At 39.4% G+C, this 101,423-nt stretch overlaps 12 protein-coding genes across 19 annotated transcripts; 8 read left to right on the top strand and 4 right to left on the bottom strand.

Annotated features, from left to right (window-relative positions):
• The first annotated feature begins 15,422 nt into the window (after positions 1-15,422).
• Positions 15,423-27,700, top strand: LOC137937250 (AUGMIN subunit 5-like). 2 transcript variants are annotated; one of them, XM_068782333.1, is made up of 10 exons: positions 15,423-16,273; positions 17,704-18,237; positions 18,469-18,610; positions 23,168-23,341; positions 23,958-24,167; positions 24,800-24,985; positions 25,431-25,590; positions 26,026-26,221; positions 26,752-26,884; positions 27,242-27,700. In XM_068782333.1, exons 1-10 carry the CDS (start codon positions 15,753-15,755, stop codon positions 27,371-27,373), a joined length of 2,388 nt encoding a protein of 795 aa, XP_068638434.1. In that variant the 5' UTR covers positions 15,423-15,752; the 3' UTR covers positions 27,374-27,700. The 2 variants fall into 2 exon arrangements, with proteins under 2 accessions (XP_068638434.1, XP_068638435.1); XM_068782334.1 differs by having other exon boundaries at positions 18,475-18,610.
• Positions 27,701-27,767: 67 nt separating this feature from the next.
• LOC137937253 (thylakoid lumenal 19 kDa protein, chloroplastic) lies at positions 27,768-28,776 on the bottom strand. The gene has a single exon (XM_068782340.1). The coding sequence runs from the start codon at positions 28,705-28,707 to the stop codon at positions 27,982-27,984; it is 726 nt and encodes a 241-aa protein (XP_068638441.1). The 5' UTR covers positions 28,708-28,776; the 3' UTR covers positions 27,768-27,981.
• A 92-nt stretch (positions 28,777-28,868) lies between these two features.
• Positions 28,869-39,500, top strand: LOC137937251 (carboxyl-terminal-processing peptidase 3, chloroplastic). Its single transcript, XM_068782336.1, has 12 exons — positions 28,869-29,627; positions 30,065-30,146; positions 30,243-30,373; positions 33,978-34,064; positions 35,243-35,321; positions 35,931-36,022; positions 36,289-36,324; positions 36,471-36,590; positions 37,742-37,828; positions 37,961-38,110; positions 38,803-38,910; positions 39,072-39,500. The coding sequence occupies exons 1-12, from the start codon at positions 29,241-29,243 to the stop codon at positions 39,318-39,320; spliced, it is 1,608 nt and encodes a 535-aa protein (XP_068638437.1). The 5' UTR covers positions 28,869-29,240; the 3' UTR covers positions 39,321-39,500.
• Positions 39,501-39,835: 335 nt separating this feature from the next.
• Positions 39,836-45,275, top strand: LOC137937252 (E3 ubiquitin-protein ligase makorin-like). Of its 3 annotated transcripts, none has more exons than XM_068782339.1 (8): positions 39,836-39,997; positions 40,105-40,188; positions 41,124-41,211; positions 41,306-42,063; positions 43,306-43,375; positions 44,268-44,356; positions 44,601-44,662; positions 44,959-45,275. In XM_068782339.1, exons 2-7 carry the CDS (start codon positions 40,178-40,180, stop codon positions 44,632-44,634), a joined length of 1,050 nt encoding a protein of 349 aa, XP_068638440.1. In that variant the 5' UTR covers positions 39,836-39,997; positions 40,105-40,177; the 3' UTR covers positions 44,635-44,662; positions 44,959-45,275. The 3 variants fall into 3 exon arrangements, with proteins under 3 accessions (XP_068638440.1, XP_068638438.1, XP_068638439.1); XM_068782337.1 differs by having other exon boundaries at positions 39,837-39,997; positions 44,751-45,275; XM_068782338.1 differs by lacking the exon at positions 39,836-39,997 and having other exon boundaries at positions 40,097-40,188; positions 44,751-45,275.
• Positions 45,276-50,142: 4,867 nt separating this feature from the next.
• Positions 50,143-53,102, bottom strand: LOC137937635 (probable LRR receptor-like serine/threonine-protein kinase At1g74360). The gene is made up of 2 exons (XM_068782741.1): positions 52,838-53,102; positions 50,143-52,517 (listed from the first exon to the last, which is right to left on the bottom strand). The coding sequence occupies exons 1-2, from the start codon at positions 53,094-53,096 to the stop codon at positions 50,329-50,331; spliced, it is 2,448 nt and encodes an 815-aa protein (XP_068638842.1). The 5' UTR covers positions 53,097-53,102; the 3' UTR covers positions 50,143-50,328.
• Positions 53,103-53,758: 656 nt separating this feature from the next.
• Positions 53,759-58,611, bottom strand: LOC137937114 (protein SICKLE). Of its 3 annotated transcripts, none has more exons than XM_068782177.1 (3): positions 58,488-58,611; positions 55,442-55,741; positions 53,759-54,732 (listed from the first exon to the last, which is right to left on the bottom strand). In XM_068782177.1, the coding sequence occupies exons 2-3, from the start codon at positions 55,728-55,730 to the stop codon at positions 54,026-54,028; spliced, it is 996 nt and encodes a 331-aa protein (XP_068638278.1). In that variant the 5' UTR covers positions 55,731-55,741; positions 58,488-58,611; the 3' UTR covers positions 53,759-54,025. The 3 variants fall into 3 exon arrangements, with proteins under 3 accessions (XP_068638278.1, XP_068638277.1, XP_068638279.1); XM_068782176.1 differs by having other exon boundaries at positions 55,442-55,768; XM_068782178.1 differs by lacking the exon at positions 58,488-58,611 and adding an exon at positions 57,463-57,487 and having other exon boundaries at positions 55,442-55,768.
• Positions 58,612-60,007: 1,396 nt separating this feature from the next.
• On the bottom strand, positions 60,008-61,953 carry LOC137937087 (zinc finger A20 and AN1 domain-containing stress-associated protein 8-like). The gene is made up of 3 exons (XM_068782139.1): positions 61,853-61,953; positions 61,668-61,744; positions 60,008-60,910 (listed from the first exon to the last, which is right to left on the bottom strand). Exon 3 carries the CDS (start codon positions 60,901-60,903, stop codon positions 60,385-60,387), a length of 519 nt encoding a protein of 172 aa, XP_068638240.1. The 5' UTR covers positions 60,904-60,910; positions 61,668-61,744; positions 61,853-61,953; the 3' UTR covers positions 60,008-60,384.
• Positions 61,954-62,662: 709 nt separating this feature from the next.
• Positions 62,663-71,754, top strand: LOC137937620 (protein gar2-like). Of its 3 annotated transcripts, XM_068782723.1 has the most exons (10): positions 62,663-63,096; positions 65,248-65,348; positions 65,638-66,016; positions 67,616-67,730; positions 67,917-68,455; positions 68,620-68,677; positions 69,098-69,159; positions 69,250-69,356; positions 69,517-69,604; positions 71,240-71,754. In XM_068782723.1, exons 1-10 carry the CDS (start codon positions 62,962-62,964, stop codon positions 71,519-71,521), a joined length of 1,866 nt encoding a protein of 621 aa, XP_068638824.1. In that variant the 5' UTR covers positions 62,663-62,961; the 3' UTR covers positions 71,522-71,754. The 3 variants fall into 3 exon arrangements, with proteins under 3 accessions (XP_068638824.1, XP_068638822.1, XP_068638823.1); XM_068782721.1 differs by having other exon boundaries at positions 67,616-68,455; XM_068782722.1 differs by having other exon boundaries at positions 67,619-68,455.
• A 2,213-nt stretch (positions 71,755-73,967) lies between these two features.
• Positions 73,968-77,158, top strand: LOC137937659 (probably inactive leucine-rich repeat receptor-like protein kinase At5g06940). The gene is made up of 2 exons (XM_068782772.1): positions 73,968-76,503; positions 76,635-77,158. The coding sequence occupies exons 1-2, from the start codon at positions 74,217-74,219 to the stop codon at positions 76,994-76,996; spliced, it is 2,649 nt and encodes an 882-aa protein (XP_068638873.1). The 5' UTR covers positions 73,968-74,216; the 3' UTR covers positions 76,997-77,158.
• A 5,171-nt stretch (positions 77,159-82,329) lies between these two features.
• On the top strand, positions 82,330-85,175 carry LOC137937442 (AP2-like ethylene-responsive transcription factor PLT2). Its single transcript, XM_068782503.1, has 9 exons — positions 82,330-82,468; positions 82,558-82,918; positions 83,139-83,221; positions 83,383-83,391; positions 83,479-83,567; positions 83,755-83,828; positions 84,098-84,148; positions 84,246-84,322; positions 84,421-85,175. Exons 1-9 carry the CDS (start codon positions 82,330-82,332, stop codon positions 85,173-85,175), a joined length of 1,638 nt encoding a protein of 545 aa, XP_068638604.1.
• A 1,101-nt stretch (positions 85,176-86,276) lies between these two features.
• On the top strand, positions 86,277-87,334 carry LOC137936687 (zinc finger A20 and AN1 domain-containing stress-associated protein 11-like). Its single transcript, XM_068781514.1, has one exon. The coding sequence runs from the start codon at positions 86,405-86,407 to the stop codon at positions 86,870-86,872; it is 468 nt and encodes a 155-aa protein (XP_068637615.1). The 5' UTR covers positions 86,277-86,404; the 3' UTR covers positions 86,873-87,334.
• A 10,023-nt stretch (positions 87,335-97,357) lies between these two features.
• On the top strand, positions 97,358-100,258 carry LOC137936094 (calreticulin-like). Its single transcript, XM_068780639.1, has 13 exons — positions 97,358-97,465; positions 97,618-97,725; positions 97,811-98,003; positions 98,135-98,393; positions 98,473-98,529; positions 98,632-98,679; positions 98,824-98,910; positions 98,993-99,050; positions 99,164-99,327; positions 99,422-99,469; positions 99,551-99,586; positions 99,674-99,844; positions 100,006-100,258. Exons 1-13 carry the CDS (start codon positions 97,366-97,368, stop codon positions 100,015-100,017), a joined length of 1,341 nt encoding a protein of 446 aa, XP_068636740.1. The 5' UTR covers positions 97,358-97,365; the 3' UTR covers positions 100,018-100,258.
• The last annotated feature ends 1,165 nt before the right edge of the window (positions 100,259-101,423 follow it).

The following is a 101,423-nucleotide window of genomic DNA, read 5'->3' on the forward strand; positions in this document are numbered from 1 at the left end:
GATGGTATTCATCTGCCCATCCATGGCCGAACACCAACTGATATAATCCCAGCTTTTATCATGCCAATGACTCCATGGAGGCTTACTTGGTCGAACATCAACAATCACCAACATAGCTGCAGGGCCTTTTTAACCTAAGAATTCCATCAGCGACAAGACTTTGAAGAATTAGCTTTCTTTTAATGGAAGGAATTGACATGGAGATTTCTACACAGTACGATCAAAGAAGAGACGGTTTTCATTTTTTTGAACGTTACACGGTCATTTTCTTGGAAGTAGTTACAGTAATGCACAGAAGTTGTCGCTTTTCTTCTGGACTTTGAGAGGCTATGGAATGCATTACAGAATTTCCAAAGCTACAAGCTCATCTCCAAAAAGTAAAGACTGCAAAATGAGCCAAATGAAAGAAAACTGTATCAGTGGTAAAGAAAAGACAGCTAAAAAACCCATAAACCATGGTTTGTTTTGGCATCTGTATTGGAGTGATTCAGTTATGCTTTCATAGCTATCCACAGACGAAGGATATGATAACAAATATTATAGATCGACTGATATGGATGTCATATTAGATATAATCTTGCAACAACAGCCAACAAGAAGTCAACACAGAAAATGCAGTCTTTTTTTTTATAATTTTTTCAATATAACAAGTGAAGACCATCTATATCACAGTACATGCTCAATAATCCTGAAGTCTAGCAAAACTCACCTGGCAGACATGAAACCCAACCATCTGTTTCTGCTCTGCATAATCAAATGCTAGAGGTAGCATCTCATGCAAAGTGAGAAAAGCCATCACTCTGCCAACTGCACAAATATGACAAGGGCGCAAGCGACAAAATTAAGAGATTTGATCTGGGCTTGTGTCAGTGGGATAAAAATATGAGTACATATAATAAAGATCAAACCTGATCCAAGTAAACCCTCGAGTATATGAGGGCTTAGACTGCTCAGAAACATGTAAGCTGCTTGTACACAGAATACCTTCTTTTAGTAAATGAAGCAATCATGTTTTGCCACCATGAGAACTTAGTAGATGATGATGATGATAAGAAGTAAAAAAACAATTAAATAGTAATAGTAACAACCTTTTTATGATTTTATCTAACCTCAATCACTCTCCTCCCTGCACACACAACTTTTTTATGATTTTATTTGTCAATTTCTTATTCTATCTTCAACTTAGCCAAATCACCACATTGGTTCTCTTTCATAATTCTCGACTGCTAGAGAAAAAGCATATCTAACCTCAATCATCTAAGTTGAATTATGTATCTAGGGCCATTATACTATTTATATGTTACCCCTCATATTTTCGATGTCTTTATATGTTTATTAGATTCAGTTTGGTACTCTTTTTACTTAAATCAGATAATGATTTAGTTATGACTTATGAGGTGTGTAGAAGTGAGGGGTATTTTGACTATTCATGTAATGTTTTTAGTGAATTAATGAAAGAGAGTTAGGGAGTTGAGTTCTTCCCCTAACAACTGCCGCTCTTTCTGCCAGATCTTTCTCAACTTCTTCTCTCCTCTCTTTCTTTCCTATTTTCCTTTTTATTTTTTCTTAATTATTAGATTCTACAAGGTATCAAAGCATGAGATTCAACTACAGGAGAGTCAAGCCCTCTGTTTCTCTCTTGAGTCTGCGATTTCAACAAGGAATTTTTCAAGTTCTCTACTGTTTGCAAATAAAGGTTAACTCTTTTTCTCCTTCTTGTGTCATAACCTTATAGTTGATGCTTGGTACTGCCAATTGAGCAGTTTCACATGTTTTGGTGCCCCTAGAGGGTTCTCTTCCTGACTCTGTGCCTATGCAGACTACCAAGATTTGTGTCAATGCCTGTGACAGCCTCCTATCGGCTAAGATTGCCTTCCTGATTGCTGTTAGGGTTGTTTCTTAGTCACCTTAGGGGTGCTTCTTCCTCGTCTGTGATATTTGTTGCTGCTTGTGCACTCCTTGTTTCTTAGTCACCTTATAGTTGTTTTTGGTTACTAGTTTGGGTGTGTGCTCCACTTTTATTGGTCAGTGCTGAAGTTTGTGTGGCCTTATGGCTGATTCCAGAGAAGTTGCAACTCCCTCAAGGGTTTCTGAGAGTTCTAGCTCTTAGGACTATACCCAAATTACCTCGATCAAATTCAATGGGCAGAATTACCTGAATTGGTCCAGTCAGTTTGGATGTTCCTTGAAAGCCAAGAGGATAATTCTTCCAAGCAATCGCCTCAACACGTTGGAGGACTAATCAAGTTACTTCCTTGTCCATTGACAATGAAATCACCTCGGATAGAACCTCCATTACTAACACTTTAATTAGCTTCTTCACAGATCTCTATTGCAAAGAATACCGTGCTAGACCGAGGCTCTCTAATCTCCACTTCTCCTCGATCTCTCCTTCCTTGGCCACGTTTATGGAACTTCCATTTTCTGATCAAGAGATTGAAGACGTTGTTTTGGGCCTCCCTAGTGATCGTGCCCCTGGTCCTGATGGGTATATGTCGAATTTTACAAGCGTTGCTTGCCTACTCTGAAGGAGGACATCTTCTTCATGGTTCACAACTTCTTTGATCGTGGCATCACCTTCAAAAGCATTGGCGCATCTCTCATTGGCCGAATACCAAAGAAAGCTAATGTGGAGCATCCGAGGAACTTCAAGCAGATCAACCTCATCTCAAGTTTATTGTCTGTCTTCTCGCCCAAAGGCTCAAGGTGATCCTCCATGTCGCCACTCATTGGGGGCAAAGTGCTTTTGTTCGAGGAAGGGATATTCTAGACTTTGCAATGGCAACTCACAATGTGATAGATCATTTCACAAAATCTAGTCTTCCCCGATTTGTTCTCAAGGTCGACCTTGAGAAGGCCTTTGATCGGGTCAATTAGGCTCTCCTTGAAGATATCATGATGTGTATGGCTTTTGGGGATTGATGAAGATTTTGGATCAGTAGTTGCATTTCCTTAGCTTCGTACTCTCTCCTTCTCAAAGACATTGCATGTAGATTCTTCAAGGGCTTCAGAGGCATTAGGCAGGGTGACCCCCTCTCCCCGCTCCTCTTCAACCTTGTTGTTGAATACTTGTCCTCCATGATTTATTCAGCTAGAAGATTGGGATGGCTTAGTGCGGTGGCCGACCAGCAAAGTTTGATATTCCCTTGCTGCAGTTTGTTGACGACACTATTTATTTTGGGGTCGACACATGGACCAGGTCCACAGGCTCAAAGCTCTCCCCGGTCTCTTCAAGCTCATGGGTCAAAAGATCAACTCGAGAAAAACCGCAATTTTGGGGCTACAAATGAACCTGGATCAACTTGAGAGCATGGCCGACTGTTAGGAATTAAATGCCCTAATTCCAAACTAACAAGAGCAATAATAATAATTGCAGAGGAAGAAAAAAGCAAACACGAAAATACAACAAGATTTATACAGATTCGTCTCAAGGTGAGACTACGTCCTGTCTTCCGCCGCTGCAGTAATCCACTATGAAGATGAAATAGTTTACAAAGAGAAATCACACACTTCTAGGTGTTTTTTTTCTAACCTCTCTCGGGCTGCAACTCAAGGTCCTTCTCCGTGATGATGATCAAACCCTAATAGTGGCGCCCCCAAATATAAAGGAAAAATTAGGGCAACTACAATACAAGAGTGAAATCCCCAAACTACCCTTAATGAAACAACAATTAATATATCGATTCGCGTACCGAGTTAGTGTAAGGTGTTGATTACACCTCACAACTTAACACCGACACCCTTGGTTGCACTGTCATGACCCTCCCTTCTACTTATCTCGGCCTTCCTCTCATGGATTGCAAGACAGATGGGTCTTTGGTCCCCTGTTGCACGCCTCTACCTAGAAGGGTAGACTTCTTTCTAAAGCGGGAAGACTTACACTACTTAATTTTTACATTGTTGGGATCCCAAATTACTTCCTCTCCTTTTTGCCACACCTTGCTTCCATCGGCTACCGAATTGACTCGATCCAACAACGCTTTTTATGGAGAGGTATCAGATGTGACTTCAAATATCACATGGTTAATTGGGATGATGTTTGTATGCCCAAATTTTTGGGTGGTCTCAGAATCAACACACAAAGGAAATGGGGAAGGCTTTCTTGCTTAAGTGGTTTTGAAAACTCAACTTCACCTCTAAGGCATTTTGGAAGCCTATGGTGATTGGGAATTCTGGGGCAAGTTGGATTACCGAGAGCAGTCATCACAACCTCACTTCTATTTGGAGGTCCATATTCCACCCTTTCTCGGTATTCCGCTTTGCTATTAGGTTCTTTGCAGGGGACAACTCTAGCCTGAACTTTTGGACGGATTGGTGGAGCGGGGATGGCCCCCTCATAAACTCCTTCCAACCCCTCCTACAGCTCATGACTGACTGAAACTTATCTGTGGCTTATGCTTGGAAGAATGGCTCCTAGAATCTCCATTTGAGGCGCGGGCTCATGGACGTAGAAGCTCTCACTGTTTGCAATTTGGTCGATGGCCTAAGCTCTATTAAGATACAGGGTCATATGAAAGATAAGATGATTTGGCTCCCCAATGATAGTGGTTGTTTTTTTGACTCCTCGGCATATAAACATCTCATGGGTTGGGCTTAGACCTCTAACACCCACATGGCCGCCACCACTTGGAGTCTCATGGCTCCCCACAAAATGAAAATTTTCCTCTAGAGCGCTTACCTGAACAAGATTCTTATTGCAGATAACCTCCAATGGTGTGGCAACTCATTCCCTAACCCGCTCTACCCCTTTTGTAACTCAGAGGAGGAAACTGTAAGTCATCTACTCCTTCACTGCTCGTTCACTTGGCGGGTTTGGACTTCCTATTTTTAGTAGATTGGGTATCAAATTTCGCCTTCCCCATGACCTTGGTGAGATGAGTGGTTTCCCCTTTCGAGCCCGCCTCCCCAAACTGGTTAAGTTTCTCCTCTCTGCCTGCATTGCCCATATTCCGTGGTGCCTTTGGAATGAAATAAATTCTCGAAGATTCAACGATAAATTCAGCATAGTTGATGAAGTCATTTGTTATGCCACTAGTCTCATTTTTATATGGCTCCACACTAGGAAAGAATTTGAGTGCTTGAAGAATGCCCCCCTCCGCACCAACTGGCGTGAGTTTGCCCAAATGTTCACTCTCGCCTTGCACCCACTTGTTGCATGCTAGAAGCCTCCTCTACATGGATATCTCAAACTCAATTTTGATGGAAACGCCATTGGCAACCTTGGAGCCATGGGGTTCAGTGGTGTGTTTAGTGACTCGAAGCCCCCCTTACCCTTCCCCCCCCCCCCCCCCCCCTCTTATATCCTATTTTGGACCTTTGGGTGTTGCTGACTCCACTACTACCGAGCTCTCTACCCTTTTTCATGGCCTTCGCATTTACCGTGACCATTTCAATGCCCCCCTCAACGTGGAAGGTGACTCCAAGGTGGTGATTTACCCGTGCTCTTCATCTTCATACCCCCCTTGGCATCACTGGAATATTTTCCTGGACATTTTGGATCTTGTATCTTCTATTTCTTGTATATGATCTCATGTACAATTTGTTGTTGTAAGGGGAGGTCTCCTTTGATGTAATTTTTGTTCCTGTTTGTTTGTAATAAAATATCACCTTCTCAAAAACAATTTGCATATATTGGTCTCACACACTAGAAGTGCAAATAGTTTGGCCAAGTCTCTAGGGAAGGAGTCACCAGGCAACATTGTGTAGTTAGTGTCTCTTTGCCTCTTTGACTTTAATTTACTTTCTCACTCATTGTATTTTTTTTCTTATAATATCCATGTCTCCTTAGAGAGCTTCTCTTGACAGAATTTTTTCTTATTGTCATAAATATTTTTTTAAAAAATTATTCAATATGAGCTCGCATAAGTGCAGTAGAAATCATCTAATCACCATTTAGGTGTCTATTCTTTTTTGGATGCTGAGTCCCACATCACCTTTTGACTACAAGCTAGATGGCTACTAGTTACATGCACAAATCAACATTGAATAATTTGTAAGCATACATGGTAAAAAGAGTCATAATATTATTATTAAGGGAATCTTGTGTCTTTTCATATGTCAAAGCTAAAGTTAATTGACATTGTCAAAGCTAAAGGTTATTGCAGACAGTAATTTGGAACTGAGGTGTACATAGGTATTTTTTCCACATTAGAGGCATGCAGGTAAAAAATATTTTTAATGCATATTTACATACTAAATTCATTTGCATTTCAAATAACCATATTGCTTTTTTTCTAGTTTTTGCAGATCGTTTATTAGTGACATTAATTACAGATTTACACAATTAGACCAAAATTGAACGAATGGGGACCATGATTAAAGAACTGATCAATTCCACCCAAGATCAATTATTTCACTACCATTCTCTTTTTAAAGATAAACTGTATGAACAGCTCATAAAGCAAATTAGAGAGAGAGAAAGAGAGAGAGAGAGAAATAATCCGGCAGGACTTAAATGTACACAATGGCAACAACTACACGTAGTTTTTAAATGCAAAGTGACTGTACTCAAGATAGTATTATATGACTAACCAAGAAGAGTAATCTACTGCACATGAACATGCAGAAGAAACACATTAACCTTAAGCATGCTATATGTGCCTGTGAGACTTACAGAAGTTTTTCCAGGGAAATGTTCCCTAGTACATGTAAACTTAGTAGGCATTAGTTAGTAAAAGTCCCACAAGATGTGTGTTTAGAAAATCTTGAACTTAAGTTGGAAGATGCTTCAACATTAGTTTGTCATTCCTTTCAAAACAGCCCATTTATCACAGTACTAAAGTAGCACCAAATTTCTGTTTCAGTGCTATAAAACCCAGAACGGACCGACCAGTTGAACCAGATTCAAGCAGACCCAGGCCCCTGTTCAGGCCAACAGTAGTAGAAAACCGGGATTGAGTTAAAATGTGTCCAACCCAGCTGAATCAGCCAGTTCAACCAGTAAATTGGCTGACCAGGCCGGTCAACTAGGCCACACTATGTGCGGGGAAACCCACCCGCGCGACGGAAAATAGGGAGGGGGCTCATCCCCCTTCCCATTTGGAATCGGCAGGGGGAGGATCATCAGCCCACCTTATCGTCAACCACACCAGCAAGAAAGTTGGGGAGGAGAGGAGCAGCAGCTCCCCCTCCACACACGTTAAAGGACAACTGCCTTCTCTGCGGCCACCTGCATGTAGAATGGGGGAAAGAAATCTCCCTCAATTTTTTTAATTATCATTTGTATATTTTAAAATATGACATCAGGTGATGTCATCACCATGTCAACAGGCAGTGTCACCCAGTGAACCCGAGTTGAACCAGACCAGACCAGCTCACATCACAGGGTTGGTGTTTGGGTCAAGTTTTATAACCTGGTTCTATGCCTGTCCATCTATTTGTCTCAAGCATGTCTATCATTCTATAGTATTGGGCAAATCGATATTAGCATGAGGTCTAGTCATAGAAGTTCAAATAGATACATGTCTGAAGCTTCTGTTCTGCATACCCTCATGCTTTGAAGACTTTGGACTAATAAGTTGAAAAGGGAAGAGTCTCGGGTTAGTACTGATCAATAAGTTGGAAAAACATTGTAACATTGTCTATCTTTGATATAGAAATCGAAAGGGTTAAATTGAACGAGGTTCAAATGAAAAAGTCAAATAATTCAAATTGGTTAAAATATTTTATTCAAATTGTGTCGTAGGGAATCAATCATTCATATGATTCTTTCAATAGAAAGAAACAAAAGGTTTTTTTCTGCATTTTGAAAAGAGTAAGGATCGTCGAAGTAATGTCTAAATCCAATGAGTCAAAGTAAGGATAACGGATACAAAAGTTAGTTCATTTAGAGTAGACCCCACCCAATATAGCAGTAAGCATAATAGATACATGTCTGAAACTTCTGAACTGAAATAACTTTGTAGCTCAAAATACAAATACACTCCTTTTCCGTGTCTAATCAGACCAAGACAGAACAAAAGAATCAAGAGAGCAGAGAATCACAGCATTCATCCAATGTTAATTTTTTTCTTGAAAAAGATGTTTATTTTCATAGCCGGGTTGTTGATAAACTGCCAAAACTTATTTTCAACTACAACACTGCACTAGACCTGGTGGCTGGAAGATCAACTCTCCTGATCAGCCAGAAATTCAAAAATGAAAAAAACACAGAGAGGCAGCAAAATGGTCGTGACATCTTAGACCAACTCTTGAACAACAATAATGTAATCAACTTGAGTCAAGATGTATGCTTGAAAAGCTTTAGAGAAGATTGAGCGTCTATAACGGTTATAGCTGGGAGCATACCTCAGGAATGTTACGTAGAGCAATAGCAAAGGCCAGGTTAAGACCAACCCTTAGCCCCTGCAAGAAACTAAATATTAGATAAACGGTAAATAAGCAGCATAAATTTACATATACAAAATCAGTTAAAGCCAGAAAACATATATCATCTGACAAGTTGACAAACTTTGGAATTTGTAGTAACAATTTCAAATGTTGCTAAAAATAATGATTTATGAAGTTCTTTTTTCTGGAAATTGCATTATAAACTATAAAACCTATCCAAATACAATAAAACTTTATAGGCCCCAAAATCTGCCTTAAAGAGCTTAAAGTTGCATGGAAGTAAGAGCATCATTCTACACACATGTAAGGCTAAGTGAGCTACAGAGTATTAAGCATGCAAGAAACTCAATTAGTTGAGTTAAAACTTTTTAAACAAGGTGTGTCATTCAAAGGTGTATCCCTTTTAGTTAATAGTCAACAGTATGTGTAATGAGAAAAATAAATTAGTATCACCCAGTGAAGCAATGGTCAGCCTATTCTCTCCATATCCTTACAGTAACATAAGCCACCCGAGGAGAAAACATATGTCAAAGACGTTAGGAAAGTGTAGCTAACTAGAAAGTGAAGCAATGGTCAGCCTATTCTCTCCATATCCTTACAGTAACATAAGCCACCCGAGGAGAAAACATATGTCAAAGACGTTAGGAAAGTGGAGTAGCTAACTAGAAAGTGAAGCAATGGTCAGCCTATTCTCTCCTTATCCTTACAGTAACATAAGCCACCCGAGGAGAAAACATATGTCAAAAACGTTAGGAAAGTGAAGTAGCTAACTAGAACTGAACACCCATTAAATGATGGAATATATTTTTTCACTGAAGCACAATTTTATATTATCTAGCAAACAACAGAAGAAAAGCACCTTGATGGAACAAAGGAACACTACCATCCCCTCAGGAAAATTGTGCCAACTTGTACCTGCATTTAGGAAAGGAAAACACAATCATTAATCATAAGAGTGGGGCAGTAATGCAAGGAAGAAAGCAGGATCTTCAAATGTGAGAACTTGTTGATCTGATTACCTAGAGATAAACAGAGCGCCCATGAACTGGGAATGAAGCACTAATTCTACTAAGAAATGCATACCAATTGCTGTGATAATTCCACTGAATAAAACTTGGCGATGGTGCTTTTCATCAGGTCCTTTCCAGCTCCATCATCATCTTTCTACAGTTTAGCACATGGAAAAAAATGTAAAAAGGCACAACAGTTTACCAGAGAAAGGGTATCCAAATATACAGTGTTATGCATTGTTAAGATAAAAAGAAGAATCAACTGACCTGCTTCTTTTTTACAGATGTACTGGTAGGGGTAAGTGTTGGTTCTGGTATGAAATGCGCAATAAGAGCAAAAACAATAACACCAGCAAAGAACTGCATAAATGAAATTACCAATTACATAACTATATCACACGTTTAAAATAAGTAGAGAAATGTCAGATGAAAACAATTGGTAACATAAACTAGAGAGAGAGAAAGAGAATTAAAATTAGCCACACAGGAAGCCTACCCAAAGGTTGCCCTACAAGAGGCCAATAAAATTCAAGGGATAGCGTGCCAAATCTAAGAAAGAAATGCTGAGCATAACCCCAGTAGAAAACCCCTATAGAAAAGAAAGAAGTTTTAGAAATTTAAACACATGCCTAAGTCACAATATTGACCAAGTAAATTGCAAAGGAAACAAATTGCAGCATCTGTAAAAGTCCCAACGAACTTTAGATTGTGAGCAGGATATATGATCACAAAGAATGCACCTATTCCAACAAAAGAATAAAGAGTGTAAAGACAACCACTTGAGTCCGTGAGAGAATCTCAATGTCATGAACTATTTAAAAGTTCATTGGATACAGGACATATAACCAATTGACTCATTCTATATAAAATGTTGCTCATTATGATGCAAGATTTTATAGAGTTCAAAATACACATCAGACACTGAATATACTCACCCATAAACACAGCCAAATTCCTAACCATTTTGAGTTGGCCAGTTTTGTGCAGATTATACAGAAGCAAAATATGCAAATTAGTTGTTTCTAGGAGAATTGGAGCAACAATTGAAAGAAGGTTAAACATAATATCATTAGTAAATTGCCTGGACATCCAATTCTATTATTATTATTTATTCTTCTCATGCAACCTGCTGTATAAACTGACACCGAATCCCATGTAGTCAAGAAAAGAGAGAGCTAAAAAATTTCAATCCTAATGCCACTGAACACAGACACCAGGGATCTAATCTGAGAAAATCTGACATTTAATAGCGCTACCACCACTTGTATACTGCAGATCATGGAACACTGGATATCCAGAAAATGGAGGATTTAACCTCATCCATTCACAGTAAAGGAAATGGTAGTCAATGACATTAAATATACAATTCCCAGCGTGACTTCTTAACGAGACAGTTAAGTTCATCCATCATCTTGAAGCGTACAGCGAATGTGGCGGCGCCAACGGAACGCATCCTAACAACAATGAATAAAAAGAAAAAAAATAAGATAATGACAGATAGACGTACCACTTCCGAGTGCCAATCCAAACTAATGATCCAGACAACTTGAAGCTAATTTGCTCGGCTTCCAAAAACGATCAATGCCGCAAATTTGAAATAGAGAACAAAACAGAAAGAACAACACAAAACCGGTTGTCAAGAGAACAGAAGACCTCACCATACCTATGGACGTGCTCAACCCGCTGACGAGCGAGAGGACGAGAGCAACCATGCCCTGAGAATCCCATGACAGTTCCCGACCGAGCAGCCGGCGGGAGGGGGGGATGTATGCGAGCCTTCGTTTGTTATTCTATTTGGATGGAAAGACCGAATGAACAGCGAACCGAGCGCAGGTAGTAAGCGGGCGAGACGTCAGAAAAACTATATCATATTAAATAGACGTTCCTGCTTTTTTGAGTGTAGCGGGCAATAGCATGCCACTAGTATGGCTCTCAATTTTCTCTTGCTTCTCACCCTAATCATCTCTCAGCAGTACATAGCCTCAGTTTTTATCCAGCAGGCTTCAGGAGTACCCAAACCGGCACAGAGACATGTTCCTTCTTCCCACTCATCGACAGCATCTGACAGGCAAAGAGACTCCTCAAGCACATGGCTGTGGTCTGCAGTCTTCGCTGTTACATCATGGTTGCGAAGCCTTCGACTATCAGAATCAAAGCTTCACAAACAAACACCAACGCCACACAAAATTCTGCAATGAAAAGATGTCTGCGATGCAATACTCTTTACCAAGTCAAGGATAATTCCCCTGCGGCTTGCTCCTTCCACGGCCATACTACAGGTAATCCAATTGTTCATGTTTCGTATATTAGATTACGCTGGTCGGCACGGAAAGCATCTCTCGAGTTTTTCAGATATCTGTGGGCAATACCCACTTGGAATAACTTCGCAAGAAAGCAGAAATGCTTTTCCATGCCACTAGTCTCCTTCTCTCCTCCGCCATTTCAAACTGATCCATACTGTCGAGAACGCGTTTTCTTCTTCCCTTCTGTAATAAACAGTACTCGAGATTGACAGGCTATGTTCAATAAACTTGCAGGAGAGAAGGGGTTGTTCGCTTTGGCGCCACCGCACCAAGGTGTCGATGGTGAGTGGAGTGACACGAGTGGAGTAATTGTCTACAAATGGAACGAAAAAGGGAATAGACCAAACACTGGGAGGGCCAACTGGAAGAAAAGATGGAGCTGCTGTCAAGAGTATGACGAGAATGCACCGCCTTGTCAACAAGGATGGCATGTCTCTTATGATGATGGTTTCACACTTTTTTAGTTCTTTTCGTCTCTTTACCAGTCCACATTCTCTCCCATTTCTTCTCCTGCTCTTAGCCATCTCCAGTGCACTGAAAAAGTTCGAAATTTTGCTGGCAATGAATGAGCGCTTGTCATATGTGGCTTTCTATCTATATGAAATTCAGAAATTGGTATCTAGACTTGAGATTTCAATAAGAAACTGTCATTAGATAACTTGAAGAAATTACTTCCTAATGCACCCAGAGCTAAGGGAGCTTCTGATCAGAATTGTGAATACAATTTTAGCTGCTTATTGATGGAGTCCAACGTGTTATGCATCTCAGTCCAACATGTATTTGACTTATCCCCAGCAAAGAACAGATGAACCTCCCCATCCACCTCAATCCAACTGTAGCCAGGTCCTTTTCTAATACCTTTGTCTTCCATTAATCTTCTAACATTTTCAGAGTCCTCCCATCTATCTGCTTCTTCATATTTCTTTGATAATGATACCAAACCATCAGCTGTAATTGGCATTGAATCTATAAATACCTCTGCTTCTTTGAAAAGCCCTGCCCAACCCAATAGATCAACCATACATGCAAAGTGCTCTAGACCTGGTTCAACACCATAAACTCTACTCATTGACTCGAAGTAGCGGTGACCTAAATCAACAAATCCTCCATGGCAACATGCAGATAAGACACAAACGAAAGTAATTGTGTTGGGTCTGATTCCCTCCTTTATCATTAGCTCAAAATGACTAAGAGCTTCCATGGTTGCCCCGTGCCTTGCTAGACTACTTATTATAGTGTTCCAAGAAGATGTATCTTTTTTAGGCATTTCTTGAAAGGTTTGAAGAGCATTTTGCATACAAGTCAACCAAGGCATTATAGACTACCAAATTTGATTCCTTCAAGTGTTCCTTGATGTAATTATGGACCAGAGTCCCTAGAGCCTAACTCTCTAACTGGGTGCATGCAAAGATGATGCTAGTTAAAGTTACTTTCATTGGGCTTGATATTTGCCTCTATCATCTGATGGAACATACTTAATGCTTCTTCAGGAAAACCATGTTAAGTATATCCAGATATCATTGATGTCCATACAACTATATCTTTGTGCGCCATCCCTTCAAACAAAGTTTTTGCCATGTCAAACTCTCCAAACTTCATATACATATCTATGATTGAAGAAGTCAGACTTGCAGACATTTTATATCACACCTTTTCATTAAGGCATAAACTTCCTTGGCTTTCTCAAGATCACCCAATATAAAAGAAGGCACCTCAAGATGCAAACCCGTTTTCACCATTTCACCAAAGAACCTCAGCCCTGCCCCAATCAAACCATAGGATACCAAACCTGAGATTAGAGCATTGCAAGCAATGGTGTCCACTTCAGGCATCCTACTAAAGATTTTTATAGTAGCACCCAGATCGCCACATTTTCAATAGGAGTAAATCAAGCTGGTGCTTAGAGCAACAGTGCTTCCAATCCCTAGTTTCCTTATTAAACAGTGAACCCATCTCACTGTCAGCAGATCTCCTAGATGGCTGGAAGCAGATAAGACTGGCATTATCGTAGCTTCATTGGGTCTAAAATCTTCATCAAGCATTTGAACAAACATTCCCAGAGCCTCCCGAGATTGCCCATTCAGAGCATATCCATTGATCAGAGCTCCAAATAACCACATTTGTCTCAGGCATTTTTTCAAACAATCTTCGTGCTTCATCGACAAACCCACAAACCAAGTAGCAATGCGTCAGACAATTCTGTGTCACAAGATTTAGTTCAAGACCTGACTTTAACAGACGACCGTGAATCTCTTTCCCTTCCTTGATACCCAGAAGAGACGCACATGCCTTGAGTAGAAAAGGATACGTGTAATGGTTCGGCGCTGAAGCATCTCTAATCATGCGTTCATAAAGAAGCAGACAGGTCTCAGGCGTAGTCAGACCTCTAATGACTAGATTGATGTTAAAAACACTGGGGGCTTTGGAAGATGAGACTAAGTGGTATGAGTAATCTGTGTCACCGGCAGGGGAAAGACTGCAGAATCTTGCGCAAGTCCAGTGGTGATGATCTGAGCATGAATTTGACGAAGATCTTGCATGTTGGAGCAGGTTTTAAGAGAGCTGAGACGGAAAGATCTGTTTTCCTGGAACCATTGTTGCCTAGAAGACGGAAAACAAGAGTTTAATGTAGTAGATGTAGTAGTCATGGTTTACGGGGCCGTAGTAGAAGAAACACTCCCAGTTGAATTTCTCAACACAGCTACTAGCGAACCAAGTCGATTTCTGGTTATTAGTAAGACGAGACTGATTGAAGCAGTTACCCATGCACCAGTGATTACTTAGAAGTTAGAACCTTGTTTGCCTGCTTCAGCAAGAATAAACCTCTTTTAGAGACAGCATGGTCAGGTATAAAGGTAAGGATAACTTTGGCATCCAATTTTTCAAAAGGAGACATCGCACTTCTGCTTCTCTTTTTAATTTTGATGAAGGAGAAAACATGTACGATTGTAAAGAAAACAAAAACGCAGAATTTACTTATTTGAATGGAAGCATCCTTCTCGAGCAAACTGGTGGAAGAGAATCACTGAAACAAAACTTCGTGGGTGCATGCCTCGCCAAACTCGATGGCGATTGGTAGTCTGTAGCAATAGAGAGTTCAAACGGTATCTTTAAATCGCGAGCTTCACCAAAAGGACTCTCATTCGAGCAGATTTGGTGCTCCAAACAGAGATTGCTTGCTCTTAAGTCATGGCGTAGTCGTAGAAAGGTTGGACTTCAACTTTCTTCAGTTCTTGCCATCAATGGGAAAAGACGGCGTAATCCGTTTGACTGAAAAAATGGTTGTTGTGGTGGACGATATCATGATGATAATTATAATTCAAACAAAAACAAAATATTTCATGAAGTTCTTTTATTTTATTCTTTCATAATTTACTACTGATTTAATAAATTATCTTAAAATAATTAATATTGGAGAAAAACACTAAAACACGAATTTTGCCTCGAGAAATAGTAGAGAAATTAATGATTTGACCATAAAAAAACACTGTTTTTACTGAAAATCACTTATTAAGCTGGAAAAATCAGTAATTTTCTTTCCATTTATGAAAAAAAGGACTCAGTGGATGATTTATCTTCGAAAAACAACATCAGACATACCAGAGAAATCAGTGGAAAAATCACTTTTGTAATCACAGATTTAGAAATACGAAATATCATTTTGGTTTCTTTTTTGTTAAAAATGATATACAAAAATAGTTCTTTGACGTGCATCTCCTTGTCGTTTCATCCCAACAACGTTGTTGTTCAGATGTCATCCGGATCCATCTTTGCTCAGTGGGTCATGTCGGCGCAATTTCATTTCGTTACTTGCATTTTCCGCTGGCTCGAGCTGAACGATGCCGCAGTTATGCGAAGGATTATGGCCAATCAACAGATTCAACACTACACTGCTGTCGTTTCCCGCTCATCTGCTTCGAAGGCGATGATCACGTTCCCCACAGTAAAACTCGTCATTTGTATTAAGCCCTAAGCTCTGATGTTTGGAGCGGCTAAATAATCTGGTATAGTCCTCAGAATCCGGGTTCGGCCGAGGATAGATCGTTTTGCTGGATTCCTGCAGTGAGTTTCTCCGATTTCTCCTTCCTTTTGGGTAGTCGAATTGTTGACAATGCAGTCTTCCGCAAGCTCCGTCCCGCAGCCTGAGGCTATACTGGAATGGTTACAGAAAGAAATGGGGTACCGGCCGCAAGGTCAATATATTAACAATGCAGTGCCTTCGGCTGAATCGCTCCGTCGGATGTGCCGGGGTAACATGGTTCCCTTGTTCAATTTTCTGTTGAAGCGGGTCAAATCGGAGAAGACGGTGGAGAAGATCCGACAGAATATTCTTGTCCACGGAAGCAGTGGAAATGTTTCAGGGGAGGCAGATGCGGGAAGGGCTGGCAAAGGGAAAAGGAAAGACAAGGAAAAATCGAAGTTAGTCTTGGAGAAAGGGTCGGCGGGACCCGAGGGTTCTGCGGAAAGTATTAAAGAGGTTGCCTTTCGAGAGAGGGATTTGACAGAGAAAGAAGTGCAGAGATTGAGAGCTGCTGTTCAGAGGCAGAGGAAGGAGCTGAGGGCGAAGATGATCGAGGCCTCGAGGGAAGAAGCTGAGCGGAAAAGAATGCTCGATGAAAGAGCTAATTACAGGTGAGTTATACGAGAAATCAAAATAACTGCGTAGTTTTTCCTTTCAACTCTCTCTTATGTGGTTGTGTTTACAAAAACTGCAATTCAGTTAGATAGTTAGCATCTACTTACTCTCATAACCACAACTAATGCTGTTGGAAATAGCCTAAGATGGCAACAAGATTATCGTCGTGGTTTCAGCCATGTGGATTGTTAAATATGACACCTGAACAGTAACTCACCGCTAACTGAAAAAGTGAAACGATGGATGCAATCACCATGAAAAAAGGACCATCTTCTGCATGAGTTAAAAGCTGTGACATCCATCCGTCAGTGTAGCTATTATCATTGGCATTACTAGTAAGGATGTTGTAGATCTATACAATCCTAGCTTGAGTGTCCTGGAAAATTGCCTTGGTACTGACCAATTTACCTTGTAACCTTGCATCTTTCTGGATATCTCTTGGCCTCTTGTTTATCAGTAAATTTTTGCAATGCGTACTGAAAAATAGTGAAGCCATATCATATAAAGAGGAAAAAGGTATATATTTATGATCAAACACTTCTATACCATTTAGATGCAATCAACCTATTGGTGTCATAGGCTGATCTCTGCAAGTACTTGGATAGGTTATGGAAATAGAAAAAGATATTCGTCTATTTAAGTTGATCTCTGTTGGTATAGCCTTCAAATATCTTTGTCACATATTTGAGTTATTTTTTTACATGGTAATTTGGGTCACAGTAAAGCACACTCCTATCTGTAGACAGTGACAGTTGACTGATATGCCTGTCCACCCTTCTCTAATTTTTTAGATGTATTATGTGCTTGACATGTGTAATTGTTGCCTGTCATTAGCTATAACTAAATCAGAAGCATTTGGTGGATTCCCTTTCTTTTTTGTTGCTATACCCATGGTTCTATCTCAAGGTTTTAAAATGAAACTATAGATGCTATCGTGTGGATTCTCATGGCTCATAGCTTCTAAGTGGAGCTTAGTTGAGGAGTTAAACAACAGTATTTCTCTGTCCACCTTTTGATATCCAAATAAATGTTAAAAAAGGAAAAAAAAACAATGATGGAGCTTGCAAATAAGTGTAATTAGTATTTTTTGTTGTTAAAACTAGGATTATCAAATCCTCTGCAACTTTTGTCTCGTTTATCCAAAATATGGCCTTCAAAATTGTTGGAGCTGATCAATTGTGGAGTCTATAACATTTTTTTGATAAAGATGTATTATATTAACAAGAGAAAAAAATTACAAAAGAAGAGGGAGCAGATCCTTAACAACAAAAAATTAAAGAGATGCTTAGAAGTAGCATTATCTGCTTTAATTCTTTTGCCTTGGCGTTTCCAACATGAAGCACTTGTATCCCTGTTTTAAAACTTGAAACATGAAAATATCTGTATCCAACACTGACATCTAGCATTTTTTGGTTTTAATGCCTAGGCACAAGCAGGTAATGCTGGAGGCTTATTCTCAACAATGCACTGAAGCAGCAAAAATATTTGCAGAGTATCAGAAGCGTCTCCATAACTTTGTCAATCAGGCAAGGGAAGCTAAAAATTCTGGCACTATTGACAGGGACAGTGATTTCAGTGGGAGCACCGAAAAAGAAGCTGTTTACTCTACCGTTAAAGGCAACAAATTATCTGATGATGTAATTGTCATAGAAACCACTTGTGAAAGAAATATCCGTAAGGCTTGTGAAACACTCGCAGAACAGATGATCGAACGGATGTGCTGTACGTTCCCAGCCCTTGCAGGAACTGGCATTCACCAGGATGCACAGTTAGAGGCCGCGAAATTAGGTATCGATTTTGATGGGGATATACCCGAAGATGTTAAGTCTGTGATTATGAATTCCCTATGCAATCCTCCTCAACTGTTACATGCTATGACTGCGTATACTTCAAGGATGAAGACAATAATTCATAAAGAAACAGAGAAAATTGACATTAGAGTTGATGCAGAACGTTTAAGGTATTTTTCATTTTTCATTTTTTTTTTTGTTGGGGAGGGGGGGTGTGGGGGTGGGGGGGGACTCTGTCTTGTGTGTTTATACTAAAACACACCATTGTTTTTGTTTTTTTTCATTTGTAACAGGTCATACAAGTCCAACTTTCTCTGTCTCTGTCTCTCTCTAGTTTGCTTCTGCAGTGGCTTTATTCATTCTGTATGGATGGATTCTCATTGTTCTGTGGTAATTTGTAGATACAGATACGAGAATAACAGGGTAACTGATGTTGCTTCTCCTGATGTGAGCTCAAGTTTACAATATTTGATATATGGCGGTGGGAAGATAGGGGCTGATGTTCCCACTAAAGGAACTTATAACCAACTTCTTGAAAGACAGGTAAGTTTGGAATGATAGTTTTAGATACATTCAGCCATATTTGTCAAGTCTTGCACAGGTTTTCTCTTCTTCCACGTGATGTCTGGCTTTTGAGTTCACATGGTTTAGAGATGTTCCTTTTATTATTTTTTAAATATGTTGATTAAGATGATGATATATGGCTGCGATTTTGATGTGTTTAAATTTTTTTTTTAATGTTGATTATTCAGCACTATACAGACAAACGGTTGATAATTTCAACACTATACAGACAAACAGGATAAGATTGTCTTGATGTTTTTACTATTCTAATGCACAAATTCCATTTTGGAGAACCAGTTTAAATGATGACTAATATGTCTCTATTGGGTTTTTTCAAACAGCTCTATTTATGAAGTAATTTTCAGTTATTGAGTTTTGGTTATAACCTTTCCTCTAGGATATCACATGCATCTAATGGTGATTAGCTTCTATTCATTAAACTGAGAATATACTAGGCTAAAAAAGTAAGGTATGACATATAATAAAATTTGCTCATTATCAGCTAAGTAGGTAGAGAGAGCCTGAAGGGAAGACTCTCCCTAGAAACTCTATTTGAGATAGAGTTGCAGATTCAGTGTACTGTTTCCACACTATCTGCCATGATGTACTCTTCCGGTCACTAAGAAATGCTGAGTCACCCTCTACTATTAACGGACCAGTGTATCACATGCATCTTGACTCTGCTGACATGTTGCTCTTTGGAATACAACATTGGTTCCTTTCCCATGCCTTATCTTAGTGCCCTTTCCATAGTTATGCTTTGAGGGGCATTTCCTCTTGGAAAGGCAAACTTCTTAATTTTGTCGCTAGAGCCACCTTAGTCAAGTCTACTCTTGCTAGGCAGTTTAACTAGTACCTTTTTTTTTATTTGCTGCCCTATCTTCATTGACTTAAATGTTGTATCCTTATAGTTTATTTTCCTTGAGAGAGGGGCTAGTGATTGTTTAATGCCATTTTGTTAACTGGAATCAAGTTTACCTTTTTTAAGCAGTATCGTGGGCTTGGTATCATGTGATTTCAATAATTGAACCAAATCCGCCTTGCCAAAGCCCTTTGATGTCTATTTGAAAAAAAATGAAAAAGGCCTTGATATTTAAAAACTGTAAAAGATTCATTGTAGAGATACATTATGACGTAGGTTCATTACTCGAGAGATGATGCGTATACCTTGTATGTGCGGCTTCAGATTGCAAATTGCTTTCTGAGGACGAGAGGCATGGGTGGCAATGAGTTCCAAGTTTTAAACCGTTCTTTTGCTTCTGATATTGGGGGAATCCTCTGTAATTTTGGTCTGACTTGATAAGTCCTTGTTCTTTTTGCTTTTCCTCCTCTTTTTCCTCATTGAGTTTCCCCATGAGAGGCATCCTCAATAATTTTCCTTTTATAATATCTCTTTCCTCAATGGATTAAAAAAAAATATTTCTGCAAATGATTGGACACTGCTTTTGTAGAAATGATAGGTCATCAAAAAATAATTTGTCAAACTTAATAGGCCTTTTCTTACCTAGTAACAATATTGTTAAAATATCACCTCAGGGGTATTTTGGTCATTTCATATATTATATTTTCATCTTATATGATGTCTATTAGGTAGGCAATGTCTTCATATGCCTATGGTTTAATTTTCATTCATTTTAGAGGTGTATTTTTAGGAGATATATAAGTTTATGTTTTGAGGGATATTTTTGTTTTTTTATGTAAAAATCACTTAACCCTGGTTAAAAGAAAAGGGGGCATCCTTTTTGAGGCACACACTCCAAGGCAACAACCGCAGCTCCTCTCCAAGCTCTTCTTCCCTTATTTCTCTTCTTTTTCACCCAAATATCAGATTTTTCATGGTATCAGGGCAAGGTTAAGCGCTTTTTGGGCAGATTTCTCTCATTTTTGTGGTTCTTTTCTCAATCTTCAACAACCCTTTTGGAGGACCTTCCCAGATTTCTGTACTGGTAGGGTAAATACTTCAATTTTTTCCTTTTTCTGCCTGCCATAGGTTCTTTGCTTATGGCTACTACTCCTAGTTGAAAGATTATTAGGGTTTTGAGTCATTTAATGATCCCAATTTGAGAAATTTCTTCAATACTGCCTGCGTCTCCCTCTACCTTGCTTGCATTATCATCAATTTTGCATGTGTCACCCAAATTTCATGCAATTGAGTTGTTTATTCTTCAATTCCTGGTCTTGATTGCTGAGATTGATTGTTATTCATTGGAAATTGATTGGGATTACTGTTGGATTGCCCTAATTGGTTCAATTGTGGGGCCCACTTGACTGCGAAAGCATAAATTTTGGGGAAAAGGTTCCCATTGATTGCTTGATGCATTGTTGCACTGAATTATGGTAGTTTGTGGTGTTTAATGGCTGAATCCAACATACAACTTGTTGTCCAAACGATCAATGAGGGCTCTGATGTGAAATTCTCTCAACTTATTCATATACTACTATCAGATTGAATGGATCAAATTATGTCAACTGATCATGGTCAGTTTTGATGTATTTGAGGGCCAGAAGGATGGCCAAATACATAACAAAGGATTGGGCGGCTGAAGACAATTTAGTGATGACCTTGTTGGTCAATAGTATAGAGTAACGATTAGTGACCAGATTTTGAGTTGTAGTAGTGTTGAGGCAATATGGACTACCTTAGCATCTATTTTGTATCAAGAAAGTACTTGAGGGGGACCAGATCTTTCGTCTGAAAATATATGGCCAAGTACTGTTTAACTTCAGTAATGCCTTCAAGATCATCACAGGACAGTATAATATCATCTACATGGACCACCAAAACAACTATACCCGTCTTCCTCTTTAAGTATGAACATAAAGTGGTCACAATGATTCCAGTGGAACCCAAACTGCATTACTATAGTACTAATTTACTCAAACCACGCCCTGGGACACTGTTTAAGTCCATAAATGGTCTTTTTTAGTAGCTCGTATACCTTTCCTATCTCCCCTTGAGCAACATAGCCAAGAGGTTGCTCCATATAAACTTCTCCATGTAAATCTCAATACAAGAAGGCATTTTTCACATCAAGCTGAAAAATAGGCCAACCTTTATTAACTGCTATAGAGATTAAGATATGTACCAAAGTAAGTCGGGCTACAAGAGAGAATGTCTCAAACACATCAACACCGAAGGTCTGTGTGTATCCCTTTACTACCAGTCGGGCCTATAGACATGAAGAGGTGGAGAGGAACCTGATGGAGCTGGGAGATCTAGAATAGCAACTAGAACTGGACTATTTAAAGAAGACTTAGAAGAAACAGAATCTCGCTAGAGGACTCAAAATATGGGATATGCTCAAAGAAGGTCACATCAACTGACACGTGTCTTTCAGTGAACAAGGTCATAACATTTATATCATTTTTGTCGACAAGAGTACCTTAGAAAGACACATTTGACTAACTGAGGTGACAACTTATCAACTGAAGCTCCAAACATGTGGACAAAAAAAAAGTACAAAAACACGAGGTACCACATCAAATAGTTTACAATGTGGTTTTAAAATTTGGACAGGATCCTAACCATTAAAAACAAAGGTGGGAATGCAATTAATTAAGAAACAAGAAGTTAAAACAACATCCCCCAAAACGACTTAGGAACGTTCATGTGTAGTAATAGTGTTCATGTAATCTCAAGAAGATGTTTGTTTTTATGTTCAAATATGATCTTCCCTCATCAATGTAGAACTGTTCTCCCACAATAAATTTTCTCACTTAGAGACAACTAGTATGAGATGTGGAATGCATGTATAATCATAGAAGATGAGATTTTTTACCCATTAAGAACCTCATGTCAAGGCCTAAATAGACAATTTGGTCCAGGATGTAGAAGGAATACAAACATGGACAACTATAAACACATACACTCTCCACATAGAATGCACATGACCTGATAAATTAAAACACTTGGATTTACTTTCATACCATGTAGAAGTTTGTTTGATCCAAACTAAAATGGCTAGCAAACATTAGGATAGTTTTTCCCAACTAATACGAAGGACCTTTTCAATGTTTGACTGTTCTTCCACAGAAACTTCCGTCAGTCTCAGACAACTAGCTTGAGGTTTGGAGCATATTTACAACTACAAAATGATGAGACTATTTTATCTACAAACAGTTTTGGATTGAATAGTTCCAAAACACTCGACCTGTTTGTAATTTCTTACTCATTGCAGTAAATATTAACGTGATGCTGCCAACTTTACTTTTTTATTTCCATCTTTTCCACCTTTAATGGTTTAACCATGGTAAGGACTTGGGTTGATCAGCACACCATTTTTTTAAACCATTGAACACCTATAATTTCCACATCTATCATGAAAAAAATTTCTGTACAGCCCTAGAATGATTGAATATTTTATGAATTGACAGTTTATAATTGAATAGTTCCAAAAACTTGCGCTTAAGTTAATTGGTGTGCCTTTTTATTTTAAACCGCAAAATATCATTGATTGCCATATCAACCTTGAAAAAGTTTTTCTTTGTTTTTTCATTTCTCTCTCTAAAAGAATCTTATCATTGATTTTGTTATAGAAAACACATGTTCAACAATTTGTAGCCACTGAAGATGCACTCAACAAGGCTGCAGAAGCAAGGGAATTAAGTCAAGTGCTCATAAAGCGTCTGCATAAAAGGAGTGAAGTTTCATCTAATTCATTTGTTACTGGAGGCGCCTCACATAAAATGGGCAGTCTCAAACATTTTGAGGTATGTTATCATAACTACATGGCGGAGTAATATCTTTTCTTGCATTTGGCATAAATAATTCTGAAGCTGAAACTTTCTCTTCTTCTGTTGTTACTATGTTTTGTTTGCTTGACATTTAAGCTGTACATTGATGAATTAAAAAATTTGAATTGGAGAGCCTATGGGCGGATGACACATTTGTTTTACCTTTAAGCTTTGCAGGTAAAACTGCATAGTACTTGGTAATTGTTTAGAGAACATGTTCCAGTTAGTCTATTTTGTACCTTTTATCTTCCATACCAGTTTTTTATGGTTGAGATTTCTGAAGCACAACACCCCCTGAATAGCCCATGCAAGGCATGAACTTGTCTTGTTGGAATTGATCGAGGTTTGTGGTGTGGGAAATTTAAGATATTTACTTTGAGAAGTTTTAGAAATTAAATTAAATACACAAAAGCAATTTGATGGGAAGTTCTTGTATAGCTTATTGGGTTAGTGGCAAATTATGCCTGAAAATGTGGAAGCTCCGATGTTCACATAAGCTTTTGCTCCCTTTGATGTCAAGTTGGCTACTTAAGAAAAGAAAATCAATCTTGATACATTATGATGTTGTTTTTCCTGTTTCTTGCTTGTGCAGTTGGATGTGTGGGCTAAGGAAAGAGAAGCAGCTGGCTTGAGGGCAAGTGTGAATACATTAATGTCTGAAGTGCAACGATTAAAGAAATTGTGTGCAGAGTGGAAAGAAGCTGAAGAATCTCTAAGAAATAAGTGGAAAAAAATTGAAGAATTTGATGCTCGTCGTACAGAATTAGAATCCATCTACACAGCCTTGCTTCGATCTAATGCAGTAAGATTGCTTGCTTGCATGTTGGCATTTTGCTGCATGAATGAGTACACAAAAATTATTAACTGGTTTTGTTTCTTTAATAAGATAAAGTAAGTGTTTGAACTTATCTGCTTATATCTTATATTCAACTTTCTTGGGAATTTGTTGCCAAATTCCCAAGATTGTATGTAGTTAGCATTTTTGAAGCCTGGATTAAGTCTGTTTATTAGATGTAGAGGTTTTCATACAATGATTACTGTTTTCCATTGCCTGTGAGATAGACTGAGATAGTGAGGCTAGATGTAGTAATTTTCTCTATGTTTCCTCATCCATCACTTGCTTGTATTTATTCATTCTTTTAATTAATATTCCAGGAGGTTTAACCTACATGTAGTAATTACTCTAGATTTCCTCACCCATCATTTGTTTGTATTTATTCATTCTCTAATGAATATTCCAAGAGGTTTAAGTTTGACTGTTTGACTATTACCACTTGGTACCGTGATTATATAATTTGGCTTTAATGGATCTTTTTCTATAGAGAAGAAGCTTAGAGGGGGGGGGGGGGGGGGGGGGGGGGGTGGGGGGTTATTCTACTCTCTTGTTTCATTTTGCTTGTGCATCAAAAGTAATTTATTTCACTTTCCCTGTAGGATGCTGCTGCTTTCTGGAATCAACAGCCATTAGCTGCACGAGAATATGCATCTGCCACTATTATTCCAGCATGTGCGGTTGTTGTAGAGATAGCAACAAGTGCAAAGGATTTGTTAGATAAAGAAATCTCTGCTTTTTCTCAAAGTCCAGATAATAGCCTCTATACGTTGCCATCAACTCCACAGGTTTTGAGTTTACTATAAGTGTTGTGGGGAAACTTAAGACTTATTTGGTCATCACAAGCCTGCCGTCTGAAATGGGAATAGTTGAATCCAAAGTTTACTTTGCATTGTATGGCAAAGATTTGGTGTATATTTAGTAATAAATTACTTGTGCAAATAAGTAGCAATTGTGCGTGCAGTTTTATATGACACATTCAGTATATCGTGAGACACTCTCACCATGTAGAATTACATTTTAGTTGCATGCATTATGTTATCATTCAAAAAAGAGAAAGATGCATTATGTTTAATTGAACAAGGACTTAATGGTGGCCCTACCATTTCTTTCATCTCTTTTCTCTGTTCAGAAATGAGATTGAAAGTGTTCTTTGGAAAAAAAGAAGAAGAAAGATATAAATTGCTTTTGAATTTCACAGTATGTTGTACTAATTAGTTCTTTCCTGACCAGGGTCTTGTGGAGTCTATGGGTGTCAGTGGGTCTACAGGTCCAGAAGCTGTTGTTGCTGCAGAAAAGAATGCTGCTATCTTGACAGCTAGAGCTGGTGCAAGGGATCCCTCTGCAATTCCATCTATATGTCGAATTTCTGCTGCTCTACAGTATCATGCTGGTGAGTGAAGTCAAATTGACCTGGCATATTTAATTTAAAAGAAGTAATTACTCGCATTAGTATATATCTGGTTTGCCTAACTGATCCAGTATCATGCTGGTGAGTGGAGTCAAAATTGGCTGGGCAGATTTATAATAATTTTTTTCCATTTAAAGAATATTTGATGTAATAAAAAATACTCTCGTGTGTTATGCATATGTTTTACTAAATAGATGTCTTCCTTCCTTAAATAGCATTTCTGATGTAAGTGATCACGGACATGTGTCACTTTGCCATCATTCAAATGCAAAAACAAAAAAAGTCATCTTAGGAGTATTAGGCCTTTCTGATTTGGTAGAGGAGCTCATAAGGCTGTAACAAAGTTGTTTTGCATTATCTTTTACTTTACCCCTTTATGCAGTTATGCTTGTGTCAGTAACAGTTTCATGTATTCAGGTCTGGAGGGTTCAGATGCTGCTTTAGCATCAGTGTTAGGGTCTCTTGACTTTTGTTTCAAGCTTCGTGGTTCTGAGGCTAGTGTACTGGAGGATTTGTGGAAGGCAATTAATCTGGTTCATATTCGGCGGGATCTGGTTGAAAGTGATCATGGGTTATTGAATCATGCACATCGTGTACAACAAGACTATGAGAGGTAAAACCCTTAAGCATTCTCATTCATTTACATACCAATGGAACTTATGATCTTTGGGTGGGGATATCTCAATGCTGTCATTCAAGAAAAAATTTGTGATGAATGATGACTAGTAGAAGACATCCAAAAAAAGAAAAAAAAAAAACCTGTAACAAAAACTAAATATTTTATGCAAAAACAAGCTGTACATATTTGATAATCTGTTCCAGAACACATTGTATCTGCACATTTGTGTACAGATAAACTTGAAAATCCCTCTTAAATATGAATTTTTCAATATAATAACCAAAAAGGGACCTAACCTTGGTAATGCATTCATGGAACTGTTTTGTAACAGTTAATAAAGACACGTTTAGAGACATTGAAACTATATAGTGACCCATCTGCACTTAAGCATTCTTGTGGGTAATTTGGGTCCGTGTAAGATGGAGAATTGCCTCTCCCCACCCATCTCTCTTTCTGTCTCCCCTTTCTGATTTCTTGATTTATATAGTACCAACTGAAATATCTTCATATAAAACTGTGATCAGGACTACTAGTTACTGTTTGTCGTTGGCTGCTGAACAAGAAAGGATTGTTATGGAGGGATGGGTTCCTGATCTAAGGACTGCATTTGTGGATGCTCAGAGATGCCTGGAAGATTGCAAACGTGTCAGGGGCTTGGTAAGTAGACTTAGACATCTACAGCCGTTCTTAATATTTCAGGACTACCATAAAGTCTCTAGCATTTAAAAGGTCCCATCTTTGCTTAGCAAGACCACACCTGCCACATTTCTGACGGCACCACCAGCAATTGTACTGGCTTCTGTGCAGTTGTCTTTATCAAAGCGTGTCCTCACAAGAATCTCATCAGATTTTCTTTTGGCAATGAAACATGCCGTGGTCTCACTAGAATCTTATTATAATTTTTTTACAGTGAAGATAATTCAATAGTTACTTGTTAAATGTCAGGCCTTTTTAGAACAAAGGTTACATTTATAACTACATAAGACCAATCATTTCCATTTTGAGTGTTAACAGGTTGATGAGTGGTGGGAGCAACCAGCAGCAACCATTGTCGATTGGGTAACCGTGGATGGGAAAAATGTAGCTGCATGGCTAAATCACATGAAGCAACTTCAGATGGCATTTTATGACAAGGAGCTTCTGTGAAGAGGATGGTTGCAAGGCCTTTGTGCACGAATGTCATCTTCACCACTTGTTTATGTCTTTAGTTGAAGTGATAATTTTCCTGGTACAGATCCTTTATACCTTATTTTTTCGCCATTTCTTGTATAGGGTCCGTGGTTGATGAAGCATCTGTAATATATGTGCCTTCCGCCATTTCTTGTAAACCGCATATTTTTTGAAAGACAACAAGGTATAATTCCTTTCCTTGTCAATTTACCCGTCTAAGGGAGTAAACAGTTGTAAACAGGTTTGAGAATTGAGAAGAGTGGAGCTCCTAAGATATCATCAACTTCGACCAAGAATATTAGCAATTCGAACAAAACTCTCGTCTATTATCGGCCTTTGAGGTCTCAAGCGAACACAAACTAGACCGCAGTTGATCCAAGTGATTTCAATTCACCCAGCAGGAAACAAATGTAGCCACGGAGCGACAGCAGGATCGGGTGCAACGATCTCGTACAGACGAATTTAGCTGCTCTGAGATGCTGAGTACTGTATTCTATCAGAAATTCTAGTAGTAAAAAAAAAAATTCATTTCGTACAGATCGGTATACCAAAAATCATGAACGCGATTGCCCCTTCTAAGCTTTTCAGCCGACTGTTTTGAAGGACTCGTGGATATGCTTTAGCGTTTCCTGATCTTTGTTCCACTCCGGCGTGGGTGCGTTGACAAAGTGAGCGTAAAGCTTGTTCTTCGCACAAGTGACGGATATCAGACTATGAGCGCCGGTACCGTCAATCTCGTACACGTAGTACAGTTGTCCCTTCTCGTCTGTCCGCTCTTCGGAACGTACGCTATCGGCGGTAGAGATGAGATCTTGAAGGCCGACATCGGACAGGGCGAGGTTATTCAGCACAACGTCGCGCGGTGCCAGCTTGGGGAAGCCGGCGAGGAAAGTAAGGTACTCCCGCTCGCTTCTCTTCTTGGGGTTGTAAAACTCGCTGTCGGTGCCATTGGTGCCCTTCTCCACCTTAGAGACCAGGCGCTCTTTCCAACCCTCCGGCACCGCGTAGATGTACTCGGCGGAGTCTTTTTTGCTGGAGTTGCCGCCGTATCCGCCGTAGTTTGCGGCGCTTGCGGCTGTCCCATAGTAGACGCTGAAGGGTTCCGCAAGTGAAGGGAGAGGCGTGGCGGTCAGGACTAACGCCGCAGCAGCAGCTGCGGCTGCGAGGGTACCGACGGCAGAGAGGGGTTTGGTGGTCGGGGCTGGAACCTGTGTGTTTTTAGGGTAGAGATGGGTTCTGGAAGGGGGATTTGGAGCGGCGGAGTAGGTGGAGGAGGAGACGACGGCGGAGGGAGAGAAAATGGTCGCCATGTGTTTGATCGAATGTTCGGGCAAAACAACCGGAGTGTCATGGTTGTAATCTCAAGCACCCTATCCATTCAAGTGAGAATCTGGGACCACATCAGAAACGAGTGGCACTCATTGATGAGCGCTTGAAGGCTCGAAGCCCGTGGCGCTTCATTTTTCGTCCAGCGGGTCCGGTTTTGATCACTGGATATTTATCATGTGGACGGCTTAGATGATCTGTTGTTTCACGGACGTCCGGAGTTCCGTACAGAGGCAACAGTTTCATTTCGTGTAGTGAAGCACAGACAGGCGAATGCTTCGTCCACGTATCTTTTCCCCCGGACAACTGACTGGCGAGGAAAAGAGCACGAGATAGTTTTCCCTCGTTCGCTCTTTCTACTCAGATACTCTTACACGCCAGATACTGGAACCACAAAGCAAATTCATTCGGGACCCACCGGAATCTTTATTTCTCTCCGCCTGTCGTCCATGACCACCTGCTTCAACCTCTCTACCTACGTCGGACCTCTAGAGGGGCAGAAAGTTCCTGCCTCAAAATGTCTACTGTTAGATCGAGCTTCAAGTACAATCTCGCGGTCTTTTCCTCTTCTTCTCCATCTATTTCATCTAGACTTCTTCATGGTGCTCAGGTTCGGTATAAATTTCACAATCTTCTATTCAGCGAGAAGAGGGGAACACTGACTGGTTTTACTTCTGTTCGGCTACCGAACCTTAGAATTCGTTCGGAGAGGAGAGTCGCTTGTCAATGTTCTACGGGTGTCGGATGTAATAATGATGGTTCTGGTGACAGTTTCATTAGATTTACTGGGAGAAACGTTTTGGGTTTTCTTGCCGCGGCTGCTGCATTGATCTCACTAAGTTGCGATGCGCCTGCTCATGCAGAGGCGATCACTGTTGCTTTTCCTGCTTCCCGAGCTCGTGAGGTAAAAGAAATTTTCAAATATTTACCCATTTTAAATGGGCGATATTCGTTCTTTTGTACAGTTGGTATCAATTATGTAGCTAGAACCATTTTGTTTTATTCCGTGATGTTTTTCTCTGTTTTCCTCGTTTGTTACCAATCCATGTCATATGCTCAGTATTATTAGTTAGCATTTCTATGAGCTTGTGAATTTTGTTTTCTGCTTTATTTTTTGTGAGAGGCTACTTCCCAGAGTGAGAGCATTAAAGGTAAATACCAGGACTCTATTTTGGCCTTTAATGTGGTCGTTGGCCGTGGACTTACTGCATATGAAATAGTAAAACAATTCATCTTTTGTATTTTGACAAATTTTCTGAACTGAGTACCTTTAATTTTCCTATCTTTGTCTATTAAAGGTTGCTTTATGTTTGACTTGATTTTCTTGTGCTTCTCCTTCAGGTAAACACTGTTCAGAGGACACTTGTCGAAGCTTGGGGTTTAATCCGTGAAACCTTTTTTGATCCTACATTTAATCACCAGGGTATGATTGGCTTGCTATGACTGAAATTTTATATATCCTCAGACGTGTGTGTTTAGCCTGACTGACCTTGGTTTGGTGCGTATTATTTCTTGGCAGATTGGGACATGAAGCTGCAACAGACAATGGTGGAAATGTTTCCTCTGAGATCTGCGGATGCAGCATATAACAAGATCAGTGGAATGCTTTCTACTCTTGGAGATCCATTTACACGGATTGTTAGCCCAAAGGTTCAATTTCTTCTTAATTTTTCAATTTTTAAGAAACTCGTAAGAATTTTAGATTTGATTATCCAATGAATATAACAAAATCTTGAGTTATGGCATTTATCTCTGTAACCTTTATACATAGATCTTTCCCTTCTAAAGTCAAAGCTCCTTATTGCCTATTTTGAGCTGCTAATTTTAGTGATATTCTGGACATCTTTAAGTCCATCTCCTAACATATTTGCATTTATGACTGTTAAATTTCTGGAGGAGAAAATAATTCCTTGATTGTTCTAAATTAACTACATTGGGTCTCTATTTATAATAGAAAAAATACATAGAATCATAATAAAATTAAACTACCTAAGTCCCAGTTATACTAATTGTAAAATTCCTAATCATGTTCAAAGTAAACAACTGCTTAAAGAAACATAGTAAAACTAAAAGATCTTTGAACTTGAATTGTTCTGTGAGATTTCTTCCAATGAAACTTGTGTTAGACTCCGCTGTGTTAATTGTTCATTTGTAATACTTTTTCTTTGAGTGCCATGTAAGACTCTTCCATATTTTCTCCCAACACTCTCTCTTAAACTAGAGTTATTGACTTCAGCCTGCAAAGAAAAAGATTCATCATGTTTGGTTGAAAAAAAAAATCTTCATATTGTACTCCCCTTCTCTTAGATATTCTGGTCATATAATTTGATTACAACAATACGTGAAAGTTTTCATTGTAGATTTCCTCTTTTTTGTACTTCTTTTTTTCAGTAGTAGTACTGATACTTCAAATCTGAAGAAGGTGCACAATGAAACACTCAATTTCCAAATAAGAAGAAGGCGTTTGGTAGAGCAATAGATGAACCGAAGAAGTACACACACAATGCAATATTCTACTCCCAAATTGAATTTTTACACGTAAAGAAAATATGTTGGCATACATCAAATTAATAGAGTAATGAAATTGACCAGGCTTGATTCAACATGTAGAATCCTTTATGGTAGGTTTTTTCACCTACCTCACCCTTCATACTTCTCCTCCTAGTCTCCCCCTCAAGTTGGGAGATAACGGCAGCTGGCTTGAAACTTAAAAAAAGACATCTCCTCCATCAAGTGTCTCAAGGATAAGTACTAAAGTGTACATTGACTCTAAAAATAAATAAATATGGGTGATAAAATGAAAGGAGTCAAAACCAACACAAGATTTCAAACACAAAATAGTGATAATAATCACTAAACAAGGTAATGACTTTCACTCAAAGGATGGCGGTAAAAAACCCACTTAAGTGCAGTGGTAAAAAAGTCACAATAACTAAAAATATCCATATGTAGTAAAAAAATAGAAACCAACCCAAGAAACTCAACAAGAGGTTGGTCTGCAAAAGTAAGAGAGAGTCCAAAAAAGAGATGGTACGAGAAGGGTAAATAGAGTAAAATTTTTTTTTGGGGGTATTGAAAATCTACAACGAAGTGATAAAATTAGAGGGAGAAAACAAATAGTAGGGTGATGTTATATAGGTTGATCGTTCAGACAGGATAGTAGAGATCATGCAAAACATAGTGAGGAGAGTTTAAAACATATTGTTAAGTAGACAAACCAAAGTGATCGATCAACTAGAGAGCAATAGAAACAATTATATGAAGCATGATTGATCAATGAGACCCCAATTGATTGATCAATCATAGAAATGTTGTAAAACATGAAATGCCTGAACTTGCTGATGGTGATAAGTTTTACTTCAATAGAATTCTTCTTCAAGTGCAATTTACGAGGATTGTGGCTCCTTGCATGAGTTCTTGGATTGCAATGCGGATAGGATTCTAATGGCTGCACGACTATGAAATTAGCGAGTCCACGTGGTGCTCAGTTTCTGTCACCCACCTTTTCCGATGAAGTTTCTTCGGTTTTGGGAGTTCACTATCTTCCTTTCTCGTAGGATTACTTTTTTCTGAAACAGGAAACCAGGCAGCGGCTTCAGATTCTTAGTCTCCACGAGTTGCAATTCCAGTCTGACAGAGAAATGAACTGCTAACAAAACAGCACCCACGTGAGAATTTTCTGCCACATATCATGGCTGCTCTGACCACGATAACAGCTATTTGACAAGGTCTTCTATCTTGCCAACAAAGCCAGAGAAATTTGTAGTAGCAATAAGATGAAATTGATAGGTATGTGAGGCACGAAGACAGCTGAGAATATTTGGAAGTCCAGTAATAAATCACTCTCTTTTCATGATTACAGCAAACCTTGAAAATCTCCCAACACCTGATTTCTCCCATTCACTTGCAAATCCCCAAGTGAAGCAGCACCATCAAGCTCCAAAAGTAATGCTGTTTGTTGGAGAAGAAACTCTTACTTTATGTTGGAATGATCAAAGGCTTCAACAAAGCTGCTGAATAGATGATGCAATAATGTTTCCATTATATTTAGCAAGACCATTTTAGAATCCTCATACCATAACCATTTGCCGAAGACTCTTCTGTGTTTTTGTTGCATCGAATTTGTAGGGCTTCATGACTTGGACCCCTTCTTTGAATGGATGAGCTTGTAGTAGCTTAGGAGACCATCAACAACACTCTTAGTAATGAGCCAACAACTACTTAAAATGATTGTAGCACTTTTAATTCATGAGACAAAGCTTGACCAGAATCGAAACACTTTCAGTGTCATGAAAGTCAAGTTCTCAAATAGAGAAGACGATGAGGAGAAGAGAAGAGATGAACTCTTAACTCTTGGGAGAGAGGAGAGAAAGAGAGAAGAGATGAATTCCAAAAGAGGAATGAGGCTCAAGAGGCTAGAGCTTGATGCTCTTCCTTATGCCCAGTGGGCTATATTTACAGTTGTAGAGAGATGTTTACAATAATGCCTTCAAAACTACACCTTTTAAGAGGAAAAAGACATAAAAGGACATACACCAACTTGAGTAATTACAAAGTGATATCACCTCTTATTGAAGAGATATCCTATTTACAATAATGCCACCATACACATGTGGGTGTCTTTTAACAAAATGAGAGAAGAAAAGAATCGAGATGGTGGCTCTTTACAATAGTCAGGGAATTACACAAATAGTCAAACTAGAAAGGGAAAAATAAAAAAATAGGTACTGGGAAAGAAGATTAAAGGGAAAACAAAACAAAATGAAACTAATAGAGATGACAGATAAGAAAAGGAACACATTTTCTTTGTGGATTGAGTGAGTTAACTCACAAAACTTACTTTGATACCATGCTAAATTTCTTGAGGAGAAAATAATTCCTTGATTGTTCTAAATTGGATGCAGTGGGTCTCTATTTATAATAGAGAGAATACATAGAATCATAATAAAATTACACTACGAAGTCCCAGGAATATCCGGAATAGAATTTGTAATTATACTCAAAATAAACAACTACTTAAAACATAGTAAAATTAAAAGATCTTTGAACTTGAACAATTTTATGAGATTTCTTTCCATGAGCCATATTAATTGTTCATTTGTGACACTTCTTTCTGTGGGAGTCATATAAGACTCTTTTTTATCTACTCATCAACAACGATCTTTAAATTTGCTATATTATGGCCAGTTTCTGATTTGGCATGGGTGTGCTTCTTCGATGAACTGTATGTCTGAGTTTGGTCCTGAATATGCAGGAATATCAAAGCTTTAGAATTGGAAGTGATGGCAATCTACAAGGCGTAGGCCTGTACATAAGTGTGGAACCGAGGTTGGGTCACCTGGTTAGTGGAACACTTGAATCAGTACTGTATTTTTGTTTCTTGTTGTGACATCTGAGGTGCAGTTAATTGATTTCTTTCTTTACTTGTACACCAAGATAAGGGTTTACTTTCCATTTACCTGGTTTATCTAAATTTTACCTCTTGAGAAATGGTTCAAGTTTTCTACATCCAAAATAACAATCTTGTTCTTATTGATCTCTGTAACAGAAAACTCCTATTTTTCATGTTTTTTGCCCATTTTCCCTTTTTGTAACATTTATTTTGTGCCATTGTGGTAACTGAGAAAGGGCAATAACTGATTGAGCTGCAGAAGCCCTCTTTCATACTGAAATTTGTTGGGCTAAAAACAAGGAGGGGTGATAATCGATTGAGCTGCAGAACCCTAAACCCTACTGGTGGAATCATAGAAATCATATGTCACTCGATACTCTCATGGGACAAGCCTACGGAACTCTTCCCCCACTTCCTAGCTCTGTAGTCTGAAGAAGATGGAGGGAAGTGATCTTTCTCAGAAATCACTCCCCCCCACTATGACCCCTTGGTCTGCTTCCCCAAGCAATTGGATGAAGTTGAACTTGGGCGGAAGTTGATTTGGAAGTCAACTGGAGTCGGTAGCTTAATAAAATATTATTCAGCGCAAGTTTTCATGGCCTATTCTGGCCTAGTGGGACTTAGCAACTCTATTGGAGCAGAAACAAAAAGCTCTACTAGCAGGTCTAAGAATTTATGTTCAAAACTTCTCCAACCAGGTGGTGATAGAAGGAGATTCAGCACTGGTGACACACTGGTTTCAAAAGAACATCCTTTCCCAGGGAAGCTTAGGCATATCTCGGACGAGATTAAAGAAATTTTCATCCCTTGTCAAATTGGTTGACAACCACTGATGGTTCTGCCAATGACGCCACAGATAAGTTAGCCAAGGAAGGATTGTCCTGTCCAAGTCTTGTAGTGGGGAGAATGTTCCCCTTTGAGAGCTGATCATTTTTGCTGTCTTATTTTATCTTATAATTGCTTTTATAAACTATCACAAGTTAAAAACAAATGTGCGAAAATGGTGCATTGCTTTGTGAGTCCCCAATTACTTTCTCAGGCATGAAATAGTTTCTTCCATTACCATGATTTTGAGTTCAGTTTATTATACATTCACTTGCATACTGATCATCCTTGCAATGTCATAGGTGGTTTTGTCTTGTATAGAGGGGAGCCCTGCAGCCCGTGCTGGCATACATGAAGGGGATGAGCTGATTGAGATTGATGGTATGGAAAGGGCATTGTTATTAAACTTTCTTGTCTTACAATAGGAACCGAAGCCGTTGTAGAAGCACTCTAATATCCTCTTTAAAGCCCTAAATTATACGTGGATAGTGACGACATAGCTCATCTTGATTTCTTTTGACATAGAAACATTACTGTTCATACCTAATTGAAAGCTGTTGAAAGCAACCAATTACAGTTGAGCAGTGCAGTTGAATGGTTATTCCATTGGGCCATGGGTAATCTTAACTGTCTAATCAGCTGTTTGTATATGGATGCTTGAATGAAAATGAGCAGTGCCATCTTATCAGCTGTTGCAAGCAGAAGGGTAGAGAAAAGTGCTCTCAAATGGTAGGAACTGAATATATATGCCTGTTATGTAATGGTTTCCTGGATTCTGCCATCCACTAGGGAGCCTTTCAATTGGTAAGTTCCTGTAAAGTTAAAATGGGGATAATATATTTTAACATGTTTAAAATATTTCTAAACTTTAAGACACTGCTGTCAGTAAAGCTAAGTTCCTGGAGATGAAGCAAATGCTTTTTGTATTGTTGTGTTTTGCAGTGTGGTCTTAGTCTTAGGACATTTTGAAATGATTTGAATTTCTTTCAGGGGAGAGGCTTGATGGTGTAGATAGTGAATCAGCAGCACAGAGACTCCGAGGGCTTGCTGGAACAACTGTTACAGTCAAAATTCAGTGTGTAGTAAGTGCATCTCCTTTTGTTCTTATTAAATTCTGACTCATTTTTATTCTCTTTAGTTATTGTTTAGAACTGCATATTACTTTTATTATGACCTGTTTGAAAATCTATTGCTTTCATTTCTGCTATATTAAAAAGTCAAAAGGAAGTACTTCAGTTGAGTCAATGGTTCAATTGTCATTTAGGGTTTAGGGTTATTTATGACATTGGGTTTTCTCTGTGAGAGTCTGCTCTATGAGCTGAAACAGCGTTTCTCTATCTTGTTCCAGGGGCATGATGATGGAAGAGATTCTGGTCTTAGAGAGGTATCTGTTCGTCACTACTGCTTGTATAATGACGTCCACTCAACTAGCTTGTTTCTGATGTTAATGTTTCTCAGAACTGCACAAAATTCCTTATTTATTTTATGCTCTGCCTCTGTTAAGCCCTAATCTTTATGTTAACCTTGAAGGTTAAGCTGCCACGGGAGGTTGTCAGAATTTCCCCATTATCAAGTGCTATCATCTTTCATAAAGCACCTGATGGCCATGTGGTGAAGACTGGATATGTTAGACTCTCTGCTTTTTCTCAGGTAGTGCCATTTCTTCTCCTTGAACTGCTATAAAACTGCTGAGACTATTCTTACAGATGCATTTCTGGGGCGGGAAATGTATGTCCCTGAGAACGAGTTAAATGAACAAACTTTTTTGGAAAATTAAGGGGAACATTTTTACACAATATTTATACTCCAAATAGTAAATTCTGTGCAAGATTGGTTGACAATTAAATGTTTGAGTGGAAGTTGGATTAAACATGTAATTGAAATTTAGTATTTACGCTCTATATCATTCACCACTAAATAAAGAAAAAAACAATAGATATGATATATAGGTGGAATTGTATGGTGTTGAAAATGATGAATGCAAGTGCTGTGGTGGGTTATTCTGAATATTATATAGAATTATATTTCTAGTAATTAGAATCTACAAAGTAGAAAGCTGTTCTATTGACAATTGGAAATATTATTTGCAGGTCGATATAATACATTTAGGGAAATGGTATTTTCAGTTTTGGATGAAGTGCAAAATCTGTTGAGTCTCTGTTTTGTTCATTATTTTTTCTTTATTTTTTTTTAAATAGTTTTTCTTTATTGTTTTACCAAGGTCTTGTAATGAAAATATTCATTTATTAATTTTTGTATAATTTTCTGAAGAATTTAACATATTTTTGCTCTAGTATTTTTCATCCTTCATTTCTTCTAGCATATTCCGCTAAATTCCTTTTAGCTTCTTCCTAAGGGTTTCCTAAAAGCTTTCCACTTTCACATCTTCCACCAAATTTTTTTTATGTGCTTCCCATATCCATTTCCTGTTTCATTTTTTGTTTTTCATTCCCATTCCAGTAACTGTGGTTGAGATTGACTGCAAAACATGTGAGGAAGATAAATTCTAGAAAGCACCATGATTCTGCTCTGCCATCTTTTCTTCTAGGCACGCCTTGTATCTTGGAAAAGGGGTTGTCTGTACATGTAATAAAATTAAACCTACTTAATCTGCTGAATAACCTGTCATTTTATGTTGACACCATTCCAGAACAGTTTCACTTTTTTTTTTTAAATAAAAAAAACTTGTTTTTTATTCATTTTCTCCTTTCCAATTTATTGGTAGAAGTTTCATTTAAGTTTTGAATACATTTGGGTCTTATTATAATCAGTGAATGCATCTGGGCTTTGTTTCTTACCAGACTGCTGCTGATGAAATGGAAAGTGCCATAAAAGGAATGGAGAATCAGGGAGTGCAGTCATACATACTGGATTTGCGTAACAATCCGGTTAGTATTTTTTGTTATTATAGGAATTACTTCATACATCTGATATTTCTTTCCTATTTTCTCTTCAAGTGATTCAAGTAGTCCTCAATGTGTTTACTTTTCCTTTTTCCTTTTTTTTTTTTTTTTTTTCAGGGGGGCTTGGTAAAAGCTGGATTGGATGTTGCTCAAATATGGCTGGATGGAGATGAAACACTCGTAAACGCTATTGACCGAAGCGGGAATATGTTACCAATTAACATGGTCAATGGTCATGCTTTAACACATGATCCCCTCGTGGTTCTTGTAAGTTCAGTTTTTTGCTTACCCACTTAGGTTTATCATGAATTGTCGCAATTACTATGTCCAAGCTTGGACAATATTCTAGTTACATATGGTATCTATTAGCTGAGGTGAAATCATTAACTTGAGATTTCCATATGCATATACTGTAGATTTGACCTCTCAATCTAACCTGAAATTAATACTACAAATCCAGTAGCTATCACTGTGATTGTTGTCACAAGTAATTGGATTTGCTTCAAATTGGAAACTATAATATGAGATCTCTTAGTACAACATAGGAAGGAGAAAATGGCTATCCACTGTCACTTGGTGGTTAGAAGCCGATCAATTTGTAACCCAGGCTTCAAAATGTAGTAGAAATAAATTTGATGTCATAAAACCCCCACGGAGGTTCCATCTTTGAGCCAAACTATATCATGGCTCAGTGTCAACGCTTCCAGACATATGAAATAATTTAATGACCAAAGTGCATATATGTGAGTTGTAAAATATTCCAAATTACTTATATGGCAGTCATGCAATTGCATTTAGAACTGCACTATATGGGGTTGTCCATCATTCTTTTTTTTATTCATTTCTTAAAATTCATTGTTAATATTTACAACTGCACTATATGGGGATGTTCGTCATGCTTTTTTTTTAATTCATTTCTAATTGTAAAATTCATTGTTAATATTCTTTCTGCGAGCAAGGTGAATGAAGGGAGTGCAAGTGCTAGTGAGATTTTGGCAGGGGCATTGCATGACAATGGTCGTGCTATTCTTGTTGGTAACAGAACCTTTGGGAAAGGAAAAATTCAGGTATTATCCATTCTTGGAAGTTCAGATTATTCTGTCTTTTACAATAGTAGGGCATAAATACGGCTCAAGAGTCTTCCTGTTTGAGATTATTCACAGTTGCAACATTAGCTTCTCACAACTGAAACATGTAGCACTGATAGATATTTAAAAACCTTGTGCAGAGTGTCACTGAACTACATGATGGTTCAGCTTTATTCATCACGGTTGCGAAGTATTTATCTCCGGCTTTGCATGACATTGATCAAGTAGGAATATCCCCAGATGTACAATGCACCCCTGATATGCTGACAACCTCCAAAGATACCTTCGTCAACCATAAAAGCACCGCTTCCACCCTGGAAGCAGATTCCTGCATAATGGTGGCAGAACATCAGTTGGATATTCAGGAATCTAGTGGAGCAGCCTCGTGATTCTTTTAAAACGGGAATGGAAGCAGGGGTAAGGTCCACAATTGCTCACCAAAATAATGTAAATCAACATATGTTCCCCCCCTTCCTTTAAGACTCTGCCCCTCCCTCTTGCCCCAGTACTAATCTGCATACGGCGTCTGCCTTTGACCATAATCAATTTGGGATACTGTTTTCTTCCAAGTTTTTGCTGAATTGCAAGTACACCAGTAGTAGTAAAATCCGGTAGCGTACGGAGAACTAGAGTCAAATCATTGCCTAAAACCGTACGGCGGGTGTACCTTCATGATCCTTGGTCGTCGCAATTTCAGGGATTTAGGGAATGCCCTCAGCCTATAGGCTACGCCTCTTATTTCATGAGGCCGGCAACTCTAAATGCGGATCTCCACCTCTTTTAGTTTCAATTTGCGAGTAACTGGACCCGTCTATTCCCGGGGCTCACCCGCAATATTGCACCTGCCCATTCAGTCATGCCTCACCCACCACACGAATAGCCAAAACCCAAGTCGGTGAAAGTGGAACCGATCGATTCAGCAGCGGTTGACGCTGGCTTCTAGGATAAGTCCCGGCGTTGATCACCGCCACCGGGAAAATCGAACGGCAGCGTGACGTGCACCCTCACAAGTGCATCAATTAGATTGGAGGTGGACTGTGTAACTGTGCATTTTCGTACTTTCATGGTACGACCATCTTTTCTAGACTCCGTTGAAATCGCATTAGAAATACAGATTTAAGTATAAATACGATTCCTTAATTTTGAGACCAACGCGACGCTCCGTCTTTGCAGCCCCCTCTCTCTCTCTCTGCAATCTCGTTGAAGCTTTTCGAAGCAGCCGTTTCCCCTACACTCACTGTTCGCGATGCCCAAAAGGTGATTTTTCTTCCTCTCCTTTCTTCTCCTTCTTCTTTCTTTATCATTTTCGAGCTTAATTTTAATCTTTAATCGATGTTCTGGTTGGGTCATTTAGGACGCATACGAAAATTCACGGGTTTCTTTTTCTATATTGGTTTATCTCTTGGGTTTCAAGTAAACTTCCCTCTTGTCGGGTTTGTAAATTCAATTTCCCCTATCCAAGCTGACGTTCATCTATTTTACTTGTTTTGTTGATGCATAGAAATTGTTTTTTCATGAATTTGTTTTGACAATAGTTCTGACGTGTTTGTTTAACAAAGACAATTCCAAATTTCTTTAAAAAAAAGACAATTCGATTTTAATCGTGTTCTTTGATGTTCAGGCCTACATAGTTAACAAAAACAAGAGCTGCGCCTGCTGTACCCTCCCTTCCTCTAATAAAGGCTCTCTCAATTTTTATTTTTTAAAAAAATAGGCAAATTTACGAAGATGTATTGGTTTCAATGTGACTCAATAGTCCCCTTAATTAGAACATGATCTTTTATTAAATGGTAACTTTTATCCCAAAGCGTTTAAGGTATGAATAAACTCTCAGTTGCTAATTGTGAAGTTAAAGCTGTTTTTTCTTTTGTATATTTATGACGTTAACAATTGTTTAGCTGGGATTTGAAAAACTTATATTACCCAGATGGACTTAGTAGATGTGCTGATTGAGAAATCACTGCAGCTCTTGTAGCCATAGTTGTGTTTGATTTTAGTATTCGTTGTTGTTTCAAGTGAGTTATCAAGGAGACCTTTGACGTGATTAGTATTTAAATGCAAATCAATCAGGTGGAGTTTGGTGTGGTGATTGAATCATGCAAATTGTAATCAAACCACTATTGGGACAGTTTTGTTTATGGCTTAGTTATTTTTGTCTTAACATTAATTAGCTCCTTTCTGGATTTCTGTAGAGTTCTCTGCAAGTTCTTTGCACATGGAGCATGTCTGAAAGGGGAGCACTGTGAATTTTCACATGATTGGAAAGATCAAGCAAACAATGTAATTATTTAGTGTCTGTTGGGTCTTTCTTGTGCTTTTCATTTGATGCTGCCTTCTCACGTTTAATAGTTTCTTGCCAATTTTATGGTCACAGATCTGCACATTCTATCAGAAAGGAGTGTGTTCTTATGGCAGTCGTTGTAGATATGACCATGTTAAAGCCTCTCGACTACAGGTCTCCTCATCATCTCATTCAGCTCAACTGACCTGTGGCCATCTGGTTCTTCCGGATAAGGAATCTCATTCAATTTCCACCAATCCTGTTGAGCTTTCTGCATCAAGCAAGTCTTTTTTCCCTCCTGATAGACGTGCTTGGACCTCTGATTCCTGTGATCATATCCTTCCAGACAATGTCATTGACCCTTCAACTGTAGGATCTGCTGATCTACCCATCTGTTCTTTTGCTGCTGCGGGTAAATGTCCCTATGGAGAAAGTTGCCCTCATATTCATGGGGATTTATGTTCCACTTGCGGGAAGCAATGTTTGCATCCATACAGACCAGATGAGAGAGAAGAACATATACAACTCTGCCAGAGAAACAATAAGCGTCTTGAGGCATTAAGGCATAGTCAAGAGATAGAGTGTAGTGTGTGTCTGGATCGTGTGCTATCAAAATCCACTGCCGCTGAACGGAAATTTGGCATTCTCTCTGAGTGCGACCACCCATTTTGTATTTCATGCATAAGAAATTGGAGGAGTAATTCACCTACATCTGGAATGGATGTCAACTCTGCATTGCGAGCCTGTCCAATATGTCGCAAGCCCTCGCATTTTGTGATTCCAAGTGTTATTTGGTATTCCACCAAGGAAGAAAAGCAAGAGATAGTTGACAGCTACAAAACCAAGCTCAGGTATCTGTATAGCTAGGGGCTTTCTTATTTGTCTGAAGTGATGTTTGACTTAGAAGATTTTGTCTGCTATGTTCTGCGATACCATTTGGCAATGCAATCTAATTGAGGAACTGATAAAGTTGCAATCTATGAGATCAGTTTGAGATTTTTAGATTCTTTAGCTAAAATTAGGACCTGGCTGTGCATAGAGATCTGACAGTTTCAAGAAGAATCTCATTTGGAGTAATTCATTGTTAAAAAAAATTCCTGAAGTCTTTTTTATGTATTTGAATGAATGAGAAAGTAAGAGAAGATCCGATTAATAGTATTCTATTCAATGTTGAACGTCATGACCTATGAAGTTGGTCTGAGAAACAATGATTATCATCTTAGTCGTTAAATTTTTTTATCATCATCTCAGAGTGATGTGTCAATTATGTGGGCCATGGATCCCCTCTTACTATCACTGGTTTGTTTCATTTGTAGATTGCTCCTCTCCTAGTCTCTCCTCACCACTTTGTCTTTTTCAACTTTATTTATTTCTTGCTGGTCTGTCAACCTACATTCAAAAAACTTGTCGATGGTACACACCATGTTTATTATTGAGAATGAAAATCATTTCTTTCTTATGGCCTTCTCCATTCTATTAGATTGTTTATGAAGCAATTAAATATTTATTTAAGGTGAATTTGGCTTGAAAAGTAACCAAGACTACAGTTGGCCTTTTTAGATCACTGACCCATTAGTTCCATATGAAGGTACAATTTGGTATATGGTTTTTCATGTATTCCCCTAAGAGTGAACAACTACCATTGTCCTAATGTGCAGCAAGTGCTAAAATCTAGTGGTGATCAAATGAATAGAAAATGCTGATGATCTCTAATAAAGTAAAAAAATTTATGTACACAAAAATGGTGATGATTTTTTTAAATAATATAAAGAGCCAAGAGCCAAGGTCTTGGATTACAATTAAGTTCTTCCTCAAATTTCTCGAAGTTGAAGTCCTCATTTCTCAGGTTCTCAAAATAGACATGGTATTCAAAGCATAAAGGAATGCTTTATGATGTGGTGATATCTTAACTTGGACTGCACCTTTTATTTCTTTGCAATCTTTCTGTAGCACTTAGCAACAGGCAGCAAAGTCATGAATGTTCTCCTTATTGTTCTTTTTCTTGGAAATATATCTCTTGAATAACACCTTTGTGTGAAAGCAAATATCCAACATCAGTTTCTGATTTCATGTTTATGTATTTTCTCCTGCAGCTCCATTGATTGCAGGTACTTTGACTTTGGAAATGGATCATGCCCTTTTGGATCAAGCTGTTTTTACAAGGTACCATTTTCATTAAAGCAGAAATCCGAGGATTTGAGTTTGCTGAAATTTTTTAATATGATCTCTAGATTTCTCGCTTACTTTTTGTGCAACTTCTAAGATGAGCAATTTAAACCATTTTATGCTCTTATCTGTTCAACTTATTTTTACCTTAGTCAGAATTAGTTTCACAATAGTTTCACTATTGGAAGCCTAACTAATATGTCAAAAACTCTAGAGTTGATAGAAAGCGGAAAGATAAGTTCTTAAACCTATCCGGTACTAGGTTGGACCCCAATGGACCATAACACATGTCGCTTGGGGGAAAAAAAGTGAATGCAGCCATCAAGATATTGTCTTATTGAGTTAGAATTTCTGGCGCTTGGTAGGAGTTTTAAGCTTCAGTTTATGACAGTCTAAGGCCAATTCGTTCATTAATCTGCTTGTAGTTATTGTGCTGCAGTGTTTTATTTCCTTCCCCCTAAACCTGCTTGTTAGGGCTTAATGCTAATCCTAATGTTAATATTTTTTTTCTTGAAGATACAGGAAGGTAGGTGTCCTGTTATAACTGGTCATTACACGAGAGAAAATCATGTAGTTGCAATTATTAGAGTATTTGTTTCGATTGCAGTTGCTTGTTCATTTTCTGGGCCAGCTTCCTTCTGTGATCGACCAGAACTTGGACACTTGTAGACAATTGCACTTCGGGAGCTGGGTTATTGTCTATTTTTCTAATCATAATGTTCTTTAGAAAAGGAGATAGTTTGTGACCTCTTGTTTCACTGTCTAATATCTTTGGCTATTCTTCCAAAAGTGATTTCGTTCTTGTCCTACTCAAATGCTTATGCTGGTATTCTGATATGTTACTTGTCAACCGTGCTGTTTTTTTCCCACTAATTCCTTTTTCTTTCAGCATGCATATCGTGATGGGAATCTAGAGGAAGTGGTATTAAGGCATCTTGGTGCTGAGGATGGGAATACCGTAATAGCCAAAAATACTAGGTTTATTTCTCTTCCTTACTTCCCTACTTGTTGAAGTATTGTCCTTTTTTTCTTTTTTCCTTCTTTTTCTCTTTTGCTGTTGGGTGCATGGTTATACCTTCGGAGTTATAATAACTAGAAGTTAAAAATTTCTGGTATATCTGTTTCCCCCAGAGCAGAGAATTCCATTCTTTGTTTTTAGAGAGAGAGAGAGAGAGAGAGAGATTTATATTAGTCTTATCTTTCTAATTTGGTTTCTTGACAGGCTTTCAGATTTTCTAAGTGGATTGCGTCTGTAGACTAGCAGATGTAGAGAGAGTCGTAACTGTGAGTTTTATGCCTTTGACTTGCATTTCTTTTTCTCTGCATCCTACTTCTAAACTTGTCTAAGCTACTGGGCTGTGGAACTTTGCAGAAACTTTTGATGATGAAGAGAAATTTCATGTTAAAGGGTGTTGAAGTATCATCTATTTAGCCTCATCACGGAACTTGTTTCAAAAGTGATGCTTTTAGAGCTGTTCAATCAATAATCAGTCAATCTAAAACGAACTATTTTTTTGCCAAAACATTACAGCTTCATTTTTTCTGAACTTCTGTTCTACCCTCTTTGATGCTTTCTGCAGGTCTTCTTTGTAATTGATTTTGGGTGCACTTTTTTAGCTGCAGCAATAATCTCGTCTTCCTGAATACTTTATATGTTAAAAATGTAAAGAGATTATAAACTCTTAAACTGGGTTAGGACCATAGAGACCATTTTGCCAGTCTCTCAGCAGTTTGGTGCTCTCAAGTTCGTTCCTTTCTACTTTTTTTTTTTTTTTTTTGTTGGTTTATAATAGTTTATATGAAGGAGTTCATAGTAATGAAAATAATGAGTACTGTACAGTGGTTATGGTATTTAATGTGTATCTCATTTGTATTTATCATATGGAAGGTCGCAGCTTTATGATTTTTTGGCCCATTGTACTCAACCTCGATATGTTGCAATTGACTAGAAAATAAAACGGAAATTCCCGAAGAACAATAAAAAAGAGAGAGAGGAGTAAAGAGATATACTGTTATTTCACTGAAAGATATATAACAATCCCCAAAAAGAAACGAAAAATAGAAAAGAATCACACTACGTATCCTCTATAATATAAAAGTAAAATCTAACCAGTAGCCTCCTCCACCTCAAACCCGATCAATACTAACGAATGAATAATTACACCCCCAATGCACTTCTCCGACATCAAAATTAAAAAAAACCATCATCCTCTTCCCTCCCTAGTTCGATTTGTAGAGCAGAGCAGCCAAAGAGACGAGAAGGGACGAGCAGATGAGCGCGCCGGGCACGGGTAATGCGAACCCAGATCCAGCATCCGGCGATGGAGCCGGCGACTGCGCGGAGACAGCGGCCGCGTACATGGCCACCATGACGACGAGTAAAGCCGCAGAGACGCTGCTTAAGCGGGACATCTCGAATCAAAGGCAGAGAGGAGAAGAAAAGAAAGATTGAAGATAGATGAGAAGCCTGTTGGTGATGGAGAGGTGAATTTATAGGAGGAAGGAGGGGGTGGATGGGACCAGCGAAAACGTGGGCAGCTGGCATCAGGGCAGCTGGGTCTGTATAAACGGTCACGCCAGCTCTTGGGGTTTCCTCAGTGTTTTTCTTTTCTGCGTCCAACAACCGTTTCTAACCCGACAAGTGATCATTTCGACTTTGCATATCTGCTTTAACCATTAATTCTTGAATTTTGAATGCATTTTTTACCGTTAACCTAAAGTTGGATGAGATGCATGATTAGGGAGTGATTTCAGGAGGATTGCGGAAAGCATCGTCTCGTTGGAATTTAATAGAGAAAGGAGATAGGAGAAAAGAAGAAGGAAAGCCAGGTCGGTGAGGAATCTGAAACATCATGGCTGGTGGGGGTGACAGAGCAATCTGTGATGGTGAATAGGGGATTTTGAATCATTAACACAGGGATCTAGAAACAGCTGTGAGTAGTTTTGTCCTTGCCGAGTTGGGCATTTTGGGCTATGTATATGTCTTCTATTAAAATAAGGGAACTTTCAGAGAAGGGTCCCCGAGACTCCGTCAGAAACATCTCAGTTGAGACGTTTCCGGTGAATGGACAACTTCATTGTACTGAATACGAGTTGCGACCTGCCTTCTGAAAAAGACTTCTCTTCATCTTATTTTCACCCCAGTCATTTTTTTTCAAGAAAAGTAAGGGGAGAGGCTTCCTTCCCTCTACTTCCAGGCCTCCCCTGTTGGGAATAGTTAATTTGATGGTTTAATTGATAAATCCAGCTGATTCGGGCAATCTTCAAAAGTATATGGCTTGCAGAAGGCACGGATCTTTTGGTTAACATGTTAAGAGTTTCTGCTTAATTAAGCAGTTACTGCTTTATAAGGATTACAGCAATATTTGATCCTCAAAAAACCTGTATATCTGCCAAAATCCTTTCAACAAATTGACAGCAGAATGGAAACAGACCAACATACTTCTATAGAAGGAATGGTGTGAAATTTGAGCTTATGTTTCTGTCATTTAATATATCTGGCACGAATTTGTGAGATCCACCAAGAAACCATACATGTTAATATAATTGTTCCATAGATCCCATTTAATTTGTATATTAAATGGGCATCCATCTGCCTTTCACTATGATAAATGTGCTAATATCACCGTCTCATTCAGGGAGATGGTCTCGTAAAAAGATTTTACTTATCCTTAACGACGAGGCTCTCGTCAAATTTTGAGAAAAAAAAGTATCGGGGTCCATCTCCGATTCGATCGAGCCTGACACGCGACTACGAATGCAGCCGTTTTCTTGTACTCGAGACAACACGCCAATGCGAAAGGGAAAGCGAGAGACGTCGGGATTTGCAAATGTCACATCGCCCGCAAACTTGAAACTGCCACCGACCGCCCAAGCCATCACCTAGCTTTTTACACAGGAGCTGAAATTCTCAAATTTGGAATTGGATGACCGGTCAGTCCGACGCGGTGATCAGTTCGTCACAATCAGCACCACGATCACTACCGATCTTTAACTGTTAACCATAAGTTAAAGCAAACATAGAAAGATCAATTCAATTCATCATCTAAAAGGCCTCCGTGCATCCTGCCTTTTCAGTACTGTTACAGTGTTACCATCACCAAAAATAACGTAGTACACAGGAGTGACAGAAGAGAAAAAACGAAATAAGTATCACTTTATTCATTCATTATTATAATCAAATGGTTACACAGACAGATCTCAAATTCTCTCTCGTAACCATCTATACTAGAAACTCTCTCAATATAGATCAAGCAAAGCGTGAAATGATACGTATCCAAACTCTGGAGTATGTGAACGTCATTGTAACTAAAGTATGATCTACAGAGCATCGGAGAAAAGCGCGAAAGCAGAGAAAACGAGAGAACAGAATAAGAACGCGCCAGAAACCATAAAGGAAAATCCAGCTTGGGAGACCATAATCGTCGCCGGAGCAGGAGCCAGACCGCCGTCGACCTGCGCCGTCACCGACGCTGCGAGAGAGAGAACCACGAGCACCGCGAAAACCGCGGCCTTCCTGCTGGCGTAGGCCATTGGCGCACAAAAGAGAAAGAAAGCAATAAGAGAAATGGAAGAATCAACTTGCGAGTAGTTAGCGATTCAGGTGTTGGCGCGCAGGAAATTTATAGGCGAGGGAGGAATTTCGACGGTAAGTTGTGTCTCAGACCGGAGACCGGTGTGGGTGTGTGTGTGTGTAAAGGTCTAGTAGGGCCAACAGTGTGTGTGTGTGTTAGGCGTGGAAGGCACACGCGTGATGGAAAGGGTCTTAAGGGAATTGATTTGAGGATTAATGAGAAGAGGGCATGTGACATGTCCCTAACTTTTTCCTTTTTTGTTCGGCAGAAGTTTGAACTTCCAAAGAAATCATAAAACGGCCATTAGTTGTAAGGTTATGATTGAGGGCTTTCACTTTCATTTTCCCTTTCCCTTTCCCTTTCACTTTCACTTTCAAAGAAATTATTTTTGGTTTGAATCCGGAAAGCAAGGAAGAATGATAGTCGTCTCTCGCAATTGTAGCCTTAATTTTTGTGGGCACTATTGCTTCAATATTCACTTCTCAATATATTCCTTCAAAAATTAGGTCCACTCTTTATGTTAAATCACAATTTCATAGCGGTTACGACTGAGGGTGACATCGACTCGAATTTGTAGATATTCGAGTTGGGTTTGATTTGAATAATTTGAACTTGAACTTAACCTCGAGCCAAAAATTAGAATTGAACTTGAGTCCAATAATTTTAATCAAGTTTGATCTTGAGCTCGAGTCGGGTTTGAGCTCTAACCTACATTTAAAACTTTGTATAAAAGATATGTCAAATAAACTACATAAAATTTTATACGAGCGTGACAGATTTGTCAAACTATTCTCATGTTTTTACAAATTTGTCAAACTTACATTCTTAGGTCTAAGGCTCATCCTAAAATGACTAACTTAGAAAACCTCTTCTGCTAACTAATAAGCTTAAGATCTTTGATCTTGCTAATCCATGTGGGACTATTCTTTAACACATTCTCGTGTTTTTACAAATTTGTATTATATAAATTTTGTTTGTACTTAATCAAATAAGTTAAATCCTTCTTACATAGAAACCAACACCTTAATCAAATAGTTGCAAAATACGATTATTTTACAAACAAGAAAAAACTAATTGTTTCCCAAATTATAGCGAATCTTCTTATAATCAGCGAGGTTGCAGCAGAATAACGCCAAGCTAAGATACAACTATTGCTAAGATAGAACTATTGGCGAACCCGCTTAGTTCGATGTTACCCCTAGTTACAACGTCCAAATCAGTTTTTTTTTTTTTTTGTAATGCTAAATGCGAGATAGGCATATCAAGTCACACACAATATTCCTGGCTGGGTCAAACCAAAAGCTCCCCATGAAGGGGGTTCGATATAAGACATATGGGCTCTGAATCTCCCATCATATCTGCCTCATTTACCTGCAAAACCAAGGCATTTGTGCATCTGGGCATCCCTATTTCGGATTACAAGATGGGATCATTTCCATAATATTGCACTGGTTCATAGATTGGACTCATCATATTATATTTTGTTTTTACCAGAAAACCAAAAATAGTAAACAAACGAACTTCTTTACTATTTTGAAATCTTCTGCCAAAAGGAAACCACGTGAAATTCACTCCATACAAATAGCATTACTCATAACAGAACTTCCTTCCCATAAATAGACTTTTCTTCCCTATAAATACAGACTTCTTCACCCTTCTTCCTCAGCTTGCAAAGGAGAAAGAAGCATTCAACGATCCAACAATTCTTCTTCAGGTTGTACAGTTTTTGGGGTTTCAGTGATTATTCTTTGGTTTTTGAGGTCTTCACTGAAACTCCAATTATCATCATGGAAATGAAGAAGATCACTTGTGCCCTCCTCATCTTGGCTGCCTCCGCCAACGCAGTCCTTGCAAGCGAGGCCCCAGCACCTGGACCAGCCATGGCCAGTGGAACCACTGCCACCGCCCCTATCATGGGTCTTATTGGGGCTTCCCTTCTTTCAATTGTTGCTTCTTATTTGTAGTAAAACTCTCTGAACCCAAACAGAGAAGATGAAGTTCTAATCAGTGCTTGGGAGGGTTGTCTATTTCTTTCATTTTTTATTTATTTTTTCCAAATATTTCTTTGTACTTGGACCAATTCCTGTTTTGCTTTGTGATGGATGAATAAAAAAGCATATTTTGACTGACACAACAGAAGGTTTATCAACCATGAATAGAATAATAAAACACAAAAGAGTTCATCAATAGCTAATCAAAGCAAAATATTTTCAAATGAATCAGCCATATAGAACCAATTTGGAAGACATACGGCTGCAACAAAATCATGAAATGGCCTCTCAATTTGCCTCAGTTACTATACAGGTTGTGGATGGTATTATGGGGAGTGATTCTCTTTTAACACCATGTGAACCTAAAGGTTTAATTTGCTAGTTCCTACCTTAATTTTGCAGGGAAATGCTTTTTCCACAGATCCCTACTTAGATAGAATGAAACAGACGCAAAGACGACGAAACTCGGAAAGAAAGTGGTGGCGAATGCCTGCGTCGTCTCGTTCGTCATAACCTCCTCGCTTTCATCACCCGATTCAGTTGGGTTTTGCCACCTGTTGGGGTCATCCGTGTCACTGCTTACCCCTCGGAGATGCGGATTGCCGAGGTACGAGTTGCTCCCGAAGGTCGCCAACTGCCCAAACCGTGGAATCCTACCACTGAGCAGCGGGTTATAAGAAATGTTTAACTCGCTCAACCAATGTAGCTCACTCAAACTTGCCACTGGGAGCTCCCCGGAGAAGTTGTTGTGCGAGAGATCGAGATTTTGAAGACATCTTAAATCACCGAGTTCTTCCGGTATCTGGCCGGAAAATATATTCCACGAAACGTTGAGAAAGAGGAGCGGCAAGTTCTTCAGCTCCGGCGGGAGCCTGCCGGAAAGGGCGTTTCTTCCGAGATTTAACAGATTGAGGTTCCGCATACTGCCTATTTCTGGAGGAATCTCGCCTGTGAGATTATTGCCCGACAGCTGAAGGTAGCCCATGGAGAGGGTTCTGATGACATCGGATGAGTTATGAGTATTTTGACAGGTTATGATAATTCCTTGTCCTTCCAGTAGCCTATCCCAAAAATAGATTTCTCTGTTGCGATCAAAGATTCCGAAAAGTGGAGAAGTCGCCGGGAAATAACCTGAGCCGGCCACAATCGTGTCGTACTGCCAATTCGATTTAACCGTCTGTTCAGCATTCTTGCCAGTATCTGAAATCGTTGAAGGAATCTCCCCACTTAGCCGGTTGTCGGCCAGGTTCAACCATAGGAGGCTACTGCAGTTTCCGATCTCCCGAGGGATTTCTCCCGTCAGAGCGTTGTTTGCCAGCGTCAGCCAGAGGAGAGATTTTAGATTTCCGATGTTCGGAGGGATCCTCCCGGTTAAACGGTTGAACGAGAGATCGAGCGCTTGAAGGAGGGAAAGGTTCCCGTACTCAGGCGGGATCTCCCCATGGAACTGATTACATGCCAGAATCAGGGATTTGAGGTTACTCGTATTGGATATTCCCGTGGGAAGTTCGCCGGAGAAATTATTGTAGCTGAGATCCAACTGCTCCAGTTGAGGCAACCGGAGAATATGGGACGACCTTATCCCTCCGCTGTATCGATTTCTGTGCAGGACAAGGAATTTCAGTTGAACGAATCTTTCAAAAATAGGTTGGATTTCCCCCCCAAAGTTGGTTTTGCTCACGTCTAAAAATGTGAGCTTCGAGCAGTTCAGAAGCATCTCGGGAATTTCCCTGGAGAAATTGTTACCGCCCAAGTGGAGAGCTTGCAAGTCCTGAAGAGCGCCGATTGCTGATGGGATCAATCCAGAGAATCCATTCCCGTAAATGTTCAGAGATACCAAGGCCTTACAGTTGGAAATTTCATGGGGGAACTCTCCAGTAAACTGATTTTCGGAGAGATCAAGAACTTCCAAATTGCAGGAAGTGGCGAACATTGACGGTGAGATTTCTCCTGTTAGTTTGTTATTCGACGCAGAAAACTCTCGCAACCGGGCAAATCCAGCCGAGATCGACCCAACGAATCCATTTGAGCTCAGATCGAGATATTCAAGAGTGCCACAACTGTCGAAAGAATCTGAAAATTTTCCGCTGAAATTATTCGAGGAGAGTTTGAGACTAATTAATCGACCACAGATAGCCGGAAAATTTGCCTGAATTGCGCCTCCGAGGCGATTGAAGTTGAGATCAACTGTTTCCAACTGATTTAATCCGGTGAGATTGAGTTCACCTTGAAGGATGTTGCGCGAGAGATTCAGGTAGCGGAGAATCTTGCATTGGTTGAGGTCCGCTGGGATATTTCCGGAGATTGCATTCATGGAGAGGTCGAGACTGGAGAGTAGGGTGAGAGCCGAGAAGTTGCCAAAGAATGTGCCGGAGATGTTCGAATTCGATAGATCGATAGAGGCAACTCGGCCTTTGCTGCATGAAATTCGAGGCCAACTGCAAAGGGGGAGGTCGGGTTGTCCCCATTCTACGTACTGCCCTTGGTTAACTATGTTGGAGGATCGAAGGAAAGACTTGAGCTGGATCAGGACTTCTCTGTCCGTCTCGGTGGAGTCCCCGTTGATCGATCGACCTGAGAAAGAGAAGTCTTAATGATGCTCAAAGTAGGAAAAAAAGTTTCAAAGACCAGGACTGCTGAATCTTCTGTATGTAAAACCAAAAGAAATCGGATATGAATTCGCGGAAGACCAGATTCTTCAGAACAAAATTCAGCAGACAATCTATACGTGTATCTTCTTGCGTCCTACTGCAAATATGTCTTACTCCAAAGCGAGATTAATAGCATCAAGTTTCCACAGAAACAAGTAGCATTTGACATTCTCCATCAAAATCTTTCTAGCTAGAAGCAGAAACGAAGAAGAACAAAAGAAGAGCTAGGAAAAGAACAAGTACCTGCAATCAAGATGAGGCAGAAGAGTAAAATCATTTGGCTCGACATGCGGCTGATAGAATGATAAGAACACAGTAGAAACAAGTCCAAACAGTGAAGTAGAGAGCTTGAAGGGAGCAGTTCTTCGGCTGTTTGGTCGGCTTTTGGAACTAAGGGGATTCGTAGAGATGAAAGATCTTTAAAGAGTTTACTTGAAGAGTTAGAACTGGGAAGTTCATATGTGCACGTTAAGAGGAGCAAACGAAAAGAAAATCTTCGCATTTGGCAGAAATTCTGTAAATCTAGTAACTTCCGGGAAAATGGAAGTCCGTCTAATTACGCTCGCTCGTTCTGTTTGCCTGAAAAATCTCTACAAAACCCGAATTGTTTGACGTCTTCAAATATGTACGACTCCAACCTCACGCCGACCTTTCTGACTTCTCCCAGTACATGTACAACCAACCACCGCGGCCTCTCCTTCACAGGAATCACCATCGGCGAGACCCTAGAAATCGATCTCCGGCCGTATTAATCAGAAATGAGTCCTTCCGGCCGGTACCCACCACTGGAAACGTCAGTTCTCCAGCCCACATTCGACGTCCTGGACTCCGACCGAGACGGAAAGACCGAGACGGAAAAACAAGCGCCGATGACGACCTGATTACCAAAGAGGATTTTGACTACAAAAATAAAATAAAAATTAATCCTAGGAATGATAATGGTAGTTTTATTCGCATTTTTTTCAGAACTCCAACCCTTTTACAGGATAAAGAAATTATTCCAGTTTTTCTCAGTGGGCAGCTTATTTTACAAGTCATATTAGCGTTGTTGCATATAAAAGAGAGTTGTTCTCATTATTAAACTACTACTCCAATTGCAAAACTTATTAACAACCTTAATCGGACTATTTTGTCTAACAGCAAGAGAAATCCAGGGCTACCAATTCATAACTTTGTTATTTAACGATTTTTTTTAAAATGGGCGATAAATTGCCCAATCATTTATTACATACATTGTGAAAATTGGAACTGGAAATTCACAAGGCGACTACAAGTCTACAGCCACTGTGCTATAGATATATTTCCAACTGGGCTACTTCATCAGAATGTTAGGAAAACAAGCAGATTTGCAGGGAGGCAATCAGTTGGTAGCTTACATTGAGTCATCTGAACATCAGGTTGCATCTCTTTTTCTTTTCTTTTTTTATGAAATCAGGTTGCATCTCTTACAGCTTCTTCAAGTGAACTGTTTAAGCAGTTGGCAAGGCTTAACTCGGATTGAAACTTAAGGGGTTCCCTTGAAACTTCAACCTTTTCTGCAGTGAGTGATTTAGGAAGCCAAGATTTTTCAGAATCCGGAGTCATGGAATTAGTAAGAGTTCCAAGTAAACTTCCAACAACAGGTTTCAGAAACCTCCATGGGTCCTCTACCATGGATCTTTTGTAATACAATTCAGGTCTGTCCTTTGCAGTAACCAAATCATTGCCATGCTTTTTCCCCCTGTCTCGCCGTGAACTGGTACCAGGACTAGGGTAATATTGGTTATGGGATCTTCCTGCGTTAGGGCTAGGGTTGGTTCTACTACCCAGATCATAACCAGGGATGGGAGGACCCCTTAGTCCATAGCCAGGGATGGGAGGACCCCTTAGTCCGTAGCCAGGAATGGGAGAAGGACCCCTTAGTCCGTAGCCAGGAATGGGAGAAGGACCCCTTAGTCCGTAGCCAGGGATGGGCTGGTTCCAAGCACTGGAAGTGACTGAACCTCCTCTAGGACCATGAAAACCGCTCACCATTCTGGTTGGATTATTCTTATAAGGCCCCATAGTGGAAATGGGTGGTCTATATTGAGTTTGATTTGGAGAATGATTCAAGTGAAGCTCAGTCCGTGGAGCAGGGTTCATAAAAGAGCTCCCGGTTCCTGTTGATTTAGTAAAGAAGAGACTCATAAGAGTTTTAATTGTCAAAACAAGCATTCAATATAAAAGACACATACGTTGTTCTATGATGGTGATACTTGCAGCTACTCTGGTGGAAGAAACAACAACAGAAACAGAAAGATGTAAGAAATATCCCCTAGTCAAAATAAACTTTAAATTTTTTTAACATCATAATAATATATTTTATATGCCTATAAAATAAAGTTTTCTGAAAAGAAGAATACAACAAACATTGTACCTATTTAGGAACAACAAAATAACAAGCTTATTTCACAAATTTTTCAGGTATCTTGGAAGTCGGTCATATGAAGAAACATAGGTGCTTTTTTACCCTGTTTCCTTTTCTCCTTAGCATAAACCTAAATTCATTAGAAAACAATTAAGTACATGCAAGTGAAGTGGTTCATTTCAAACAAATTAACCGATGCTCCAAGATAAATGTATGAAGTTTTGGCACCTCAAACTCAAAACACCCTGGTTTCAAACAAACAGTTCTATGAACTAACATGCTCAACTAAATGCCTTTTTTCACCAAAAAATGATAAGAACCACTGAAGAGGGTAAGCAAACAACAAGCTGCAGACAAGTTGCAGTACCCACAAAGAAGACAGAAATTTTAAAAAACAAAAACAAACAAACAAAGGCACAGCAGAACACTATAACAACCAGTTTCAAGAAGGTTCAGTCTACCTTCTGAAGGAGCTGATGGCACTGGACCCATGGGAATGTTATTCCTTGCATGTACTGGACCATAATTCAAGTTCCTCCTCTTGTTATTGGAAAAAGCTGACATGGGATCTGTATAATAATCAAACCGACGACCAGCATTTGAAGTTTCTGTAGTGCTTGGTGTTGCAGATGAATCAATCAAAGGATTAGACAGGTGACCAGGAGGTGCACAAGGCACTGGACTAGAGGACAATCCAGCCTCCATACGCATAGCTATCAGTCTTTCCTTTCTCTTTTCTGATTCATCCATCTTTGAGTCACCTGAAGTAATAAAAAGAAATGCTTCACCTGAAGTAATAAAAAGAAATGCTTAAGGAGGAGATACTATCAATCTTCAACCAAGTAGCAGAAGATAGAGTATAGCACACGCATAGTAAGTGGACATGGTATTAATGAGCCAGTTATATCAGACTGGTTAGCAACTAAATGATTTGATAAAAAACAAAAGAATTAAAGGTGTAACAGGCATAGTTAAGAAATTCCAAGTCATTGAAACATTTTGTTGAATGCGAATAATCCCACATTGATAAGACTAATGAAACGCTATTAGGAATAATATTGACTAAGAGGCCTCCTAAATGGCTAGTCGTTTTGAGATAGAACCAGACTCAATCTAATAGTGGTATCAAAATAGGAGTCTGCTTGCGCCCATATCTAGTTTATGCTCCAATTTTACGTGAGGGGGAGAGTTGAGTAGGAATAGTCCCATATTGATAAGACTTAAGAAGTATTATGGGTTACGGTATTGAGCAATAAACCTCCTAAATGACTAATCATTTTGGAATAAAATGAGGCTCAATCAACAAATTTCAATGAGAATGAACTTTCACAAACCTTGTTGTAGTCTAATGAATGATGAATATACCTTGTTAGAATCCATTGAATGTTAAATCTTTTTCTCTTTAGATGTTTGCCACTTCGGTTTGCCCCTATTAAACTGTCTTTCACTTTTGAAAACAAAAAATAAGGCTCAAAGCCCTTGCAGACTCAAACCAATAGAGAATAGTATCTTTCAATTAAAGAAGTGAACCAAGAGATTGGCACTTGAAAGGAAATGACAATGTCATGAAGAAAACCATGCACAGTCTACTAGGAATTAGTGTCAGAAACTGAAGGGTAGAAGTGAAAGAATTGTTTTAGTCTGCAGGTGAGTTGTTACTTAGAAATTTAGAAGGGTTATGAGTCACGGATGAGTTCATTGGTGATAGCCACAGGATGTTTCATAATTCCATAATCCTCATATCCCCAAAAAGTTATATCTTCAAAGAAGTAGTATAACCAGAACCACCAAACTGTACTAGGAAGCATAAAGACATAGTTTCAACTTTCAAAAATTCACAACCGATTTGCATATTTGTAATTTAGATAGAAAGTTTACTTCAAAGCATCAAAACTGGCCTGCGGAATCCAATTCAAGAAATCATTGCATTGATTTATTACATACAGTAGGCTAAATTTGCCAGAAAACCCCACTCCAGATACAAATTCATTAAATATACTCACCACAAGTAGAAGGGACAAATAAAATCCATTGCAAGATAAAATGTCAGTTAATGAAAGTTTATCTGAAGCCACTAGAGTGAACAATCAAATCATTTGACAAAACCACTTTCCCCTAATGCCAGAAAAAGTTTAGATTTAAATTTTTGAAAGAAAAAAGACCTAAAGTCCCAACAGCTAGAAAAAGATTCCATTGTAACGAAACATGTAGGGAAACAATGAACTGAAACAAGTCCAGCCCTGGTATGACAGATGAAACACAATCAAGTACCGTCAAAAGACAATGAGAAAATAGCAGATGCAAAACAGAGACAAAAAGCAAAAAGAACCTTCATTTGAGAAAAAGCATCAAGACTGCTGCTGCAGCTGCCGACCCAAAAACAGAGACTGACAGTAGATAGAAATCTAGTTCCAACAGCAACAAAGGTGACTACCAGCAACGGGGAGGAACATGGGAGGGAAGATGATTATGTTTTACTAACTTTAAAAGCATAGAGTTGCACTGCAAACAAGGTGAAAGCAACTCATAATAATGTTGATCCCTCTGCAGTTGTTTGAACTTCGCTCTCCCGTAGTTGAAGTGAATCAGGGTTTGAGTCCACAGATGTTTCAGGGGCCTCTGCAGTTATTTAAATTTTGCTTTGCATAGTAGAAGCTAACCAGTAGAGCTGTAAACGAGCCGAATCCAAACCAGATATAGCATTATCAGTATCCAATCTGTTTACAAGTATATGGATATCCCAAACTTAAAACAATTTGGATATCCAGATTGGACCCCGGCAGATAATATTCCGATTAGGATAGTAAACCCGAATCAGTAGTAAATAAAATAGCCAAAAAATGGAAATAAAACTGCATTAAAGACTTCAATAATAAAAATAAGAATAACAAGAACGACAACAAAAACATTGTTAGGTTTTATGATCTACATTACTGGACGTATTGGCAAGAGAAATAAAATAACTCGTCCAATGATTATTTAAGAAAGCACCATTTGTAATGAACTGTACAGAATGCTGGTAAAAACTAAAACTCCGCTTCAAGCTAGACAAAAAACGCACACAAGCGGATACAACGACTCAATGAGCCAAAACCAATGGTGTTTTCAGGAGAAACGGCGGCAACTTAGCCAAAGTGCTTGGGGTATGAGCAAGTACAAGGAACGATGATTAGGTAATGTCATGAGTAAAACTGTGGCATAAACTATATGGTCAGACAACAAATAAGAATAAAAATAAATAAAAGAAAATAGAATCTGAGCTCAATTTAATTTCAAATCTCAAAATTCAAATATCTGAGCACAATGAGTTTCGAAACGAACAAATTTCTGTTTAGAAAGTGATAATATCGAAAGAAAGAGTTACGAAACGAAAAAATTTCTGCTAAGAAAGTGATAATATTGAAACAAATTTCTAACCCTAGAAATCCATAAACAAAGCCAGTAAGGGCATTGAGAGTAGTAAATCCCTAACGAAACTTTCAGGAAAAAAGAAAAAAACAAGATTACCTGAGCCAAAAATGGCAAATAAGTGAATAAGATGGCCTGATGGATGCCCAAGAGAGAGCGGCAGAAAGCAGCTCGACTGTGGTCGCTGCACGGAGAAGGAAGCGGAAAAGAAAATACTGTTACAGAGACCAAACCCAGGGAAAATAAGCGGGATGACCGGATGAGATTCCGAATTTATATAATCACCGGTTTCCGGTTCCAGGGAAAATAAGCGTCGGATATGGATCCGATCCGTTTATAAGAATCCGAATAAAAAAGATATAAAACCCAAAAAATCAGATATATGGGTCGAACTCTTCAACTTAGGAATTGTGACAAGCCGGGTTCGGGTTGGGTTTTGAAGAACCTGTCCCACCTTGCCTGTCTGATTGGTTTTCACAATGAAATTTTTTTACGAACAGTTTACAGGATGTGAATGAAAATAATTGGACCTCACCACAGAAAGGAAGGGTTGAGTCACTTTGTCTTCACTCTAAAGAGATTCCAGATGGAGTTCCATCTCCCATTAAAATTTGTTATTTGTTTTGCACGAAGAGTATAGCTGGTTGATGGGTTTTTCAACTGAGAAACCAATGAAAATCTTGTTTGCGACGATTTTGATAAATTAGATGACATCGTAATAGACGACAAACATCGAGTCACTGCAGGTATACATTCGCTAAAAACCCTCCAAAGAATGCTCTGCCCAACAAGCTTAAACAAATTAACCCCTACCACGCTTCAATTCCGACTCAACGGAGCATTAATGGAAGGGACAGACAGATTAACTCTTCAGGAGGTAACGCACTAACCCCACTATGTGTATGGAAGGGATGCCACTGGAATCAATAAACATCGTTTGAAGCTTGAAATTGCACTAGGAAACCGATTAAAGAAACAAATTTACGAACAGAAAATAATGCCTTCTGACAAATCTTGTTGCTAAACTTTCAGACTCACCCACCTCGAATCAGATAACCTCCTCTACTTTGAACCACTGAAATCTTCATCAAATCAAAACTGCTTCACCAACATCTAACTGTATAATTGCTCTCAAAAACATTAAAAAAACATCCCTGTAACTGCTGAATTTTGGTTCAAGGAGTCACGAACTTCATTCCTGTCTGCATCTGCACCCCATTCTCTTAAATGAAAAAGCACTACAGAGTGAGGAGCAGTGCATGTATACTATACTCAACTGAATAGACATCTAAAAGGAAAATAGAACCCCAATAAGATGCCAAGACCAAAGATGATAAAGGAGGCAATTGTGGGAGAGAATAAAGCCTAGCGTAGCGGGTAAAAAAATCTGTCAGTACCAAATCAGCAATACGTAATGATATAATCCTGCAAGATATGACGACGTAGATGATCTTAAGTTTCACACAGCTTTCAATCTTTGATGTTTTCTGCCTCCTAGGTTTGCTAACAAGAGACGGACGGAATTCCACCATGTAATAATCCACCGCTATTACAAGCAACTGTAGAGGTCAAAACACGCACAAAAAAGCCAATAACAGCTAATCATATAAGCTATAAACTTCCATAATAGACTCGAGCACAATAAATCATATAGCATCAATGAAACCCTTTCACATCATTCACCGTGAATCTGTTGATAATGACTGCCAAAGGGTAAATGTCATGTGAACCAGAAAGATACCTTACAAAGCCAACCAAATATAAGCCACAATGATGTTGTTCACCAAACCAGCACAATTAAAAGCTTACACACCAGAGCCAACTAAGAAATCCTTCCAACCAAGGAGGAATATAGAGTTCGCCAAACTGCATAGATGCCGATAGTGCACATGCCTCCACCCAAGTTATATTGATGAAATCTGGACCAAGATAAAGAAGAGGCATAGGTAAAAGATTGAAGCATCAGGAGTTCTACTCCCAACTCAAAAGGGGGTTTCTATATTTTGTCAAGCTTCTCAGCCTTGACAACAGGGTTGGCTTTGGCAATAGCATCGCGAGCAGCCGTTCGGTAATCAAAGGGACAGCTGTGCTTGTCAGAATAGAGGTGTGATGCACAGAAAAGATGTCCACAACGGCAAGTGAATCCAGTTAGCCCAACCCGCTTGCTGCATGAGTTGCATCTGTTAGGACCCTCTTTCGCCTTTTTCTCAACATCCTGACTCGAGGCTGATGCATCAGACGACTGTGATGATAGAACCTTAGGCACAGCAGGAGCTACAGCTACATTAGCAACTCCTGCAACGACAGGGTCCTTCCCATTGTTGCTGCTGCTGCCGCCATTCACAATGCTATCAAAAGAAGATGCTGCAAGCTTTGCCTGCTCCTGCTTCAAGACCAAATCCTTGTGGCACTTTGAGCACATGTTCATGGTAGCTGCACTTCCGAAGAAACCGCAGTTGTTGATGCAGAGGATTGGGCCTTCACGGGCCTGGCATCCAGTTTCATCATGCTCCATTGTATATCTGCAACAACAAAAAATTCCCTCAAAACCTAGCAAAGTAAAAAGTAAATTTAAAACAATTGCTAAATCGGGTCCACACCAGTTTATACACCGCTCCCAGAAACCCTAAGCTACCATTTAGTAATCAAGTTTACGTGAAGTACTCAAATCCATGGCCGTGAAACGCTAAATTGAACTGAATCCCAGGCTAACCGACAATAAAAAAATTCGCACAGGTTAACTAGGGTGTACTCCTATACAGCTAGGAAGCATTGCATATTCTTTCCCACCAAAGAATCAAGAAAGGCGTTTTTTTAGTTACAATGAATGAAATAACAGTAACTAGGACCGGTTTACACCTAAGACGATATTTGCAAACGCTAGAAATGTGTGTTGATCTTTTGCTCTATAAGAATCTCGTATCAACAAGGACAAACCATGCCAAAGAATTTTCAATTGAAGAAAAAAGGGTAACTGCGACCCAGTCCGAAATTCAATAAAAAGACAGAGCGAAGCAAAATTTGGGTGAAGGTTTAACTATTAACCCCAACATATAAACCTAAACATGTTTAACCCTCGGTAAAATGTCAACAAAAACAAAACCCTAACCCAGAATCTATCACTCGATTATTCCCGGAGCAAAACAATTACTCCCTTGCCTACCGAAAACCCCAACCCTAGAAAGTCTACAACTAAAATTCGACGTTTTAACTCCTAAAACTGTTTCTTGTTCAAGATAATTTCAAGATAAACCGCACAAGAAAAGGAATACCCCATACCTGTCTCTCTAAAGAAAAAAGACTCAAGGCCTTTTGTGACGATTCCTCAACTATCACGGAAATAAAAAAAGAAGAACCTGCATCAAAGAACCAACAAAAAGAACATCTCAATCGGTCACAAACGATCTTAAACCAAATTTAAGAAACGAAAAAAATCAACAAGCCAGAGGGAGGAAACTCTTAACCTTTCGGGAAACCAGCAGGGAGGAGGAATCGGAAGCAGAAGGGCAAATATGTCAAAAGAAAAAAGGCCGTCAGAGAAGGCCGGGTTGGGATAGTAGAGGGAGGCGAGATACCTCTCTATTTAAGAGCTTGTTTCTCTGGAGGGGAAGGGATTTTCACTGTGAGTTGGTGATAGATGCCCGACCTGCCCGACATGCCCGAACTGCCCGACCCCACGACTCGCTTATTCTGTAAGATACGCTCTTTTGCCGTTTAGGGAAATCGTTTTACGAAATTCCAGTTCTATCCCCGCTTTGAATTTTTATATCCCCTTCCTGTCCAGGTGTCAATGCTGCTCACCAACGCCGTGCCCCTATCTATTTTCCTTTTTCAAACAATTTACGGAGAATATCTTAACATGAGACGCCCCACCTGGACCAGTGCCCTTTCCTTTTTCGCGTGTGAAAAGACTGAAAAATGCCAAATAATTTTTTTAAGTATATAAAGTATTTAACTTTACTGGTATAATCAAAATAATTTAATTTAATTTAATTATTTAAAAAAATAATAATAATTTCTTTTGACTGATTTTTTTTAGTTTATAATGCCATTAAAAAAACAATGAAAATTAATTATATTATATAAAATTTATATTTAAGGGACCCTTTGTCTCTCCTTTTAATCATCCTTCTAGTTATTGTCACAAAATTGCTAAAAATTGAATTAATAAAATTATCTTGAAGTATACAGGGTTTTTAATATAAATATGATAAGTGAAGGGTCTTTCTCTAAATGTATTCAGTTTTCTTAAGCTTCGATGATCGATAAAACCTTTGGGCACCTGTCGTAGGGTTCCGCCGTGCCCTCTGCGAAGGAGCCTTTCGCGCCATAAAGGCGTTGGGCACCGCCGTTTGCTCTGCACATTACATCACTCCGAAGAGAAACAGGAATTCCCTCCCTCTTGGTGTCGCCTGAGTTACAGGAGGAGAATTCTCAATGCGACAGTTACTACCTGAAGGAAGGACTAAGTTGCAGCTGCCGTTTAATCTTCGCTTCGTCTGGTGGCAATCCGGGGCTTCTGTTTTTCGCATGCTCTAGGCTTTTGCTGGGGATATTTGTTGAATGAAACGGGATGGACGGTTTCGATCAAACCGATGAGAGGACTTTTAGGGTTAATTTCAGTGGCGATGGTGCAGAGAGATTAAAGGAGATCGTGAGGGAGAAGCTAAAGGAGTTCATGGGGGACTACACCGACGACACTCTTGTGGTACGATGTCGATGCCATATATCTGTTTCTACATTGTAGAATATTCGCAATTTTCACGGTTTAATCTCTTCAAATTTGAAACATCAAACATAGACTAGTGGGTATGCATGTTTTGTTTCCTTCCCTGGGTGGAAACTTTTGCAGCTTCCATTCTCTTCCGATTAATTGGTAGTCGGTTATACGGTTTTCCAATCTTTGGAAATTTCTTTGGATGCTTACATGGAGTTTGGTGTTTCCAATACCTTATATGTCTTAGTGTCTGATTATGGCAATTGAATCAGTTATTTTGATATGGTTCAGGCAAGGATTTTTAGTTTTTTTGTTTTTTTCCTTTATCTTGTCGTGAACGGGAGAATTTTTCTTGCCATCAAACTAGTACATTGCATTCTTCAGGTGTAAAACGTGCTTCTTAAGGCATTGTTAATGAAGATGGCTAGGTATCATCAGCCTAAGACAAAAATATTGGTCAAACGGATTAGCGGATGGGCTGTCCTCATCAGGGAGCTTGTATTGAGTGCTGAATTGAAACCGGACCTGTGGTTCATATGTTCTTAGAAGTACACATTGTATACTTCTTGCAGTTCTCTGGTAGTCTTGAGAGATTCTGGTGGTACAAAATATGACATCGGGGTACTTTAATATGATGACCAAACTCTGCACTGAAGACGTCACTGCAATCGGATTCCCTTGTTTTTCTGTCTATGTGTTAACATGAAGCATTTCACCAGAGGCCGGAAGAGAGTATGCAGTGGGAAGAAGAGCTGCTATCTTACATTTAAGTTTGGATGTTAACCTGTATGGGGAAGTGTTATGCCAGGTACTGGAAATACTTAAGTAGTTGCATGTCTCGGTGGGTTCCTACACGGCCACTTTCTTACCTTAGCAAGATTGTTATCGGCCTGATTGTTGAGAAGATTCAAAAACTGGGTGATTTCTCTGTATTCAGTCTATACTGGGTAGTTTTAATATGGATAGTTGAGAAGGTGTTTGGTTGTGAGAACAGTGATTGGTTACTACACTCATGGGAAGGGTCATGAATAGCAAAAACCAATTTTTTCTGGAAATTTGAGTTTGATTGGAAAAACATTTTGGTCGGTGGATGCTGATATTTCCTGGAGAGCAAGAGTTTTTCGTTTGAGAAAGGTTCAATTTTCTTCAAAATATGGCAGGTGTATTTGTGCCTAACATTCAGAAAATAAAGTTTTTTTTTTTTTGGGTAAGTAAAGGATCTGTTCTATTCTCACTTCATTGGATTGGGTTTCTTGGTTGATTTCACCTATTATAGAGTTGGTTATCTGAGATCTTATTCCTACTCTTATCACGCTGTCAGGAGAAAAAGCCACAGATCTACGATTTCATATTTTTTTTCTGGTGGAGGCAACTCACGAATATGTTTCAATAAAAAAAAAAAGTAAACTGTTGATTCTTGAATCAAATTGCTTTACTGGCCAAGCCAATCGAACTTGACATACCGTGTTTCATGAGTATTTGGCTTATCTAGTGGGGTGCTAGTGGCAACCATATCATGAACTTGCGACTGTTTGAGGGTTGGAGGTGCATGTTCACGTTTATGGCTGCTTTTGCTTTAGTCTTCATTCACAAAGTGACAAAGTGTTGTGGAACCAAATGTTAGGAAGTTAGAGAAGTGGGTGTGTTACCATTGTCAAACGGAAGGTTCTTTCCGACAGACATTGTGGGGTCTATTTTTGTTTCTTTCCAATGCTAAAGAAGAGAGAGAGAAACAGCAGAGGGAGGAAATGAGAATGAATGGTCCTTATTAGATAAAGACTATAACAGTTGAAAGAGTATTTTTTGAAAGAAATCAGTTAAAGAGCATGAAAGTAATGCTTTTAGTGAATGGCAAACTCAGTGTGCTCTTGTACCAAAAGAATAAATTTATCTTACCCTTTATAGGAGTCTGTTATGTTGTTGTTTAGGAGTCTGTTATGTTGTTGTTTATCTTTTGATGTTATTATTCTTGATATCAATTTGCATCACTACCATGCAAGATTTGTCTTTATGTCGTCTGTTTAGAATTCTTTGGGGGTTTTAGTTTGTTGTATTTCTAATGATTAAAATAGTTCCATTTGGGTTATTGGGAAGTGTTATTTAGCTAAATCTATGTTTATCTGGATCACGATATTCTTGCAGGAATATGTCATTGTTTTACTACGAAATGGTAGACATAAACAGGAGGCACAGAATGAGCTGAATGTGTTTTTGGAAGAGGCCAGTGCTTCTTTTGTGTCCTGGTATGTCTACTTTCTCTCTCTCTTTTCTCTCTCTGTTTGATGTGGCCCTGATCCCTTGAAATAGATGGGAGTTCTTTTACTTGGTCTTCTACATATTTATAGAACTACTATTCTTTGGGTCCTTGAGTAATTCATGTGGTGAGATCCTGTTTGTGCAGCCATCTCTCTCTTCGTACAGTCATTGCATGCACAGACATTCAGACATATGCATGTCCATTTTTACAAATATATGGACTACTGATGAAATTAACCTGTTTAGTACTTACATGTGATTACCGTTGCAACACAGGCTATGGGACCATCTCTCTTCCGATCTTCACCTTTATGTACAAGCTCAGGACCCTTTTGAAGATGAGGGAGCTAAAAGCAGACCCATATTGGACAAAAAACCAGAGGTTCATAATGATCCAAAAGTGGTGTCTGATGGTGGGACTCATTTACATTCTGATTATGATGGTGAAAGGCCTGCTACAGAAACTAGAAGTAGGCGAAATAGGGAATGGAAAGGCCTGATGAGAGATGAGGCAGAGCCACCTCCACTTCGAAACATTGAAATTGATTACTTCCATTCAGAGAAGAAGACCCATCGAAGGCCTGGGCGTTCAAAACGATCTCGTTCTCCTGTATCATGGGCCCAAAGGAAAAGGACTCGGCAAGATGAGCGACAGGTAGCAAAAGTCAATCCTCACATTCATATAAACTCCTTTATGCAGGGATAGAGACAGATGTACTCTGTTCATCTTGTCTTGATATTCACTAATTGGATGCTTAATACTATTATAGTTTATATTTAGGTTAATTTTCTGTGTTTTTAATTATGCATGTAACTTAACAGCATAACTAAAAGCCAAGGATGGTGGTTGTCTGCCATTCACATTTTTATGGTTCATTGTGTTAGTCCTTCCACTGCAAAATAATGATAGATTACCAATCATTGGTTTGAGTCCAGTATGGTCTCTCTCTATCCCTCGCCATCTTCTAGTAAGATGTAAACTAATAGCCAAGTTTGGTGGTTATTTACTTCCATGCACATTTTTTATGGTTCATTGTGTTTGTCCATGTATTGCTCATTGTTTGAGGCCTGTATGATCACGTGAGTTGTAAAGTAATTATATCCAATTCTCTCCCCCTCCCCGCCCGCCCGCTCTCTTCCCCCGCTTATAACCCAAGTGCCCATATTTTACTTGAGCCACTAATGTTTCTTGGACGTATGAGTGATGCTGTGATAAATAGAGAAGGTACTTGAATTAATAGTGGTGTTGACAGATCTTTCCACTGGTTAAAAAGGAGATCCTTATACCGGGTTAAAACCAAACACCTGGCTTTGGTGTTAAAGGTCAAATAACTGTCATCTAGCCGGCTAACCCAGCTGTGTTATATAGAAAATGGATGCTGCACTGTCTTTTGCTAATAAACTTTGTTCTGCTGTGTCTGCTACTAGGAACTACTCATTAAGAATGAACCAGTGTTACCTTCTTCTTGGCTGTTTCTACACTGGTGCCCTAGCTCTTATGTCTGCTTATAAGTACGACTAATGAGGACCAATCTTAGTATGCGGACATTTTGTCTGTGATATCTTTGACTTTGCTGTTTGTATTCATGCAGATGTGTGAGCAACTTGTTGGATTATCTTTGTCTGAAAATGTTGCTCTCTGTTGTCATACTTCTTGAATGGCTTGTGTCGTGAGAGAATTGAGATATCAAGCTGATTGTACCTGATTACTGTAAAAGAGTTAGAATATAGATGAACAGTTGGTCCATGATTTGAAATGTTCACTTTTTTTTTAATGAAAAATAAAGGTAGTCTACCCTGAAATGGACCAATGTCTCAAAGAAATCAAATGAACTGGGAAATAATAAATCAAGGATGAGGAGGAATTTTTATTGAAAGAACTTAATCTTCAGCTGGTGCAATAAATTGGAGGGATCTATAGAGTCATTTTTCCTGTTTTTGGGGGTCGTATTTTATGAAGAAAAGTAAAGAACATGAGCTAAAAGGACAACACAAATATGTTAAGTATAATGAATATGAGAAGTTACAGAAAAAAACAAAGTTGCAGCATGTTCTTCTCCAAGTTAAAGTTCTGGCTTGTTTAAAAAAACTAGAAAGTCAATTTTCATGGCCCCTGAAACTGCCAATCAAGAAAAAGAAAGCAAAAGAAAAACCTATCTGTTTTTTTGGTGAATGCATGACGTTATCATTAAGCAAACTTTTCTGCTAGTTTTGTACTGTCTCATCTTGATTACATTTCTTTTTTTTCTGTCAGAAGGAGATGATTTCTGTCCAGCCATCGACAGATGCACCTCATCGGCTGCTCCAATTTGCAGTACGGGATGCAGTGGGTTCTTTAAGGTCTCCAAGTTTGAAGTCAGAATCAACAGGTAAGCGACTTCAATCTGTGGTGGCAACTATCACTGAAGATTCTCTGGATGAGCAGCCCATCCGGACAAGATCAATTACAAGGGGCAGTGCTCATGCCCTAGCAATGAAAGCTGCTGCTGAAGCTGCACAGGATGTAATCAATTTTAGAAATTCAGGAAATGTGTTTGACCGCTTGGGGCATGCAGTGGACAGGATTGATGCTACCAGTCGATCATCAGAGTTTATGAGACATTCCTCTTTAGAAGATGGAGTTGAGTATGGTGAATATCTTCAAACTACTGAGTATCATGGAGAAATTGAAGGTGATGAGGCAATGATGGAGAGGAAAACTGGGTTGGCCTCTGAATCTACATCAGAAAATGATGAATACGAAGATATGGCTCCTGTGCCAGCTCCCCTGAAGCACAGGATAATTGATTCTTCTCAGAGTGTGTCATCTGCAAATAAGAAAGATTCATTTATGGTTCGCTACAGTGTTGCTCAAAATGTGGATGAAGTTGTTCAGAGAACTAGAATGAAAGATCAGGATCAGGCAAATAATTCTCGCAAGATTGTGAATATTTCAGTGAATGTAAATACTTGGAAGCCTCCACATTACCAGTCACAAGCGGAGGTTAAAGAAGTAAAAAGTTGGCCAGTGTTGCAGGAGGGTGAGGTGGGTCCAGGCAAGTTCAGTGATCAGCCTGTGAAGGGAGTCAGTAGAGTAATGGCTGGTAATGACAATGTGAGTTGAGTTATTTTTGTTCCGAATTATTACTTCTTTTTCTATTGAAGCACTTTTCATTCCTCTGTACTCTGTTGTATTTTATTTTTTAATTCTTTCCTTATTTTGTTGTATCTTTTTTTTGTTTAAATTAAATATGTTGACCATGGTTTCACTTTTTGTAGGAAATACCCAAAGCAGACATTCAAAAAGAGGCCTTGAAGAATGTGCCGGCTACTTCAGGTAAGAGTCTAAAGCATTCGTTGGCATAAAATGTTAACTATTTTATTCTGTGTGTGCTCCCCTCCCTTGCCTCAGCAGGACGTTGCTGTTGGAACGAATACCCCTTTCTTTTTGCTTTTTCTATTTTGTGCGTTCTACAGTGGTATCGCTCTCCCTTAGGAGCCTTTTTAATGGGATTTTCTTTCTCATTATTATTATTATTATTATTATTATAATATTTAATTAATACCACTTTTGGGTTCATGGCAGTTTCATCTATTAGGATGTGTTATTATTGTTATTGAGTTCTCTAAAAAGAAAATCCGCAAAATTTGAGTTGTCAGAAATCAATTGCTCTTTTTGCTTTGAGTTTGTATTTTGATTTCCCAAAATTACTTGCTGTGTTTTGTGAATATGGCCATCTTCTCCTGTTGCTTTCAGGTTCATATTCTGCTGTTCGTCAATCAGACAATGCCGAATCTCGGACCATTTTTGTCAACAATGTAAGTATTTGGAAATCTGTACACGTGTAAATTTGAAGAGATAAACATCATTCTTAATGAACTATTGAGACGTCTATACTGGGTTTGCAGGTTCATTTTGCTGCCACCAAGGATATGCTTTCTCGTCATTTCAACAAATTTGGAGAAGTGTTGAAGGTGATCATCGTCACAGATGCTGCAACTGGACAACCTAAAGGGTCTGTTACAATAGTAATTTCTCAGATGTTTTGTGATTCTTTTTTTCCTTTAAAACATTGATTGAATTTCTTCTCTGCTGCCATTTGAGAGTAGAGTAAACGTAAAAAAACTGGCCTAAACATGTTATTCTTGTATGCTAATACACTTTGCCTGAATCAGGTCTGCTTATATTGAATTCATGCGTAAAGAAGCAGCAGGTCTTGCATTATCACTTGATGGCACATCTTTCATGTCACGCGTTCTGAAGGTAAAATAAAGAAATTAGAACTAATGCTTTAGTTTTGGATTAAACCCTCTTTTTTTTGTAAGGTTTTGGATTAAACCCTTGCAGAGAGGGATCAGAGGGAAGGGGAGGACCCTCTCCTTTCTGCTGAGTTCTCAGTTGCAGAGAAAGCCTTGCTTCCTCTCTCTCCTCTCTGCCCCCTCCATCCACTTATCACGTGACATTAGGACAGGGATGGCGAAGATAGTTTGAAACACAATCTAATCACAGGGTCTGTTGGGGATGGGTTTGAATTGTCAACCCTGTCATGGGACGGGGTGGGATGGAGTGACCAGAGGGTGGGTTTTGTTTCTAAAACTTTGATCCACTGCAATCCTTGTTGCCTAGTTATTAATGGTGAGCTCATGAAATTTCTCCTTTGCCAAGTCACCTCCTTTTTTCCTTTCTTGTTCTCTTTCCCTCAAATCAACAGAACCATAAGATTTTCTCTACTCATGAGTCTTGAGAACGTTCTTTCTGTCCATTTTGTATAGCTGTTGATTCTTTAATGCAAGCATTGAAATTTGTCTGCGAAACAAGGGCCATAGGCTTGCTGAGAGCTGGAGAAAAGAATTGTTTGATCCTATAGTAGTAGTCTAAATGTTGTTTTCGAGCACCTCTATCAGCTTTTCCTTTTCCCTTTTTATTTGGATTGAGCACAGGTTAATTTAGTAAAGCTTTTATGATCAAATCAACCTGTTTGATAGCTTTTGATGCCAATAGACAATCATAACAAATTTTACGGGGTCCTTTCTGATTAAAGAAAAAATTGAAAAAAAAACTCTTCTTGATCATGGAGCACACTGAGGCAGATAGATATGGATTCATTACTGATCTGTTATCAGGGAATCTAGGAAACAAATGCCCTAACATTTTTTGACAGCCCACTGGAGGCACATCATACATGGAGAATGGCATGCCTGTCATGCTAAGTTAACGGTAGGCCATCATAATACCTACTAATGCTTATTTAAAAAATATAACTCTTTATATCTTCTGAACAAATTTGGTTTCCTCATCTACTGATGACCACATAAAAATCATGGCCTTGAGTTTTGACAGGCCATGGGATATCTCACATGGCTGTTACTTCCCTTTTCCCCCTTTACGAGAAACTATGACTAGAAAAGGTATATGAAAGGATCATACGACTGCTCAATGACCTTGGTCCATCTTCTAAAGAAAAAAATTATGTTTTGTTCCCTGTAGAGAATACAAGTAACGTTAAGTACTGTCCAAGCTTCTTCAGGGAACTCTTTTTTTTACTTTGATGACAGTTGATGCTTGTATCTCGTTGAGAAATTTATCATAAACCCCAAATAAATCTGGAACTGACATAAATTAACTGGTAAAATGCTAGTGATAATTTTGTTATGGTATTATATTGGGTCAGCACTGGTTGGTCCAGTGGTCAGATGGGTTTGTTCACTATTTGGAAAATCGATAAACATTCAATTCTTGTTTCTCTTCCTATGCTTTTCTTTTGCCATGATAAGAAGTTATTTTTTTTTTCATATTCTTGTAAATAGCAGCATTAAAGAAAAAACCGTGGGTAATAACTTTCAGTTAGCCCCTTGCCTGTTCTGTAGTTAAGATTTGACATAGTTTTGCATTCCGTAGGTTGTCAGGAGAAACGCTGTTCAGAACGAAGCCGCTCCAGTGATGGGTTGGCCTCGTGTGGCCCGGGCGAGGTTGGCAAGAATGCCCTTTCCGAGAGGCAATCCGGGTGGAATGCGTGGTCGCTTACCTATCAAAGTTGGGCCCCGTAGCTTGCAGTGGAAGCGCGAGACATCTTCAAATTCCAGTGCTTCTGTTGGTGGTATGGGAGCTGGAAGTGTCGTCAACAGTGTCCCGTCTCTAACTGCACGAAGTCTTACTTATGTTCGGCCTGAATCAAAATGAGTTATTAAGCTGCAGTAGAATATTACCTGTTTTGAAAAGGGACTTAAATAAGGAGTGCCGTGACGCCTACAATTCGAGTATTTCAGAAAGGAAATGCGGATGAGATTCTTTTCACGTTTTGGAGCGCTCCGCCCTCAGTGATCTCCTGCACTTTTAAAGGGATTGTAAAAGCTGTGAATAGAGCTGTAATGAACTCGGAGCTATGGATACAAGTGAATTTTTTTTTCCCTTGAGATATTTTGTAAGAAAACAAGAGTAATGGTTTCGTCCAAAACAAAAAAAAAAAAAAGTGAAGATCTAATTTCCTTTTTAATTTTTTTTCCTGTTCTCTCTCTATGAGAAATTTTGGCTACGACGATGGGAAGGTTATGCTTAGTGCATAAAGATTTTTTCCATGAGAGTGAATTAAAGACGCAAAACTTTGAGACAAATTTCTTGCCTTGACAGAGATTAATAAAACATAAAAGCCAGTGATCCTCAACTTTTCTCAAATTCCTCATCTTCCGGCCAAATCTATAAAGAGGAAACTCCGAATCACCCTATCTGTGTTCCTTCTTTCTCTACACTAAGCTTTGATTTCTGAAAACCACAAATCTCCCAACTTTTCATTGATACTCATTTCGTTATTTCAACTTTAATTATATCAGACAGGTGCCTGCCTGATGGACGACCCGAGACGGGCAACGATCAAACAATTACGATCTTTTTTCTTTTTCTTTTTTGACGCACTCCTCTTTCATCAAGCTCCGATCCTCAGAAGCTCAGAAAAGCTGGCTCGACGAGTTCTTCCAGAAAACCACAAAAGAGAAAGGCCAGTTGGGTTCCAGAGATTAAAAGTGTTTCCTCTTTTTAACTTTCTCCCATGCAATGAGAGCTTCTTATGGGGACAAAGCAGCCTCAGGTCCACCCCCTGAAAGCACTGAAATCGTTAATATCACTGCTTTTAAATTTATATGGGGCTCTTATTTCGTAGTTGACCGTCTCACTGCACCCAACCCTTTTTTCAATTTCACCGTATTTCCCCATAATAGATCATCATCAGTCCCACTTCGTTCTCAGGCAGATGAAGTGAGTGAGCATCGCAATTGCCCAGAGATCAATTTAAAAAAAGCATTATGAAAGGTTTTGATGACTTGTACGCAGGTCGGCGAAGGAGGCCACCAGCTTTCAATGAAATATGATTCTTTTTTTTTTCCTAAACGTTTTTTTTTTTTTTTTGTCTTTTAAATAACGTGGTGATGTCAATGTTAGTCACTTCAATCCATTTAGACGTCAACTTTACTGGAGACTTATTATTATTCCTGGAATTAGTAAGACTAATCACTTCATGCTGGTAGGTACTTTTGAGGAAAAGTAAAAGGAGGAGACGGTGAGAAGCGCTTATAAATTATAACAAAATAAACCAAATACAATCTTATGATGCATTGCAGGAAGATTCGGTCCAGCCATGCAGACTCTTCTTCAGAGAGGATAATAATTCCTGTCACTTCATGCTGCTTGCTGCTCTCGATTTATCTCATGCCGCCTCTCTGGCAAAACTGGGAATATTTTCAGTAAAAGTGAATAAGAGAAACGAAACAGACCCACTACTGGTAAAAACAAACAGTTTCATTGCTATTACAGTAAACTGCTTGGTATTCGAGACTGGGATTGAATACAGAAAGCTTGCTTTCCGCACGGAGAAGGTGGGTTAAACAAATGAGTTGCAGGTCCAAGGAAGATTATCTGGGAAACATATCGATCGAGAACAAGGTGTACGATGATGAGGAATCGAGAAAAGAGGGGAGTTTTGAATTGTTGAAGGGTTAAAAAAAAAAAAGAGAGTGAAGTGAAGTTACGTAAAATAAAAATTTTCACTTGAGTTTAATTAACGGGAGCGGAGAAGAAGGAGAGTGAATGACAGGGCGGCCGGCGGTGGCGTCCCTTCCTCTTTCATTATTAACCTAACCCGTATAATGTATTGGTAGGGTCTAGGGCAGTTCGACTTTTTCTCCATCGCCGTTCAAATGTGTCTAGCACGTGCGAGGTGGACTTTTTGTCTCTTCCTCGGTCCAGATTTCTGCTCCTGTCAGACCCGGTTCACGGGTCATCCTCTCTTAGGACAATATTCCATCTGATGTAGTTTTCAAGACGTTGACGTTTTGAAAAACCCTTCCTCCTCTCCATGATCGAGCAACAAGATTAGCAGACTTAAGGTCTTCCTTTCGACGGCTCAAATGGGATTTCTTTGTTTTTTAAACTATTTTTTCTTGGTTTTAGTTGGGTTAATTTGATGCGGATGATCTCATTATACGGCTCGTTGACTGTAATTTAGATTATTAAAAGCTTATCCGTCAGGTAGTTTAATAAGTTTTCTCTCTTGGGTGGGAATTTAAAGTTGATTAATCGACATTGAAACTGCTCTCTGCTGCTTTTTCTGAAGCTACTCGTCTTTGGATAGTATACATTTGCTCATACGTTCTCGTCGTCCAGCGCTAGGAAGGATAAAAGAATCAAAAGAGGGGCAGGGTAGTCTGCACGCTGCAGGAGTCAGCAGCGCTGGGCAGGGATGGATCTCTAAGTTCTCTGCTTAGAAGCTAACAAAAACCCCCCTTTGGCTTCAACTGGCTTCTCTTCCATTACTTCATCGGTTCAGGTCATCCTTCCATTTCCAGTCAGGGGGAGGAAGGAAACGAGTGAAGCAGCTGCTGATTCAATGGCTTCCGCTTTTTCACCTTTGGCTCTCTCGCTTGGTCTCTTCTTCTCTCTTGTTACTCTTGTTGTTTCTCTGTCGGAAAGGGATCTTCTTCTTGCCTTCAGAGCCTCCGTTGAAGACCCCAAATCGTCTCTCACCTCCTGGTCGAACGCTTCTGCCACCCATTTATGTGACTGGTCTGGAGTCACTTGTAGTGCTGAAGCTTTTCCTTCTGTGGTCGCTCTCGACCTCCAATCACTCAATCTTTCTGGTGAGATATCTTCTTCCATCTGCCAACTGCCCTCTCTCTCTCGACTCAACCTAGCGAACAATTTCTTCAACCAACCCATACCTCTCCACCTCGCCCAGTGTAAGACCTTGCAGGCGTTAAATCTCAGTGGTAATCTCTTCTGGGGCACAATCCCAGATCAATTATCGCTGTTGACTTCTTTGAGTGAGCTCGATCTCAGCAAAAATCATCTGCAAGGACAGATTCCCCGCGGCCTGAGCTCTCTCAATAAACTTCAAGTTCTTAACTTGGGGAGAAACTGGTTTTCAGGTACCGTGCCTTCCTCTGTCTTTGGAAACTTAACTGTGCTGGTTCTTCTCGACTTGTCTGAAAATCCGTCTCTCACGAGTGAGATTCCGGAAGAGATTGGAGAGCTTGCGAAGCTGCAGAAGCTCTTTCTACAAAATTCTGGCTTTATTGGAGGGATACCGGATTCTTTTGTGGGTTTACGTGGTCTCGTGATATTGGATCTTTCTCAAAACAATTTAACCGGAAATGTGCCTCTAGGACTTGGCTCCGGTTTGGAAAAGATTATCTTTTTTGATATTTCACAAAATAAATTATCGGGATTTTTCCCTACTGGAATCTGTAATGGACAAGCCCTTACAGAGCTCAGTCTTCACACGAATTCCTTCTCTGGCCAGATTCCTGACTCGCTTCAAAACTGTGTAAATCTCGAGAGATTTCAGGTCCAAAACAATGAATTTGTGGGGACTTTTCCCACTGGGATATGGTCACTACCGAAGATCAAACTAATTAGAGCTGAAAGCAATAGATTTTCTGGTGAAATACCCAGTTCTGTTTCATTGGCTCCTCAATTGGAACAAGTTCAGATCGACAATAACAGTTTTGTTGGCAAAATACCTCCTGCTCTGGGGGAAATTACTACTCTGTACAGATTTTCTGCCTCTCTTAATGGTTTCTATGGCGAGCTTCCTGATAATTTCTGCAATTCCCCTGTTATGAGTATCATCAATCTTTCCCACAATTCGCTATCAGGTCCAATTCCAGAGCTTCGGAATTGCAGAAAGCTAGTTTCCATTTCTTTGGCGGATAACAGTTTCACTGGAAACATCCCTTCTTCTTTGTCTGAGTTACCTGTTTTGACATATATCGATCTCTCCAGTAATAACCTAACAGGGCAGATTCCTCAAGGGCTTCAGAATCTAAAGCTTGCTCTGTTCAATGTGTCCTTCAATCGTCTCTCTGGTGCTGTTCCACTCTCATTGATCTCTGGGCTTCCTGCTTCTTTTCTGCAAGGCAACCCAGACCTCTGTGGACCAGGATTACCCAGTCCCTGTGCCGATGAGATGCCAAAAACAAAACCTGCGCGGCCCACCGGGTTGATATGTGCGCTTATAGCGACCGCGTTTGCTGCCGGGATTCTGATCGTGGCTGCTGTTTTTTTCGTATTCTATCGTTCTTCTCGGAGAAAATCTTTTCCGGGCAGTTTAAAGTGGGTCTTCTTCTATCCTCTAACAGTTACAGAACAGGATTTGGTGAAGGCACTTGAGGAGAAAAATTCGATTGCCGAGAGAGCTTACGGCAGGGTTCATGTAGTCCCTCTTCCTACCGGAGAATTCGTGGCAGTGAAGAAGCTAGGACATACTGGAAGTTTGTCTCCCAAAGCGTTGAGGACGGAGATTAAAACATTGGCCAAAGTCAGGCACAAAAACATAGTTAAGCTAATGGGTTTCTGCTACTCGCATGATTTTGTCGTTCTGATATACGAGTATTTACCAAAGGGGAGCTTGGGAGATTTGATTAGGAAGCCTGGTTTCTTGTTAGATTGGGATATTAGGTTGAAGATTGCTGTAGGAATTGCTCGAGGTTTGGCTTATCTTCACAAGGATTATGTGCCACATTTGCTCCATAGGAATATCAAGGCGAGAAATGTTCTTTTGGGCATGGATTTTGAACCAAAACTGACAGATTTTGGACTCGATCGTATCGTCGGAGAATCGGCTTTCCTGGCTTCCATGGCGTCTGAATCGGGTGCGCCTTGTTATCTGGCTCCAGGTTAGTCCGTCTTACATTATCTGTTCTAGCCCCTGTTCCCCTCTTGATTTAAAATTTCGTGCTTTATTGAATTGGAAATATAATCAGAGATTCAGCTGCAGATGGCTCATATCTCCATTATTCTGTTACAGAGCATGCGTGCTGTAAGAAGGCAACAGAGCAGATGGATGTTTACAGCTTCGGCGTGGTTTTACTAGAGCTCATAACAGGCAGAGCGGCCGAGCACCCCGACTCCGATGATGCCATCGACATTGCGAAGTGGGTTCGCAGAAAGATCAACATAGAAAACGGCTTTATTCAAGTTCTAGATCCCAAACTTTCAAATTCGTCGCAGGAAGACATGGGAGAGGCTCTCCAAATAGCTCTCCGTTGCATATCGGTCATGCCAGAGAAGCGACCCACCATGTTCGAAGTCATCAGATCACTGCAGTCAATCGAAACTGGAACCCGTTCTCTGAGGATCTGCTCCGGGGATTATCCTCCTTCCGATTAGTCCCTCTCCCACCTTCATCTTTTGTTGTTCCTGTAAATAGAAATTCCAGTGCCAAGTACAGCAGTTCAGGCTTTCATAGTCTTTGTTATTTATCGATTTTCCTCATACTGAGGAACAAAACCTTTTTGCTTCTGGATTGACACATGCTACGCACTGAAAAGTGATTCTCTCTTCTGATAAATCTCAAAATCGATAATACCCTTTAAAGTTCCAGCTCTAACGGAGATATACATTGAAAATCACGATCACAGTGGCCGAATAAGCTTTAATTTGATTCGTTTTAAACAGAAAAAAAAAATCTTGTTTGATGAGGACATGTCATGGGGATTCCTTCTATTTGCATCTGACAGTATCGGAGGATGGGACTCCATTGTTGTGTCATTGTAGAGTGATTGTGCGGTTGGTTGGAAGTGGATGTGGGGAGCCCAGGTTTGCTCTAACTCTGTACAATTCCAGTCGTCTGTGATTATCATTTGGAAGCATTCGAGGGAGACAATCAGAGGGCGGCCATGTTTCATGTGAAGTTGTCGTCTGCTTACCAGAGGTAAAAACAGTAGATGTACCAGAGCCAGAACCAGAACCAGATGCGTAGACATCGATAAACCAATGGGGTTTAATTCAACGTCTGCAGCAGGGTTAAAAGAGCATCCAATGCTCAAGTCTCAGAAATTAGGCCTCCATCCTCGAGTCTCGTGAATGGAGAGAGACGGCTCTCCCGTTCATGGTCAAATTATCCAGTTTTAACGGGGTGGGTCAACTCATTTTGTTGGCGCGTTACAAGGTCATGTAAATAAGTATTTTTAGAATATTTATAAAACCCTAATTTTCTTTTTCTTTGGACAGTCTATGCATATTAATTCATCGATATTAATTCTTTGAAGATTGTAAAGACACTCTCATATACCAGTAACATCCCATGGGTATAGACAGGAGCCTCTAGTGGGCGCTCGAGAAGGTGGAACGCCAATGCTCGAGTTGGGAGGAGAGGATTTAAGAAGTGGCGAATGCCCAAGATTGTAGCCTTGAAGCGGTTCAGGGCTAGAGGATAATGTGCATGTCGTTGTTGAAGTTTTAAAGGTGGATACTTGCAATGACCTTGACAAGATGCGAATGGAGTTGGAAAAGATGCATACGAGAATGGCGATTCTCTAGCAAGCAATTGTAAATGGGAAAAGGGTTCTCATGCACATGGAGATCAAGGTTTTTGAGCCTAAACCATCTTAGGGCATATGAGATCCCAAAGCGGTCGAGAACTTATGGCAATTTGAGTTGTACTTCAAAGCTTCAAATCTCGTGGATGAAGAAGCAAAGGTGAGTACCACATCTTTGTTTCTCATTAATGATGTTATCTTGTGGTGGAGAAGAAAGGTTATTGATGCCGAGAAAGGTGAAAATTTGGTTGACACTTGAGAGGATTTTAAGCTCAAGTTGAAGTGTCATTTCTTTCCTGAAGATGTCGATTAACTAGATCAAAAGAAATTGCGTACATTGAAGCAAAAGGGGATGATTTGTGAGTACTTTCAGCTCTTTACTTATTCAATGTTAAAAATTTCTAATATGACCGAAGAGGATTGATTGTTTTCTTTTTTTATGGGCCTTCATCCATGGGCTAAACAAGAGTTGATGCTTAGGGACATGAAAACGGTTGCAATCTCTTTACCCACCATAAAGAAGTTGATGGACTTTGAGAGAATCCTATGAGAATGTCGCCACACCTATGGATAGATACGAGAACAATGAGAACCATAGGAAGAAGTTTTCTTGGAAAAAGGATTTTTGAGAAAGACAAAAGGAACCACAAAAATGGAGAAAAAAAACTACACAAAAAAAAATAATCTTAAAAATCGAAAGATTACATGTTTTATTTGTGAATGAGATCACTTGGTGAAGGATTATCCAAGTAAAAGAAGCTACTAAATGCTATTAAAATGGATGATGGAGTCGGGTAATCAGGTGAGGATCATCATGTTGAAGAAGTCAGTAAAGTCTAAACTAATCTTTCTTGTTAAACGATGGCAAGGTGAAAACTCTTGTTGATTCGGGAGTTGCGCACTATTAAGTTGTGAAGCCTAATCAACGTTTTACGCTAAGTCAGTACGCGGATCGAACATTGCGGTAAGGTCACCATGGGGGTTGGAAAGAGGGCGGAGCCCCCACCAGATCCATGATATATGGATTGTTGTTTCATTAAGGGTAGTTTAGGAATTTTACTTTTGTATTGCGATTGCCCTAGTTTTCTCTTTATATTTGGGGCACCGCTATTAGGGTTTATTATTCATTGCCAACAAGGATCATCAATTGTAGCTGATAGAGGTTAGAGAAGCGATTTCTCTTGTAAACTATTTCATCTTCATAGTGAATTACTTCAGCAGCAGAAGACCAAACGTAGTCTCACCTTGAGGAGAACCTATATAAATCTTGTGTATTTCTTCGTACTTGTTTTTCTCCTTCCGCGATTATTATTATTGCTCTTGATAATTAAGGATTAGGGCATCTAATTGTTCACACCCACAACTTCATCTAAGAGGAGAAAGCAAGATGATTGCCCTTAAGGTAGAAAGTGGGAGACAATCGAATAAAGATGTTAATTATGAAGCTAAAGGTGTGCTTGGGTGGCCAAGCATATTCGTGTCATCGGGAAGTGGGTTGGACTTATGAATTTTATTGTAACACATTTGGACGATTTCAATATAATCTTTAGGGGGGATTTGCCTAGTAAAAACAATGTTTTTGTGCAATTCTCAATATCTATCATTTTAAAAGACTTGTGCAAACAATGCAGCTCTTATCATCTTCATCTTGGCCGGTTCCATCACCAAAATTCCAGTCACACCCGTTTATGACGGGTAACTTCTTTGGGGCCTTTGCTCCACTGTTCATGGATTTAGGATTCCGAGTTCCCAGGTTGGGCAGAACCGATGCTTGTTCGGGTGGCTTTGGAAATGGTAAATCCCAAAAGTTTTTTACTTGTCATCTTATTCTGAGTTTTCTTGCTCTCCCATGCACGTGACCTGTCTCGATGGCCTCCTGGACACATTCCGGCGAATTCTCCCACGCATGGCTTTAAATTTCTCTTCCTTTCCGATGCCCGATGCCTCTTGACTTCCCTTCTCTCCCATTCATATTTCTATCCCAACTTCTGCACCCACGGCTGATGGTCCCTGCTCTTCCCTTCCCTTCCCTTCCCTTCGTCCTTCAGAAATTCCAGTTACAAAACAAGGATGGATTCCTTTGGGCTCATGACTAATGCAATTGCAGTAGTATTTGCATTTGTTCTTATGCTCCTCTCCTCTGTAAAAATAAAGTAAAATAATAAGGAGAGACAAGACCCAGGAACTATATAAAAAGTGAATAATAATCATCCTCCAGAAAATTCCTCTCGAGAATCTCCACCGCTTGACATGATTTTACTTTGTAAGAGTGTCTCAAAACACGAATCCTCTCGTTGACGGTCAACCTCTGAAGCTTGCCCCACACCTCTTCTTACTAAACAAGTTGAGAGACGGAGCAGATTTACTTCTTCCGAAACTCGTCTTCCCATGTCATTCCCCTTTTTTTATTCCTTGAGGTTTTCTCTTTTTGTTTCTTGTACTTGTTGAAAATTAGAGGCTCCTTTTCTATATTATCGCTGGGGTTTTCAAGGTTGGTTTCAAGTCAGGGGAACTTCGAACTTCGCAGCCTCCATTAGTTGAAAAGGGAAGGCGAGCGAAAGAGACGGATTTTGTTCCCGAATGCCCGTGCATTGCAGTCAACACTCCTTAATTGTTTATCAAGAAGTGCGTCCGGTGTTCGTTTATAGGGCTCTTTGCCGGGAACCTCATGTGGAAAAATCTTGCTCAATAACAAATACCATTAGCTAGCCAGAAAATTAAAATAGGGGTATCTCATACTCATGTGATCGCATGCCCTTCTTTCTGCTCATGATCTTCTCTTGTTTCCGCCATTTGATTCTGGGCAGTCAAACACCTCTCCTCAGATGGACAAGACAAACAGAGAATTAAAATCTGTGTGAAGGTAAGGGGAGAAGAATGTTAGATTAGATTGTGTCAGAGGCCTCTTGATTGGACATGGCCATTGATGTTCTTCTTCCAGTCTTGACCCGTCCTTTTGGCGTTGCACCAACACCCATTTCCTAATTCGGATGGAAAAGTAATCACAGTCATAGAAGCCGAACAGAGAAACCTCTACAGATAAAGTTCTCTAACTAGTTGCCGATAAAGTAAAGATTTAATGAGAACTAGGAGGTCGGAAACGAAATCTAGCAAGCAGAGAATGAAAGAACAAATGTGAGAGCTGGGAAGTTCTGGAGTGGAAGAGGAATGCTGGGCTTTGGGGGATCATCGATTGCAGAGGCTGAAATCGAGAGTTCCAACGTGCCAAATTGGCGTAACCCGGCGGAAGAGGAGACACTATTTGAACTATTTTAATTATTTCGGTCACATTTGACTTACTATAGTACTGTCATTTTAATATACGGAGAGGTTCTATATAGTTGACGATGATAAGAAAAGACCCATCTCCAGCTGTCTGCTACTCCTCCCATCAGCCCCATGGTCGGGGATCAGAAATCAGAATTGCAGGGGTAGAGGAACCTTGAGAGGGGTAGTAGAAGAGGAGTGAATCACAGTTACATACAGGCGTCCAGAAAAGAACGAGGAGGCTTATCATATGAATTCCTTTACAGTTTAAATATATTAAAGTAAGACTATTATTGTTGGCTCTGAACTTCGACCTCCCAAACCGCCCAATGGGGTTGGAGACGGGTAGGAGATGTCTGACTTGAAGTGACGGCCTTCCCTCTGAACAGACACGGATGAATAAATGGAGAGAGATGAAAGAAGCATACAAGAGATGCTTCTCAATGTAGAGAGATGAAAGAAACATTTTTTTCTCTTTTTTTTTTATTTTTTTTTATTTTTGATGCATTTGTTGGAAATTAAACGACACATGCAGCAGCAGTTCTATATAGATACAGAGAAGAATTTTTTTCCTCATCTTCCCTCAGTGACCGTCATTTCTGGGCTCTAAATTTCTTTACTAGCTCTAAATGTGGTAAAACCTTCCTGAAATGGATTTTTTCCCCTCTTCAACTCTCGCGGTTACATTCACCTAAAGGGTTGAGGAGAGACTGAGACTGCTCTTTGTCTACACCCGCTTCCGACGTTTTACAGTCAGAACTGCCATGTTTTTATCTTTCTTCTCTCCTCCTCTCACTGTTTCTCCTTCTGCTGCTGCTTCAGAATATTATTTTCCGTTCCCATATATCCAGGGGAATAAACTATTCTTAGCCTTTTCCCCCCTCTAAACCTCCCTCCTAGCAGAGCTCCAGCAACATGAATAACTGGCTCTCTTTCTCTCACTCTCCCAACCACAGTACTTCCCCTTTCCCTCACCATCAACATGCATCTCAAACCTCGCATTCCAGTAGAGAGTTGGTAACGGACAACAACCACCAACCCCTTCAAATCCAAGGTATCTTTTCGCCACTTTACATCCTTTTGTGGCTCTTTTCTTTGTCAATCCATGAAGTGAACAACCGTGTTTTGGTCCTCTATATGCAGACTGGAGCTTGATCGATTCTCAAAATGAGAACGATGTTCCGAAGGTGGCAGATTTCCTGGGAGTTGGAATACCGGACAACCCACCGGATTTTCCTGCATTCAACCAAATGGCCGGGAGTTACGCCGACTTCACAGGTTACACAATCCAGCCGGAGGAAGCGTCGGCCGCTGCTTCCGCCACGGAAGAGTACAATTGTCAAGGAAATGGAAGCAGCTTGCAGTCATTGACGCTTACCATGGGTAATAATAAAGGTCCCAGCGTGGAGGGGAGTGGTAACAACACGACTACAGTGGAGACAGCGGCTAAAAGGTCTGTGGATACATTCGGGCAGAGAACCTCGATATACCGTGGCGTGACCAGGTACTTCATCTCCTTGGTTTTTCCTGATCATATATCATCTAAAAAAGCATAGGATGATTCTATTATATATATCCAGTGCATGGATTGTGTATATGCATGCTCTCGAAATGGACATGAAATTACTGTAGTTTCCTTTTTGTTGGCTTTCAAAGATCATGATCATGTGTATAGAAAGTAGGAGAATAGTTATCGGGCTCTGGTTATTTTGGGATCAAAATAGGCATAGATGGACGGGGAGATACGAAGCTCATCTGTGGGATAATAGCTGTAGAAGAGAGGGGCAATCAAGGAAAGGGCGCCAAGGTATTATTTCGTCGATATTTACTAAGCTTTCCCTGCTTTCATCTTTAAAGTTTCTTCCTCATTAAAGGCTTGCCAGAGTAAAGTCGTTACTAACGGATATTGCTTCTCTTCCTGAACTGTTCTCACCTTCGCTCCTGCTTTCTCCACTCTACCTCTTCAAGTCTACTTGGGTGAGTCAAATCTGTTATGCCACAGGCCTTTACAGCACACTTCTTTTTAGCCCGTCAGTTTCGTAACGATCCTATGTCTTGTCTTAGGCGGATATGACAAAGAAGAGAAGGCAGCCAGGGCGTACGATTTGGCTGCACTTAAATATTGGGGCACCTCCACCACCACAAACTTTCCGGTGAGTTCAAAGGGTTGTTGTGGCAGAGAATATTGGGAATGGTTACCAGAAGAAAGTGATAGAGCTGATCACCATTAACCAAGATGATATCTAGTATGACTGGCCTTCCTCGAAAGCCCCGGCGATGAAGAAGTTGGGGGGAGGGGACGCAATTTGAATTATCTAATGCGAGTGTTTCTGTCTTCAGATCAGCAACTATGAGAAGGAACTCGAAGAAATGAAACACATGACCAGGCAAGAATGGGTTGCGTCACTCAGAAGGTAACTCAAATTCAAGTACTCCCGACTGTTTTCAGAACGAAATAGTGACTGCAGATATGAGTATCAGGCCTGACGGTACTGATCGCAGTCTCGTAAAAGAATCCCAGCCTCAACTAGTCCGATACTGTTTTAATCAGAAATTAAATAGGATCTGTTGAAATTTTCTCGATTATGACTGGCGATTCAATTTTCATCTACAACACAAAATCAGACTGACCTTGTTAATTTTTCTGCACTGATAAGATGCTCTCTCTGTGGCAATGTCGCAGAAAAAGCAGCGGCTTCTCGAGGGGTGCATCGATGTATAGGGGAGTCACCAGGTGAGGCTTAATTAGCCATTGCTTGGTTCTGTTTTGAGCAGGTTGCAGCTAACTTCATAGATTCAGAGTGCCTGAACAAACGATCCGTTATTTACAGGCATCATCAACAGGGAAGGTGGCAAGCTAGAATCGGAAGGGTTGCAGGCAACAAAGATCTTTATCTCGGCACTTTTAGTAAGTCGATTCGCTGGTGCTAAAAACTTTATCGATCGGCATAGTAAAACTTATCCTCGTCATCTAACTGGTAGCGATGCATTTCTGTGACTATAAAGGTACTGAAGAGGAAGCTGCAGAAGCTTACGATATTGCAGCTATAAAGTTCAGAGGTCTAAATGCTGTGACAAACTTCGATATGAGCCGTTATGATGTCAATGGCATCTTGGAGAGCAGCACTTTGCCCATCAAAGGAGGAGCCTCCAAGGCAATCGATTCAAGAAAGAGAGAAGATATAAAAACCGCGTCATCCTCCAGTTTCTTACAGGACTCTCTCCAATTATATGGGTACCACCATCACCCTTACTTGAAATACGAACAACAGCCGCCACCGCAGCAGCAGCAGCAGCAGGAGCAATCTCAGTTGCAATTCGACTCCCAGCTTCACCAAAGCTACTATTACAACGCCTTGCAACTTCGTTCAAACAGCGAGATCCCCCAGTTCCATCAGAATTACATTCATTCCCAGCCCCACCAGCCAATGGCCTTCGCCCACAACCTGATCGGAATAGGTCCATTCCCCATAGAGACCAACACCAGCTCGTCCAACACAAACACTAACGGCAGTTGTAGCTACAACAATGGAGGTAATCACTACGGTAATGCGTTTATGATGCAAGGAGAGTCGGGCATGATGATGGGCGGCGGAGGCGGCGCAGTCGGATTGAAGCTCGATAACGTGGATTCGAGTGATGTTGGAGTAGTCAAGGTTGATTACGATATGGATCCCGGAGGAGGATACTGTGACTGGCTGTCGACGGACTTGGTTCGAGGTCCCAACAACGGAATTTTTACGGTCTGGAATGATACATAGAAAATTTGTCAAACTGTTGAGAGGCAATTTTGCAAATTTTGTCGTTTTCGGTGTACTCCGGCGGGGCTAAGCAGGAATTCTCAAGAACTGCCAAATTCAGTTTTGAGTGAAACTGCCGCCGGAAAGCAAAATCCTCTATTTTCCGATGTAATCTAAACCTGTGGCGCACACAGTATATGGTGCCGCAAACAGTTCTAATTCGGTGCTGGAAAACCCTGCATTCAAACTGTTCCTCTGTTAGCAAATAGCAAAATCGTACCAACTCGAGGAACCTTAAGGGAAAGAGGACGGGTTTGTGGTGATCGACATAATTGAGGATCTACCTACCAGCAGAAAAATCGAATACAAAAATGAAATTTTTTGCTTCTTTACGAAGGCTGACAGCTAATGGGTAGTAAAAAGCGGGGAAAGAAGATTAGTATTTTATAATAGAAATCCACCTTCTTCGAACTTGAGCCAGCCACTCTGATTATCACATTATTGTGCTCCCACTTTCCCCCCTCTTTGAGCTTATCTTTGCCGACATCCAGCTACTCCCCTCCGTCAATCGACTTGGAGTGCTCCCATTCGAAGCAGACGCGGACGAGGATAAGGCCTTGAGAGTGCCGCGTCTGGTGATCGTAGGAACCGCGCGTTACGACGAAAGTGCACCCGCCCTTTGGCCAACCCGAAGATAAAAAGCTTCGGCACCTCAGCTATCGCACGGGAACTCCCCCTCTCTTCGACACGTATGCGCTGACTAATTTAGCCACGTGTACGGCACGCCGGTAATGACAGCGACGCATGGGAAAAGGAAAGGGCTGTCAGATGGGGCGGCTTAGGCTCATGTATCGTCTCTCTATTCCATTTATAACCCGGAAAGGGTCGCTCTATTCCATTTATAACCCGGACAGGTTCCCTAAAACAGTGCTGCGTAAATTGCCCTATTACGCCACTTTATATTGGCATTAAGCGTAATTTTTCTTGTCCTTTAAGTGGGTTTTTAAATGATTAGATTAGGGGTAATTGCGTAAAAAGGCCTTTGTTAGTAAATACGACGCGGAGACGTCTGATACGTGTTTCTAAAAGCAAGTCTCGATTTCCGTCGCCATTACAGACCGCTGCGGCCCTTTTTAAAAGACCCAGCTCATACCAAAACCTTTCAATTCCTCCCTGAAACTCCTCTACCTCCTGACGCTTAAACCCTCCCTGCCGAAATCTGACCGCTGTTCAGATCAGAAACGATAGGGATGTCGCAGAGGGAGAAGGAAGAGACCGAATTCAAGGTCCCGGAAGCCCTCAATCTATGTGTCAATAACTGCGGATTTCCGGGCAATCCGACTACCAAAAACATGTGCCAGAACTGCTACAAGGCTTCCGGAATCTTGACCGCTCCTTCTTGCTCCACTCACGAGAAACACAGACTTGCCCCGATCCGGTCTTCCGAGAGGTCCATTACGCTGCCGGCGGTGGCTAGCGGAGAGCGGTCCAACAGAACGATCGATTCTCGGACGGAGATCCGGCAGGTGAACCGTTGCTCCAGTTGCAGAAAGAAGGTCGGACTGATCGGGTTCCGCTGCCGATGCGGGGATCTGTTCTGTGGCGTACATCGGTACTCGGATCGACACGTATGTAGCTTCGATTATGAGGCGGCTGCGAGGGACGCGATCGCTCGGGAAAATCCGGTGGTTAAAGCGGCCAAGATCGTCAAGCTTTGACCGGTGAAGGAGAATGATCACGGAGGAACGAAGAAAAAAAAAAAAACGCCGATATTTTGAGGAAAGGGAATCTGTAGCATCAGCTATGAGGTTTGTGAACGGATGGGAAAAACAAAAATTGTCAGATTCCCGAAGAGAGGAAGATTAAAAATAAAATGTTGAATTATGTTGAAATATTAGTGAAATTCTCTCTTAGTTGACAGCGTGTAACAAACACTTCTTCCCTGATTATCTTCTTCGTGTTCTCATCCGATCTTAGAAACAACGAATCTGGAATCGGGAGCTTCGATTTTTCACCTGTGCCGGTCGTCGGTGAAACCGTTCAGTGAATTTATGAGTTTTTTTAAAAGTTAAAAAGTTGTAGCCCGTAATATATCTGAGCCGTCCGATCGTGTCAGTCGGGCAAATGGTCATATTATATTTAAATTTTCTAATTGTAGTGGTATTTTTGGCTGATGCTTAGCTTTGTTTTGTTCTTATCCGGTTTAAATGAGAAATTCTGTAATCAGTGGACAGATGCCACGTCGTAGCTTTTGGTGATGGAGGAGGATTGAGAGCGACGTCAATCATGTACTGACAGAGCATTCCATTTCTTACTTGCTCGGAGGATATCGAAATGGGATTGGGGGGGTTGAGGTGGCAGCCGAGCAAAGATTGCCGGGGAGAGGGTCTTTCCTTCCGAAATATAGGTGGAAGATGATATGCCGCGGAAGCCGACGAAGAAGAGCTCTTTTGTCTTTCCGGTCGCTTTAGAAGGGGGAAGACGCATCAAGGGAAATGTGGTGGAGTGGCTGGCGCCTCTGTCACGCATGACGCTCCACAGCTCCAGTGCACGCGAAGTCACCAGACTCTAGATTTGCTTTTTCACCGTAATGACTGAAATTTGAATATTGAAAAGGAAGGGATTCTTTGTCATCGTGTGGGGGGACGGATTTCGCTCGAACTTTTCCATCTAAAAATCTGAAATGGTCGTGGCCACTGATTCAACTTGAATCCTCTTGACCTGGGCGATAGAGGCATTAAAGGAATTTTGTCAAAGTCTGAGTGGAAGAAATCAACTTTGACAGGGCTTGACTAACGAGTAAAAATTATTCCGCTTCTTGTTCCAACTTTCGCTCAAGATCTCTTTTAGGCTGTGTTTGGACACAGAAAGTAATGAACAAAAAGAGAAAAGTAAGAAGCCAATAACATCATGGGCTATTTATTGGATATGTTGTGGACCTTAGATTCAAAATCTGAAGTCCGGTTGGTCCTCCCATATGGATAGACGTTTGTCTGTGGGCCATTAATGGGTTATTTATTGGATATGTTGTGGACCTTAGATTCAAAATCTGAAGTCCGGTTGGTCCTCCCATATGGATAGACGTTTGTCTGTGGGCCATTAATGGGTTTCCTCCGATTCTTTCCGGAGTCCACATGGAGCCCGAATCACATAAATGGGGGTCCAAACTTTTCCTTGCAGTATATCTTTTACAACAAAAGTGCCGAAGGAATTTTCCCAGGGCCAATGCCTCGAACCTAAAATTAGAATCGAACTCCAATCCAAAAATTTTAACCAAGTTTGAGCCCAAACTCAAGCCGGGTTTGAGTTCCTACTTACATTTAAAATTTTAAAAATAAAAAATTATCAAAAAAAATAAATAAAATATTGTGATAACAATTTTACACTCCTGAATCAACCCCCAAAAACGTGCTAAAAACTCATGTAGGTTTTCTCCTAGCTTTGTATGAAACATGATGTGAACAACATAATATAATTTATGTAGTTTCTTTGTACATGAGTACAATTTGATATATGTGTTCCATATCTGTTTGATAATCTCAAGGTAAACCACATTATTGGCCACATGCATCTCCATGCAATTTATGAGTCAGCTAATCACAAATATATCATTTTTCAACCACTTAATATATGAGTTGCCCTCCTCATCAATAGGTGGAGTTGGCTTGGTTAGATGTCTTAAGAGGTCTCGTGTAATGACAAACTTCTTAACCAATTGTGACCAACTCAGGTAATTGGACAACCCTCTCAAGGGTATAGTGATAATTTTGAGAAGATCACTCTTACTTTCCATATGATCTTTTGCTATCAAGAATAAATCAGAGTTGTGCATTTCTTTTACAATAAGAAGCCGAGGCTTAATAACTGAATTTGAAGAAGAGGGAAAAATAAGACTTAGCAAGTCAATAAACCAAGTCTTATATGAATAAGTAAAACACCTTGAACCAAGTCAAGAGAGGGAGAACCAAAGCAAACCAAATGAGTTGAACTTATGAGAACCAATACAAATGTTTGTTAACCCAAACATAATTTTGGTATTAATCAACTAATCATGCTCTAAATATGGATACCTAAGTTGGCCGAGATCAATTAGGTAAGCCACTTTCTTAATTAAGAAAGAATATCCAATCAATATATCAAATCATGAAGGATCTTCCTCCAAATCAGTCGCTTCCAAAAATAAAAAAAGAAACTTTCCTTTAGAGTCTTAGATGCCATTTCACCAAAAAATCTCTATCTTAACTTGCCTTAAATTAATTTAGGCAAGGAAAAATAAAAATAAGGTGACATTATACTAAATTTCAAGAGATCTCAATCAACTTAAGAGGAACTTCTAAAGAAGGAACCTTCTTTTTATAACTCATGTGCAAATTAATCATTCAATTCCAGCCTTTACTTTCCCTTTTTTTCCTTGAACATTAAGAAAAGTAAATCCAGAACCAATCTCACCTTAGAAGACTTCCAATGTCAGAAAGAACATCATGTATCTTCCTCAAAGAAAATAAAATGTTTCTTGTGTCAATTCAAATATCTTCACAAGTTTAAAAAACTCTTGAACCATCATATCGACAACAACCTTCAATCTCAACAAATTTCAATGCATGTAATAACATTTAGTTTTTCAAACATAAAAACACTTTGGAACCAACAATGGAATAACACGGCTTCATTCAAAAAATAAAGAACCAGAATTCCACAAGCTGTATCAAACTAACAACAAATCTCTTTTTCCGAATACAACATAGATTGAACACATCAAAATCAACTAGGCTGAAGCTAATATGTAAGGTGCGGTAGATCTAATTTTTCTGAGAAAATCATGCTTAATAAACATCCATCTTTTCGAGATATACACCATCATTCATCTCAAGGGAAAATAGAGAAGAACAATTATCTTTGTGTGCCAAAAAGATTCAAAACCAAAATTTGTTCAACAACTCCACTCTACTAAGATGATTGGTAAAAAACATGATCAACCAGCATCATAACTTCTGGAACCTAAACCTAATGCTTTGATACTATGTTAGATTTAGGATCTCATGTTATTTGTAGTAAACATACTAGATTAAGAAAGAAGAGACTACCAAGACAGAGAGACAAAGAAGGGATGCACAAGTGGAAGGAGAAGAAGAAGGAGAGAATACAAGAGGTCGGCCATGAGAGAGAGAGAAGAGGGAAGCAGGATTAGGTTCAATGATCCCTAATCCTCCCCCTCAATATGTATTTATAATATTGAACATCTTAAGAATTATATCTATGCCCTTTTACCCCTAAGAATGGAGGAAAGGGACAAGAAATAAAGATATTTTACATCATTACCACTATTCTCGGGTTACATCTTTCAACAACTCAAACATGCTCGGAAGGGAAGGTGTAGTTGTATTTAAACACAAAAGGTCCACATTACTTTAGCAATGTGGGACTAAAGGAAAAGGACGAAGGAAGGGAGAGGGAAAAAAGGGAGGGGAGGCACTGTGCGTGCCTTTCAACTTTTAAAAACTCTTAATATTCCCCACCATTTTTAATTTTTGAAAATTGACACATGATTAGATAGGTTCGATCAATCATTACACTATAGCTTTTGATAACAAATGACTTTCAGACTTGAACCTTTATCTTGTTGGTATTTTGTCATCCACATCGGTCCTAAGTGAACGAATGTTGAACTTGAACTTTATGTATGGGTTTTAAGAATACCAAACAACTAAGTATTAATTTTGCATGTGAGTTACATTGAGGTAGCATGTTATGGCCATGCTCAGGTATCTCGTCTTGTGAGTGCCTTTTAGAGAACTAGCCTTACTTCTTTGTTAGATTGTGGCCTCACTGTAACTTTATACCTTGCTATAATAGCCTCGATATCATTAAGGTTAAATACACTAACCTCATACCTGGTGCAGTTGAGCACCTACTTCATAGAGATGGGACATGACTTGAATTCACATTAATTTGGTGCTCTTAGTTGTCTCTCATTTAGCTTATTTTTCACATTGAACCTTCATTTTGGAATTTTCAATTAGGATAGGTTGGGTTGCTACTGTGAGTGACTCAAGGAATAAGCTTTAATCCTATCCCCCTCGAAGCATACTATATTTATCCTCTCGATAAGCCCTTGGTTAGATGATCTACCAAGTTTTCCACTGATTTAACTCAAGGTTACAACATCACTAGATGTGAGCTTCCTTAAAATTTTATGTCAAAGCTCAATATTCCTATATGAATTTGAATTATGATCTTTGCTTTTAATTTTTATTAAAATCACTTGATTATCACAATTAATTAAGATAGTTGGAATTACCATATCAATCATGGGAATGTCTGATAATAGACCCCTAGGCCATTCAGCTTCTCCATCAACCAACTATAAGGCTAGCATTTTAGCCACCATAGTATATCTAGTAATTGAGGTTTTCTTGGAAGATTTTTATGTGACTACCCCACCATAGTATAAATACAAAACCACTAGTGGTTTTAGTATTATCATAATAAAAAATCCAGTTAACGACATTTGTATCCTTCCAGTACAGTAGGAAATCCATAATAGTTTCATAATTAATAATACCTTTCAAATATTTAAGAAGTCTTTCGATAGCATTTCAATGAGTCTTATTGGGGTTACTTTCTACCTACTCAGTCTTCCTACTGCATAGAAAATATTTGGTCTAGTACAGTTTGATAAATACATTATACTTCTAATAATTTGAGAGTACCTCAATTGTGTTTCATTAACACCCCCCCCCCTCCCCCGCGTTCTTCTTTAATTTTATGCTAGAACCATATGGTATGCTAACTGGTTTGCATTCTCATATCCGAACCATTTCAAAAAAATTCCACATAATGTGATTGACTCAAAGCAATCTCATATTTATTTTTAATTATTCTAATTCCTAAAATACAGTCTTTAACCCTAGGTCTTTCATCAAAATTATCATTAAGATATCTTTCTACCTCTACTATTTTCATATTTGTATTTCCAAATATCAAAATATTATCAACATAAAGAAATAAAATAATGAAAGACCTACCATATGTTTTCCAATACACACATTTATCAAAATCAGATATTTTGAAACCATATGATAGTATCACCTTATCAAAATTTCCATGTCATAGTGTTATGGTCCCAGACCCCACAACGCAATTCGCAGGGAAAAACGAAGAAGAACGAAGAAGTGAAGAGGCAGGCTCGTCAAAGGGAGACCTGAACCTTGGGTTCGTCAAGGAGAACGCTTATCCTAGGGTTTGTTGAGGCCGATCCTATGTTTTGGGTGAAATTAGACTTGTCCATTTCATTCCATGTTGTCCCTTAAATAGGGTTCATGTCCACAAGAAAAAATTATAATTTTTCCCCTCCATGGCATTTAACTTGAAAATAAACTAAATGACTACATAACTCACTCAGTCAAAGTAATTGACTCAGTTGTGGTGTCTCTGCCTGACTCGGGCCACGATTGGGTTCATAACATTACACCCCTCCTAGAGAAGGAGCTTGTCCGCAAGCTCGAAGGTAGGGTATGCTTGCCGCCCGGTCTGTGTTGTGAATGTGTCCCGATTTTTGAATCCATGTATGACCAAGGGTAATTGCAAGTACTTCAGTTAGACACTGGTGGTCCCTTTGAAGTCCAAGTTGTCGATCATTAAGCAAGCCCATGTCCAACAGGGGCGCTATTTGTAAGGGCACACCTTGGTGAGCGGCCTTGTTCTCAATTATTATCATGGCTTCTGCTAGCTGGGAAACAATAAATGCTGCCACTTCATCCTTTAATATGCTTGTTTGCTCTTCAGTACTGGCACCAGGAATGTGTCTTAGGATATGCATATGGTAATATCTCAGGTAAGATATTCCACTGAACACTAGTTTCTGCCACACTTTAGTTGCATCAAATGGTTCTCCTAAACCCACCTCAACAATGGAAACATCCACCTTTGATGTTGCCAAGATCTTGAAACCCAGTAATGTACGGAATTTGAAGTAGTTTGATATGGGCACATATGCAAATGTGTTCTTCTACAGGTTGTCCCAATACCACCAGAAGTATGCAAGGACCTTCTGACGAATTGCACGACATATAAACCGTGACGACACATGTACTGCAATTTGCTGGAATTTTGCATTAGCAACACTAGTCTTGGGATTGCTCACATTGAGGAGAAATTCGTTTTTTGCAATGACAAACTGGGTAAGCTGATGGCTGAGCACACCTTCCACTAGTATGCAATCCGAGGCAGTAGCAACCTTCTGTATAGCGTCCCTCATGTCATGGGCTGCCAGTAAGATCTCTCAGCTTCAATTACTCCCTGAAGAATCATAACGACAACATTCTTGTACAAAACTTCATTGTACTTGTTGCAAGTCGGAATTTGAACACAATTTGGGCTACTGCAATTGGTTGAACAGTTGCATGTTGTGACAAATTCCAATGTTGCTGCCAAGAGGTCCCCAAAAATTGCTTGAACCAGTGTTGAAAGACCAATGCCTCCAGGATGTCGATCATACAGCAACAATCTTTCTAGAACAAAGCAAGTGACATGGGGATGTGCACACTCTGAACCAATGTCCGAAGTATTGCATGTAATGTACAAAGGTACCACATTAAGAAGAGCATGAGCAGCAGCTTGCTGGCCAGCACGAAATGACTAAAATCGATGCTCTACTTCTACTTTTACTGGCTGGGAAATCCGAATCCAATCTGCCTGAGAATCATATGAAAAATTCGGAAGAGCAAGGTCGATTGTGTCAACTATTTGATTACTACCCTGTCAGATGCGATAGAACCCAAACCATGTGGTTATTGTACAGGAATTTGATTGAGCAATAGTCTTGAGCTTGTAGCCTTCTTTTGACACCACAGGATAAGCTAGGCTCCCACCAATAACATGTATATCTATGTAATCACATGTCTTTGTGTGAAATTTCAAGTTTGTTGCCTGGCAAAAAGCAATCTTCTCTGATAGATCAAAGAGCTTTACAATATAGGTTTTCCCTTGATGCATACAAACAACTCCTTTATAAACTTCATTTCCAATGTAATTCCATGATTTTGTAACAACTTGGGAAGGATATGAAATTAGATAGCCTTTATTCTCAAGAGTCTTTATTGCACCATCCAATCCAGAACCAAAGTACCTCTCATCATATTGCAAACACAATAGGTGTTCAAAGACAGTACAACATGAATGTTGTTCAAGAACCTCTTGTGATGTATACGGAAACTTGCTTGTTGGAATGTGCACGATTTGAATCATGCACCCAATTCTTGTCGTAATTCTTCTTAGCATTTCGACATACATCTTGCAAGCTACATCGGTCCCACAACTAGTAGGAACCTCCCTGAAATTTTGGATCACGCACAAGTGTTGCCCACCCACTTACAAGAGACTGCATAGCAACTGCTAATTCTAGAGTTTTGTTGGCTACACGAATAGGACCCTTCTGTAACAGTGAACTCATCTCTTGTTTCACAAGTGGGGATAGAGCAAGAGATTGATTAGTCGGAATTGAGTATTCCCCAATAGAATTCCAGAACAGAGTAGGCACTTCAATAATTGTTACACGCAAGCCAGAGGGAAGGAGTCGAAGCTTAGAAAAGACATCAACAACACCTAACTTAATATCATATTCACCGTCTGGACAAGCAAAATTATCAAAGTTCGAACCAATTCTCATCGCTAAGATATGTTCAGGCATAGTTGCTGCTAAAATCATGCTCTATCAGTCAGATGGAATGTTTTCAAAATGAACTTCCACCTCCTCTTCGAACCCAACAACAAGCATTTGGTCTGTCCTTCCTCGGTCTTCCAGTGTCTCATCGTGTTGCTTTGCAGCAACTATTGTTGCTTCCTTTGGACTCCTGGCAGTAGGACCAACCTTTTTGAGACCGTCAAATGGCATTGCTACAGCAAGTGGAAGTCTTCCCCATTTTTGTGAGTTCAACATTTTAGTGGTACCTGCCATATCAATTGGCATGATGTCCACCTAGTACTCCACTCTATGCAGAGGCATCGCTGCTGTTATAAAATCATGCTCATGCTCCCCATTCAACATTCTATGCAATTCAAGGTAAGCTTCAACAACATGATCGTTGTCATTGTGATCAATGACAAAGATGAGACTTCGGGTGTTTTGGAAGTAATGTTTCCACAAAGGTCGGATCTTGTCCTGACCACCAACATCCCACACATTGAAACTGATTTTCTGATATTCTACAGTTTCCATATAAAATCCAAGGGTGGAGATCGTGGTGACAAGCTCTCCCAGCGTAAGCTTGTAAAGGATGGTGGGCATACCAGCATTATCAAGATTAACCAGCAGAATGCGCACAATAGTAACTGCCAATTTTTTTTTCCATCCCCACAATCGAAATTTTGTTGTTGTTGATCGGTATCCCAAAACAAAAGTTGCCTTTCCCCAATTTTTACACGCAGGCTAGAGGAATTCGAAGACTCATCTGACATTGATGTTGATGAGTTGAGGAATGTCTTTGTTGAGTGAGAAGTGGATGTGGTGCTAACCTTCCTCCCCGCACCGTTGTCACTGAAATTTCATGACCTTAGAAATCTGAGCATTTTTTTCTTACATTGCCTTTACTATTACATAAATATCTAATCAGGTATAAATAGAAGGGCGAAAAGCAAAATAATTATGGAATATATTGGGTGAAAAATATGAAAAACAAAATTGAATTTCTATTTTTGATTAGTTCGTTCTATAGAATTTTTTTGCATAAAATATTTACTTTTGTGAAATTGTATACCACTTATAAATCAATATTTATTTAATCTTTTCCACAAACTTTACACAACTTTCAGTGCTACAATATTTTAGATTTTCTTTATAGACCTTTTAATATTAAATATATAACTTTATTTGCTAAGATTTATAAATAAATTATATAATAGGAGTTGTTGTGAGAGAAAGTTTCAACACTGCATGAGAAAAAAAACAGAGAAAAAATAAGAAAGAGTCCTACTATCCACAATAAAGGAAAATTAAATTGGTACTTCAAGATAATAACTTCCATACACTAGAGGAGAGTTGTTTCGTTCAATTTTTTTATGGTTTTTTTCTTCCTCACGAGAAGCGATTGTGTAGGAAAATATATAATCAGATTAGCAGTGGAGGTTGCATTTTTTATGGAAAATTGACCTCCCTATGGTTAGAAAGAAAGAAATAATGGGAGAAGAAAGACATGTTCATATATATATTTTAAATTAAAATATAAAATTTTAAAAAATCTCCTTAAATTTTTCTTTTTTATATCTTATAAATAACCTCAATTTAATTTTAATTTATTTTATATAGTTTTTATTAAAATTTAAAATATTAATATTAAAAATTAAATTATTAATATAAAATTAAATAAAACTATTGAAATAAAAATTAAATAATTTTTTAGATACTTGGCATTATGATCTATTATTAATTTATTTATGTTAAATATTTTAACTTTATATATGTTTTATATTTTATATTAAATTCCTCATACTTTTGTTACCTCTGTTTTTTGTGTTATTATCTTTGTGGTTGATTTGTTGGTTATATAATGAAGTGTTAAATTAAATTAAGTATTTTAATTTTTAATTTGTAACAAAAGTTTGTAAGAAGTGCTAGAACTTTCAGGCTAAATAAAATATGAGAAATCTGAGCATTTTTTTCTTACATTGCCTTTACTATTACGTAAGTATCTAATCAGGTATAAATAGATGGGAGAAAAGCAAAATAATTATGGAATATATTGGGTGAAGAATCTGAAAAACAAAATTGAATTTTCTATTTTTGATTAGTTCGTTCTATAGAATTTTTGTGCATAAAATATTAGAAATTGTATCCCACTTATAAATCGATATTTATTTAATCTTTTCCACAAACTGTACACAACTCTCCGTGGTACAATATTTTAGATTTTCTTTATAGACTTTTTAATATTAAATATATAACTTTATTTGCTATGATTTATAAATAAATTATATAAGAGTGAGTTGTTGTGAGAGAAAGTTTCTCACTGCATGAGAAAAAAACGGAGAAAAATAAGGAAAAAAGTCAATTTTCCTTAAAAAATGCAACCTCCTCTGCTAATCTGACGATTTATTTTCCGAAACAATTGCTTCTCAAGAGGAAGAAAATAACCATAAAAGTGTATGCAACGGCATAGTCTTCTCAGTCGATCTTCACAGCTCTCTTTCCTACTGCTCTCACTCGGCTTTCTCAGGAATGGCGATCTCGAGGAGAAACTCGCCTTTATTACTTCTAATCACATATGCATTTCTATCCTTTGCATCAGCTGAAGTTTTCTTCGAAGAGCTATTTGAAGGTAAACTGGATGTCTTCCGCTCTATCATTTTTCATTCTATTTCTTCATTTTCCTTTCGAGCTTTTCAAGTCGATCTTCCGATCATGAATCCTTCGCAACTTGTTTAATTAAGTATCATTTGTTGGCATGTATTGAATTATGGAATTGTGAAGAGGGATGGGACAAACGATGGATCAAATCTGATTGGAAGAAGGATGAGAATATGGCTGGGGAGTGGAGGCACACGTCTGGCAAATGGAGTGGAGATCATGATGATAAAGGTGCTTGGTCAATTCCAATTTTCATATTAGTCTAATTTGATATTGTGGTCTTTGTAAACAACTTCGATTGTTAGACTTATTGTAGGCATCCAAACCAGCAAAGACTATAGATTCTATGCCATTTCGGCCGAGTTCCCCGAGTTCAGTAACAAGGGAAGAACACTGGTTTTTCAGTTCTCAGTTAAACATGAGCAGAAACTTGACTGCGGCGGAGGCTACATGAAGCTGCTCAGTGGAAAACTTGATCAGAAACAATTTGGAGGCGACACCCCTTACAGGTAATTGTTATTTAACCCGATTTGAACTCGACGAAATCTGGGTCTGAACTGCGTGATTTGGGGTTCTTGCATGAAAAAGAAAGGGATGAATCCACAGACAATTATTGGCAATATTATCTTGTTGTCTACAGTATCATGTTTGGACCGGACATTTGTGGTTATGAGACCAGAAGAGTTCATGTCATTTTTTCACGGAATGAGAAGAACCACTTGATCAAGAGGAACATTGTCTGTCCGACTGACCAGCTCACTCATCTATATACTCTAATTCTCCGTCCAAATGGTAACTATAGCGTACTAATCGATAATGTTGAGAAGAAACACGGGAGTCTCTATACAGACTGGGATATTCTTCCACCTAGACAAATCAAGGATCCTGATGCCACGAAGGTAAGCTTTAGTTCTGCGCAGATCTCTGTCGATCCCACTGTCACCTTTTGTCTACTGAAGACTCTTCTTGAATCTACAGCCAGAAGATTGGGACGACAGGGACTACATCCCTGATCCTGAAGATGAGAAACCAGAGGTATGGATCTACTGAAAATTCTGTTCGTTTTGCTCTTGCAATGGGCTTGTGGGCAGATTGCTGGACACGGGTTGATTCTTTTTCTTGCTCATGGCTTTTAAGGGTTACGATGATATTCCCAAAGAAATGCCTGCTCCTGGTGCTGAAAAGGTATGTTCTCTGTAACCGGACTGGTAATTCTAGTGGCCGATAAGGTGGACAATAAGTATTTGTTTAGGAGGAAATCACTTTCCAGGTTAGCTTAATACAATGTTAGTATCTCATAGAGTTTTGATTTGAATCTGTTTAACACAGCCGGAAGATTGGGAGGATGAAGAAGATGGTGAATGGGTTCCTCCGACCATGCCCAATCCTGAATATAAGGGACCATGGGTACCAAAGGTTGGTAAACTTTTTGTCCTCCACAGAACCTTTAATGAGTCCCAGATGCAGCAGTTCTTTTGATTATCTTTTCTTTTGTTAGCAAATTAAAAACCCAAATTATCAAGGGAAATGGAAGGCACCCATGATCGACAACCCAGGTACCAACGACTTCATTTTAATTTCATCTTTGATCATGTTATCACGAAATTCTGCATTCTCATATTATTTGCGAACCAAGTAGGCAGGCACTAATCAGTGCAAAAAATTTCAGAGTTCAAGGATGATCCCGACATTTATGTATATCCCAACTTGAGATACGTAGGCATCGAGCTTTGGCAAGTAAAATCAGGTACCTTGTTCGACAATGTCCTACTCTGTGATGATCCAGAATACGCAAAGCAGATGGCAGAGGAAACGTGGGGAGAACAGAAGCACGTAAGTGACTTTCAAATTTCCACCATCTTTCGGCTTAAATATTTGCAGGAGTATGCAGATAATGCAAACTCATTTGAGGTTGACAATTTTGCAGACGGAGATGGAGGAATTTGAGCTCGCAGAGGCAAAGAGACGGGAGGAGGTAAGTCCGTTTACCATGGAACCGCGTCACATTTGATTCTCCTTCAATTGATCATACTTCTCATTTTGATCCTTTTGATAGGAAAAGAAAACAAAGGATAACGAAGAAGATTCAGAGGTAAGCTCTTGGTGATAAGAACTAAGATTATAAGGTTAAACGTGTTATTCTTAAGAAACGTTTGAGGTACTTAAGTTGGCAACGCAGGATGAGGAGGAAGATGATGATGGTGGTAGTGGCTACGGTGGTGAGGAAGATGATGATGATGATGATACCTACGGTGATATTGATGGCGGGCTGGGTGGAGGTGATGGTGTTGACAAGGGAGATGCAGATCCCTCTGAAGAAGTGGACTTGGATGTGGATGATAGAATACATGTACGTATGCGTTTTTCCCTCTCAGACTCATAAACCATGTCAAGTGGGTCAGATTTGTTCCTTCTATTACCCAGATTTTGGTGAAGCCAAATGTTGATTGATAGGTCCCTGAAAATGGTGTTGATTTCTGATATCTTAGCCTTTGAATTGTACGTTTGCAGGACGAACTTTAGGGAGGACCCCCCGGTAGCATCAACATTCAAGATGGGTTGTAAAACCTTGGTGGAAGCCAAATTTTCCTTTTTTTTTTAATAGGTTTTTGCAGTCAAAAAACATTTATTCTGCCACTGCCTTTTACTTTTCTCTACTTCTCCTTAGAAATTGTTGTCAGCTGTAGCAAAGATATTTCTATAAAGCATTCTGCAATTTAAAAATGTGTTGCTAAACCCTAATACCAAGGGTCTTAAACTATCATTTACGACTTCTTGAACCCAATTATGCATTGGTCTCTTACCTATTTGATATTTTTATTGACTAAGCACAAAAAAATATTTCTGTAAAAACTAGTGAAACACTTTATTTAAACATATGATTTTATTCTTGATGGCAAAAGATCATATGGGAAGTAAGAGTGATCTTCTCAAAATTATCACTATACCCTTGAGAGGGTTGTCCAATTGCCTGAACTGGTCACAATCGGTTAAGAAGTTTGTCATTACACTGAGACCTCTTAGAACAAGAATTCATTCTTGCCCCACCCATTTTTATTTAACTAGTTATTCTCAGTCCTTAATGTTCCCCTGTACATATTCAAAACACGAAAAAGAATTCATTCTTTTCACCACTGGAATCATGGCCGACAAGAGCATCCTCAGAGAGATAAAATACCAAACTTTCATTTTAAAAGTACTTCGCTTCTTAACTTTCTCACTGGAAGAAGAATAAAAACTTTGCAGGTGGCCTTCTCTTCTTTCCCCAAATCTTCTCCCTTCCAATGATGCCCTCCCCGACCGGAACGCAGTTCTGTGAAACTTAGAACCTTGGCATTCGCCTCCGTTGTTCCTCCCCCATTTAGATAAAGACCCATCTGCACATTCGGTTTTCCACGAAAACAACAAAGCTTGGTGCATCAAAATCGGAGTTTTTATGCATCAAAACAGTCTTCCAATCAAGAGATTCTCTTTTGTTTTTCTATTGTAGACTCAGACAAACCAAGTCTTATCTTCTTTTATGAATAACGGGAACCATTCCGTCCTGCCTGGAAAAGGTGAGTAGAAATCCACCTCATACGCCATTCTCCATGGTTGGGTACACATTGGTAGAGTTAGTGATAAGTGGGAGCCAGATTGATCCCACACAAACCAACCTACTTTGCAGTTGAGCTGTATCGTCCTTTTTTCCCCAGCTTTTTACAGTTTTCTTCCCTTTCCAACCTTTCAAAAGAAAACTTAGCTTTCTGAACCTCTCACCCAATTCCAATTGTGGACAAAATATTTCTTGGATTTTAATTGAGATTTAGGAAGTTAGTCAGGTTGGTTCATCCTAACCTGCCAAATCTTGGCTTTGACCCACCCATATATGAACAAAAATTTCCAATTCTTTATTTGCCTCCTTCAGATAGGCTGGCTGATTGAGAGAG

The sequence above is a fragment of the Aristolochia californica genome, unplaced genomic scaffold (genome assembly GCF_029961685.1).
Source record: "Aristolochia californica isolate CCGP_79_NKW_82.1479 unplaced genomic scaffold, dmAriCali1.0.hap1 SCAF_7, whole genome shotgun sequence".
In the NCBI taxonomy this organism is placed as follows: domain Eukaryota; kingdom Viridiplantae; phylum Streptophyta; class Magnoliopsida; order Piperales; family Aristolochiaceae; genus Aristolochia; species Aristolochia californica.

Excerpts from the sequence above, each read along its gene's own strand:
- LOC137937251 (XM_068782336.1), top strand. The coding sequence starts at position 29,241 with ATGTCTACTGTTAGATCGAGCTTCAAGTACAATCTCGCGGTCTTTTCC. Across the intron at positions 35,322-35,930 it reads TGAGCTGATTGAGATTGATG|GGGAGAGGCTTGATGGTGTA; the intron begins GTATGGAAAGGG and ends AATTTCTTTCAG. Across the intron at positions 38,911-39,071 it reads TTGGGAAAGGAAAAATTCAG|AGTGTCACTGAACTACATGA; the intron begins GTATTATCCATT and ends AACCTTGTGCAG.
- LOC137936687 (XM_068781514.1), top strand. The coding sequence starts at position 86,405 with ATGTCGCAGAGGGAGAAGGAAGAGACCGAATTCAAGGTCCCGGAAGCC.
- LOC137937252 (XM_068782339.1), top strand. Across the intron at positions 42,064-43,305 it reads AGCTACAAAACCAAGCTCAG|CTCCATTGATTGCAGGTACT; the intron begins GTATCTGTATAG and ends TTTCTCCTGCAG. Across the intron at positions 43,376-44,267 it reads GATCAAGCTGTTTTTACAAG|CATGCATATCGTGATGGGAA; the intron begins GTACCATTTTCA and ends TTTTTCTTTCAG.
- LOC137937114 (XM_068782177.1), bottom strand. The coding sequence starts at position 55,730 with ATGGATGAATCAGAAAAGAGAAAGGAAAGACTGATAGCTATGCGTATG. Across the intron at positions 54,733-55,441 it reads GCCATCAGCTCCTTCAGAAG|GAACCGGGAGCTCTTTTATG; the intron begins GTAGACTGAACC and ends CTAAATCAACAG.
- LOC137937250 (XM_068782333.1), top strand. The coding sequence starts at position 15,753 with ATGCAGTCTTCCGCAAGCTCCGTCCCGCAGCCTGAGGCTATACTGGAA. Across the intron at positions 23,342-23,957 it reads GCAGTCTCAAACATTTTGAG|TTGGATGTGTGGGCTAAGGA; the intron begins GTATGTTATCAT and ends TTGCTTGTGCAG. Across the intron at positions 25,591-26,025 it reads TGCTCTACAGTATCATGCTG|GTCTGGAGGGTTCAGATGCT; the intron begins GTGAGTGAAGTC and ends TCATGTATTCAG.
- LOC137937635 (XM_068782741.1), bottom strand. The coding sequence starts at position 53,096 with ATGCGAAGATTTTCTTTTCGTTTGCTCCTCTTAACGTGCACATATGAA. Across the intron at positions 52,518-52,837 it reads CTGCCTCATCTTGATTGCAG|GTCGATCGATCAACGGGGAC; the intron begins GTACTTGTTCTT and ends TCTCTTTCTCAG.
- LOC137937253 (XM_068782340.1), bottom strand. The coding sequence starts at position 28,707 with ATGGCGACCATTTTCTCTCCCTCCGCCGTCGTCTCCTCCTCCACCTAC.
- LOC137937659 (XM_068782772.1), top strand. The coding sequence starts at position 74,217 with ATGGCTTCCGCTTTTTCACCTTTGGCTCTCTCGCTTGGTCTCTTCTTC. Across the intron at positions 76,504-76,634 it reads GCCTTGTTATCTGGCTCCAG|AGCATGCGTGCTGTAAGAAG; the intron begins GTTAGTCCGTCT and ends ATTCTGTTACAG.
- LOC137937087 (XM_068782139.1), bottom strand. The coding sequence starts at position 60,903 with ATGGAGCATGATGAAACTGGATGCCAGGCCCGTGAAGGCCCAATCCTC.
- LOC137937442 (XM_068782503.1), top strand. The coding sequence starts at position 82,330 with ATGAATAACTGGCTCTCTTTCTCTCACTCTCCCAACCACAGTACTTCC. Across the intron at positions 82,919-83,138 it reads ATATACCGTGGCGTGACCAG|GCATAGATGGACGGGGAGAT; the intron begins GTACTTCATCTC and ends GGATCAAAATAG. Across the intron at positions 84,149-84,245 it reads ATGTATAGGGGAGTCACCAG|GCATCATCAACAGGGAAGGT; the intron begins GTGAGGCTTAAT and ends CGTTATTTACAG.
- LOC137936094 (XM_068780639.1), top strand. The coding sequence starts at position 97,366 with ATGGCGATCTCGAGGAGAAACTCGCCTTTATTACTTCTAATCACATAT. Across the intron at positions 98,394-98,472 it reads AGGATCCTGATGCCACGAAG|CCAGAAGATTGGGACGACAG; the intron begins GTAAGCTTTAGT and ends TTGAATCTACAG. Across the intron at positions 98,530-98,631 it reads CTGAAGATGAGAAACCAGAG|GGTTACGATGATATTCCCAA; the intron begins GTATGGATCTAC and ends ATGGCTTTTAAG.
- LOC137937620 (XM_068782721.1), top strand. The coding sequence starts at position 62,962 with ATGGACGGTTTCGATCAAACCGATGAGAGGACTTTTAGGGTTAATTTC. Across the intron at positions 63,097-65,247 it reads ACACCGACGACACTCTTGTG|GAATATGTCATTGTTTTACT; the intron begins GTACGATGTCGA and ends ATATTCTTGCAG. Across the intron at positions 69,605-71,239 it reads TCATGTCACGCGTTCTGAAG|GTTGTCAGGAGAAACGCTGT; the intron begins GTAAAATAAAGA and ends TGCATTCCGTAG.